Source organism: Oncorhynchus mykiss, chromosome 23 (assembly GCF_057628025.1).
Source record: "Oncorhynchus mykiss isolate SJ-2025 chromosome 23, ASM5762802v1, whole genome shotgun sequence".
In the NCBI taxonomy this organism is placed as follows: Eukaryota; Metazoa; Chordata; class Actinopteri; order Salmoniformes; family Salmonidae; genus Oncorhynchus; species Oncorhynchus mykiss.
In genome coordinates this window covers 21265763-21409941 of record NC_143044.1, presented here as the reverse complement: position 1 = coordinate 21409941, position 144179 = coordinate 21265763, and the positions used below count along the sequence as shown (strand labels likewise).

The window sequence follows — 144179 nt, the reverse complement described above, 5'->3', positions numbered from 1 at the left end:
GACAAACCTTCCCAGCAAGATTGTGCACAGTCATAACGTGTGATGAAGTAGCTTCTTCATTAGACAATGCATCAAACAACAAGAGGTGCTAAAATACAGACATAAACCACAATCTTGTGAAGCAAACTGCAATAATAATGTGGTAATGGCCTGTCACATTGGTCATTTGGTACACAATGGCTGAATAAATCCTCTCTCTTTCCAGTCTGGCGGCGAGAGTGAATAGGTGGCAGATCCTGTATGGCGGTGATATTGAATAGGTGGCAGATCCTGTATGGCGGTGAGATTGAATAGGTGGCAGATCCTGTATGGCGGCGAGAGTGAATAGGTGGCAGATCCTGTATGGCGGTGAGAGTGAATAGGTGGCAGATCCTGTATGGCGGTGAGAGTGAATAGGTGGCAGATCCTGTATGGCGGTGAGAGTGAATAGGTGGCAGATCCTGTATGGCGGCGAGAGTGAATAGGTGGCAGATCCTGTATGGCGGTGAGATTGAATAGGTGGCAGATCCTGTATGGCGGTGAGAGTGAATAGGTGGCAGATCCTGTATGGCGGTGAGAGTGAATAGGTGGCAGATCCTGTATGGCGGTGAGAGTGAATAGGTGGCAGATCCTGTATGGCGGTGAGAGTGAATAGGTGGAGGTCCATGCCAGGGCTCAGGCATGTACAGTTCCTTCAGAAAGTATTCTTCAACTTATTCCACATGTTGTCCTGTTACAGCCCGAATTCAAAGTGGATTAAATACAGTGCATTAAGAAAGTATTCAGACCCCTTTCCTTTTCCCACTTTTTGTTATGTTACAGCCTTATTCTAAAATGTATTACATGTATGTTTTTCCTCATCAATCTAAACACAATACCCCATACTGACAAAGTGAAAACATGTTTTTAGACATTTTTGAAAATGTTTTGAATGAAATACAGAAATATCTAATTTACATAAGTATTCACATCCCTGAGTCAATACATGTTAGAATCACCTTTGGTAGCTGTGAGTATTTCTGGGTAAGTCTCAAAGAGCTTTGCACATGTGGATTGTACAATATTTGCACATTATTCTTTTTACAATTCTTCGAGCTCAGTCAACTTGGTTGTTGATCGTTGCTAGACAGCCATTATCACATCTTGCCAAAAAAATTCAAGCCTTTGCCGATTTAAGTCAAACCTGTAACTAACCCACTCAGGAAAATTCAATGTCATCATGGTAAGCAACTCCAGTATCTATTTGGCCTTGTGTTTTAGGTTATTGTCCTGCTGAAAGGTAAATTTGTCTCCCAGTGTCATTGAAAAACAGACTGAACCAGGTTTTCCTCTAGGCCTGTGCTTAGCTCTATCTCGTTTCTTTTTGTCATAAAAAAAACTCCCTTGTCCTTGCAGATGACAAGAACACACAGAACATGATGCACCCACCACCTTGCTTGAAAATATGAAGAGTGGTACTCGGTGATGTGTTGGATTTGCCCCAAACATAACTCTTTGTATTCAGGATATAGATTTAATTTCTTTGCTACATTTTGAGCAATTGTTCTTGAGTGCTTTATTGCAAACATGATACATATTTTAGAATATTATTATTCTGTTCAGGCTTCCTTCTTTTTACTCTTTTCATTTAGGTTACTATTGCAGAGTAACTAAAATGTTGTTTATCCATACTCAGTTTTCTCCTATCGCAGCCATTAAACTCTGCAAATGTTTTAGTCACCATTGGTCTCATTGCGAAATCCCTGAGTGGTTTCCTTCCTCTCCGGCAACTGAGTTAGGAAGGACGTCTGTATCTTTGTAGTGACTGGGTGTATTAATGCACCATCCAAAGTCTAATTAATAACTTCACCATGCTCAAAGGGATATTCAATGTCTGCTTGTTTTATATGTTTTACCCATTTACTAATACTAATTCTTTGCGAGACATTGGAAAACCTCCCTGGTCTTTGTGGTTGAATCTGTGTTTGAAATGTGTTAAACAATATTATTGCACACAGAATGAGAGCATGCAACTTATTATGTGACATGTTAAGCACATTTTAACTCCTGAACTTGCCATAACAAAGGGTTTGAATATTGAACATGTTTAATTAATTTATAAAACAAATCTACAAACATAATTCCACTTTGACATTGTGGGGTATTGTGTGTTGGCCAGTGACACAAAATCTAAATGTAATCCATTTAAAATTCAATCTGTAAAAACAAATTGTGGAAACAGTCAAGGGGTGTGAATACTTTCTGGAGGCACTGCATGTGGAATACAGTATGTAACTATGCCTCAAGGCAGGGCAAACGTAAATAATTTACTCTTGAATAGGGCCCTGCCCTGTGATATGGCCATTTGCCAGAGTAGTAATGTGTAGAGTCATAGCAGGACAAGTATACAGGCATGGAGGGTGAAGAGGAACATTGCCCTGGCATAGCAGCATGAGGATGGATCCTCAATAGAACAGGTGTGAGAGAGAAGGGTGCCAGCATCATTGGCATGGCTAGACTTGAGTCTTGTTATTAAATGGGACAGGCATGTGGCAACTTATTCCATCCAACAAACTCTGGCAAACTTTCATTCAAAATGAGAGAATTTACAACTAAAAGGTTTGTTTAATCCATAGCTGTATTCAAGTAATGTAAATAGAAAAGGTAACTCAGTATCACAGTTGTTGTTAGTACCTGGCACTGAAAGGTTGGTTGTTATTCTCATTGGACTTGCCAGGGGGGATGGCAGTTGCTCTGCTTCGTGGTGTTGCCTGGTAACCCCTTAGCTTGTTGGACATGTGTTTGTGGTTTCAAAATACCTTTATCTGGTGGGACTCCATCTCTTGTGAATGTCTTTGTTACAGTATTTTACCTCATTGTTATAAACAATGGCCTGGAGCGGCTTCAGAGGTGAAGTCATCAGCAGACTCAGACAGCTTAGTCATACCTCCCTCCTAGCCATCTTGGAGCCTGACCATGAAGATCACAGAAATAAAGCACAGAGAAAGGAAATAATATGGCATTTAAACAGCTCAAGGTGAATAAATACAAGTATATTAGTAACACAATCGGATGTGTTAGACTGGAAAGAGAGGAGATTTACAAAAAAAAATGATTGTAGTCAGAGTGCAGTATAACTATGCAATCTTTTTGTAAGGGATTAGACACCAGCTCAATATAATACATAATGTATACTCATGAAAGTAGTGTTATAGAGTAGATTAATGAATGGCACTGTGCAGCACTTTCACTGTTGTTTTGGACTGGTACAGGATCATGGCACAGACGGTGTTGTTGTCGGTCTCTTCTCCAGCTGGAGCGCTATAGTAACACCACCATGTTGTTTTATTGATGAGTCGGCTGAAGTGGCTCACATAACAGGCCTGATTTAGAATAGCTCAATGTCTTATCACATGGCTTCACTACAGGAGGGAGAACAGGATTCGCCACATTGTCAGGCTCCTTGGTTCAGAACCAGGAATAACTCCAACTGTTCTACTCTCACAATAACTCTGACACAGTTACAATACACTGGTATGGCATCAGAAATGCCAGGAACATTATATTATAGCTGCTTCAATGGCATCTGATACATTCGAATAGTCTGTGTTGTCTTTTTGAAAAGTCAAAGGGATTTTATTTTGCGTTTGTCAATATGTGGTATGATTATATGATTCAAAGCAAACGCTTTGCTTGAATAACGTTTCACTCAAGAATATTTTCTTTGATGAAATTGACCCTGTTTTCTGTTGCAGTTCATGTTAGACAGTTTTCCATTTCTGTTCTCAGCAATGAGACCGACTCTACAGCCTCATCATGCAGGTTTGTGGTATTAATCCTCTAGAAGTGTGAAATAACGGCTGATCGCATCAGACAGCAAATATGACAGAACACTATGTTCATGACAGAGGAAGTGGCTGACGATTGTGTGAACAAGAGACTGAAGGTCAGTGGTGAATGCCTTGAATTGCCTCATCAATAATTCAGATGTTTCTTGGCCTACACCTTGTCTCTCCAAGTAAAATGCAGAATACCCCTAATTTCCAAGAACTCTGGCTGCTGCATTGAGTAGGCTAGTGGCCAAGTGAAACCTGCGATGGATGCAATAAATAGTCTTCCATCCATCTGTGGCACCAACAGGCAGACCCCGTACAGACCGGTGATTATACATCAAAATGACCAGTATAACCACCTGTATGACCAGGTGGTAGAACCTATTTTCTACATTATTAATTGATTATCTTAAATCCCTATAGAGAATACCCAGAGAGCACCATTTTTTGAGAATCATATGTTTCTTAGAGTTTAGTGAGAGCGTGGTTGTCCTATGGTTATTTTGCCAATAACCTACCCACAACTTTCTGGGAATGGTGCAGGATAGTTGCTTGGCTTTGGAACTGTCTCAGAACATTTAAGGAACTTGCTTGGTATTTCATTACTTTAACATAACGTTTCCTAAAAGTGTTCTAGGAACGTTCTCCAACTGGTTTGACATTGGGAATGTTCTCAAATAGTTCAGAGAACGTTAAGAAACAATGTTCTTCTGTGGGAATTTCAGTACTTCAGCATAACATTTCCAACAGGTTTCCTCATGGTTCAATTTAATCATGTTCTCAAATTGTTCAGAGAACGTTAAGAAACAATGTTCTTCTGTGGGAATTTCAGTACTTCAGCATAACATTTCCAACAGGTTTCCTCATGGTTCAATTTAATCATGTTCTCAAATTGTTCAGAGAACGTTAAGAAAACTTTCCATAAAAAACAATTAAACCTTTGTAATATTTTAAGAATGTTATTTAAAAACAACTCAACCTCAAAATGCTCTCTTTCTTCTACTTTAACCACACCTGTTCATAAGGAGTGCTTGTTTCCTTAGAAATGGGGTGTGTGTGAATAGAGTAAAATTAACAGCTTTGTGTTCTAGCTTCATCCTGGTGGCGTAGTGGACTTATTCCATGGATAGGGAACAGAAGATTAAGGGTTTGAATCTCACTGATGGTGTGTCATAATAAATAAATGTGTTTGCATGAGTAATTGCTAAGGAAATGAATTCCCATGTGTCCTATTTGTGCTTGGAGTTCAATAAAGTTTCCCCAAATTAAACTAGCAGTGTGTTATTGAAACATTCAGTTAAAGGTCTAAGGAAGTTATTCAAAACCTCCAAATAACCCATAATTTCAGTTTTCAGAGCTTTCATAAAAGCTCCCAGGAAAACTATCAAGGAACCAGAGTAAACGTTCTCAGAAGGTCCCTGCAACCTAAAAATAAACATTTGCAGAACAGCTGTTCTCAAAACATTAAAACACATTAAGTTTTACCTGTCAGGAAGCTTTGTTTCTACAACCAATGTAAAATCAAAAACATACGTTCCCACAACTTCCAAGGAACCATATGTGCTTGCTGGGTAATACATTCTTAAAAACGCAAAGATTGTGTTGACGAGCATCATTATACTGACCAACCAAGGCAAACGGAACTTGCATACAACACCCTAAATATGTTTATAGTATAGCATGACTAATCAGCCCCAATGAAAACCAGCAGTCCCCTCCCAGGGTGGAACCCCAAATGGCTGTTTACAGGAGGATCTGCATCGATATACTGTCCTAAAAGCATCCTGTTCTTGTTTTGACTGGAGTAGACCACTGGAGCTTCCAGCAACGTTAATTAAAAGAGGAAACTGTCATGTACTGTCATGTTGTGTCTTGTCTCTGTCCTTTCCCTTCACCCTGTCTCCCTCTGCTGGTCGTTGTTAGGTTACCTTTTCTCCCCCGCTTTCCCCCAGCTGTTCCTTGTCTCCTCTGACTACCCATTCACCCCGTTTCCCACCTGTTCCCTTTTTCCCTCTGATTAGGTCCCTATATCTCTCTCTGTTTCTGTTCCTGTCCTTGTCGGATTCTTGTTTGTTGTGTTTCATGCCTGAGCCAGACTATCGTCATGTTTGCTGTAACCTTGTCCTGTCCTGTCGGAATCTGCCGGTCTATCTGAGCCTACCTATGTTTGGTTATTAAAGAAGCTCTGTTTAAGTTAGTTCGCTTTTGGGTCCTCATTCACTCACCATAACAGAAGAATCCGACCAAGAATGGACCCAGCGACTTCGGATCCTCTCCACTCAGCCGTCGGGATCCAGGGAGCGATGCTAGGCAGACACGAGCAGGAAGTGTCTGCTGCTCGACATGCCGTTGAGACCCTGGCCACCCAAGTCTCCAACCTCACAGAACAGGTTCACCATCTCCGCCTCGATCCACCGGCCACTTCCAGGGCTTTCGAATCTCCGGAGCCCAGAATCAATAACCCGCCGTGTTACTCTGGGGAGCCCACTGAATGCCGCTCGTTCCTCACCCAGTGTGATATTGTGTTTTCTCTCCAGCCCAACACTTACTCCAGGAGTACTGCTCGTGTCGCCTACGTCATATCTCTCCTTATTGGACGGGCTCGTGAGTGGGGCACGGCAATCTGGGAGGCAAGGGCTGAGTGTACTAACCAGTATCAGGACTTTAAGGAGGAGATGATACGGGTTTTTGATCGATCTGTTTTTGGGGAGGAGGCTTCCAGGGCCCTGTCTTCCCTATGTCAAGGCAATCGATCCATAACAGACTACTCTATTGAGTTTCGCACTCTTGCTGTCTCCAGTGGCTGGAACGAGCCGGCCTTGCTCGCTCGTCTTCTGGAGGGTTTCCGCGCAGAGGTAAAGGATGAGATTCTCTCCCGGGAGGTTCCTTCCAGCGTGGATTCCTTGATTGAACTCGCTATTCGCATTGAGCGACGGGTTGATCTTCGTCACCGAGCTCGTGGAAAGGAGCTCGCGCTCTCCGTCGCCTCCCTCTCCGCATCACTACCATCTTCCTCTGCCGGCTCGGGTGCTGAGCCCATGCAGCTGGGAGGTATCCGCATCTCGACTAAGGAGAGGGAACGGAGAATCACCAACCGCCTCTGTCTCTATTGCGGTTCCGCTGGTCATTTTGTCACTTCATGTCCAGTAAAAGGCCAGAGCTCGTCAGTAAGCGGAGGGCTACTGGTGAGCGCTACTACTCCTGTCTCTCCTTCAAGATCCTGCACTACCTTGTCGGTCCATCTACGCTGGACCGGTTCGTCAGCTTCCTGCAGTGCCTTAATAGACTCTGGGGCGGAGGGCTGTTTTATGGACGAGACCTGGGCTCGGGAACATGACATTCCTCTCAGACAGTTAAAGGAGCCCACGGCCTTGTTCGCCCTGGATGGTAGTCCTCTCCCCAGGATTCAGCGTGAGACGCTACCTTTAACCCTCACTGTTTCTGGTAATCATAGTGAAACCATTTCTTTTTTAATTTTTCGTTCACCTTTTACACCTGTTGTTTTGGGCCATCCCTGGCTAGTTTGTCATAATCCTTCCATTAATTGGTCTAGTAATTCTATCCTCTCCTGGAACGTCTCTTGTCATGTGAAATGTTTAATGTCTGCTATCCCTCCTGTTTCCTCTGTCTCTTCTTCACAGGAGGAGCCTGGTGATTTGACAGGGGTGCCGGAGGAATATCACGATCTGCGCACGGTGTTCAGTCGGTCCAGGGCCACCTCTCTTCCTCCACACCGGTCGTATGATTGTAGTATTGATCTCCTTCCGGGAACCACCCCCCCCCCGGGGTAGACTATACTCTCTGTCGGCTCCCGAACGTAAGGCTCTCGAAGATTATTTGTCTGTAGCTCTTGACGCCGGTACCATAGTCCCCTCCTCCTCTCCCGCCGGAGCGGGGGTTTTTTTTGTCAAGAAGAAGGACGGGTCTCTGCGCCCCTGCATAGATTATCGAGGGCTGAATGACATAACAGTGAAGAATCGTTATCCGCTTCCTCTTATGTCTTCAGCCTTCGAGATCCTGCAGGGAGCCAGGTTTTTCACTAAGTTGGACCTTCGTAACGCTTACCATCTCGTGCGCATCAGGGAGGGGGACGAGTGGAAGACGGCGTTTAACACTCCGTTAGGGCACTTTGAATACCGGGTTCTCCCTTTCGGCCTCGCTAACGCTCCAGCTGTCTTTCAGGCATTAGTCAATGATGTCCTGAGAGACATGCTGAACATCTTTGTTTTCGTTTACCTTGACGATATCCTGATTTTTTCACCGTCACTCCAGATTCATGTTCAGCACGTTCGACGTGTCCTCCAGCGCCTTTTAGAGAATTGTCTTTTTGTGAAGGCTGAGAAGTGCACTTTTCATGCCTCCTCCGTCACATTTCTCGGTTCTGTTATTTCCGCTGAAGGCATTAAGATGGATCCCGCTAAGGTCCAAGCTGTCATTGATTGGCCCGTCCCTAAGTCACGCGTCGAGCTGCAGCGCTTTCTCGGCTTCGCGAACTTCTATCGTCGTTTCATCCGTAATTTCGGTCAGGTGGCAGCTCCTCTCACAGCCCTTACTTCTGTCAAGACGTGCTTTAAGTGGTCCGTTTCCGCCCAGGGAGCTTTTGATCTCCTCAAGAATCGTTTTACATCCGCTCCTATCCTTGTTACACCTGACGTCTCTAGACAGTTCGTTGTCGAGGTTGACGCGTCAGAGGTGGGCGTGGGAGCCATCCTTTCTCAGCGCTCCCTCTCTGACGACAAGGTCCACCCATGCGCGTATTTTTCTCATCGCCTGTCGCCGTCGGAACGTAACTATGATGTGGGTAACCGCGAACTGCTCGCCATCCGGTTAGCCCTAGGCGAATGGCGACAGTGGTTGGAGGGGGCGACCGTTCCTTTTGTCGTTTGGACTGACCATAGGAACCTTGAGTACATCCGTTCTGCCAAACGACTTAATGCGCGTCAGGCGCGTTGGGCGCTGTTTTTCGCTCGTTTCGAGTTTGTGATTTCTTATCGTCCGGGCTCTAAGAACACCAAGCCTGATGCTTTGTCTCGTCTCTTCAGTTCTTCAGTAGCCTCCACTGACCCCGAGGGGATTCTCCCTGAGGGGCGTGTTGTCGGGTTGACTGTCTGGGGAATTGAGAGGCAGGTAAAACAAGCGCTCACTCACACTCCGTCGCCGCGCGCTTGTCCTAGGAACCTTCTTTTCGTTCCCGTTCCTACTCGTCTGGCCGTTCTTCAGTGGGCTCACTCTGCCAAGTTAGCCGGCCACCCTGGCGTTCGGGGTACGCTTGCTTCCATTCGCCAGCGTTTTTGGTGGCCCACCCGGGAGCATGACACGCGTCGTTTCGTGGCTGCTTGTTCGGTCTGCGCGCAGACTAAGTCCGGTAACTCTCCTCCTGCCGGCCGTCTCAGGCCGCTTCCTATTCCCTCTCGACCGTGGTCTCACATCGCCTTAGATTTTGTCACCGGACTGCCTTCGTCAGCGGGGAAGACTGTTATTCTTACGGTTGTCGATAGGTTCTCTAAGGCGGCTCATTTCATTCCCCTTGCTAAGCTTCCTTCTGCTAAAGAGACGGCACAAATCATCATCGAGAATGTTTTCAGAATTCATGGCCTTCCGTCAGACGTCGTTTCGGACAGAGGTCCGCAATTCACGTCTCAATTTTGGAGGGAGTTTTGCCGTTTGATTGGGGCTTCCGTCAGTCTCTCTTCCGGCTTTCACCCCCAGTCTAACGGTCAAGCAGAACGGGCCAATCAGACTATTGGTCGCATCTTACGCAGTCTTTCTTTTCGTAACCCTGCGTCTTGGTCAGAACAGCTCCCCTGGGCAGAATACGCCCACAACTCGCTTCCTTCGTCTGCGACCGGGCTATCTCCTTTTCAGAGTAGCCTCGGGTACCAGCCTCCGCTGTTCTCATCTCAGTTCGCCGAGTCCAGCGTCCCCTCCGCTCATGCTTTTGTCCAACGTTGCGAGCGCACCTGGAAGAGGGTCAGGTCTGCACTTTGCCGTTATAGGACGCAGACTGTGAGGGCTGCTAATAAGCGTAGAACTAAGAGTCCTAGATATTGTCGCGGTCAGAGAGTTTGGCTCTCCACTCAGAACCTTCCCCTTAAGACGGCTTCTCGCAAGTTGACCCCGCGGTTCATTGGTCCGTTCCGTATTTCTCGGGTCATTAATCCTGTCGCAGTTCGACTTCTTCTTCCGCGATACCTTCGTCGCGTCCACCCGGTCTTCCATGTCTCCTGCATCAAGCCCGTCCTTCGCGCCCCCGCTCGTCTCCCCCCCCCCCCCCCCCCCCATCCTTGTCGAGGGCGCACCCATCTACAGGGTCCGTAGAATTTTGGACATGCGTCCTCGGGGCCGTGGTCACCAGTACCTCGTAGATTGGGAGGGGTACGGTCCTGAGGAGAGGAGTTGGGTTCCCTCTCGGGACGTGCTGGACCGTGCGCTGATCGAGGATTTCCTCCGTTGCCGCCAGGTTTCCTCCTCGAGTGCGCCAGGAGGCGCTCGGTGAGTGGGGGGGTACTGTCATGTACTGTCATGTTGTGTCTTGTCTCTGTCCTTTCCCTTCACCCTGTCTCCCTCTGCTGGTCGTTGTTAGGTTACCTTTTCTCCCCCGCTTTCCCCCAGCTGTTCCTTGTCTCCTCTGACTACCCATTCACCCCGTTTCCCACCTGTTCCCTTTTTCCCTCTGATTAGGTCCCTATATCTCTCTCTGTTTCTGTTCCTGTCCTTGTCGGATTCTTGTTTGTTGTGTTTCATGCCTGAGCCAGACTATCGTCATGTTTGCTGTAACCTTGTCCTGTCCTGTCGGAATCTGCCGGTCTATCTGAGCCTACCTATGTTTGGTTATTAAAGAAGCTCTGTTTAAGTTAGTTCGCTTTTGGGTCCTCATTCACTCACCATAACAGAAACACTTATATGTTCCCCCAAAAAAGAAACTGCCTCTTCTGGGACATAAACAAAGGCTACAGAGGCCACTGCGTGTTTAATTGGGAGATGCCAAATCCTCACATCTTTGTTATAAAACATTTTTGGTGTGCTATACCTGACAAAGCCCTCTCCACACAAAAAGTGAGGATTAATTGAATATTGTATTTGAAGCCTTGGGGCCATTTTAATTCTCTAGCACAGAATAGTTGGCTGTCATTCCCCTGAGATTAAACCCAGAATGTAATTACAAGGCAGATAGCTCTCTGTTCTCTCTAAACACAGAAACCCAGCCTCACTCTGATGTTGGAGAAAATAGATGTTTCAGCTGCTAAACAGACTGGGAGAAGGAGCTGACGTTAAGAGGAGGATCAGAGAACAGAATGTTCCAGAGCTGGCAGCGGACAACATTTTAACAATCCAAGAGAGTCTCATCAGTGATATGGCAAAATGAGATGTTCCCTCCTGATCCTATACCAAACAGTGTTTTTATTTTATGTGAATGACCACTCTCCGATACCAGTCTGTTTACTGTGTGTCACATAAGCTAACCCTGGAGAGGAGATACAGTTCAAGTCAGAAGTTTACATTTATTTATTTTACCAGGCAAGTCAGTTGAGAACAAATTCTTATTTTCAATGATGGCCTAGGAACAGTGGGTTAACATCCTGTTCAGAGGCAGAATGAGAGATTTGCACCTTGTCAGCTCTGGGGTTTGATCTTGCAACCTTCCGTTTACTAGTCCAAAGCTCGAACCACTAGGCTACCCTGCCGCCTCATACACTTAGGTTGGAGTAAGTAAAACTCGTTTTTCAACCACTGCACAAATTTCTTGTTAACAAACTATGGTTTTGGCAAGTCGGTTAGGACATCTACTTTGTGCATGACACAAGTAATTTTTCCAACAATTGTTTACAGACAGAATATTTCACTTATAATTCACTGTATCACAATACCATTGGGTCAGAGGTTACATACACTAAGTTGGCTGTGCCTTTAAACAGCTTGGAAAATTCCAGAAAATTACATCATGGCTTTAGAAGCTTCTGATAAGCTAATTGACATAATTTGAGTCAATTGGAGGTGTACCTGTGGATGTATTTCAAGGCCTACCTTCAAACTCAGTGCCTCTGAGTTTCAGCCAAGACCTCAGAAAAAAATTTGTCTGGTTCATTATTGGGAGCACTTTCCAAACGCCTGAAGGTACCACGTTCATCTGTACAAACAATAGTACGCAAGTATAAACACCATGGGACCAAGCAGCCGTCATACCGCTCAGGAAGAAGATGCATTCTGTCTGCTAGAGATGAACGTACTTTGGTGCGAAAAGAGCAAATCATTCCCAGAACAACAGCAAAGGACCTTGTGAAGATGCTGGAGGAAACTAGTACAAAAATATCTATATCCACAGTAAAACGAGTCCTATATCGACATAACCTGAAAGGCCACTCAGCAATGAAGAAGCCACTGCTCCAAAACCACCATAAAAATCCAGACTACAATTTGCAACTGCACATGGGGACAAAGATCGTACTTTTTGGAGAAATGTCCTCTGGTCTGATGAAACAAAAATAGAACTGTTTGGCCATGATGACCATCGTTATGTTTGGAGGACAAATGGGGAAGCTTGCAAGTCGAAGAACCCCATCCCAACTGTGAAGAACCGGATTGGAAGCATCATGTTGTGGGAGTTCTTTGCTGCAGGAGGGACTGGTGCACTTCACAAAATAGAATAGGAAGGAAAATGATGTGGATATATTGAAGCAACATCACAAGACATCAGTCAGGAAGTTAATGCTTTGTCACAAATGGGTCTTCCAAATGGACAATGACCCCAAGCATACTTCCAAAGTTGTGGCAAAATGACTGAAGGACCACAAAGTCAAGGTATTGGAGTGGCCATCACAAAGCCTTGACCTCAATCCTATAGAACGTTTGTGGGCAGAACTGAAAAAGCATGTGTGAGAAAGGAGGCCTACAGACCTGACTCAGTTACACCAGCTCTGTCAGGAGGAATAGGCCAAAATTCACCCAACTTATTGTGGGAAGCTTGTGGAAGGCTACCCGAAACGTTTGACCAAAGTTAAACAATTTAAAGGCAATGTTACCAAAATACTAATTGAGTGTATGTAAACATCTGACCCACTGGGAATGTGATGAAAGAAATAAAAGCTGAAATAAATCATTTTTTCTACTATTATTCTGACACTTCACATTCTTAAAATAAAGTGGTGATCCTAACTGACCTAAGACAGGTAATTTTCACTAGGATTAAATGTCAGGAATTGTGAAAAACTGAGTTGAAATGTATTTGGCTAAGGTGTGTGTAACTTCCGACTTAAACTGTATTTGCTGCCAATATAATAATGACAGCTGCACAACAAAGCACTCCCACTACCCATCTGCCATGCTGGAAATCAATTAACTATTTTCCATTCCCATTGCAAATCTAATGTGGCACTGCTTTAATCCATGGAAATCTCAACAAAATTGACAGGACACAACCACAGTGAATAAATATACTATCAAACCAGGAGACATCAATACAAAGTGCAATGAGATGCGCTGTGTAATCCAGAGATTCCCCTTCCCACTCCAGTACAAATGTGAATAAATCTCCTGTCACAGCTCAGAAATAGAAGGCTTGACAAAGGTATTTATTACGGACCACATTCCTTCCAAAACTGTAGCCACATCCCACATGTGATAGCATTAAAGCAGGGTCAAACGCTCTATCAAACAAAAGCTTGGAAGTGAGTCAAAACTCTGTGGACATTGCCTGGACGAAAGCATGTGAGACGTTAGGGCCAACACCCCTCTCGCTCTCTTTCTATGTTGGTCTGCTGCACTTAGCTCTATCTAGACCAGAGGCTGTGTGTGCTAGACACGGCTGTCAGTTTACATAACACTGCCGGACTGAGAAGAGGGCCAATATCTGTGTCACACTCTGGGAGACGAGAAACACACTGGAGCTGGAATACAGTGGGAAAACCCTGAGCTGTTAAACAGGTTCTGACAGGCAGGCTGGAGCAGGGAAATACCTCCTTTAAAGGGCCATTAAATACAGTATGATACTACACTGGTGTTTTTTTCTGTACTTGTAAAACTACCATCAATATTTTAACATTCTAAAAGTGCTATCCAAGGACACTACATGCATCCTGTTATAAATGGCATCCTGACTAATAGGCAGTTTGCAAAACACAACTATTGATTGCATCGCTCTGGGAAGATGGATTGCAATGCTTTTTCTTGTTGATAATAGTTTTAGCATAGGAAACGAAAGATGTGAGAGAAGACAGAACTCAACACCATTTTCACCCTTTACCCTTTATGAACACAAAGACACAAGGTTATACAGCACCCTTTGACACCCAGGGCTGAGGTAGTCCTCAGGGCAGGACACTGGGCTGCTCTGTGAGCTGTGGAGTAAGGGGGCAGGGAGGTAGAGCCTCTGGGGAGCTGCGTTGGGGCCATCAGCCGGCCAGCTCCAGCTCCTCTTACTGCAGGAGATCAATAACCGCAGGAGGGGTGGAGCCATGATGCTCTGATTCAGCATAGTCTCTCACTGCCCTGCTACCATTTCTGCCTTTCACAGTCTCCTTCGCTCGCTCTTTGTTTCTCTTTTTCATTGCACACTGTCTCTTTGCTCCTTACTCTCTGTAATAGAAATGCTATATCAGCATCTTAATCTTACTCTCTCTCCATCTTTGCCTCACATATTATCAACCCACTCTTTTCTCCTCTCTCCATCTCGCCAGCAAAATGTCTCCCTTGGATACCAGCTGCCCCCACAATCTGCAGTCTGACAACACAGTGTGCTAGTGTCATTGTTCTAACACTACAGATTGTGGGCGCTAAACTGCATTGGTGCCTGAAGAGCAACCAGCATCAATTAATAATCACAACAGGAAATGTTTCATGAGTGATATTTGTGCCAAATACGAATAAAAGTCTCTATAAGAGCCCTGTTTTCCATATCATAGTTGATCCGCTCTGGGTTTAAATTGGTATGACCTACAAGCCCATCAACTACACACGTCCGTTTACTAACCCATTAACGGATCAAACAGATATACACAGCAATGCGCCAAAAGACATGAGCAGAATTGATTGACTGTGGGGATCATAGACACACAGCTCAGTGTAGCTTCATGACTCTAAGGCGGCGGCAAAGAAAACTGGACACTGTGTTTATTGATGGTGGGCGTTGTTTGTGCTGTGTGGAAGGTTCACTCACTCTAATATGGCTGGGTGACTGAGACTGGCTCTGCACTAGGACAATAGGTCCACTGTGTGAGGGGGAGGCCACTGAGATGGCTGCTATCTGCCATTGTGTCCTCTTCATATTTCTGTTGACATAATTGTGCGCCACTCAGGGAGTGGCCATTATTTCTCATCTCTGTGGGGATAATGACTAATCAAATCAAATAGAATTTGTCACACGTGCCGAATACAGACCTTACAGTGAAATGCTTACTTACAAGCCCTTAAACAACAATTTACATAAAAAATACTTACAAAAAATAGGAATAAGAAATAAAAGCAGCAAATAATTAAAGAGCAGCAGTAAAATAACAATAGCAAGGCTATATACAGGGGTACTGGTACAGAGTCAATGTGCGGGGTCAGCGGTTAGTTGAGGTAATATGTACATGTAGGTAGAGTTATTGAAGTGACTATGCATAGATAATTAGAGAGAAGCTGCAGCGTAAAAGAGGGGTGGGGAGTGGAGGGGCAATGCAAATAGTTTGGGTAGCCATTTGATTAGATGTTCAGGAGTCTTATGGCTTGGGGGTAGAAGCTGTTTAGAAGCCTCTTGGACCTAGACTTGGCACTCTGGTACTGCTTGCCGTGCGGTAGCAGAGAGAACAGTCTGTTTGTATTTGTATTTATTATGGATCCCCATTGCTGCCAAAGCAGCAGCACACTGTGCGCCTTCAGGCCCCAACTCAACCACTAGTCTACAGTACTAAAACCATGTATATATATTGTGCGTGTGCTTGTGTATGCACGTGTCTGTGCCAATGTTTGTGTTTCTTCACAGTCCCTCCTGTTCCATAATAAGGTGTTTTTTAAAATGTTTTTTATTTATTTTTTATTTTACTGCTTGGGTCAGTTACTTGTTGTGGAATATAGTTCCATGTAGTCATGGCTCTAAGTTGTACTGTGTGCCTCCCATAGTCTGTTCTGTACTTGGTGATTGGGTGTCCGAGCTGTGTGCCAGTAGTTTAAACAGACAGCTCGATGCATTCAACATGTCAATACCTCTCAAAAATAAAAGTAGTGATGAAGTCAATCTCTCCTCCACTTTCAGCCAGAAGAGATTGACATGCATATTATTAATATTAGCTCTCTGTGTACATCCAAGGGCCAGCCATGCTGCCTTGTTCTGTGCCAATTGCAATTTTCCTAAGTCCTTTTTTGTGGCACCTGACCAAAAGACTGAACAGTAGTCAAGGTGCGACAAAACTAGGGCCTGTAGGACCTGCCTTGTTGATAGTGTTGTTAAGGAGGTAGCGCATCACTTTATTATAGACAGACTTCTCCCCATTTTAGCTATTACTGCATCAATATGTTTTGACCATGACAGTTTACAATCTAGGGTTACTCCAAGCAGTTTAGTCATCACAACTTGCTCAATTTCCACATGATTTATTCCAAGATTTAGTTGAGGTTTAGGGTTTAGTGAGTGTTTTGCTCCAAATACAATGCTTTTAGTTTTAGAAATATTTAGGGCTAACTTATTCCTTGCCACCCACTCTGAAACAAACTGCATCTCTTTGTTGAGTGTTACAGTCATTTCAGTCGCTGAGGTAGCTGACGTGTATAGTGTTGAGTCATCCGCATACATAGACACTCTGGCTTCACTCAAAGTCAGTGGCATGTCGTTAGTAAAAATAAATAAAAAGCAAGGGGCCTAAACAGCTACCCTGGGGAATTCCTGATTCTAACTTGATTATATTTGAGAGGCTTCCATTAAAGAACACCCTCTGTGTTCTGTTAGACAAGTAACTCTTTATCCACATTATAGCAGGGGGTGTTAAGCCATAACACAAGTTTTTCCAGCAGCAGACTATGATCGATAATGTCAAAAGCTGCATCAATTTCTCTCAGGCAATCATCAGTCATTTGTGCAAGTGCTGTGCTTGTTGAGTGTCCTTCCCTATAAGCATGCTGAAATTCTGTTATCAATTTGTTTACTGTGAAATAGCATTGTATCTGGTCAAACACTATTTTTTCCAGAAGTTTGCTAACTTCTGGAAAGTTAGTTGGTAACAGGCTGATTGGTTGGCTATTTGAGCCAGTAAAGGGGGCTATACTATTCTTGGGTAACGGAATGACTTTAGCTTCCATCCAGGCCTGGGGGCTCACGCTCTCCAGTAGGCTTAAATTGAAGTTGTGGCAAATAGGAGTGGCAATATCATCTGCTATTATCAGTAATTTTCCATCCAGATTGTCAGACCCCAGTGGCTTGTCATTGTTGATAGACAACAACAATTTTTTCACCTCTTTCACACTGACTTCACGGAATTCAAAAGTACAATTCTTGTCTTTTCATAATTTGGTCCGATATACTTGGATGTGTAGTGTCAGCGTTTGTTGCTGGCATGTCATCCCTAAGTTTGCTTTTCTTGCCAATGAAAAAGTCATTAAAGTAGTTTGCAATATCAGTGGGCTTTGTGATGAATGAGCCATCTGATTCAATGAATGAAGGAGCCGAGTTGGCTTTTTTCCCCAAAATGTATTTTTGTTTCATAGTGTAGTCTATTTTTATTTAGTTTAGTCACATGATTTCTTAATTTGCAGTACGTTTGCCAATCAGTTGAGCTGCCAGACTTAATTGCCATACCTTTTGCCTCATCCGTCTCAGCCATACAATTTTTAAATTCCTAATTTAATCCAAGGGGATTTAACAGTTTTTACAGTAATTTTCTTAATGGGTTCGTGCTTATTAGTAACTGGAATAAGTAATAAGTAATAAGTATAAATGTGTCAAGTGCATCGTCTGGTTGCTCCTCATTACACACCACAGACCAGCAAATATTCTTTACATCATCAACATATGAATCACTACAAAACTTATTGTATGAACTCTTCTACACTATATTAGGCCCAGCCTTTAGAACTTTGGTTTTCCTACATATGGCTATTATATTGTGATCACTATATCCTATGGATTTGGATACTGCTTTAAAGCAAATATCTGCAGCATTAGTAAAGATGTGATCAATACATGATGATTTAATCCCTGTGCTGTTTGTAACTACCCTGGTAGGTTGACTGACAACCTGAACCAGGTTGCAGGCACTGGTTACAGTTTGAAGTTGATGATAGCCAGTCAATATTTAAATCACGCAGAAAATATACTCTCTGTTGATATCACATACATTATCAAGCATTTCACACACATTATCCAGATACTGACTGTTAGCACTTGGTGGTCTATAGCAGCTTCCCACAAGAATGGGCTTTAGGTGAGGCAGATGAACCTGTAATCATATTATTTCAACAGTATTTAGCATTAGATCGTCTCTAAGCTTTACAGGAATGTGGTTCTGAATATAGACCGCAACTCCGTCTCCATTGGCATTGTCTTTTCGGTAGATGTTATAACCATGTATTGCTACCACTGTATCATCAAATGTATAATCTAAGTGAGTTTCAGAAATAGTCAGAATATGAATGTCATCTGTTACAAGCAAGTTATTGACTTCATGGACCTTGTTTCTTAGGCTACATATGTTAATATGTGCTATTTTTAGAACTTTTCTTTGTTGCTTGATTGTTTTTAATGCTTTATACTGGGAAGCTTATCAGAGATAGACTTACTCATGTTATTTACATTGGAGCAGATGTGAGCTGCACTTTATGCAGGGGGAGGTGCATAATGTGTTCTTCCTACTATTGCACACCACCTCAGTGCTAACAGTGCAACTCTGGTTTTTAGGCTCATGATTACTGTTTAGAATAGCTGTAGGATAAACAGGTGTATTCGGTGCAATTAGGGGTACATACATTAAATAACTCTAAGATCATGTACTTTTGATGCAGCATTATGACTACTCATTGTCACAATGGTAGGGATGTACTGAGCTGGTCTTGGATCACTTACCATTCATTGTTTCAACGCAGCCTTGAAATGCGTGGACAAAGTCCAGGAGCCAAGATGATTTGGATGGACTGTTATTCCTGTAGAGTATCTTCTGTTTCCAGAAGGTGTCAAACTTAGCAATAAAAGTGTCTCCAGCAGAGCTACAGTAGTCTTTTAGCCAGATGTGTAATGCCAGCAGTCTGCTGAATCGTTCACACCTGCGGCCCAACGATGGTACTGGACCTGAAATTATTGGCCGTTTTTTGGAGTCTTTAATTGCTCAAATCAGTTCTTTAAAATCCATTTTCAAATGTTCCGAGCTATTCAAACTTTACTGCGTTTGCCAGCAGCTCTTAGCAATGCTTGAAGCACAGCGTTGTTTATGACTTCAAGCCTATCGACTCCTGAGATTAGGCTGGCAATACTCAAGTGCCTATTAGAACATCCAATAGTCAAAGGTAAATGAAATACAAATGGTATAGAGAGAAATAGTCGACGCGTCATAATTCCTATAATAACTACAACCTAAAACTTCTTAACTGGGAATATTGATGAACTGGGAATATTGAACCACCAGCTTTCATATGTTCTGAGCAAGGAACTTAAACGCTAGCTTTTTTTACCTGGCACATATTGCACTTTTACTTTCTTCTCCAACACTGTGTTTTTGCATTATTTAAACCAAATTGAGCATGTTTCTGTCACGCCCTGACCATAGAGAGCCCTTGGATTCTCTATAGTGGTTTTGGTCAGGGTGTGACTGAGGTGGTGTTCTAGAATGTGTATTTCTATGTTGGTGGTTTTGAATGGTTCCCAATTAGAGGCAGCTGGTAATCATTGCCTCTAATTGGGTATCATATTTAGGAAGCCTGCTTTGTGGGATATTGTTTTTGTTAGTATGTTTGGGCACTACGACTTCACGTTCTTTATAAGTGTTGTTGTTTTGTTTCTAGTTTCAATTTGTATTAAAAAGATGTGGAACTCAATACACACTGCACCTTGGTCCGCTCATTTTGAAGATCGTGACAGTTTCATTATTTATTTGATACAAAATAGAATTTATGTATTACATTAAGTTAAAATAAAAGTGTTAATTCAGTATTTAATCGGTATCGGCGTGGAAAAATCATAATCGGTCGACCTCTAATATGCAGTGCCTTCAGGAAATTATTCAGACCCCTTGACTTTTTCCACATTTTGTTATGTTACAGCCTTAATAATCTAAAATGGATTACATCAAAACATTCCTCAGCCATCTACACACAATACCCCATGACCCTAATGACAAAGCGAAAACAGGTTTTAGATTTTTTATTTTATTTAGCAAAACAAAAAAACAGACCTTATTTACATAAGTATTCAGATCCTTTGCTATGGGACTTGAAATTGAGCTCAGGTGCATCCTGTTTCCATTGATCATCCTTGATGTTTCTACAACTCGACTGGAGTCCACCTGTGGTAAATTCAATTGATTGGGTATGCTTTGGAAAGGCACACACCTGTCTATATAAGGCCCAACAGTTAACAGTGCATGTCAGAGCAAAAACCAAGCCATGAGGTCGAAGGAATTGTCTGTAGAGCTCCGAGACAGGATTGTGGCGAGGCACAGATCTGCAGTATTGAGGGTCCCCAAGAACACAGTGGCCTCCATCATTCTTAAATGGAATAGTTTTGGAACCAAAAATATTCTTTCCAGGGCTGGCTGCCTGGCCAAATTGAGCAATCAGGGGAGAAGGGCCTTGGTATGGGAGGTGACCAAGATCCCGATGGTCACTCTGACGAAGCTCCAGAGTCCCTCTGTGGAGATGGGAGAACCTTGCAGAAGGACAAACATCTCAGCGGCACTCCACCAATCAAGCCTTTATGGTAGAGTGGCCAGACGGAAGCCACTCTTTGGAAAAGGCACATGATAGCCTGCTTAGAGTTTGCCAAAAGGAAATGAAAGACTCTCAGACCATGAGAAACAACATTCTCTGGTCTGATGAAACCAAGATTAAACTCTTTGGCCTGAATGACAAGCGTCACGTCTGGTGAAAACCTGGCACCATCCATATAGATGAAGCATAGTGGTGGCAACATCATGCTGTGGGGATTTTTTTCAGTGGCAGGGACTAGGAGACAAGTCAGGATTGAGGCAAAGATGAACGGAGCAAAGTACAGAGAGATCCTTGATGAAAACATGCTCCAGAATGTTCAGGATCTCAGACTGGGGCCGTGGTTCATCCTCCAACAGGCTTTGGGACAAGTCTCTGATTGTCCTTGAGTGGCACAGCCAGAACCCGGACTTGAACCCGATCGAACATCGCTGGAGAGACCTGAAAATAGCTGTGCAGTGGAGCTCCCCATCCAACCTGACAGAGCTTGAGAGAATCTGCAGAGAAGAATGGGAGAAATTTCCCAAATACAGGTGTGCCAAGCTTATAGCGTCATATCCAAGAAGACTCAAGGCTGTAATCGCTGCCAAAGGTGCTTTAACAAAGTACTGAGTAAAGGGTCTGAATACTTATGTAAATGTATACTTCTGTTTTTTTGTGTTTTTTTTTAGAAAAAATGACTAAAAACATGTTTTTGCTTTTTCATTATGAGGTATTTGTCACGTCTGCTCCCACTCTTCCCTTCCCCTGCCGCTTGAGGGCACCAGATTACCCTGCATCACACGCTCCTGCCATCCATCACTCACACCTGCCCTCCCTCGTCACTCGCATCAGCATTATTGGACTCACCTGGACTCACTTATCACATATTCTTTTCCTCCCCTATATTTGTCTGTTCCCTTGCTCTGTTCCCCGCTGCTGCATTGTATTGTTTTTGTCTTTTGAATTTGTTTCTGACGCTGTTCCTGTCTCGTCTCTGTCCATTATAATTCAATGTTTTACTCCCCATACCTGCTTCGTCTCAACAGCATCATTCCGCGTGACAGTATTGTGTGTGGATTGATGAGGGGAAAAAAACAATTTAATACATTTTAGAATAAGGCTGGTAACCTAACAAAATTTGGAAAAAGTCAAGGGGTCTGAATACTTTCTGAAGACACTATATATACAGTACCAGTCAAAAGTTTTGGACACACCTACTCATTCAAGAGTTTTTCTTAATTTTGACTGTTTTCTACATTGTAGAATAATAGTGAAGGCTTAAACTATGAAATAACACATATGGAATCATGTAGTAACCAACTATGTATTTAACAAATCAAAATATATTTTAGATTCTTCAAAGTATCCACCCTTTGCCTTGATGACAGCTTTAAACACTCTTGGCATTCTCTCAACCAGCTTCACCTGGAATGTTTTTCCAACAGTCTTGAAGGAGTTCCCACATATGCTGAGCACTTGTTGGCTGCTTTTACTTCACTCTGCGGTCCTACTCATCCCAAACCATCTCAATTGGGTTGAGGTCGGGTAATTGTGGAGGCCAGGTCATCTGATGCAGCACTCCATCACTCTCCTTGGTCAAATAGTCCTTACACAGCCTGGAGGTGTGTTGGGTCATTGTCCTGTTCAAAAACAAATAACGGTCCCACTAAGCGCAAACCAGATGAGGTGGCGTATCGCTGCAGAATGCTGCGGCAGCCATGCTAGTTAAGCGTGCCTTGAATTCTAAATAAATTCCAACAGTGTCACCAGCAAAGCACCCCCTCACCATCACACCACCACGTCCATGCTTCGTGGTGGGAACCACACATGCGGAGATCATCCGATTACATACTCTGCATCTCACAAAGACACGGCGGCTCGAACCAAAACTCTCACATTTGGACTCATCAGACCAAAGGACACATTTCCACTGGTGTAATGTCCATTGCTTGTGTTTCTTGGCCCAAGCAAGTCTCTTCTTCTTATTGGTGTCCTTTAGCAGTGGTTTCTTTGCAGCAATTCGACCACGAAGGCCGGATTCACGCAGTCTCCTCTGAACAGTTGAAATTGATGTGTCTGTTACTTAAACTATGTGAATACTTTATTTGGGCTGCAATTTCTGAGGCTGGTAACTCTAATGAACTTATCCTCTGCAGCAGAGGTAACTCTGGATCTTCCTTTCCTGTGGCAGTCCTCATGAGAGCCAATTTCATCATAGTGCATGATGGTTTTTGCGACTGCACTTGAAGAAACTTTCAAAGTTCTTTTCATTTTCTGGATTAAAGTAATGATGGACTCTCGTTTCTCTTTGCTTATTTGTGTTGTTCTTGCCATAATATGGACTTCACCAAATAGGGCTATCTTCTGTATACCACCCCTACTTTGTCACAACACAACTGATTGACTCAAATGCATTAAGGAAAGAAATTCCACAAATTAACTTTAAACAAGGCACACCTGTTAATTGAAATGCATTCCTGGTGACTACCTCATGAAGCTCATCCAGGCTGCCGTGATTGGGAGTCCCATAGAGCTGCGCCCAATTGGCCCAGCATCGTCCAAGTTTAGCCGGGGTAGGCCGTTATTGTAAATAAGAATTTGTTCTTAACTGACTTGCCTCGTTAAATTAAAGGTTAAATAAAATAAGAAAATAAAAAGCTGGTTGAGAGAATGCCAAAAGTGTGCAAAGCTGTCATCGAGGCAAAGGGTGGCTACTTTGAAGAATCACATATATAAAATATTTAGATTTAACACTTTTTTGGTTACTACATGTTATTTCATACTTTTGACATCTTCACTAGTATTCTACAATGTAGAAAATAGTACAAATAAAGAAAAACCTTTGATTGAGTAGGTGTGTCCAGACTTTGGACTGGTACAATATATTTAAATATATACATTTGGGGGGGGTTGCCTGATTTGCATGTTATTTTGGCATTAATACGTGTCACATCAGTTTACAAACAATGTAAAAAATGAAATAAAATAGAGTTAATCAAGCCACATACAAACTTGGTCTCTTTTTTACTTTCTTGATTAAGGCAGCTCCAAAATGCCGGTGTTTCAGCCTAGCTCAGTGCTTTCTGTGGTGGTGGGAACCACATTTGTTTAAGCAAGTCAGCCATATCAGCTGTGCTTTTTTTAAAGGCAGTAAATGAGGCTGAATTAACTGTTTCGCTGCCAGACGAGGCTCTGCTGATAGCCAGGTGTATCAGTGGTAAGGTGTTGGGACTGCTGTTGGGACAGCTTTATGTAGGCCCTAACAGTTTGTGGGCACCGTTTGACACCGTTATAGTGCAATTCATGTATTGTTAAGTGATGTGTTGTATTGTGTAGTGGCTTCTTTAAAAATGTGTGTGGTGGCTTTGCTGGCATATATTTGAAAAAAAAGTGTTTGCCCCCCAAAAATGTACATGCTAAATGATTGCTTATGATCATAATCCAAGTGAAATTATATTCAAATGACTTGAGGACCTGTGTGGATGACTGTGCAACTCTCTGTTTGCACTGAGCAAGATGACACAGTGAGTTAATAATGGAGTTGCTTTGCTGTGAGGCCTCTTTGATTGGTACAGATCAGTCACATGGGCACCCTCTGGTGGCTCTCTCCCAACATGAACATGTGCTCCATCATCCTGGAGCTCTCTATGCCAGGGGAAAGGTACATGGCCCCTGACTGAGACAGCAGGATGAAGAGGATCTCATGGGCCAGCAGGGTCCCTTTGTTCTGGCAACAGCAACCTGCTATCGCACCTCAGTTCACTGCAGAACACCCAGTATCATTCAGAATAACCTTCTCCATAGTACCTGGAAATCACAGCAGCACAGGTCAGCTCAACTAGTGCGCGTGTGTGCGACCATGTCTGCTTGCCCTGATGATTGGTGCTTATAGCATACCTATTTGTATATACTATGGCTCCCCATTGGCAGCAGGTACCCTTCCTGGGGTCCAGCAAAATTAAGGCAGTTATACATTTGATAAACATTACAATACATTCATAACACATTTCACAACATTAAGTGTGTGCCCTTGGGCCTCTACTCTATTACCACATATCGATAACACAAAATCCATGTGTACATGTGTGTATAGTGCGTATGTTATCGTTTGTTTGTATGCATGTGTTGCTTCACAGTCCCCGCTGTTCCATAAGGTGTGTTTTTATCTGTTTTTTTAATCTAATTTTACTGCTGGCATGAGTTACTTGATGTGGAATAGAGTTCCATGTAGTCACGGCTCTATATAGTAGTGTGCCTCCCATAGTCTGTTCTGGACTTTGGGACTGGGAAGAGACCTCTGGTGGCATGTCTTGTGGGGTATGCATGGGTGTCCGGTGCATTCAAGATGTCAATATCTCTCACAAATAAAGTAGTGAGGAAGTCAATCTCTCCTCCTCTTTGAGCCAGGAGAGATTGACATGCATATTATTAATGTTAGCTCTCTGTACATCCTAGTGCCAGCCGTGCTGCCCTGATTGAGCCAATTGCAATTTTCCTAAGTCCCTCATTGTGGGACCTGGCCACACAACTCAACAGTAGTCCAGGTGCGATAAAACTAGGGCCTGTAGGACCTGCCTTGTTGATAGTGCTTTTAAGAATGCAGAGCTTGGGTCTCCCGGGTGGCGCAGTGGTCAAGGGTGCTGTACTGCAGCGCCAGCTGTGCCACCAGAGACCCTGGATTCGCGCCCAGGCTCTGTCGCAACCTGCCGCGACCGGGAGGTCCGTGGGACTACGCACAATTGGCCTAGCGTCGTCCGAGTTAGGAAGGGCTTGGCCGGTAGGGATATCCTTGTCTCATCGCGCACCAGCGACTCCTGTGGCGGGTCGGGCGCAGTGCACGCTAACCAAGGTTGCCAGGTGCACGGTGTTTCCTCCGACACATTGGTGCGGCTGGCTTCTGGGTTGGATGCGCGCTGTGTTAAGAAGCAGTGCGGCTTGGTTGGGTTGTGTATCGGAGGACGCATGACTTTCAACCTTCGTCTCTCCCGAGCCCGTACGGGAGTTGTAGCAATGAAACAAGATAGTAGCTACTAAAACAATTGGATACCACAAAATTGGGGAGAAAAAGGGGTAAAAAAATAATAAGAATGCAGAGCTTAATAATAGACAGACTCCCCATCCTAGCTATTGTTTTATGTTTCAACCATGACAGTTTACAATCCAGGGTTACTCCAAGCAATTTAGTCTCCTCAACTTGCTCAATTTCCACATTATTCATTACAAGAATTAGTTGAGGTTTAGGGTTTAGTGAATTTGTCCCAAATACAGTGCTTTTAGTTTTTGAAATATTTAGGAATAACTTCCTTGCCACCTACTCTGAAACTGCAGCTCTTTGTGTTGCTGTCATTTCAGTTGCTGAGGTAGCTGACATGTATAGTGTTGAGTCATCCGCATACATAGATACACTGGCCAAGGCAGCAGCTACTCTTCCTGGGATCCAGCAAAATTAAGGCAGTAATACATTTTAAAAACAGTCATCCGCATACATAGACACACTGACTTTACTCAAAGCCAGTGGCATGTCGTTAGTAAAGACTGAAAAAAGTAAGAGCCTAGACAGCTGTCCTGGGGAATACCTGATTCTACCTGGATTTTGTTGGAGAGGCTTCCATTAAAGAACACCCTCTGTGTTCTGTTAGACGGGTAACTCTTTATCCACAAAATAGCAGGGTGTAACGGATCTCGTCCTCCTCTTCTGAGGAGGAGTAGCGAGAAGAATCGGAGAACCAATTTGCAGCGTGGTAAGTGTTCATGATGTAATATTTAATGAATCAAACTGAACACTGAAATACAAAAAACAATAAAGTGAACGAACAAATGAACGAAAACCGAAACAGTCCTGTCTGGCGACATACACAGACAGAACATAAACACCCACGAAACACAGGTGGAAAAAGGCTATGATTCTCAATCAGAGACAACTAATGACACCTGCTTCTGATTGAGAACCATACTAGGCCGAACACAGAAACCAACATAGAAAAACAAACAGACTGCCCACCCCAACTCACGCCCTGACCATACTAAAACAAAGACAAAACTAAGGAACTAAAGGTCAGAACGTGACACAGAGGGTGTAAAGCCATAATAAAAGTTTTTCCAGGAACAGACAATGATCAATAATGTCAAAAGCCACACTGAAGTCTAAGAAAACAGCACCCACAACCTTTTGATCATCAATTTCTCTCAGCCAATCACCTATCTTGCCCACTTGAATGCATTTTCTCCACCATCTGCAGTGCCAGGTCCTCCAGATCAGAGTTGAGCAGAGCATGGCAAGCAAAGCCCAGAGAAATCACTGAATGCTGACCCTGATACTCCTTAGTCAATGCCTGGAGCAGAGACAAACTGGGACAGCCAAACAGACAGTCATCTGCACACAAACATACAGAGAACTATACACATTTACTTAAATACACACACTGAGTCACTCACACATACACTACATAGGATGTGTGTGAATAGTATCAGTAAATGAGTGAGAGTGTGTTCCCCACCTGCAGTAAAGCCTTTGCTTCAATAGATTAACTCCATAGCATCGATGGTCATGCCTCTCTTGCACATGCTCAGTGTGGCCTTCCTGAGCACAATGCAGGCTTTGTAGACGATGTCGGCCAGAGCCATGCGTGATGACATGAGTAGGTGAGTCCAAACTTCTGACTGGTACTGTGTATTGTTGATTATGTGTTGCTGAATTTTCCTTGGTGGACACAAGACTATAAAAACACCAGGAAGTGATTTTTATTTAAGAAAGCTGTTCCCAAGTATTCCCATGCATAATAGAGATGGTATACAAATATAAGCAAGGTTTTAAATGATTATTTTTTAGTCAAACATATCTGTTTGGGCTTCTTGCGGTTAGTTTGCAGTCTACAAATGATTTGTAATTATGTTCTGGCTCCCCGACCAGCCGCTCAAGAAAAAAAATCAACCCGTGGCTGAATGTAGTTGATGATCTCTGTCCTATGGGTACAGTCGGAGAACCCTTTTAGGTTCTAGATAGCATATTTTTTCTAGGAGTTTACTAATACTGTAGTTATTACTATTATTCTATATTTGCTACAACCATGCCCAGCTATAACATTCAAACCCTACACCAAAAAGACTGATAACCCCTAACACTCATATTATACACAATTATATGCTAACATCTTCTGGGTGACCCAGTGCGTGACCAGCTCTACAAAGTTGTGCTGTATGGCACACCGGACCCCCTAGGGTCTCCCCAGCCAGATGTTTCCCAGCATGCACTGATATCATGAAGACCTGGAAGAAAAGGAGCAGAGGGGGCAGCTCCCCCTGGCACACTGTGACCTCTGTAGGGGAAACAGAGATGGCATAGGCTGAAAACAGTTCATACAGGCGTGTGCCTGTACAAGATGCAGAGTTACTTCATGGTTGAGACTTCACAATAACCAACATTATGTGTGTATAGGGACCACAACACTATATGACCTCTGTTTAAGACAACAAAGAGATCCACCTTTTAACCTTTCCATTGTCTCAAGACAACGAGACCGCAGTGGAGAAGTTCGATGTGGATATGGGGATGCTCCCTCTGCTGTTTCCTGAAGTCCACGATCAGCTCCTTTGTTTTGTTGATGTTGAGTCAGAGGTTATTTTCCTGGCACCACTCTCCCAGGGCCCTGACCTCCTCCCTGTAGGCTGTCTTGTCATTGTTGGTAATCGGGCCTACTACTGTTGTGTCATCTGCAAACTTGATGATTGAGTTGGAGGCGTGCGTGTCCACGCAGTCATGGGTGAACAGGGAGTACAGGAGGGGGCTGAGCACGCACCCTTGTGGGGCCCCTGTGTTGAGGACCAGCAAAGTGGAGGTGTTGTTTCCTACCTTCACCACCTGGGGGCGTAGAGTCATGAAGTCCAGAACCCAGTTACACAGGGTGGGGTTCAGACCCAGGGCCCTGAGCTTAATGATGAGCTTGGAGGGTACTATGGTGTTGAATGCTGAGCTTTCTTACATTGGTATTCCTCTTGTCCAGATGGGATAGGGCAGTGCGATGGCGATTGTATCGTCTGTGGATCTATTGGGGTGGTGAGCAAATTGGAGTGCGTCTAGGGTAACAGTAGGGTAGAGGTGATATGATTCTTGACTAGTCTTTCAAAGCACTTCATGATGACAGAAGTGAGTGCTACTGGATGATAGTCATTTAGTTCAGTTACCTTTGTTCCTTTACCCAAGAAATCAATGGTGGACATCTTGAAGCATGTGGGGCAGCAGACTGGAATAGGGAGAGATTGAATATGTCCGTAAACACTCCAGGCAGCTGGTCTGCGCATGCTCTGAGGACACGGCTAGGGATGCTGTCTGGGCCGGCAGCCTTGTGAGGGTTAACACACTTAAATGTCTTACTCACGTCGGCCACGGAGAAGGAGGGCCCACACTCCTTGGTAGCGGGCCGCGTCGGTTGCACTGTTATCCTCAAAGCGGGTGAAGAAGGTGTTTAGCTTGTCCGGAAGCAAGACGTTAGTGTCCATGACGTGGCTGGTTTTCCCTTTCAAGTCCGTGATTGTCTGTATATCCTGCCACATACGGCAGGTAGCTTAGTGGATAGAGCGTTGGACTAGTAACCGAAAGGTTGCAAAATTGAATCCCCGAGCTGACAAGGTAAAAATCTGTCTTTCTGCCCCTAAACAAGGCAGTTAACCCACTGTTCCTAGGCCGTCATTGAAAAAAATAATTTGTTCTTAACTGCCTTGCCTAGTTAAATGGTAAAAATAAAAACATTTAAAAAAACATACGTCTTGTGTCTGAGCCGTTGAATTGCAACTTTACTTTGTCTCAATACTGACGTTTTACCTGTTTGATTACCTTATGAAGGGAATAACTACACTGTTTGTATTCGGCCATATTCTTAGTCACCTTGCCATGGTTAAATGTGATGGTTTGCGCTTTCAGTTTTGCGCGAATGCTGCCATCTATCCACGGTTTCTGATGTGGGTAGGTTTTAATAGTCACAGTGGCTACAACATCTCCTATACACTTCCTGATAAACTTAGTCACCGTATCAGTGTATTCGTCAATGTTCCTCTCAGAGGCTACCCGGAACACTGAAGTGACTCACTTGCCTTTCCTGAAGCTGGACAGCTCTTCTTTGACAGTCATAAGGGAGGTGAGCTGGGCCACCATGACCTTCAGTTTCCCATGCGACAGCTTGCCATCACAGTCACTCTTCTTTATGGCACAGATGAGCTCATCATACTCTTTCTTGAAGACGGTGAGAACTGTTTTTTTTTGTTGCAGTTGCATATTCAATTACCTGGTGAAAATCAAACAAGCAAGAGAAAGGCACAGCTAGTTATACAACAAGCCCAGGCATTCTAAGGTGCATAGGCCTACAAAAATGCTTGAGTGTTGATGCTGAAAACAAGGCGAAAGGGTATGGTTCTTTATTTTGATACCAAATGCAGAACTGTAAATTATGTAACGTTGCTCATCAGTCCCTCATCTGTATTCACCAAGAGATTCAAGGAAGTTATTGTCACTGGCAAATTTGGCAAGGTTCTTCTTCCATATTATTCTGTTGAGTGATCGAAGTTTCCAGCTCCAAACATAATTTTCTTGTTTTTCACTCCTTTCTTGGAAATGGTTTCAATAATCCAACACCAGACATGTTGCTGAGATGTCTGTCCAACGTGTCCAAACGGTAAACCGGAAGATTGCTATGGACATAAGGGTATTTTGTGTAGTTTTTTAAAAAATAGGGTGACCAGACGTTCCCGTTTTTGGTGGCCTGTCCTCGGCTGGAGCTGTCCCCGGAAATGTCCTCGTTTTTAACTGTGCGTTAAAAACAGACGGCAAAGTGAAATATTTTACTTGGCAAGAAAGACCGGGCAGCAGAGCCTACCGGTTGACGTCTCAGTCGCGTTGTGCTTGTTTCGTCCAGCAGAGGGGGCTGCTCGCTATAGCAGCTTCATTCGCTCTTCTTCTACTAACTACTTGCTCGCGATAGTTTTAGAGAAAACTGCCGTGGACAACTCGGCCAGAAGCTAGAAAGTATCAAGTGAATCCACAACATCACCACAAACGTATTTTCAAGCCAGGTAAGTTACAATCGTTTGAGATACTAGTTATGTTATACTGTCACAATGTATTATATAGATAGATGATCTACTCTATAAGGGTTTAAATAGGTTATGCTAGCTAAGTTAGCTACTGTTATGGTAGGTTAAAAAACGTTCACATGTAAACATGCAGTGGGCAGCCTATTTTGAAAATATGATTATATTAAATGAATGCACAAATAATTCTGAGAATATTTTTGTAGATTACAATTTTAATGGTTTGGCATTATAATAAGTAGTGTGAAAATATATTTAGAAATGTTCATGGATAACATTAGCAGTGGAGAGGAGGAAGACTGGATAGGAAGAGTGAAGGAGACAGAGGAGGAAAGGTAAAGATATGGTTACAGAGCCTGCCAATTTATTATTCCAAACAATATTTTTAAGATAAAATACAAAAATGAGGCAAGCAATGGGAATCTGTTAACCAGTGTTTTATCTAATAGTATGCTATTTATTAATACAGATTGGAGAGGAAGGAGAAGGAACAATTAAGGGAGTAAAAAGAGTGAAGCAAGGAGAGTGTGGAAGAGTGAGGTGGAAAGGTGAAGAGAAGGAAAGGAAGAAGAGTGAAGAAAAGAGGAGGAGAAGAAAAAGTTGAGAGCGTAAGAAGAGTGACCCAGGGAGAGTCAAGAAGAACAGACAGAGGAGATACAATGACTCTTTCCAAGAAACAGAAATGCACTTTTTATGAAACATGATGAGAGAATTTCCATTTATACGCTCAGGTCAAGACAATCGAATTGTTCACTGCACCCTTTGTAATTCCTCTCTTTCAATTGGCAGCTGGAGAAGAACGGCAGTGGTAGAACATCAGCAGACGAAAAAGCATAAAGCCTCTCTGTTTGCCCGTGTTGGTATGCCCTCTGTCACCACATTCTTCAAGAAGGTAGAGCCTTCCCAAGAAGAATATGATTTAGCTGTGCAGGAGGGTGTCTTTGCATACCACATACAGATCTATGGACTGCACAGCACAACTAACACGGAAGCTTTATGAGCCAAAGCTTACATGTCCTAGGACAAAATGTGACGCCATAGTGAGTAACGTGTTAGCAACATGGGCAACTACTTTGGTAATACAGGATCTAGACCAGGTTGAATTTGTGTCCCTGTCCATTAATGCGTCCAATCATGGACATGTAAAGCTGCTGCCAATAGTAGTCAGATATGTAAAATATATGATGGCAGCACATCTGTGGAAACAAAACTGCTTGATTTTGTTGAATTGAATGGAGCAGAGGAAATTACAGCTGAGGTCCTGGTGGTCATCCAAAAATGTAACCTGGAAAACATTCTCTGCTGACAACAAATACCAACTTTGGAGGACTGAATAGGCTGGGGAGGGTCAATGTCCATACCAAAGTTAAAAATGCTCTGCAGGGCGGCACAGTGGTCTAGGGCACTGCTAGCTGTGCTACCAGAGACTCTGGGTTCAAGCCCAGGCTCTGTCGCAGCAGGCCGCGACCGGGAGGTCCATGATTTTCACCTTCAGAGTTGAAAGACCGAAGGGCTTTATTGAGTTTGTTGGCCAGGAGTACCATAACATTTTAGGACACAGCAATGTTCGCTGGATGTCCATGCTCCCTGCTCTAGAAAGAGTGCTGAAAATGTATTTTGAAATCCTTTTTTATTTCTGAAGACAAATGCTCTGTTGTCCTGTGAACAATCTTCGAAGATCCACTGACTAAACTTTGGCTGGCCTTTGTCCATGGAAACTTGACCGTATTCAGTGACACGATCAAGATGCTTGGAGGCCAGGGCCACTGTGCTGTGGAGTCCGCTGCAATTCTGAGAAACGTTGAGGAAAAATTGACTACAAGACGTGATGACAACTTCATTCCAGTTTTGGTCAGAGGACTTCTGAGAGAACTAGAGGAAAATGGAGCCATGTGTAAAGAGAGCTTTCTCAAAACATCCCAATCATTCTTCACTACGGCTGTGAACTACTTGCAAGCATGGGGAAAGCACACAGATAATCTAAAAGATTTACATTATCTCCTTTTAAAAAGGCAACCTCTGCGTGAAGAGATCCAGAAGGCAGCAGGCACACTGCAGGATTTATGCCCCAATGTGACCATCAATGAGGATGCATTGTGTGACGAGGTTACTGGCCTGCAAGAGTTACTAAAGGGGGGATCGCTTGAAGAATGGAAAACATCTGAGACACTTCTTAGTCACAGATGGAGCATGGTGGTTACCCACTTCAAAGAGAATGACATCCCACACCTGGCTAGATTAGTGTTTGTTGTCATGTTCTTACCTGGAAGTAATGCACCAGTCGAGAGAGTGTTCTCCCAAATGAATGATCTATGGACAGCAGTAAGAAATAGGTTCACTGTTCCTACCATCAAGGCCATGCTTATTGTGAAGACAAACTTCAACCTCCCCTGCCAGGAGTTCATGGAGAAGCTGGCCAGAGACAGAGCAATCCTGAAAAAAATACATTCTTCTGAGAAATATACCAATGAGGTTGGTATAAATATATTATTTAGTTACCAATCTCATCAGCATCTTATTTCTTTATTATGTTAACTATTTCACATATACTATTGTCTGTTTTTTCAATTTTGCTCATGTTCTCTTCTGCTCTGATTCTACCAGGACCACTGAATGAATGGCTGTTCAGATCGGACAGTTTTGTCTGTAGTGTCTCTGTAATATAGTTGTTTTCTTTGTCTATCACAGTGTGCCTGTTAGACTAAATACATGAAATCAGAATTGTCCCCCATTATACTTCATAGATAATATCATTGGATATTTTAATTATATATTGACCGCCGAACTGGAAATGTCTCCGGTTTTCATTTCAGAAATCTGGTCACCTTATTTTAAAATCACTTCTTTTTTTTTAGGTGGGGGATTTCTCCCACAATATCTGTATATCTAAAAAAAGTAGCCAAACGGATTTGATATTTTCAGAAAAAAACTGATCTGGTTTGGGGTATGCACCTCGTGTAAAGTGTGATGTATTATGCATTTTTCTGAGGGGTGTTTTTGAACAGGCATTTTATTTGACGCCTACTCCCTGCAGATGAGCCGAGAAAACCCCGTCGCAGGCTTGGAAAGCCCTCTTCTCATGATCCGCCATTAGTAGGAGACCGGTGGTAAGATCGTGCTCTCTATTTTAAGCAATTATTTACCACAATAACGACATTGTAGATCGTGTTTTAGCTGATATATTTGTACTTACAACACTGTCGTTCTTGTGTGCAGGTGGATTGATCGCCAAGATGCAGATTTTCGTCAAAACCCTCACGGGGAAGACTATAACCCTCGAGGTGGGTACTTCGGATTTGGTGTAGCGCTTCCTGCCTCTAATAGCGGCGCATGCATTCTTTAGCAAACTAGCTGGCTAGGTAATACTTAAATCAGCCTATAGTGCGTTGTAGCAATTCACCAGATATAAACACCTTTGCAAGTTTCCCCATCTTTATTGGATAGTAGTTGTTAATAGCCTACCAGAACTTGCCGACATGGTAACCGGTCTTTTATTCTGAACTGCTAGCTAGTTGGCTACCAGTAGCTAACTACATTTTAGTAGCATGGCCCTGCGTATACACGTGTAAATGACCGGTACAGCTCAGCAACTTATCTTAGTTATCTAATAACATCGTCTGCTTTAATGTAGATGAGTCATTTATTGCCATTTGGCTGGTAGGTAGTTCATCAATACCCTGGGAATGAGTCGTCTTGGAACTGTTTAGTCTTCTTGCTAGCCATGTTAGCTACCTATTTTTCTAATATTATATGCAGGTTGAGCCTTCAGACACCATTGAAAATGTCAAGGCCAAAATCCAAGACAAAGAAGGTAATTGCACTTTTTATTTTTTATCCTCGTCGTCCTTGGAATTGCTTGAAGTGGTTGCATGAAAGATTGAACTCACCCTCTCGTCTCTCCAGGTATCCCTCCTGATCAGCAGAGGTTGATCTTTGCTGGTAAGCAGCTGGAGGATGGACGCACACTGTCCGACTACAACATTCAGAAGGTGAGCTGACATTTTCACCTTGGTAAACATTTGACAATACTACATTTTAGTAAATGTGTTGCAGGAAATAGAATACACCACTGAAGTCCACAACACCATTCCTGTAGACAAGGGGTTCTCAGCCTTGCTTTTATCTTAAAATGTTTCCGATCATATCTAAAAGTAATGCATGCTGAATTTTGGTCAAAATATGACATTTCAGAATGTTTTAATGTAACATATATTGCCATCAGAAATAATTGTTTGGTAGATTAGATACGGACACCATTGTTTTTCAGCAGTGTTTAATTTGACGTTTTAGTTTTTTAGCAGATGCTCTTATCCGGAGCTATTATGGTTAAGTGCCTTACTCAAGGGCACATTGCCATTTTTCACATAGATGGCTTTGGTTACTGGCCCAACGCTCTTAACCGCTAGGCTACCTGCCGACTCATTGTATTGCTATTTTCTCTGTATTTTAGTTCATTCTGGGACAGCTGTGAATACTCCTTAGGTTTATATTTGAATTTCTCACTACAATCATACAGCCCAAATAAGTATTTATTCTTAGATTGTCAGATGCCGCATTGACCACTGAAGCCATAGCCGTTTGTTGGTCTTTCTGGCTGAACTGAATTGCTTTTTCTTGCAGGAGTCCACTCTGCATTTGGTGCTGAGACTCCGTGGGGGTGCCAAAAAGAGGAAGAAGAAGTCCTACACCACTCCCAAAAAGAACAAGCACAAGAGGAAGAAGGTCAAGCTCGCAGTGCTCAAGTACTACAAGGTAAATGCGCTGGATCACAACCTGACCCATTTCCTTGATTGCTGATAACTAGTCTAGTAGATAACAAAAAAGTCTGGTATGCCAATTTGGCTGTCTACTGCCACTAGTCTCTAGTGCAGTGGATCTTAAACTTTTTCAGCTAGAGACCCAAATTAGAAATTGACCGGCCTCTCGTGGCCCATATTTTCCTTTGACCTAAATTAAGTACTATTATAAGATTCATTTTCATAACTCGACCCACCTCGCATGCCCAGGGCACACTTTGGGTCCTGACTAGAGGTCGGCCATTACACGGCCGATTAACCTGTTGTTATACCTCATCCCGGGCCCGGGAGCGTAATCATCAACTGACCCTAATTAGCATAACGCCACGCACATAAATATTACTAGAAAATATTCCTATTCATGAAAATCACAAGTGAAATATATTGAAACACAGCTTAGCCTTTTGTTAATCGCCCTGTCATCTCAGATTTTCAAAATATGCTTTACAGCCAAAGCAAGACAAGCATGCTCAGCTAGCATGTTCAGCTAGCAGCAGGTAACTTGGTCACAAATCAGAAAAGCAATCAAATTAAATCGTTTACCTTTGATGAGCTTTGGATGTTTTCACTCACGGGACTCTGTTAGATAGCAAATGTTCCTTTTTTCCAAAAATATTGTTTTTGTAGGCAAAATAGCTCCGTTTGTTCATCACGTTTGGCTGAGAAATCGACCTGAAATTGAGGTCATGAAAACGGCGAAAAATTCCAAATTAGCTCCATAATATCGACCGAAACATGGCAAACGTTGTTTATAATCAATCCTCAAGGTGTTTTTCAAATATCTATTCGATAATAAATCCACCGGGACAATTGTTTTTTCAGTAGGAGCGAAAGGAAAAATGGCTACCTCTGTATTTTACGCGAGAATCACTCAGAGCCATCAGGTGACCACTTACACAATGTAGCCGCTTACGCTTATTCTTCAACATAAAGGCGTAAAACTACGTCACAATGCTGTAGACACCTTGGGGAATACGTAGAAAAAGTAATCTGGTTGATAGCCCATTCACTGCTCAATAGGGACGCATCGGAATGCAGAGCTTTCAAAACACGAGTCACTTCCGGATTGGATTTTTCTCAGGCTTTCGCCTGCAATATCAGTTCTGTTATACTCAGACAATATTTTTAGTTTTGGAAACTTTAGTGTTTTCTATCCTAAGCTGTCAATTTTATGCATATTCTAGCATCTTGTCCTGACAAAATAGCCCGTTTACTTTGGGAATGGTATTTTTCCAAAAATGAAAATACTGCCCCGTTGTTACAAGAGGTTAATTAGGGCCGATTTCAAGTTTTCATAACAATTGGAAACCGGTATTTAATCTTTATTTAACTAGGCAAGTTAGTTAAGAAAACATTCTTATTTTCAATGACGGCCTAGGAACGGTGGGTTAACTGCCTCGTTCAGAGGCAGAACGACAGATTCTCACCGTGTCAGCTCGGGGGATTCAATCTTACAACCTTACATTTAACTAGTCCAACGCTATAACCACCTGCCTCGTTGCACTCCACAAGGAGCCTGTTACGAATGCAGTAAGGTAAGTTGCTAGCTAGCATTAACCTTAACTTATAAAAATCAATCATAATCACTAACTACACACATGGTTGATGATATTACTAGTTTGTCTAGCGTGTCCTGCGTTGCATATAATCTGACTGAGCATACAAGTATCTGACTGAGCGGTGGTAGGCAGCAGCAGGCCCGTAAGCATTCATTCAGCCAGCACTTTCGTGCGTTTTGCCAGCAGCTCGTCGTTGTGCGTCAAGCATTGCATTGTTTATGACTTCAAGCCTATCAACTCCCGAGATTCGGCTCGTGTAACTGATGTGAAATGGCTAGCTAGTTAGCAGGGTGCGCGCTAATAGCGTTTCAAATGTCACTCGCTCTGAGACTTGGAGTAGTTGTTCCCCTTGCTCTGCATGGGTAACGTTGCTTCGAGGGTGGCTGTTGTCGTTGTGTTCCTGGTTCGAGCCCAGGGAGGAGTGAGAAGAGGGACGGATGCTATACTGTTACACTGGCAATACTAAAGTGCCTATAAGAACATCCAATAGTCAAAGGTTAATGAAATACAAACGGTATAGCGGGAAATAGTCCTATAATTCCTATAATAACTACAACCTAAAACTTCTTACCTGGGAATATTGAAGGCTCATGTTAAAAGGAACCACCAGCTTTCATATGTTCCCATGTTCTGAGCAAGGAACTTAAACGTTAGCTTTCTTACATGGCACTTTTACTTTCTTCTCGTGTTATTTAAACCACATTGAACATGTTTCATTATTTGAGGCTAAATTGATTTTGTTGTATTATATTAAGTTAAAATAAGTTCATTCAGTATTGTTGTAATTGTCATTATTACAAATGCATTTTTTTTTTTAATTGTCCCATTAATCGGTATCGGCTTTTTTTGGTCCATCAATAATCGGTATCGGCTTTGAAAAATCATAATTGGTCGACCTCCAGTCCTGACCCATTTGTTTAAAAATCCTTGGTCTAGTGAATGGAGCCAGCATTTGTTTTGTAGACATTTGTTAATGGCTCCAGAAGCCATATAAAAAATCGTATGTACATAGGCCATGTTTATTAGGCATAAACAAAGCTAATTTTAAAAAGAATATTCAGACTTACTGTGGTGTCAAATTCCTTGTCATCACACCTCATTAAGATATAATTGGTTTTCTGTTGCAAAACATTTGCTGTTGTGCTCTACTGAACACAGCAGCCACTCTCATTTGTGTGTGTTGCTATACTTATGGCTTCCATGGTGTATCTTCAGGTTGATGAAAATGGCAAGATCCACCGTCTGCGTCGTGAGTGTCCAGCTGAAGAGTGTGGTGCTGGTGTGTTCATGGCCAGCCACTTCGATAGGCACTATTGTGGCAAGTGCTGCCTCACTTACTGCTTCAACAAGCCAGAGGACAAGTAAACCAATGGAATGGACTAAATAAAATGTTTCATCAATCACCGAGGGCTTGATTCCTATTTTTTTCACACTGGATATGAATGAGATGGGTAACCAATATCACATTTCCGGAGGATTATTATTACCAGGGTTACAAGTAGTCATTGGTTTAAGCATTAGCATTTTCTAAATATGGTCTTGGTGTGGGCCTATTTTAAATGGAACCTTTTCTTAACTGACTTGCTTAGTTAAATAAGTTTGTATTTACAATGATGGCCTACCGGGAAACAGTGCGTTGTTCAGGGGCAGAATGCCAGATATTTACCTTGTCAGCTCGGGGATTTGATCTAGCAACCTATCAGTTTCTGGCCCAACGCTCCTAACCACTGGGCTACCTACTGCCCAGTGGTTGTTTTTGAACCGAACTTTGTTCTTTCTGAAGTACAGTGACTTCAGAAAGTATTCACAACCCACAATGGGTGAAGGGGCCGACAGCACTGCATCTGTGCAAGAGGTGTCACTACAAACCCTGGTTCGATTACAGGCTGCAACACAACCAGCCATGAGTGGGCGGTGCACAATTGGCAGTATTTGTAAAAAAAATATGTAAATTACATCTGCAAACATGTAATATAAGTATTAACATCCTTTTGCTATGACACTCTAAATTGAACTCTGGCGCATCCAATTTGATTGTCCTTGATGTTGTTACAACTTCATTGGACATGATTTAGAAAGGAACACCTGTATAAATGTCCCAATGTTGACAGTGCATGTCAGAGCAGAAACTATACAATGAAACTCAGTTCTCAGAATTGTGATGGGGTGTATCTGGGGAATGGTATAAAACAATTTCTAGATTAAAAGTTTATCCCTGGGAAACTGAAAAAATATGGAAATACCAAGATTGCATAGAGCTTACCAAATTGGGCAAGAATGACCTTGGTCAGGGAGGTGACCAAGAACCCCATACACGCTCTTGACAGTGCTGAGGTGGTTGAAACCAGCCAGAACGTAAAGTTACAACAGCACTTCACCAATCTGGGCTTTATGGGAGAGTGGCCAGACAGAATCCACTCCAGAGGAAAAAGACATGTGAAAGACCGCATAAGGCAAAATATTGGTTTAATGAGACAAATTGAACTCTGGCCTGAATTGAAAGCGCTGTCTGGAGAGAACCTAGCCCTTAATTAAGACAACGTTACACTACATTGGGTTAGTGTTCCCACACGGTCATATCTCGATGTAACAGCGCTTGTTTACGGAAAACACGAGACGAGCACCTGTGCTAATTAGCTATCGAGCATGCTCCGAACACCTGTGTGTGTGTGTGTAAGTGTAGCTTCGTTGGAGGCATAGCTGGATGGAGCTGTGAAAAAACTGCTACATTTAATGTATCGTTTTTATTTGAAAGATTCTTTCTCGCTGGTGAGTGATAAGGGCAAGGGCGCAACTTCGATTTTAGTCGTTTTTTGGAGGGCATCTAAAGCTAATGTCCTGCATTTTTACCCAATCTAACATGACCCATGGCCCTTCTAGCCGTGTCTATTTAGCAAAAAAAAAACATGCCCAGTCATCAAGCAAGGTAAGAGATGATTAAATGTTTCTTTCAAATAGGTTACATGTCATTAAACGGCAAAAAAAACTAAATAGGTCAGGAGCCAGACAGGGAGCCTAACACCATGCCCAAAACTGACGCGCTCGCAAATTGATTTTGTCCCCCCACAACAGAAGCGTTCATGACATGCAGGTTGGAATATCCAAACAAACTCTGAACCAAATATATTAATTTGGTGGACAGGTCGAAAAGCATGAAACATTTATGCCAATTTAACTAGCTTGCAGTTGTCAACTAATTTGTCCTATTTAGATTGCTAGCTAATTTGTCCTGGGATATACACAGTTATTTTACCTGAAATACAAGGTCCTCTACTCCGACAATTAATCCACACATAAAACGGTCAACCAAATAATTTATCGTAATCTCTCCTTCCAGTCTTTTTCTTATTTAGACTTAATATGGCGATTGGTGTAACGGATGTGAAACGGCTAGCTTAGTTAGCTTGGGCGCTAAATAGCGTTTCAATCAGTGACGTCACTTGCTCTGAGACCTTGAAGTAGTAGTTCCCCTTGCGCTGCAAGGGCCGCGGCTTTTGTGGAGCGATGGGTAACGATGCTTCGAGGGTGACTGTTGATGTGTGCAGAAGGTCCCTAGTTCGCGCCCGGGTATGGGCGAGGGGACGGTCTAAATTTGTACTGTTACATTGGCAACTAACTTTCATTATCAAATAAAATGTTGTTAGTCACATGCGCCGAATACAACAGTTGTAGGTAGACCTTACAGTGAAATGCTTACTTACGAGCCGTAACCAACAATGCCGTTTAAAAAAATACGGATAAGAAATAAAAGTAACAAGTAATTTAAAGAGCAGCAGTAAAATAACAATAGGGAGACTAGACTATTACCACAACTATCACTATTACCACTACCACTATTACCACAACCGACCTCATCTTTTAATAACCCACGTGGGTATAACCAATGAAGAGATGGCATGTGGCCATATGCTTCTAAGTGTGTTCTAGGCCACAAATAGAAGCAACTTCTATTTTCGCGCCTGGCAACGCAAACAAACGCTCATTGGCGCTCGTGAGTAGTGTGGGTGCACTGATTGAATAACGTTAATGTGTACATTTATTTTGCGATGCAAGCAGTGTGGTGAGCATGTAAGAAGGAACGAAAATGAATCATTTCAAGGCTATAGTCTACAAAGAAATACATTATGAAGCATTTGCGAGTGCAACACACTACGCTGGTAGCGACATAAAGCCCTTGTCATTTAAACATTTCGTTGTATTAAATAATTAGTCTATAAATTGCGCATATAGGCTGTGACTTGGAACTAATACAAATTAAACGAACAATGACTCATTAGTGCCTTTGAATTCATTTTAAGAATTCATTTTTAGAAACACAAGTTTGGTCTGTGCCTTCAGGCTCATGCGATGGGGAGCAGGCCAGCAGGGGAGAATACCCTCTCCACACTTGCAGAGCCACTGGGGATGCTCAACACCTTTTTGGCCACTCTTGCCAGGCTGGGCAGAGATGCAGAGTTGTTTATTTTTCTATATTCTAGGCGATTCTGTGCTTCCAACGTTGTGGCAACAGTTGGTACAGTGCCTTGCGAAAGTATTCGGTCCCCTTGAACTTTGCAACCTTTTGCCACATTTCAGGCTTCAAACATAAAGATATAAAACTGTATTTTTTGTGAAGAATCAACAACAAGTGGGACAATCATGAAGTGGTTCACTTCGGTTCAGGGCTATGAGATACATAGGGTCGAGGGTGGTCTGCCGGGCATTGGGATGACAACCCAACTCGGGATGAGGAGGGCTTTTAGCAGGTGGAATAGTAGGGACCAATTGGAGGTTTACTTAGTAGCAATGCAAATATCATGGTACAGCTATATAGACACTCAATCATTATGTTACTTTTTAATGGTACGTTTACAAACATATATTTTGATAAAAATAATTGAAAGTTGTCTCATTATAGTAAGTGGTGAAATAAGTATAGTCAGTTACAATTGTAATGGCCTAGCAGAAAATAAGAAAAGACGATCAGTATTTACCGGGCTAAAAGAGAAGGAATATAATATCTATTGTTTACAGGAATCTCATTCAACAATTTAGATGAAGTTTTGTGGAAAAATAACGGACAGATCCTCAAGGTAGATGCATTATTTGAAATATGTTATTGGACAATAAACAGATATGGCTTATTAACCTATATGGTCCGAATAATGATGATCCAAGCTTCTTTGAAAATATTTATAAGAATTTATCAACTCTACAAGCAACACTAGACTATTATTATGGTGGGAGATTTTAATACGGTCTTAAATACAGTGCCTTGCGAAAGTATTCGGCCCCCTTGAACTTTGCGACCTTTTGCCACATTTCAGGCATCAAACATAAAGATATAAAACTGTATTTTTTTGTGAAGAATCAACAACAAGTGGGACACAATCATGAAGTGGAACGACATTTATTGGATATTTCAAACTTTTTTAACAAATCAAAAACTGTAAAATTGGGCGTGCAAAATTATTCAGCCCCCTTAAGTTAATACTTTGTAGCGCCACCTTTTGCTGCGATTACAGCTGTAAGTCGCTTGGGGTATGTCTCTATCAGTTTTGCACATCGAGAGACTGACATTTTTTCCCATTCCTCCTTGCAAAACAGCTCGAGCTCAGTGAGGTTGGATGGAGAGCATTTGTGAACAGCAGTTTTCAGTTCTTTCCACAGATTCTCGATTGGATTCAGGTCTGGACTTTGACTTGGCCATTCTAACACCTGGATATGTTTATTTTTGAACCATTCCATTGTAGATTTTGCTTTATGTTTTGGATCATTGTCTTGTTGGAAGACAAATCTCCATCCCAGTCTCAGGTCTTTTGCAGACTCCATCAGGTTTTCTTCCAGAATGGTCCTGTATTTGGCTCCATCCATCTTCCCATCAATTTTAACCATCTTCCCTGTCCCTGCTGAAGAAAAGCAGGCCCAAACCATGATGCTGCCACCACCATGTTTGACAGTGGGGATGGTGTGTTCCGCTGTGTTGCTTTTACGCCAAACATAACGTTTTGCATTGTTGCCAAAAAGTTCAATTTTGGTTTCATCTGACCAGAGCACCTTCTTCCACATGTTTGGTGTGTCTTCCAGGTGTCTTGTGGCAAACTTTAAACAACACTTTTTATGGATATCTTTAAGAAATGGCTTTCTTCTTGCCACTCTTCCATAAAGGCCATATTTGTGCAATATACGACTGATTGTTGTCCTATGGACAGAGTCTCCCACCTCAGCTGTAGATCTCTGCAGTTCATCCAGAGTGATCACGGGCCTCTTGGCTGCATCTCTGATCAGTCTTCTCCTTGTATGAGCTGAAAGTTTAGAGGGACGGCCAGGTCTTGGTAGATTTGCAGTGGTCTGATACTCCTTCCATTTCAATATTATCGCTTGCACAGTGCTCCTTGGGATGTTTAAAGCTTGGGAAATCTTTTTGTATCCAAATCCGGCTTTAAACTTCTTCACAACAGTATCTCGGACCTGCCTGGTGTGTTCCTTGTTCTTCATGATGCTCTCTGCGCTTTTAACGGACCTCTGTGACTATCACAGTGCAGATGCATTTATACGGAGACTTGATTACACACAGGTGGATTGTATTTATCATCATTAGTCATTTAGGTCAACATTGGACCATTCAGAGATCCTCACTGAACTTCTGGAGAGAGTTTGCTGCACTGAAAGTAAAGGGGCTGAATAATTTTGCACGCCCAATTTTTCAGTTTTTGATTTGTTAAAAAAGTTTGAAATATCCAATAAATGTCATTCCACTTCATGATTGTGTCCCACTTGTTGTTGATTCTTCACAAAAAAATACAGTTTTATATCTTTATGTTTAAAGCCTGAAATGTGGCAAAAGGTCGCAAAGTTCAAGGGGGCCGAATACTTTCGCAAGGCATTGTATGTATAAGCTGGAAATACAGGCCCAAGTGTTGTTGTTCAGTAGGTTGCTCCAATTGGGGGGGAGGGGTGGTAGGGTTGGAGGGTAATCAAGGACATGTATATATATATAAATAAATGCAAGCTATGTATTTATGTGTGTGTGTGTATATTTGCAAAAAATAGACATAGGGGATTGGAAGTGAACAGACATTTACATTGATGGAAGCTACAATCTATCTGCAATATTAAAGCTGATCTACCCCCTTAATTTAAAAAATTATAATGTTCATAAATAAATACGTTTGGGGTAGGCCCTTTCCTGTTTCAGCATGACAATGCCCCTGTGCACAAAGCAAGGTGAATGGAGAAGGAAAAATGGTTTGTTGAGATCAGTGTAACAGAACTTGACTTGCCTGCACAGAGCCCTGACCTCAACCCCATTGAACACCTTTGGGATGAATTGGAAAGCCGACTGCGAGCCAGGCCTAATCGCCCAACATCAGTGCCCGAACTCCCTAATGTTCGTGGCTGAACGGAAGCAAGTCCCCGCAGCAATGTTCCAACATCTAGTTGAAATCCTTATCAGAAGAGTGGAGGCTGTTATAGCAGCAAAGGGGGGGGGGGGGGGGGGGGGGGGGGGGACCGACTCCATATTAATGCCCATGAATTTGGAATGAGATGTTCCACGGACAGGTGTACACACACTTTTGGTCATGTAGTGCATATATATGCACACACCGGACATTTGCTCGTCCTAATATTTCTTAATTCCATTCTTTTACATTTTAGATGTGTATTGTTAGATATTACTGCACTGCAGTGGTGTAAAGTGCTTAAGTAAAAATACTTTATAAACTACTACTTAAGTCATTTTGGGGGTATCTGTACTTTACTATTTATATTTTTGACAACTTTTACTTCACTACATTCCTAAAGAAAATGGTTTACCTTTTACTCCATAGATTTTCCCTGACACCCAAAAGTACTCGTTACATTTTGAATGCTCAAGAGAACATCCCTGGTAGTCACTACTGCCTCATCTGGTGGACTCTCTAAACACATGCTTCCTTTGTAAATTATGTCTGAGTGTTGGAGCGTGTCCCTGGCTTTCCATAAATAAAAAAATCCAATGGTGCTGTCTAGTACTTGTACTTTTGATATAAGTATATTTAAAACCATATTTTTAGACTTTTACTCTAGTATTTTACTGGGTGACTCATTTTTACTTGAGTCATTTTCTATTAAGGCATCTTTACTTTTACTCAAGTATGAAAATTGGAAAAGGTACCCCTCACTGTTGCACTGTTGGAGCTCGGAACACAAGCATTTCGCTACACCCGCAATAACATCTGCTAAATATGTGTATGAGACCAAAAAATTGATATTACTTTCGCTTTGGTCTTCCAGCAAAATGTGGTTAGGAAACGTTGCAAAAAAGCCGCTCTAACTGCGATGTGAATAGACTACAATCAGCAGCCATCCGCATAGAATGCGCTCATAAATTCACTGCTACTCACAGAATGTTTGAGATCTCAAGTTATGATGCTGCGTGCACTTCATCAAATGCTTGCAGTTGAATAACCAATATGCGCGACTTTTGTTCTTTTCCTGTGTTTGATCCAGACTGTTGTCACCTGCAGCAAAACCACACCACGTAATGAATTGAATCTGACCGAGACCACCCTTTTGAGCGAACCGCGGTGCGCTGTTTAATGCTCTCCCGAGTGCGGATAGTGTACACACCGTTCCAAACGAACCAAACTATTGGGGTAAATGCACCAGAGTTCAGAAAAACCATACAAAACAATGTGTGAATGGCCTATATAATTCAGTCACTCATCCTATATAAAAATCTATGATCAATCCGGGATCATGTTAGAATTTGTGCTTTTTCAATGTGTAGAAAGTTTCAGTTTTCCAGCTAATTACCTGCAATTCTACCCATTTAGCCATGGGGTGGAGACATTTTTGCAGTATTAAAGCTAAATTCCTGCGATTTTGCACATTTGTAATGACTTATGTCACAATATGATATGAGTGAGAATGACAAACAATCAATGAATGGAGGTCCCCTGGGCTACATGAACAACCAAACAAACAATTGTTAGCTGGCATGGCTAATTGAGTGACTGTCAGCGACTGACATAAGAGCAAACTGCTGATGCAAAACCATTTTTTGAGACCCAGACTGAGTTCCACTAAAAAAATATACAAAATTTGGTTGGGGGCCTGAAGTGACCGCTTATGTCGCTTACGCCTGGAACCACCCCTGGGTTTAAGGTGGAAAATATAATTATCCTGCATGTCAGAGAATCAAATCTTCAATTTCATACATTTATCATATGTTCCCTCACATCTCTTATATTTGGCTTCAGTTCATTGTTCCCTCTGATTTATGATAGGGTTGCATTACATTTTTTTGTGTCTAAAGTGGCCTCTCCTGTGCTGATCTATAAACAGTCTAGGTGAAAGCAGTAGGATAGATGCCAACTGGGAATATTATTTTACATTGCAGTGCAGATGAAACAAGAAAAGGAGATGAAGCCATTTTAGACTTGAGATATCAGAGTAACATATGTCCTCTGACCTGGTGTAAATGTATTTTTCTCCCTTAGGTATTCACCCTGAAAGAGATGATGCCGGGCCTCCCGAGTGGCGCAGCGGTCTAAGGCACCGCAGTGCTAGAGGTGTCACTACAGATCCAGGTTCGAGGTCAGGCTGTGTCGCAGCCGCCTGCGACCGGGAGACCCATGAGCCGGCGCACAATTTGCCCGGCGCCGTCCGGGTTAGGGGAGAGTTTGGCTGGCCGGGATGTCCTTGTTCATTGCTCTCTATCGACTCCTGTGGCGGGGCGGGCGCAGTGCACACTGACACGGTCGCCAATTGGACAGTGTTTGCTCCAACACATTGCTGCGGCTGGCTTCCAGGTTAAGCAAGCAATGTGTCAAGAAGCAGGTGCTGCTTGGCAGGGTCGTGTTTTGGAGGATGCATAGCTTTCGACCATGGCCTCTCCCGAGTCCGTACGGGTGTTGCAACAATGGGCCAAGACTAACTACAAATTGTAGAAAAAGGGGTAAAAAGTACAACAACAGAAAAAAGACCTCAAGAGTGGAGAAGTCATCAATAACCTCTTCCTGATAGACAAGGGCCTGTAACTAGTGATCGTCTGGTCAACCTTAACAGCCTGGCTAAGAATCTAGGATTGGGCAGTGGCAACCTGTGCTACGCTATGGTGGAAAAACTAAAAGTTGGGCCAAGGCTGTGCCACTGCCCTGGAACTATTCTGTGACAAGGACCAGAGCGTCAAATTGTCCTGGACAGCGACCTGGTCAACGACCTGGTCAACATAGGCCATGAGCGTGCACGTTCATCCTATTACCAATGCTTCCATTATGGGACTAAAGCTAGAGGATCTGACATTTTTAAAGGACACAGGACATGAACCAGTTCTTCAGAGCTTTAAATACCTTGAAATTAACACACTATTCTGGCAGACTGTGTTTTGTCTTGGTACAAGGATTTATTTCAAAGTTATTTACCTTTGTGCCTTTTAACCTTAGGTGAAAATTGTAACAATGCCCATTTCTCTAACTTTTGGGACAGAATAAGGTCTGGAGAGTCCTTATTTTCTATGGGCAAGAGAGCAGTCTTGATTGTTGGTTATATGTGGATGGTTGATAGACAATGTAGTAGTGATTATGGTGGTTGCATCCTCGTATCTCCCTCCGCAAGATCTAGTCATTTACACCTTTGACACAATTACTGCAGACACGGAATATTGATTATCCACTCATACCCCCCCCCCCCCCCCAAAAAATGTGGTTATACTCTGGTGTATACCTCATCGCACAGACTACACCATTGAGTTGCCAAAGTATCCGTTTTATGTAGGCTAATGGATAACTCAAGCTTTGTCGATCCAGTAAATGGACATCTGGGATATTTCTATTCATTATATAAAAGTAATACAAGATTAATTTGAAGATGATTTTAAGCGCCTTGCATTCGTCTGTCCATAGAAATCATGACATTGCTTTGGTCCAATATCCCAACAACTTTAGCTGGTGAGATTTCCTGATTCCATAAACACAGACAAAAATCAATCATTCATCAGGGGAAGAATAGATGACTTGAGGGTCACAGTCCTTTATATGATGAAGATGAAATGACACAAGATTCTTCTGGAATTTTTATCACAAATGGATTTATGTAAAAGTGGAAAAGGAAATGAACACTAGGTCATCATCACAGACATAAATCTGATAGTAGCCACATACATACTGTAGACCTATACAAAGCTGTGCCATTCAGCTCACACAACCTTCATGATTGACATACAATCCAATCACAGTTGGCATGGCTTCCCACGAGTCATTTTGGCATTTCAGAGGAACACAACTTAAAACAATCATCCATTCTGATTGGAAGAAAAGCATGTTGATTGCTCCATGCACATTGTGGTTGACCTTGTTCTGTGCCCACATGCATTTTTTTCCCTTCTGTGCAGATTGTTGAATGTAGACATCAGTTGTTCCTCAGAAAGATGCTGCATGTGTATGCTCATTTACAAAAAAAAGTATAATTAGCATCAATTGGCAGACAGAAAAAATCCAGCTGATTCAAAGTCACACAGAGGACAAGGAGTCTTCAGGGTCTAGTTTAAGTTCACCCATTTGGCTTTGCGTGAACATTGGCACTAACAGTATGTCCGTGTAGAGTGCATGTTAGCAGTCTGTCACACCATAGCAGTGTAATTTACCAGAAAGTCAGTTATAGAAAAACTATTGTTGCCACATGCTGCGTCTTAAGTTTTATTTCCTTGATTCAAGGAGAAAAAAATATGTTTACTTTTCTTTATTGAAGCATTGATTTTTTGTTAAAAAAAAAAAAGAATATATAAAGATACATCATTTTGTTTTACACAATCTTTTTTCACACTGAAGACCATCTCAGTAGATCAACTTTTAAATGGCTTCAGAGTCAGACAAACAGCTTGAAGGTCACTTTTCTCTCTGAGTTGGAGGCAGGCAGAAGAGTGAAGAGAGAAGAGGACAGAAAACGAGGTTAGCGGCAGATGACATCAGAGAAGAGGATGAACATATATATGGACGCACTGGAAAGCAGTCTACATGCATTGACAGGGAGGGGTTTCAGCTGCTTGACCCACAATCCATGCAGCACTGCAGATAAGCTCACAAAGGGATCACAACCTCCTATAGAGCCACCAGTGTTTTTCCTGAATACCAGCAGAGAAAAGTAAAAGAAAAGCCAGCTATAAACACGTTACACTGAGGAACAGGGAGGGAGTGTAGCAGGTCAGGACCTCCTGTTATTAGGGACGCCATGCAGACCAGGCTCCATTCATGTGCCCTTTACAACACCAGCATAGCATAAGCAAGCATGAACAGGATGGGACATCTGTTAAGCCACCGGGTTACCATGGAGCACACCCCTCCCACTGGACTCAGAGCAGCACTCACCACTTGAGCTCATAACGGTAGCCGATGAGTAATGTTTAGGAGCTTTGTTGCTCCCCACTGCTTTTTGACTTTCTGCGCTCTTGTAACACTTCCACATCTGCAGAACAAAGGCATGTCATATTACATCGGAATAAAGGCCGAAGTTAGTTTATACACAAGATAAATACAATAAAACTATTTCAAACGGCAAATACATAAAGCAGAAATAAAAATCTAACTAACATTACTACTCCTACTGCTTGTGCATACACGAGTGCTTTCTGTCCTTGAATATAACTTCATATTTAAAAAAATAATGTTTGTACAAGGTGTAGTCAGTCTACAATAATTCATAACCTAAAATGTGTTATTGTGCAATTGGAATTTGTATTGTGGCCATGAGCATTCAAGAGTTTACCCAGATCCAATACCATGACAACCAAGAGTAGAGGAATCTTCATTCACAAAATAATCTGGCCATCATATTTGTCTCAATTGCAAATTTCTCTCACCATTATGTATACTGTCTCAGAGCAACAAAAACACAAGACTCAACTATCTTTAAAACGCTCTCTCTCAAACGCTTAACATTGCTCTCAGCTCATTTTGTGAATTACGTTTCCTCAAAAACAATCCCTTAACCCCAATTCACCCAATCTGAATCCCCACATTGAGAGGGGTTTGATCAGAAAAAGAAATGGAACAGAAAAATGTGTCATATGCACAAAACAAAAAAACAAAACGCAGAGCATCAGAACAAACCAAGACAGAATAAAGCCATGCAGTTCAGTGAATATGCATTGAGATTGATAATGCAATGTGACAGTACTTTAGAGAGGACAGAGTTCTCCCACATACCAAACACCCAATAAGATAGATAGATAATCTAATTTTAATAGATGTGAAACTGCTTTCCTCAGAAGGGCTAGATTACATAATGACTCCATAAATAGCGCTTATTGGCAGTTAATGTGTTCCTCAGTCAGCCTATCATGGGACGTGTTCTACAAGCCTCATTGCTTTATTATTAAACAGAGCTCCATTCTAATTCTGGAGGACTTCTGACATGATGTTTTAAAGATGCACTGAACATCCAAATGATAGTTAATGTAGCTTTGCAGCATGTTTTCTGGAGATGTATTTGTGATTAGAAAAGAAATAGCAAATAATGAATAAAATAACTAGAACAGCTATTGATGTCCCCCATTAAGCAATCATGTAATAGCTTTATAATGTGAGCCAAACAGAGGTTTGATTAATGAATACAGTGTGAACAGACCTGTGTGATGAAAAGGGATTTACAAATCAGCCATGAAAAAACAAACATAAAAGCTCAAAGGAAAACATAGCATGATAGGGCTTTGATAATGCATGCAGAGTTCCTTCTTTCTCCCCGACCATCACCGGTCCTTAAGCAGGTCCCAGATCAGTAGCTGACCAGGGCGCCACACATTCAGACACAGCCATACTCATACCACAACGATTTTTGGTCCTCTGGGCTAAGGGGTGGAGATGGGTCAGCATCAAGCACATGATTGGTGTCAATGACATGTTCCCCATTCTGGTCAGGTGGGCTGGGCTTTAGCCCATTTGGTTGGTTCTGGGCGGTTTGGGCAGGGTTGGGCCGGAGGTGGGTTTTGCCTGGGGGGCCGCTGATGTTACTGACCAGGGAGGTGTTGAGGGAAAGGAAGGTGTGGCTCTTGCTACTGCACCCTGTGAAGTCTGGCTCGCTGAAGATGGAGTCCATAAACACTGACTCCACTGTGAAGGACGAGTCAAAGAAAGACTTGAGGCTGGAGAGGTCAGTTTCCTTACAACTGAGGGGCTGCTGACTGACTGTGCAGGGCATACTGACTGACTTCAGCAGGGACAGGGGCATGGGGGCTGGGGCTAGGGGGATGGACTGGTGGGTGGGATGTTGGGACTGAGTGGGGTTGTTGGTTGGGGGGTACTCACTGGGCGTGGTGTAGGCGCGAGGCAAGGCCTTTGAGGAGGGTGAGGGGTCCACAGACACGGGCTGCCGGGTGTCTTTGGACAGCAGATCATGGATGCTGGTCCGACGTGTGGAGCCCTCGGCTGTGGATATGACGCTGCTGGCCCGGGGCAGCATGGAGGAGGAGATGTCCAGACGCTCAGACACAGACACGGCTTTACTCTGGGAGGAGAGGCTGACCCGTGGCAGGACCATGCCCTTCACACGCGTACTCTCTGCCTTTCGTAAGCTGGGATGACCTGGTTGGCCACCCCTGGTGGGGCGGCCATCGGAGTTCACTGACGCTGCCTTCCCACTGGCTGAGCGCAGGATGCCCCGCCCCTTAGTGCCGGTGGAGCCTCGCTTGGCCCGGTCTCTCTGCACATGCTCAGCGCCTCCGGAAAGGCGGGGAGACTGGCAGCCAAGAGAATCTGACTGAGACTATTGATGGAGAAGAGACATTAAAGTTACCATACCATAATACCTGGGTTTTTATAGCAGACTTGAGTAGTGAAATAACTTCTACTCCTTTCTTATCATAACACATCTGAAGGCCTAAAACAGTACTCCTATCTAAAAATAGTACAGTAAAGTTTTAATCTAGTGTTCCGGTGTGTTCCAGGCTGTCACCTCTGCAGGGTCGATGTGCTCCTCTAGGAACTGCTGTAGAGAGAGCACCTCGCTGGCGCTGCCATTTTTCTTCTTGGCCTGTGTGGCCTGGGGGTCCAGGGACCTCTGCAGCAGCATGGAGCTCTGGTGAGAGGAGTGGGACAGGGGCTGTTGGACAGGGCTGCTCCCGCTGGACCACTCCTCCTGATCCAGACTGAGGCTGAACTCCCCACTGCTCTCACTGTGGGGCCTGCTGAGGTTTCCGTTCAACGTGCCTGAAGAGAAACACACTACTGTAGGCCAGTTCTGCTCTAACAGTGTACAACTAACTCAGGTACTAACATACGAGTATCACCCTAAGGTGATGACAGGCACTAGATTTAAACCAGCATAGCTCAGAAACCTGCTTATTTGTGAGAACGCAAATAAATAAAATAAATAATAAACATGCCAGAACCTAGCCCGGACCCTTCCAGAACATATCTCACACAGAGAGAGGAAGAGAGTTACAGTATCAATGTTAATAGATTACAAAAGTGTCATTTTTTTTCTCTCCTTTTTATCCAACGTGTGTGTATGAGAGAATCAACAGAGAGTACAATGAAGGAGGTGTCATATGCAGGAGTGTGGGAGAGAGGGGGCGTTCTCCTTAGTGATGAGAATGTACCTTTGGCCTCGAGCGGAGTGGAGTGGGAGGTATTACTGCTGATGGTCTTGATACTATGGAGGCTGGAGGCTCGTGAGGCTGGAAAGGGATAAGAGGACACAGATTGAGGACACGTCACACGGGTCAGCAGATGGTGCAGGCAGGAGGGGTGGCACAGTGCCATGCAACACCAACATGCCCAATCACACAAAGGGAGTGGAGAGGGAGGGGCCACACAAACACGACAGGAGGAATCATTCACGAGGAAGAACCGGTTGTAAAACCTGATTGGAGGAAAGGAGAGGGGCCTTGTGATTGACATGACCCAGAGACCAACACAGGAGGGACTCCGGTAATTGAGAGGAGTAGGGAATGGAGGAGACCCGGGGTAGAGGAATGTACCAAAGGATAGGCGGGCTGTATGTGAATGTGTGGGATGCAAATTGATACAATGTTGTTGCTGTTATTAGTGGTCTTCAGTTTGGTTCAGGTTTGGTGTGGCTGGTACAGTAGTCGTACTGGGGAAGCGATGTCCGCAGGTAGTGGGTGGTAATCATTGATAGCAGTGGCGGGCTTGTGTTAAGTGGTACTGTTAGTGGTCTTAGACAGATGTACACAGGTGTGTCACTTACAACAGATGCTACAGGGGACTCTGCACATAGCGGACGGGTCGAGAGCAGAGGGCGACATAGCCTGAGCACTGCTAAAGACCTGTAGGCCTGGCACATTCAACACACACAGCTAACTGGGTTAACCTGCTACCACAGTTGTTAAACACTACACTGGGCTACAGTGGTGCAGTTCACTTATACTTATATATACACTTATATAGCTACTGGTAGTTTGGCTCAGTTTAGGATATAATGCATTGTACTAGGTTATCTGCCATTATATTAATTAACTCACCAACATTACAGCACATCATAACAAAGTGCAAAAAAACAGTTGTGGAAAAGTTCATGCAATAAGAGGTACATTACTGTATAATACAACGTACATGACAGTGGGAGGACATTTTAGCTAGCCAAGACCGCACAGAAAATGGAGATAATGGACACGAATTGTGATACATGTGTGTGTGTGAGAATCGAGTAGGCAGACAGCCCGATCTACTAGCTAATGGAGGAATGCTGCTCATGACTATTTGTTAAGCAGAGTTTACTGTTAATGATAGCATGCTGAATCTAGTCATTTAGGCAGAAAAGCCCTGCGTAGGGCTTTTAAAACCCTGTTCCTGGACCGTCCTGTATGTTTTCTTTCCAACCCTAATCTAGCACACCTGATTTCAATTAGCTGGTTGATCAGCTGCATCAGGTTAGTTACAACTGGGGCTGGAGCGAAAACTTACAGTAGGGTAGCATTACAGGAACAAGTTTGGAGAACCCTGCTCTAATGGTAGCAAACTCAAATGTAGAGATATGGACCAAGCTTCCAGTGGCACGACATTTACACTTACTGTAAGGCTTTAAAACATTGCCTATTTTTTTGCCATTTGATATTTCATTCCTTTGTCTCCCAGTAATAAACTGGTGTAAAGCCCTGTGGTTAAATAATAGTAATGGGAGTTTGTCCTAAAGGTCAACAGTTCTCTTACCTTGACCTCTGAACCCAATGGGGTCGTCTGAGGATGCTGGAACGTCTTCACAGGAAGCGTTGTCTGGAGGAGACAAAGATGTGGAAATATGAGTTATGGCTGGAGGGATGGAGAAACTACCAGAGAATAGGGCCTATGAAGGAAACAAAATATGTGGCAGACAATCTTCTGAAAGCTAGAGTATGATGGCATTCACTGGCATTCACCAGTGTCCAAATCAAAAAGGAAAAATGGAGATGAAAGAAAAATGACATTTACGATGGATTAAACAATGACTTGCTTCTGAAACACAATGAGACTTGTAGTAAATACACATACATCCTAGATGATAGTTCACCACACCACCAAGGGGGGATCGACTAGCGGTCCTGTAGTCTCTACCTTTGATCTTCAAGCTCATCTTGGCCCTGTTGCCAGAGGGCAAAGTGAGGGTGGTGTAGTTGATAGCGTTAGTGGAGTAGGCCATGGAACCCAGCTCCTTCATGTGCCGACTTCGGCTGCCCCCGTTGGCCTCCACGGGCCCCTCCAGGTTCTCTGTGCTGCCCGCCCACTGGCCCCCTGCCAGGGCAATGGTCTGCAGCAGGTCATTCATGGCTGGGGTGGAGATGGAGATAAATTAGCCGAGGACACAGGGAGCAGAGCTAGGCTAGGCATGCAGTGGCTGCTAAGTCAAAGCAGCAGAATTCAGAGATGTGCCACAGTCAGTATGGTTAAGCCCATGTCGGCAAGGCATGCACAAGAGCTGAAATGCAGCCAAACTGAAAGACTCAATAAAAATAGCAGAGTGACAGAAAAAAGTCAGGAAATTAGAGAAAGAAAAAGAGAGAAAAAAGCACTGTAAGGCTCCACTTCAATTCCTACATGGTGGCTGTGAGTGAGAGGTGGCGAGAGAAAGAGAAAGAGAGCAGTGAGGTTCTGCAAAGTCATGCCGGCTCTGTAGTGAGAGAGGAGTGAGGAGGATGACAGGCTGCGCTCACACCACAGGCAGACAGGCAGAGATACAGTATGCAGATGGATGGATGGGGCCAGAGTCAATGTGCAGGCCACACACACACCTAGAGACAGCACCACCTTACACAGTACGGTACAGTAGAATGGCATACAGTACCTCCCGACTGCACTATCACACATACAGTTGAAGTCGGAAGTTTACATACACCTTAGCCAAATACATTTAAACTCAGTTTCACAATTCCTGACATTTAAGTCTAGTAACAATTCCCAATCTTAGGTCAGTTAGGATCACCACTTTATTTTAAGAATGTGAAATGTCAGAATAATAGTAGAGAGAATTATTTATTTCAGCTTTCATTTCTTTCATCACATTCCCAGTGGGTCAGAAGCTTACATATACTCAATTAGTATTTGGTAGCATTGCTTTTAAATTGTTTAACTTGGGTCAAGCGTTTTGGGTAGCCTTCCACAAGCTTCCCACAATAAGTTGGGTGAATTTTGGCCCATTCCTCCTGACAGAGCATGTAAACCGAGTCAGGTTTGTAGGCCTCCTTGCTCGCACACGCTTTTTCAGTTCTGGCCACAAATTTTCTATAGGATTGAGGTCAAGGGTTTGTTCACTTTGTTGTCCTTAAGTACTTGCCACAACTTTAGAAGTATGCTTGGGGTCATTGTCCATTTGGAAAACCCATTTGCGACCCAGCTTTAACTTCCTGACTGATGTCTTGAGATGTTGCTTCAATATATCCACATACTTTCCCTCCCTCATGATGCCATCTATTTTGTGAAGTGCACCAGTCCTTCCTGCTGCAAAGCACCCCCACAACATGATACTGCCACCCCTATGCTTCACGGTTGTGATGGTGTTCTTTGGCTTGTAAGCCTCACCCTTTTTCCTCCAAACATAACAATGGTCATTATGGCCAAACAGTTCTATTTTTGTTTCATCAGACCAGAGGACTTTACTCCGAAAAGTACGATCTTTGTCCCCATGTGCAGTTGCAAACCGCAGTCGGACTTTTTTATGGCGGTTTTGGAGCAGTGGCTTATTCCTTGCTGAGCGGCCTTTCAGGTTATGTCGATATAGGACTAATTTTACTGTGGATATAGATACTTTTGTACCAGTTTCCTCACTTCATCTTCAAGGTCCTTTGCAGTTGTTCTGGGATTGATTTGCACTTTTCGCACCAAAGTACGTTCTTCTCTAGGAGACAGAATGCGTGTTTTTCCTGAGGGGAATGACGGCTGCGTGGTCCCATGGTGTTTATACTTGCGTACTATTGTTTGTACAGATGAACGTGGTACCTTCAGGCGTTTGGAAATTGCTCCCAAGAATGAACCAGACTTGTGGTCTACAATTTCCTGAGGTCTTGGATGATTTCTTTAGATTTTTCCATGATGTCAAGCAAAGAGACAGTGAGTTTGAAGGTAGGCCTTGAAATACATCCACAGGTACACCTCCAATTGACTCAAATTATGTCAATTAGCTTATCAGAAGCTTCTAAAGCCATGACATCAGTTTCTGGAGTTTTTCAAGCTGTTGAAAGGCATAGCCAACTTAGTGTATGTAAACTTCTGACTGGAATTGTGATACATGAATTAGAAGTGAAATAATCTGTCTGTAAACAATTGTTGGAAAAATGACTTGTGTCATGCACAAAGTAGATGTCCTAATCGACTTGCCAAAACTATAGTTTTTTAACAAGAAATTTGTGGAGTGGTTGAAAAACGAGTTAATGATTCCAACCTAAGTGTATGTAAACTTCCGACTTCAACTGTACATCGTCTTGACCTAGACCAGCGATGGGCAACTTTGATGGGGGTGGGGGCCACAAAAAATCTGAACTCATCATGAGGCAGCAGTTGGCCACTTTGCGAGCAAGACATTTTGACAGCAGGGAGAACATTTTTTATGTTATAGAGTTCATTTTGTGGAGTTCTACACATTTTGCCATGGAGTAGAGAGAAATATTTGAATTTGTTAATATAATATCTGAGTGAGACTGACTAATAAAATCATTGGGGCCCCCCCGGCTGGTAAATCGACCATGATAACAAGTTTAGATAGCTGGCCGCTAAATAGCAATCCACATTCTTGTTGTTGCTGACATGGACTAATTGACTGACTTAACAAGAGGATAACTGCTGATGCAGACATTTTTTTTTTAAAATGCACCTTGTATTCTATTATTGTAACTCGCAACAGTAAGTTTAGACGCCGATTAACCCCCCCCCCCCCCCAAAACAAAATGTATAACCTAGACTAAGACTAACCTAGAGTGCATCTACAGATACCACAACATAAAACTACAGAAAAAGAACTACAGAACACCACTACTACCACTCACATTACTTCACATAAGTGTTGTCAATCATTGAAGAGTGTTAGTTTGTACTAATATCTACATTTGTTAGTTCTTGTATGTCATTACTTCGACTGTACACAAATCTAACCGAACAAAATTTGTTGTTAAGATAGATGTATCTACTATTGGTGATAAATTAGAGCATGAGTTTTGTTTATTCCTAGAAAGGAAGAATAGAAACCAGCTAGAAGCTATGAGAAGAGAAGCTAGGTGAGGGAAGCAGGAAGGCGCAGGACAGAGGAGGTGGACGGAGGTGGTAGGACGCCAGGCTGTCGGAGGTCTTACACATGGACCGGCGGTAGATGTCCTTCGCTTTGTCTTTCTCCTTCGATCTGTTCCTCATAAAGGGCAACCATTTCACAGCTGTCAGTTTACAGCCAAAGCAGAGGGGGGAGAAACAGAAATACCAGGGGAGATGGAGAGGAAAAGGAGAAAAAAAAAAGATGGTTGTTAACGTTGAGAACCAGTGTACCGTTCTGAAGACTCAACTGGTAATAAATAGATATCAGACATAGATATCGGGGCAAATACTGATATGTATGCAAACAGACACGTGCGCACACACACAAACGCTCACTCACTCACTGTTCAAACAAAACGCCAAGCACACAGCAAAGTGGGATGGCTGTGAAGGGGGTTGCCACATAGAATACCACACACAAAACACCACACATAGGGTGACATTTATTAAAGGGTGCAATTAAGAGAGTACAACAGTGACACCAGGGGAACGGCACTGCAGTGGAAGGAATGGCCACAGGGATCCCATTACTAACGCAAAAAAAATAGTAGATCCTGGGACACTATATAGAGAGACCATTTTAGATTTCCAGCTCCACAGACACCTCCATGTGTTCTATAGATTTCTGTAAATGCATACATAGTGTGTGTGTTTTATGTAAAAGGTTCTTTAGTATAGCTATTAAAAGACAAAAGAAACATAGTTACATCAAATATTGCCTTTAGTATAGCTAAAAATTATTGTCAGAAGTATTACAATGTACTTCTAATCCATCTGTCTGCATATATCAAGACATGTCATATGAGGGGGCAGAGAGGTACCTGAAGGGTTGGATGATACTTTTCTTGTGAATTATCTTGAAAAAGCTTATACTTAAAAACCGGACATCAACCAATCCTCCATCGTTAAGTCAATGGAAAAATCATATGCTTCATTATCTAAATATTGAAAGAGTGTGGGTGACAGAAAGGAACAAAATGGTGCGATTTGAGGATGTGGGAGAAAGTAGTGCAGACACTGGAGATAGGGTCTGGGCAGGTGTGATGTTGATGTTTGTGTGCGTCTGTTTGAGATAGACATATATCGAGAGAGAGAGAGAGAGAGACAGATCTATCTATATATACAGTGCCTTGCAAAAGTATTCGGCCCCCTTGAACTTTGCGACCTTTTGCCACATTTCAGGCTTCAAACATAAAGATATAAAACTGTATTTTTTTCTGAAGAATCAACAACAAGTGGGACACAATCATGAAGTGGAACGACATTTATTGGATATTTAAAACTTTTTTAACAAATCAAAACATGAAAAATTGGGCGTGCAAAATTATTCAGCCTCCTTAAGTTAATACTTTGTAGCGCCACCTTTTGCTGCGATTACAGCTGTAAGTCGCATGTTTCTATCAGTTTTGCACATCGAGAGACTGACATTTTTTCCCATTCCTCCTTGTAAAACAGCTCGAGCTCAGTGAGGTTGGATGGAGAGCATTTGTGAACAGCAGTTTTCAGTTCTTTCCACAGATTCTCGATTGGATTCAGATTCTTTGACTTGGCCATTCTAACACCTGGATATGTTTATTTTTGAACCATTCCATTGTAGATTTTGCTTTATGTTTTGGATCATTGTCTTGTTGGAAGACAAATCTCCGTCCCAGTCTCAGGTCTTTTGCAGACTCCATCAGGTTTTCTTCCAGAATGGTCCTGTATTTGGCTCCATCCATCTTCCCATCAATTTTAATTAATTTTATCTTCCCTGTCCCTGCTGAAGAAAAGCAGGCCCAAACCATGATGCTGCCACCACCATGTTGACAGTGGGGATGGTGTGTTCAGCTGTGTTTTTTTTACGCCAAACATAACGTTTTGCATTGTTGCCAAAAAAGTTACATTTTGGTTTCATCTGACCAGAGCACCTTCTTCCACATGTTTGGTGTGTCTCCCAGGTGGCTTGTGGCAAACTTTAAAACGACACTTTTTATGGATATCTTTAAGAAATGGCTTTCTTCTTGCCACTCTTCCATAAAGGCCAGATTTGTGCAATATATGACTGATTGTTGTCCTATGGACAGAGTCTCCCACCTCAGCTGTAGATCTCTGCAGTTCATCCAGAGTGATCATGGGCCTCTTGGCTGCATCTCTGATCAGTCTTCTCCTTGTATGAGCTGAAAGTCTGATACTCCTTCCATTTCAATATTATCGCTTGCACAGTGCTCCTTGGGATGTTTAAAGCTTGGGAAATATTTTTGTATCGAAATCCGGCTTTAAACTTCTTCACAACAGTATCTCCGACCTGCCTGGTGTGTTCCTTGTTCTTCATGATGCTCTCTGCGCTTTTAACGGACCTCTGAGACTATCACAGTGCAGGTGCATTTACACGGAGACTTGATTACACACAGGTGGATTGTATTTATCATCATTAGTCATTTAGGTCAACATTGGATCATTCAGAGATCCTCACTGAACTTCTGGAGAGAGTTTGCTGCACTGAAAGTAAAGGGGCTGAATAATTTTGCACGCCCAATTTTTCAGTTTTTGATTTGTTAAAAAAGTTTGAAATATCCAATAAATGTCGTTCCACTTCATGATTGTGTCCCACTTGTTGTTGATTCTTCACAAAAAAATACAGTTTTATATCTTTATGTTTGAAGCCTGAAATGTGGCAAAAGGTCGCAAAGTTCAAGGGGGCCGAATACTTTCGCAAGGCACTGTATATCCATATACAATCCCAGTCAAAAGTTTGGACACACCTACTCATTCAAGGGTTTGTCTTTATTTTGACTCTTTTCAACATTGTAGAATAATAGAGAAGACATCAAAACTATAAAATAACAATCAAAATACATTTATGAGATTGTTCAAAGTAGCCACCTTTTGTCTTGATGACAGCTTTGCACACTCTTGGCATTCTCTCAACCAGCTTCACATGGAATGCTTCTCCAACAGTCTTGAAGGAGTTCCCACATATGCTGAGCACTTGTTGACTGCTTTTCCTTCACTCTGCGTTCCAACTCACCTTAAACCATCTCAATTGGGTTGAGGTCAGGTGAATGTGGAGGCCAGGTCATCTGATGCAGCACACATGCGGAACCACACATGCAGAGATAATTTGTTCACTTACTCTGCATCTCACAAAGACACGGCGGCTCGAACCAAAAATCTAACTTTTGGACTCATCAGATTAAAGAACATATTTCCACCAGTCTAATGTTCATTGCTTGTGTTTCTTGGCCCAAGCAAGTCTTCTTATTGCTGTCCTTTAGTGGTGGGTTCTTTGCAGCAATTCGACCATGAAGGCCTGATTCACGCAGTCTCCTCTGAACAGTTGATGTTGTGTCGTTTACCTGAACTCTGTGAAGCATTTATTTGGGCTGCAATGTCTGAGGCTGGTAACTCTAATGAACATATCCTCTGCAGCAGAGGTAACTCTCGGTCTTCCTTTCCTGTGGCGGTCCTCGTGAGAGCCAGTTTCATCATAGCGCTTCATGGTTTTTGTGACTGCACTTGAAGGAACCTTCAAAGTTCTTGACATTTTCCGGATTAAAGTAATGATGGATTGTCGTTTCTCTTTGCTTATTTGAGCTGCCCTACCATAAATATGGACTTGGTCTTTTACCAAATAGGGCTATTTTCTGTATAGCACCCCTACCTTGTCACAACACAACTGATTTGCTCAAACGCATTGAGGTAAGAAATTAACAATTTAACAAGGCACACCAGTTAATTTAAATGCATTCCTGGTGACTACCTCTTGAAGCTGGTTGAGAGAATGCCAAGAGTGTGCAAAGCTGTCATCAAGGCAAAAGGTTGACTACTTTGACGAATCTGACATATAAAATATATTTTTACACTTTTTTGGTTACTACATGATTCCATATGTGTTATTTCATAGTTTTGATGTCTTCAATATAACAATGTAGAAAATAGTAAAAAATTAAGAAACCCATATATACACACACATACATACATAGCTGGTGCATTGAGCACAGGTTACATATAATGCACTACACCGTTTAATAGGTATGGAATGTGGGTGCGTTCCTCTGCCCAGGCATTGCTGACACCTGCCAGATCTTACAACACCTGGATAGGTATTTTATGTATCAGCTAATCACATATGTTATAGCAATGTATCAGTCAATGACACAGCCGATGATGTGGCACGCAAACATTGGTTGATGCATGCAACGTCTAAGTAGGGGAACGCGACCATTGACTGAAGGATGAGACACGACATGTTGACGTGCCTTGAGTGACACGACAGCTTGACTACAAGCCCCGCCCAGCCCTCCCCTCTCAGCATACCATTAGAGGAACCTTGGTTACCCTGGTTACTCTGCACATGGGAGTGCTGCACTCTCTGAGAGTCTTTCTTCCCTATCGCATAGAGAGGGAAAAACAAGCACAGGAAGCATTAGGTTCACACAACCAGCCACCACACAGCAACAAGGGGCTACTGTCCTGGTGTCTCCTGACCTGCATACCTCCCTGTCTACAACTGAGCCCTGCTCATGTTCTAATGTCTGTGCAAGCATGTACTTTTCTGTCTGACCCAGTGTACTTCGGTTTCTCTGTCTGCGTGCATCATATTACAAGTATCTGCCTCTGTCTGACCATGCATTTCCTGTGTTTAAACCGCATGTATTTGTTGACATACGCTCTGCTCCCAGTGTCTTATTTAACTAATATGTGATCTAGTCTTTCTTCCCGTCTGTTAGTCCTTCTGATCAGAGGAAGGGACATATTGAGTGAGAGGAAGACCTAGTCCTAGACTCTTTTCTGGTCTGGAGCGGACTCTCTTTCAAAATATAGGTCTATTACTTCCTTCTATTGTGTCTATTTTACCGTAAAGTATATTGATGTGTTTTAATGCACTTGAAATAAGGCTCGATTTGATCTGATCAGTAGGGTGTTTTCCATGCAGGTCAGAGAGCTTCTACTCACTGCTGTTCCTCTTTTGTGTCAGTGTGTCGTCCAGGGAGTTGGAGCCAGAGCCTATGGAGGAAGAGTCCTGGCTGTCCAGAGGAAGCCCCGGGAAGCCCTCGCTGGACTCGGAGCGCGTGGGAGTCAGTGTCAGGGAACGCATCCGCTCCCGACTCCTCGGCTTGATCAGCTTCTTCATCTTCAGGGTGATCCAATTGTCTCGTCTGAGATGAGAGAGAGAGGGTTTTGTAATTAGGGTAAATTATTTGACTCTGGGTAGTGTTCAGTAGGCACAAAAAGAGCGGAAAACGTTTTAAATTAAAGGATGTATTCCCATTTTGTGCCTTATTGAACCAGCATCCGGGGTGTTCTTGTAAACCACAGCCTCCCAATTCCCCAGAGTCAGTTATGATGATGGTGGTTAGGCATAAAGATGAACCAGAGCTTCTTGGTTAATTTGAACCATATGCAGGAGTTGGTTAGGTTCAGACGTAAACCATATGCATTAAGACAGGCATGGAAATGAATCAGAACTGAATGGTTAAGCACATACGATCCAGGGCAGTTGGTTATGCAATGGAATTAACCATAACCAGACAACTGCAGCAATCCACCGCAGTTCTACATTTCATTTTCATTTGGGGGATGTCAGCTTTGTCTCAGTCAGCTGTTTACTACGACAGAGGCTGATATGGTCAAAGCACCAACCACAAGGATAGCAGTGGACTTCCTCCTAGCTACTTACCTCCGTGGAGGAGAGGGGTCATAAAACTTGTACTGGTCCATGATCTTCTCTTCAAGCTTCTCCTTCTGTCTCCTCAACTCGTTCAGCTTGTCACTGAAGGAGGGAAAGACCAGTTAGGCACAGGAACAAATGACATCTATCTACATAGCCAAGAAACAGACATCTCTCTCTTATTGAAACGTTAACTTGAACACTGGTTACAAAATGTAATAGTGGGGTCATCTCTCACATGTACTGTCTCTGTTCTACGTGGAACAGGTCCTTGCTCTCCATGGTCTGTTCTAGCAGGGTGCGGTTCTGCAGCATCAGGGTCTGGATCTGGTCCAGCAGGTGACGGTTCTCCTCCTCCAGGTTCCCCTTCAACTGACTCAGCAACTAGGGTGAGAGAAATAGACTATTATTTGAGCAAAGTTGTTAGTGTCCAAGTTGCTTTCACATGGTTGTATATATTACACGTGGGCTGTGCCTTCCCTTCACAGTGGGTGAATACAGGTCAGACACTTGTTAAGCCTTAAAGAGCATAGTATTGAGAAACCAGCTATCAGCCTTCCTTTCCAACAGACAGATGTCAGGCAAACATAGTCATGTCTGGACCGAGGCCACATATCAGCTTTGAACACTTACATAACATAGGACTACATTTACCAAGAGTTACCTGTGATAGAGTTTGAAAATATGCGGAACATAATAATTATAATCTAATGGTTGGTTTATGGGTAGGCGGTACAGATATTGTAGTACCTCACACTGGTTAGTGAGTGGGAGGGAGTGAAGGGGGACTGAGGGGTGTGTAACCGTACCTCACACTGGTTGGTGAGCTTGGTGGAGGTGATGTCCAGCTGCTGGTACTGCTCTTTGAGTTTGGAGAACTCTGCCTCCAGGCGGGTCTGTTCCAGCTTGGCACCGTTCATCTGGCTCTTCAGGTTCTTATGGTCAACCTGCAGGCCCTCATTATCCTTCACCAGCTGGCGGTGTGCCATGTTCAGCCTACACACAGACGTCATGTGTTTTAAACAGCACATTCTTTACTCATAGCCCCCTGGTTAGTTCTCTAATTGCAACCACTTAAAAATGTCTGCATATTGCCACTCAAAACATGCTTACTTTATTTCCCCCTCTCTCTAAAAACCTTGATGCACAGATTTCTCTGTACCTGGATTGACAGCTTAAGGATGTTCCCTTGCACCTCAAAGTAACCCTCAGGGTAAATTCCCCCCCCCCCCCCCCCTCATACAAACACACACAGACCTCAGCTTAACCCTGAAACACTCACCTTTCATTCTCCTCTTTCAGTTTGTGGTAGTCTATAGCCGTGGCCTCGTGGCTCTTGTTCTCAGACAGCATCTTCTCCTGCTCTGCCTTCAGCTGTTTCTCCAGCTCCTCCAGCTGATCCTTCTGCCTCAGCAGCTGATTATACCTGCAACACATTACCACCGGTTAGTGGATGGCAGCTGTGTGTATATATACAGTTGAAGTCAAATTTTTACATACACTTAGGTTTGAGTCATTAAAACTAGTTTTTCAACAACTCCACAAATTTCTTGTTAAACAAACTAAAGTTTTGGCAAGTTAGTTAGGACATCTACTTTGTGCACGACACAAGTCATTTTTCAAGCAATTGTTTACAGACAGATTATTTCACTTATAATTGACTGTATCACAATTCCAGTGGGTCAGACGTTTACATAGACTAAGTTAACTGTGCCTTTAAACAGCTTGGAAAATTCCAGAAAATTATGTAATGGCTTTAGAAGCTTCTGATAAGCTAATTGACATAATTTGAGTCAATTGGAGGTGTACCTGTGGATGTATTTCAAGGCCTACCTTCAAACTCAGTGATTCTTTGCTTGACATGGGAAAATCAAAAGAAATCAGCCAAGACCTCAGAATTGTAGACCACAAGTCCGGTTCATCCTTGGGAGCAATTTCCAAACGCTTGAAGGTTCATCTGTACAAACAATAGTACGCAAGTATAAACACCATGGGACCACGCAGCCGTCATACCGCTCAGGAAGGAGACGCATTTTGTCTCCTAGAGATGAACGTACTTTGGTGTGAAAAGTGCAAATCAATCCCAGAACAACGGTAAAGGATCTTATGAAGATGCTGGAGGAAACCGGTACAAAAGTATCTATATTCACAGTAAAATGAGTCCTATATCGACATAACCTGAAAGGCCGCTCAGCAAGGAAGAAGCCACTGCTCCAAAACCGCCATAAAAAAGCCAGACTACGGTTTGCAACTGCACATGGGGACAAAGATCGTACTTTTTGGAGAATGTCCTCTGGTCTGATGAAACAAAAATAGAACCGTTTGGCCATAATGACCTCCAAACATAATGGAGAAAGGGGAGGCTTGCAAGCCGAAGAACACCATCCCAACCGTGAAGCACGGGGGTGGCACCATCATGTTGTGGGGGTGCTTTGCTGCAGGAGGGTCTGGTGAACTTCACAAAATAGATGGCATCATGCGGGAGGAAAATTATGTGGATATATTGAAGCAACATCTAAAGTCATCAGTAAGGAAGTTAAAGCTTGGTCAAAAATGGTCTACCAAATGGACAATGACCCCAAGCATACTTCCAAAGTTGTGGCAAAATGGCTTAAGGACAACAAAGTCAAGGTATTGGAGTGGCCATCACAAAGCCCTGACCTCAATCCTATAGAAAATGTGTGGGCAGAACTGAAAAAGCGTGTATGAGCAAGGAGGCCTACAAACCTGACTCAGTTACACCAGCTCTGTCAGGAGGAATGGGCCAAAATTCACCCAACTTATTGTGGGACGCTTGTGGAAGGCTACCCGAAACATTTGACCCAAGTTAAACAATTTAAAGGCAATGCTACCAAATACTAATTGAGTGCATGTAAACTTCTGACCCACTGGGAATGTGATGAAAGAAATAAAAGCTGAAATAAATCACTGTACTATTATTTCTGACATTTCACATTCTTAAAATAAAGTAAGTGGTCTTACCTGACCTAAAACAGGGAATTGTTATTAGGATTAAATGTCAGGAATTGTGAAAAACTGAGTTTAAATGTATTTGGCTAAGGTGTATGTAAACTTCTGACTTCAACTGTATGTGTCTCTGACTTAAGCACTGTGTAATGGTAGTGTGGAACTCAGTGCATACTAAGACTGTCATGCATGTGTATTTGGCAATGTGTGGTTAAGTGTGTGATCAATGCCAGCTGTGCTAGAGTATGCTGTAGGCACATAACAGCACCAGTTGAAACCCCACCTGTCCTCCAGGTCTCTGTGCTGTGATTCCAGGCTCTTGTGGGCACTTTTCAGGCCTCCATGTTTGCTAATGAGGCCCTCATACTCTGAGGCCTGCCTCTCATGCAGGGCAGCCAACTTCTCATGGTCCCTCAGTAGCATCTCATAGGTGGACCTCACGTCCTCCCTCTCCCTCATCGCCCCCTCCTTCTCGTTCTCCGTGCTGGACTGCTGTGTCGCAAGCTGGGCATTCTGGGCCATGAGAGTGCCACTCTGGGAGTTCAGGGTGGAGTTCTCCACCTAAAGGGGAAACAAGACATCTGATTGGACATCTGTGCCATCTGAACTCAGTTGCTCAGAAATGCCCTTAACTATGTCTGTTTTTTCAAGGCTTGTGTCATGTCCTTCTAGGCATTGCATTGGATTAGATTCTCCAGTTATGTGTGGAAAAAAGCAGGGCGATAACCTCACAAAACAATTTGTGTAGGTGTCAGTTCTGAGCAATAGGCGGCAATGTGTCCACAGACAGCCTGTCCATCCAGTAAACACTAACGGTTGAGACGTTGCATGTTCTTGTCCAATTTGGATATACATCAGTGGTCAAATGTTTTTTGAAAGTACAAATTCCCAAGCACAGACGTGTTCAAAGTTAGATTTGACATGCAGCAGAATGCATCCGATTCCTGTTCAGATGTAGATTTTACGACCAAAGATTTTGTTGAACCGCTGCCATAAAATATATCAAAATAGATGTGGCTTATGAGAGGGGAATTCTCTCTAGCCACATGGCAGTGGAGAGCTTGGGTAGGGTTTAAACTACAATATAAGCTATCAATGCAGTGTAGACAAGGCCAGCGTATAGGGTGCAGAGCACAGCAGTGAAGGAGCAACAGAGGGAACCAGGGCTTAGTGGTTAGAGTTGGGACAGTAACCGAAAAGGTTGCTGGATCTAAGCCCCAAGCTGACAAGGTAAAAATCTGTCGTTCTGCCCGAGACAGCAGTTAACCCACTGTTCCCCGTGCGCCGAAGACGTGGATGTCGATTATGGCAGCCCCCCGCACCTCTCTGATTTAGGGGTTGGGTTAAATGCGGAAGACACATTTCAGTTGAATGCATTCAGTTGTACAACTGACTAGGTTTCCTCCTTTCCCTTACTTGTAGTTTGGCATTCTGGGTCTGTAGGGTGGTATTGTTCTCCTGTAGAGATGCAGTCTGTCTCTGTAGAGCCAGAATCTGAGCCTGCAGGTTACTGCTCTGGGTCTCCAGCTGCTTCAGGTTGGTATGCAGGGCCTGCTTCTCTGCTTGTAGGGTGGCATTCTGAAAATGAGACACACACACACAAGATTAACGCATGCATTAATTATATACAGAGGCCCTTCACATATCGTATCGAAGATGGCTATTTTGACCACCTTGATTAGATTGAGTTTACTTACGTTTCTCTCCACCTCGATGAGGCGGTCTTTGACCTTGAGCAGTTCCCGGGTGGTCTCGTGGCTCTCCTTCTCCCACTTGTTGACCGCCTGAGAGTCCTCCCTGTCCCCTCTTCTGGGGGGTGAGTTCTGCACCATCCTCTCCTCCTCCTCCCTCTGTCGCAGGGCCTCATAGTTCTTCTTTACCTGGAGAGGTCAAAGGTGAAAGGGTTAAACCTCCATCCCCCAAAATATGCCCATGCTAATGAGTTCCATCTCTGTTCTGGCACCCCAGTGGTTCTAGTTTTTGTCACAGAGTTAAACATGTGCTGCAGAAATTATTCTCTGGGTTTTCTAGGCTCCTGGTGGCTCATAAATAGATAACACAATGGAAAAGGAATGAATAAATAATGAATTGTGTTTCTCTGTGTCACGTGTTAAAGAAGCATAACCACAGGACCTCTCTGGGATAATTCTTTTTTGTGCAGATGTTCATTGGGCTGCTGTTCTATATTGTTTAGGACTCACAGTTTTGAGCTCCTGGCGCAGTTGTTGGTTGAGGTTGGAGGACTCCTGCAGTCTGGCCTCCAAGGCTGCTATCTTCTCCTCCTTGATCTCCAGAGTAGATTTGAGAGTGGACTCTAGCTTGAACTCCAGCAGCTTGTACCTGCACATAAGGGACATTGACAATCATTAAAAGACCAAAGATATTTCGCGGATAGAATTCAATGTCTTGACACCGTATTGTTGGCAGAGTGTCTACTATGTGATGTGGTCACAATTATTTATGGGGGGGATGGGTACCTTTGAGCAGCAGCATAATGGTTTGTGTGTGTGTATTACCTGTCGTTGTCAAAGCTCTGCTTGTCCTGCAGCAGCCTCTCCTTGTTGAGGCCTATCTTCTCCAGCTCGTGGGTCAGTTTCTCCAGGTCATTGTTCATCTGCTGAGTCCGCAGTTTCTCACTCACCAGTTCCTGAAACATAAAACGCCAATCCAGAGTCACTCTACATTCAATCTCTAGAATGTAATCCTTTATTAATGAATAATACAATCTTAATGTACTTAATGGAACATAGTTGAGTTCCAAGTTGAAAAAAGTGTTGGCATAGTGGTCTGGTTTAATTACTTCTTGCATAATGCAGGTGCAATGATTATAGCTGAATATTCTAAAATGTACATTTGAAGACTTGTGAGCATTCACCCCATGCATTACCATTACAATATATATACACTAGCATTACAACATGCATCTCTAAGGTAGTCGCTACATCATTACCTCTCGTAGAGTGACTAGTGTCTTCTTATCGATGGTGGCCTGTTTGACCAGCTCCTTGTTCTCCTTCTCCAGATCTTTGAGGCGGTTGCAGGAGTCCTTGAAGGAGGTCATCTCCTTGCCCAGCGAACGGTTGTCCTTCTCCAGGTGGCTGATCCTCAGGTTGTCCTCGTCCATCTTGGAGTCCCTGATCTCCGCCTGCTGTCTCAGCCTCTTGTTGTCCTTCTCCAGGTGCTTCTTGTCCTTCTCCAGCTGAGAGCTCTCCTGCTCCAGAGTCTTATTCTCCTGCTCCAGCTGCTCCAGACGTTTGCTGGAGATCTTCAGTTCCTCCAGGCTCCTCTGCAGGCTCTGGTTCTCCTGCTCTACATCCTGCAGCTCCCCCTCCAACTGCTGCATCTTGCGGCTGCTGCTGTCCAGGGCCTTCTGCAGCCGCTGGTTTTCCATATCCAGGCCCTGGTTGCTCACCTCGAGCCTCTCAGTTTTCTTGGAGGAGGCCTTGAGCAGCTCCAGGCTCCTTTTCAGCTGGCTCCTCTCACTCTCCAGCTCAAGGTTCTCCAGCTCCAGCTGAGCCGCCTTGTTCCCTGCCGAGCGGAGCACCTCAGCAGTCCTGCGAAGCTCCAGGTTCTCCTCGTCCAGCTGGGAGTTCTCCTTCTCCAGGGCCTCTAACTGGAAGGATGTGCTCCGCAGGCCATCCACCACCTTCTTTAAACGTCGGCCTTCTACCTCCAGCTCGGAGTTCTCCTTCTCCAGAGACACCACCTGAGGATTTGGGAGAATATGGGAACATTTATCAACAAAGTACTTTTCCTCATTCAAACTCCCATCTGCTTTATACAATAGGAGCTGCACAACAAAGTAATAAGTGACTCATTTGGCACCAGGTACACCGACAACTAAGTGAAGTTTACAGCCACCAATGCACGCAGGGGCCGACCTTGTCACAGGTGATGCCCAGACTGGCTACTCGTTTCTGCAGGGCCTCGTTCTCCCTCTCCAGCCGCTGCGCCTCCACCTCCAGCTCCTCAGCCCTCTCGCCTTTCTCCTTGTACATCTCAAGGTCCTTACGCAGCTGTTTGCGCTCAAACTCCAGCTTGTTGAGCTTGGAGCTGGTCTCCCGGATGGACTCGTGCAGCACGCGGTTCTCCTTCTCCACGTCTTTGACCCGCGCCTCAGCACCCACCTGGGAGCGCTGCCTCAGCGACGAGACAGTCTGGGTCAGATGCTCGTTCTCCTGCTCCAGGCCTTTCACCTGGAACATGGAGGACGTCTGAGTGGCGCTATGGGACAGCTTCAACTCGAGTCATGCTTCAGTATGGTGTTAATATGAACAGAGCCCTAGAGATTATCTGACCATGAAAAACTCTTTGCTCTTATAATACCCTAGGGTCCTGAATTTGTCCTAAATCAGGTCGAGTGGTCATGAGAAGTTCCTGGCCCTAGCTCTGAACCCTGTAGTGTAGGTTCACCAGAGATCTGTTATTCTACTTTAAACCTCATCAATCTTAACTCCCTGTGTCTGGGGCCTCATTAGATTCTGTCGGCTTTCATTACTTTCATTACACCCCCCCCAAGTCACACAGAGCTCTTCAAACTCACTGGGAGAATGCAAGCACAAAGACTACGCTCTTTTAAGAAAACTCAATCCAGATCCATAATGATTAAGTAGCAATGTCGTTTTGAGTTTCTTGGAACAAGACCAGAACAAGGTCAAATCAGTCCTTTGACCAGCCTAAAATGAAAGGCTGTTTGTGTCTTGAACATGGACATGTATGCATGCCTGTGTGTGTGTGTGTGTGTGTGTGTACCTGTCTATCTGCGTTCTCTCTCAGTGTCTCCAGGGTTTTCTCCAACAGAGCCTTCTCCTTCATCAGGTCAGTGCTGAGGCTCTCTGCACTGCACAGACTTTCCCTGCCTGTGTTCAGCTCACTCTCCAGCTGCCCCAGCTGCAGGCACACACAGAGGACGCACTGTTACCATGGCACCCAGTCACTTAGATCACAGACAATGACACTATGCAGTACCACATCATTACCCATCACAATTGGACTCAATTACATTGTAATCCGGTCAATGAAATTGAAGAACCCACTATTCAATTTAATTTCCTGATTGGCCAAAATAAAACTGAATTGACTATGATACACAGACATTTATATTTCTCTAATTACAGTGGCTCTGTGTTGTGATGCACGTCCTATATTAAAGAGAAGCAAAAGCGACTCCATATAGAGCCCTTCCCATGAACACCGGCTCCAATCTCTGTTGTCTCCTCTCCCCTCCGGAGGATGCTGTCAGACTGCACTGGGTAATTACCACTCATGTCACTCACACCCTCTACAAAGGGAAGGGCTGAATTATCTACAAATAAAAGCTTTTCACTGCAGCCGCTTCATCCTCGGTCTGTTCTCTCCTTCTGTCCTTTCTGCTCACCGCATGACGCACAAACACTGTGGCACCAACAGCAACTACAAGTGCACTGTATACACACACACACACACACACACCGTTCTTCAAAAAGCAGGCGGATTATTACTAATCATATCATAGATATATATACTCACAAGCACTTCATTACGTCAAAGCAGCTTAACTCCAAATTGCCTTCTTATTGCTCCTGCTTGGATTCACTTCTAAATGGGCTTTTTTACAGACCGAGTGCTGTTGCCAAACTCTGTTTCGCTTGAGAAATGCACATTTCATGCATTTTATGTGGAGTGCACAGAGAAGGCGTGTCTGAAAATAGCCCGAGAGAGTTAGCTTAGAGAAACCTTCAAGTGTCAAGTCTGAGAAATAATAGGAAATGGACTTCAGGATTTACTCAGTCCTTTCAACTCCCTCTGTTGTCATGGATCTATGAGTCCTGAAAGCCAAGTCCTGGGGTGAAATATAGGGGGCTGGAGAAAGATGCTAGTGTACTGTAGGGTTACAGAGCAGGCAGCCATTATTATGTTGTTGATGCAATAAGGAGCCAATGTGGAGTGGGCAGATGATTGATGGGCAGATGAGGGTCCATGTTTAGGCAGCAAGTGTGAAGACGTATGGGACAAGTGTAAAAGCTGCTCTGACCCTCTGGGTGAGCCTCTGGTCCTCCTTGTCGGCCTTGAGGCGGTGTGCAGGGGCGTCCTCGCTGGCAGAGCCCCTCAGCTCCTCCACGGTTCTCAGCAGGGCCTGGTTCTCCTTCTCCAGCTTCAGCAGGCGGCTGGACGTCAGTTCATTCACCTCGTGGCCCAGAGACTTCTGAGGCACTACAAAATGAAACCAACTATGTCAAACACACAACATACTGCACCGAGAGACTGAAAACAGCCATCACTAGCACAGAGAGGCTGCTGCCTATATACACAGACTTGAAATCATTGGCCACTTTAATAAATGGAAGCCTAGTCACTTTAATAATGTTTACATCTCTTGCATTACTGATCTCATATGTATATACTGTATTCTATACTATTCTACTGTCTCTATTGGGTCTATGCCGCTACCACATTGCTCGTCCCGTCCATATATTTATATATTCTGAATTCCATTCCTTTACTTAGATTTTTGATTTGTTTGTATTGGGTATATGTTGTGAAATTGTTAGATATTACTTGTTAGATATTGCTGCAATGTCAGAACTAGAAGCATCTGCAATAATATCTGCTAAACATGTGTATGTGACCAATAAAATCTGATTTGATATTTTAGAAAGGTACTGATATAGTGTTGGGGAACTTCCCAAGGGGAAGAGGAAGTATGGGACATCCCTAAATGTAGATCTACATCAGTACTGTAGTTACTGAGGAAACACACAGGGTTTATCCTGATCCAAGACCAGTTAAACATTCCAAATCCAGGCCCGTTGCTAATCTGGGTCTCGGATTCATTAAATATTAATTACAGGAGCTAATCATGTGTAAATAAACCCTGTCCAATCTGGTGTGTGTGTGTGTGTGTGTGTGTGTGTGTGTGTGTGTATATATATATATATATATATATATATATATATGGTCGGCCAAGGCCGGGGTTGAAGCCAGAGCCCCAGTAGGCCTACTGATGCTCACCTTCTGTCAGATCAGGGGTCTTGGAGAGCTGCTCCAGCTCCCAGCCCAGGTGGAGAGACTCGTCCATGCTCTGTTTCTGGGCCATTTCTAGCACCAGGTTCTCCTCTAGCAGCTCCTCAATACGCTTCCTGTCCATGTCCCGCTCCTGATGCACACAGAAACACACAACGTACTGTCAGGATGGCTATACAGTTAGCTAAACCTTAAAGCCGATTTAAGGTAATTCCAGCGTTTGCATTGACAGTACAGCATTTACTGCGATGCAGCCTCTGTAGAAGTCAAGGCATTCATACTTCTTGTGCTTCGTAGAGCTGTTGTAAAGGAAGTTGTCAAGGAAGTGAGTTTGTGTTTATACAGGACCTACCGCCCCCATCTATCGTCAACCAATCATGTCAATGCAGAGCTATACGCAGCCCTCCGTATTGTTACAAAATTTGGGAGGCGCACGACAATGTAGGGTACGTAGCTTGCTTTTGGCCTCCGCAAGCCCCCGCAATTGCATCACACCCTCCATACAGAGCCTCTGGATCACATTTCAGGATCAAGCATAAATTGGCTTTTACAGTGAGAACCTATTCAGTACAGTATATGGGATTTTATTCAGAGAGAACCTACAAAATGGTTCCATAAAGAGAAAATATACAAACATACCAGCATGTCTGTTAACTTTAATCCCACACAAAACACTGTCTCTCATTCTCAATCTTTCCCTCACCATTTCCATGTCGTGGATCTTGGATTTGAGCTGCAGGCTCTCTTTCTCCAGTTCGTGGAGTTTGTCAGAGCGAGCCCTGGTTCCTTCTAGCTGGTCCTCAAGCATGGCCTTGGTCTCCAGCAGAACCTGGTTGTCCTCCTTCAGCTCCTGTAGGGCCCAGCAGAGATCAACATCAGCAGCCCTATCACTTCTAATACACAGGACTCACAACATTAAACAAACATTGGGGAAACAAGTCGATTTATGTTACACCCAATGGAAGCTTCATTGACACGTCAAGCTTGTTGGGTGCTGAACTGCTATTTACTTGTTAGGGCATACCTCCACTCTAGCTTTGTAGAACTCAATGTCATGGAGCCTCTCCTTGTAGCGTCCCACTTCACTTTCCAGCTTGTCCACTCTGATGGCCTTCTCTCTCAGAACGTCCAGCTCGTCACGATAGGCCCTGGCAGCACGCGCGTCTGACAACAACTGCAAGCTCTGGAGGGGACAAACAAAACACTTCATGTCAGTGTCACACACATACAATATATTTGTTTTCACAGACTCATTTCCCTTGAGCGTACAAAACACCTTCCTAATATTGAGTTGCACCCCCTTTTGACCTCAGAACAGCCTCAATTCGCCGGGGAATAGACTCTACAAGGTGTTGAAAGCGTTCCACAGGGATGCTGGCCCATGTTGACTCAATGCTTCTCACAGTTGGGTCAAGTTGGCTGGAAGTCCTTTGGGTGGTGAACCATTCTTGATACACATGGGACACTTTTGAGCGTGAAAAACAAAGCAGCGTTGCAGTTCTTGACTCAAACCGATGCGCCCGGCACCTACCTCATACCTCATTCAAAGGCACTTGGATCTTTTGTCTTGCCCGTTCACCCTCAAAGGCACACATACACAATCCATATCTCAAGGCTTAAAAATCCTTACGCAACCTGTCTCCCCTTCATCTACACTGATTGAAGTAGATTTAACAGGTGACATCAATAAGGGATCATAGACTGACTAGGTGAAAGCTATGTCATGGAAAGAGCAGGTGTTCCTAATGTTTTATACACTCAATGTACATGCATTGCGCACAGGCATAATTAATATTGGTAAACAAACACACCATAGATTGAGTAGGTAGACGTGCGCGCGCGCACACACACACACACACACACACACACACACACACACACACACACACACACACACACACACACAGACTAAAGCTCCTCTTAGTCAATAGGGTCATTAGCCAGTAATCTTCTCTGGAAAGGGGATTTGAAATGACCCCACACACACACACACAACAAGCACCTCTGCCATGCTGTTGCTGTGGTCCCTACTTTCTAGCGCTGCGAATCATGTTTACAGCAAAGACTATAAATAAAAGAACATCTTTGCCTACTTCTAAGGAGATCGCCAAACTATAGATAGCTCAGCCACTAATTGGTTAAAGGCATTAACCTCATGATTAAGAATGTCAAATAGGAGGTGGTGGAGATGGTTTGATGTGTTGTATAACCTTGAGAGCAGTCAGGGCACAACAGGCGACGTGTCTTATAGGTGGAGCTTTTGTCCAGTTGTCGGCGGGCAAGCTCTGTGTGACAGGCCTGTAAATCTGGATTGATGCCTAGCACAGCTCAGCAGCATGGTCAGTGCGTAGTTTGTGTGTGAAAGTGTGTAGCTGGAGATCAGAAGAGACATGTTGGTCCAAGGCAGACTGTGTATTCGTGCATTAAGTGGAGTCATGCTGGTGCTAAATTGTGTAATGTGACGTGGACCGGGAGCTCTGACTGTAATTGACTCCCGGTGATTACTCAGCTGTGTTGACCTATTCTGTGCCACACCTAGTGAGGTCTCAGTCTGCTCTGGGTTTGGACGGTAATGTGTTATGTTGGGCTATATGTTGTGCTAGTTTCATCTTTCTAATGCAGAGTTGGAAATCTGTTCTATATTTCTTTGTGCTGTAGTAGCTAGGTTTGTTTTGTCCAGTACCTCTTGCTGAATCCTCTTGTTCTCAGTCTCCATATTGTCCAGCTCCTGTCTACAGTCCAGCAGCTGCTCACTCTTCTCCTCCCTGAAAGAGAGAGAGCGAGCGAAAGAGGCAGAGAGCGAAAGGGAGAGAGAGAAATGTCTTCAATCACACTTTTTTTTTTAAAACACATAAAAAAATCCTTCCTCACAAACACCATAACTGTCCCACACAGTTGTTATTCTTAGAATAAATATTTTTTCTTTACATTTTTTTAATTTGGCACAGAAACTAGAGGCCATGAGTAACACCGATTGGCCTATAGGTGGCGCTGTTATAAGCAGTCTCACTTAAACCCTCATATCGCCGTCTGTTTGACCTAGAGACTTGAAACTCGGTATGTAGGCGTATTTCATCATGCTGAACAAAATCGGCCTCAAGGATCCATAAGGTCTGCCAGGATACATTGTCCTCCATTTTGGAAAATTATTGAAAAACTTCTCATTAACCATAAGTCCAAAGTTTTGTAGACTCATGGTTAGGGTTTCAAACGGAGGGTATATTACTGGTAATGTTTAATATTTACCAGTAAACTACCAGCATTTTGGTATCTTTCAAGGATTTGATCTATCACAAGACATTAAGTGGCACTTTTGAGTACTTCAGATTATTACAGGTGTCTGTCCCTCTGTGGTATTATCACATGTAAAATATGGAAATAAGTTCAAATAAATTATCTAATGACAAAGGTGTAAAACACTTCTAAATATAAACCAACTTAGTGAATGTTTGTTATTTTACAAACTTATTTATTTTTTGCTTTCTGGGTTGGGAGATGGCGAGATATTGCATATCCAGTATTCTATTTTATACATCTGTCGATGTCATTTATTGTTTCTTTATAGATAACTAGCTATTATCACTAACTACTTGGCTGATGTGGGTGGGGTACAGTAGTAGTCTACAGTTACGTTACAGCAATACTGAATGACAAAGTAGGCTTGTCACTACTAGCTAGTTGGTTGATATGGGGTACAGTATAACTGAATGAAAGTCACCACCCTACTCTTCTGTTATTCATTGGTCTGAAAATGGTTAAATTAACATTAAAGAGACACCCCACACATTCACGCAGATGGAGGGCCATGTACATTTTAGCTAGTAGTTCTGAAAGTAGCACTAATGAGCCAAAAAAAGTGTCCCCGAAAAGTGTCTCTCTCTCGCGCTCATTGACAAATGCTGGTTAGGCCTCTTGCTAGCTGTCACTCAAATGCAAGGGGTTGAAGCTCATTGGCTAGAACTCAAATTGCTATGGGGCTGACCCACGTGCGGGGAAATGGCATGGCACAGCTTCAAGAAAATAGTAGTTTCAAACTAGGAATTTTGTGTCTAATTGAGTTAGACTGTAATTCTGCATGTGTGAACTAAACATCCAGCCCAATGCAGGAGTTTTATAAAATACTTTCTTAGACGTCAATGTACTGCCGCATGTCTTTAAGGCTAAGCTAATCGTTAGATCCTTTGTAGGCGCGTCAATAAATCCAAGCTGTTTCCCAAAACCATCATTATTAACGTTGCACTTGAAAACGATCATAATCTAATGCCTGCCTCAGACCACTCGTAGACCATATAAGTGCGTCGTTAGATGCTTTTTTGCCCTCCCGCGTCACTTTATACACAGAAGAGCTCTGCTAAACACAGAATCACATGGTTTATCAGTCTCTCTGTGGCAGCTGATAACTCCAGAACAAAGTTGACTACAAAGTTGCCAATGTTCTTGGTACATTGGTACAAACAAGTGACGTATAAAACATGCTTCAAATGAAAACAGATGACTACATTAAAATATAAATACAGTAGGCTATAGGCCTATTTCAACCCCATCAATTTACATTTAATGTGCAATCAAATGAGTTATATTTTGCTCCTTGTAGGCTAGCTAGGCTACTGTCTGTAATTTGTCTCATATTTCATGATGTGTAGCCTAACATGTGCGCAATTACTTTTATTGGGTAAGCATTAGAATAAGCCGCCTCACAATTTGCAGCTGTAGGTGGCAATATCTCTCTAGGAGCTGATCCGTCGTCAGTATTGCGAGATAATTATAATGTTGGGGTACGGTTTGAATGGAGAAAGCTGAAACCGAGAGCAGTTCTGCCTTTCTTTCCATCCTGTCAGTATCAACACATGCTCCAATGACGCACAGAGACGATTCACGCTACGTGGTGTTTTGGGAAACGCATGTTACGCAATGTAGGAACGATGCAGATAGACATGGATATCGTCAGCAATCCTCAATCAGATGAGATACACCTGGTCGCATTATTAACAGTATTACTGAGAAACAGATAAATTGTTTCAATTCCCAACTGTTGTTCGCGTTGAACAATAACATGCAAGAACCACAAATGGTTAAGAGGTGCTTACACACTTGCATCCTTTATTCAACTTGTGTAGACTAAGCCCTAGAGATTGTAACTTCACACGATTTAGCCTCCTTGTCAATCCAGATCTGAATGTTTAATATCCTTTTACTGTACTTTTGATAGTATTTGATGCCAAAGCTAATCACTGAATGTCCTACTACAAGGTCAGGTTGACGCAGTCACAAAATCACACATTCGATTTGCAAATATATTCAGATACAGTACATGCAGCTTTTCTTCTGTCATTACCTGTTGCCCTAGAAGACTAAATAAACCCTTGCTCACCAGAAAATGTCATACATCGATAGAATGAATGCTTGAATCTAGTTGACATCGGTAAAGTGCCTTTATCTCTGCTTTTGCCTCAGTGGATCGATGTAAACTATTTCTGCCCAAGTTCCCAAAAGCATTTGGTAATTGGCATGCATTGGTGCTCGTACACTTAGGCCCTAAAGATTATGATTACGCACTAACGCCAGATATAAAATATATATACATGTACCGTAATATGAATTGTACAAAAATTCTATACTACATGGCCAAAAGTATCTGCTCGTCGAACATCTCATTCCAAAATCATGGCTATTACTATAGCGTTCTTCAGCTCTCGGCGGCCCCGTCCTGTGAGCTTGTGTGGCCTACAACTTTGCGGCTTAGCCATTGTTGCTCCTAGATGTTTCTAATTCACAATAACAAACACAGTAGACCGGGGCAGCTCGAGCATGCAGAAATGTGACAAACTGACTTGTTGGAAAGGTGGCATCCTATGACGGTGCCACGTTGAAAGTCACTGAGCTCTTCACTACAGGCCATTCTACTGCCAATGTTTGTCTAGGGAGATTACATGGCTGTGTGCTCAATTTTATACACCTGTCAGCAACAGGTGTGGCTGAAATACTCAAATCCGCTGATTTGAAGCGTGTCCTCATACTTCATTTTTAATGCATTGTTTTCTCTTGAGTCAAACCGTGCATTACTAACAGACACGATAAAGCAAGTTAAACGTTTACAAAAAGACAACGTCAAAAAGCTCCATGTGCCTAGTGACTGAACGCAAAAAAAAACCCAGCATAGCGACATGATCACACAGTTACCTCTCCGCCACTCATGTAGTTTAGCTGTGCGATTATTATCACTTAAGGTAATTCTTTGTCTATTTCAGGAGAGGACGGACATGCATGACTCTCTTCTCTCCTCCCTGCTGAAAACGATCCGGCCCCAGCAGCACAGACTTCTGCCAGCCACGCCACGCCTGCCCCTGAAAGCTTCTCCCTGGGCGGCAACAAGACAGCAGTTCGTCCTGGACCAAGGCCACGGCCAATGGCTATTGATGGGCTACTGGCCAAGAACCACAGGGATATCCAGAAGCGAGTGGATACCGCCGGCCGTCTGTACAAGTTCTGCCACCAGCCACTGAAAGGCCCTAACAGCCCTCCAACACATACCGGCTTTCCTGGAGTGGCAGGAAAATATCTACTGCCTAGCCCAAGTGTCCATGGTACTGGAGGGAGATTCAACAGTCTGCCTTTTATAAGACTGGAAAGCAGAGCTCGATGGTGGAGAATGGGGAGTGACTCTACTGACACACAGAAATAAATAAGAGCTGAAGATGGAAGTGGTTTGTTTGATTTGTATTTATTTCACAGGTACTGTTCATTCTATTACATTACATGTAGTGCCTTCAGAAAAGTATTCATACCCCTTATTCCACATTTTGTTGTGTTAGAGCCTGAATTAAAAATGTACTGACGAACACAGAAATCTCTCATTTATATAAAATCACCTTTGGCAGCAATTACAGCTATGAGAGCTTTGCACACCTGGGATTGTACAATATTTGCTATTCTTTTTCAAATTCTGCACACTTTTCCAAGTTGGTTGTTGATAATTACTAGACAGCCATTTTCAAGCCAATTTAGGTCAAACTGTAACTAGGCCACTCAGGAGCATTCAATGTCGTCTTGGTAAGCCACTCCAGTGTATAATTGGCCTTGTGTTCTAGTTTGTCCTGCTGAAATGTGAATTTGTCTCCCAGTGTCTGTTGGAAAGTAGACAATCAGGTTTTCCTCTAGGAATTTGCCTGTGCTTAGCTTTATTCCGATTCTTTCTATCCACTAAAAAACTCCCTTGTCCTTGTCAATGACAAGCATACCCATAACATGATGAAGCCACCACCATGCTCAAAAATATGAAGAGTGGTACTCAATGATGTGTGTTGGATTTGCCCCAAAACATTACGCTTTGTATTCAGGATAAACATTTAAATTCTTTGCAACATTTTTTGCAAATTTACTAGAGTGCCATACAGGATTCATGTTTTGGAATATTTTTATTCTGTACAGGCTTCCTTTACACTCTGTCAATTAGCTTAGTATTGTGGAGTAACTAAACTCAGCAAAAAAAAGAAATGTCCCTATTTCAGGACCCTGTCTTTCAAAGATAATTAGTAAAAATCAAAATAACTTCACAGATCTTCATTGTAAAGGTGTTTAAACACCGTTTCCCATGGTTCAATAAACCATAAACTATTAATGAACATGCACCTGTGGAGCGGTCGTTAAGACACTAACAGCTTCCAAACGGTAGGTAATTAAGGTCACAGTTATGAAAACTTAGGACACTAAAGAGGCCTTTCTACTGACTCTGGAAAAACACCAAAAGAAAGATGCCCAGGGTGCCTGCTCATCAACGTGAATGTGCCTTCGGCATGCTGCAAGGTGGGCATGAGGACTGCAGATGTGGCTAGAGAAATAAATTGCAATGTCCATACTGTGAGACGCCTAAGACAGCACTACAGGGAGACAGGACGGACAGCTGATGGTCCTCGCAGTGGCAGACCACGTGTAACAACACCTGCACAGGATCAGTACATCCGAACATCACACCTGCGGACAGGTGGCTACAACAACTGCCCCAGATACACCAGGAACGCAAGTTCCCTCCATCAGTACTCAGACTGTCCGCAATAGGCTGAGGGGCTTGTAGGCCTGTTGTAAGGCAGGTCCTCACCAGACATTGCCGGCAACAACGTTGTCTACGGGTACAAACCCACCGTCGCTGGACCAGACAGGACTGGCAAAAAGTGCTCTTCACTGACGAGTCGCGCTTTTGTCTCACCCGGGGTGATAGCTGGATTTGCGTTTATCGTCGAAGGAATGAGCGTTACACCGTACTCTGGCATGTACTCTGGAGCAGGATCGATTTGGAGGTGGAGAGTCAGTCATGGTCTGGGGAGGTGTGTCACAGCATCATCGGACTGAACTTGTCGTCATTGCAGGGAAGACATCCTCCCCTCTCATGTGGTACCCTTCCTGCAGGCTCATCCCATCCTGACATGACCCTCCAGCATGACAATGCCACCAGCCATACTATCTCACAGCAAGAACTGGCAAACCTGGTGCAGTCCATGAGGAGGAGATGCACTGCAGTACTTAATGCAGCTGGTGGCCACACCAAATACTGACTGTTACTTTGGATTTTGACACCCCCCTTTGTTCAGGGACACATTATTCCAGTTAGTCACATTTCTGTGACTCTGTTTTCACTGTCATTATGGGGTATTGGTGTGTAGACTGATGAGGAAAACATTTAATATGTTTTAGAATGAGGCTGTAATGTAACAAAATGGGCAAAAAGTCAAGGGGTATGGAATACTTTCTGAATGTACTGTATATTAGTTTATTGCTAGTGTGTGAAAATGAACAAATACCAACATTTTATTCTAAATTGCTGTGAATGTCTTGAATAAATCAATTGCTATAGTGTGTGAATAGGTTTGCTGTACAATGGATTGTGCTCCAACACTATTCTAAATATGCTTTTGACTTCAATAAAGTACACCTCAACAATGAGAGATACACATGGTAATGCCTTCACTGATTGCACATAAAGGAATATATCATCTAGGAACTAAAGTGCTTGCTTTGTGTCATCCTATGAATCCTGTTTATTGCTGTTCACAGCTATATTTATTTCTGTTTTCTCTAAAGTAGTCTTGAAAAACTGGAATTTTTACTTAGGCCATGTAACTCATTGGTTAGTACAAACCAAGATGTTTACCCAGCAGATAGGAATCCACAGACCTCTGTCCTTACCGGGTCAAGTCAGCTTGTTGACTTATGCCTGTGTGGGTTGGGGGTGTGGTTAATTACCAAATGATTCAGTCCATAGTGGATTATATTTGACATTATTAGGAGCTCTGCAGGTGAGGATAATTACTTTATATGTGTAATGAACAATTGAAATGATAGTGTGTGAGTACATCTTCTGTCTTTTTGATCATATGAAAACCTGATTTGTACTTGGAAGAAAAGAACCAAGCATACATTTTCCTTCAGAGGCAAGTCAATGATCTTGAGTGGAAAAAACAAAAACGCCTGTGTGTTATTTTACAACTTCAACAGAACAACCATTTCCTCAGGATAACAAACATAGCTCAACTGAAAATATACAAAGTAGGACCAGAAACACAACCTACAAATGACCTCACAATAAGCTCCCCTATGACATGCAAATCTCTAACTGTCGTGCTGCTTTGCTTTAGTTCCACCAGCTCTTTGTAACAGAGCAAATCCAGATAACCAGATGTTAAGTGAGCAACAGGCCAACAGATTCCTCTCCTCGCTCAGTCTCTGACTAGACGGACTTCAAACCCCCTCAACCCAGCATTAGCAGCATATAGAGCTCATCTGACAACAGCATATTCAACAGTTAATGGGTTTGCGTGATTGTGACACTACATTAGACAGGCAATGCAACCAAAATAAAGGTTGGGACTTGATGAGGCTGAGGGAGGCCAGTCCTGCAAGCTCCTGGTCGGTGAGGAATTAAGAATGTGGCACACACAGCTTTGAAGAGACCTGTACATTCTTCAGATGAGTGGAGATGCTTTCCAGTCTCCTTGGTCCACTGAACATAACTTATGACAGCCTGCTAGATTAGTGATCTGTACTGGCTTGGCTGCTTGTAGGTATTATCATCAGGGTTATATGCTTCCTGTGATGTGCTTGTAGAAATCAGAGGCTTGAGCAGCTAGCTTCGAGCATGGAATAAAACTCACGTTACGCTGCTGTTGCTTCAGCTGCTTTTGGTGAGCACACACTCCAAGTGTGTACTTCTTGTGTTTGGAGTCCTTTCATCTCATCCCACCATAGATACTGTCATCAGACATTCAGCCTCAGCAGCAACACACCTTTCACTGTATTCCACGTTTCATTAAGGCCCTAACAAAGAGAGTAGTTGACAGCCTAGGCCGAACAGAAAGCTGCTCATCCACTGTGGGTGACAGCACTGAGCCTGCAGCAGCTGAGTCACACTGACAACCATGGTACCATGGTCTACCTGCATTTTACAGTCTAACATTCACAATAGAAAATGCACCTAACTGTAGTTCCACAGAACCTGACAGGATTGAGATTGGGTCTTTAGGGGCTATATCATAATCTATTTCTACACAATCTATTCCTATTCTATTTCTCTTAACACCAGGTTTCATATTTAAGCTTTAAAAAAAACATGATCATTAAGACATTCTGCAGTATGTATGGTCAACATGGTCACTTTACTGTGCCCTCAAATGGACCTTCAGTAGAACTAAATCTCTATTTGTGTTTTAAAGCATGCCTTTGGCGGAGAATGGCTAGCTCCCCTTCCCTCTAGTGTTGGTGCGCCAGAGTCAACAACGGCCAGAAATCGGAAGAAAGCAAGTGGAATTCAATAGGAACTGCGTAAGTAGGTCAAAAACACATTTAAAAAAAGAACATGCCTCTGCACGGCATCATCACATCTGGGTCAAATCCTCAGACATCTGACCCAGCATCAGGCCTGGGTGACTGGAGGGGTCTGTGGCCATCTACGGCAATAACATCTCCACACACATACACAAGACTACAGTATATGCACTCGCACTCCTGTAGAGAAGTAGTCTGCCGCGTCACTCTTATATTCTGGATATCTTCTGGAATTATGATCACCATAAAAAAAGATACACACAGCACATACATACAGTACCAGTGAAAGGGTTTCCTTATTTTTACTATTTTCTACATTGTAGAATAACAGTGAAGACATTTAAAACTATGAAATAACACATATGGAATAATGTAGTAAACAAAAAAGTATTAAACAAATCAAAATTTATTTAATATTTGAGATTCTTCAAAGTAGCCACCCTTTGCCTCGATGACAGCTTTGCACACTCTTGGCATTCTCTCAACCAAGCTTCATGATGTAGTCACCTGGAATGCATTCCAAGTAATAGGTGTGCCTTGTTAATATTTCTTTCCTTCTTAATGCGTTTGAGCAAATCAGTTCTGTTGTGACAAGGTAGGGGTGGTATACAAAAGACAGCCCTATTTGGTAAAAGACCAAATCCATATTAAGGCAAAAACAGCTCAAATAAGCAAAGAGAAACAGTCCATTACTTTAAAACATGAAGGTCAGTCAATACAGAACATTTCAATAACTTTGAATGTTTCTTTAAGTGCAGTTGCAAAAACCATCAAGTGCTATGATGAAACTGGTTCTCATGAGAACCACCACAGGAAAGGAATACCCAGAGTTACATCTGCTGCAGAGGACAGGTTCATTAGAGTTTACTGCACCTCAGAAATTGCAGCCCAAATAAAGTGTGCTGCAAGTAAGACACATTCAAGTAACAGAGTTCAAGTAACAGACACATCAATATCAACTGTTCAGAGGAGACTGTGAAATCAGGCATTCATGGTCGAATTGAAAGTTAGCTTGCGTTCCATTGCTTTTCTACAGACAAAGGAATTCTCCGGTTGGAACATTATTGAAGATATATGTTAAAAACATCCTAAAGATTGATTCTATACTTCGTTTGACATGTTTCTACAACCTGTAATATAACTTTTTGGACTTTTCGTCCGACCTTTCGTCTGGACTTGCACGCACGTTTGGCTTTGTTCACCAAACACCCTAACAACGGAAGGTATTTGGACATAAATGATGAACTTTATCAAACAAATCAAACATTTATTGTGGAACTGGGATTCCTGGGAGTGCATTCGGATTAAGATCAAAGGTAAGTGAATATTTATAATGCTATTTCTGACTAATGTTGACCACACAACATGAGGGATCTCTTTGGCTGTCTCTGAGCGCCGTACTCGGATAATTGCAGTGTGCTTTTTCCATAAACATTTTTTAAAATCTGACACAGCGGTTGCATTAAGGAGAAGTTGATCTTAAGTTCCATGTATAATAGCTGTATCTTTTATCAATGTTTATTATGAGTATTTCTGTGAATTGATGTGGCTCTCCGCAAAATCACCGCATGTTTTGGAACTACTGAACGTTACGCGCCAATGTAAAATGAGATTTTTGAATATAAATATGCACTTTATTCAAATCAAATCAAATTTTATTTGTCACATACACATGGTTAGCAGATGTTAGTGCGAGTGTAGCGAAATGCTTGTGCTTCTAGTTCCGACAATGCAGTAATAACAAGTAATCTAACTAACAATTCCAAAACTACTGTCTTGTACACAGTGTAAGGGGATAAAGAATATGTACATAAGGATATATGAATGAGTGATGGTACAGAGCAGCATAGGCAAGATACAGTAGATGGTATCGAGTACAGTATGTACAAATGAGATGAGTATGTAAACAAAGTGGCATAGTATAGTATAAAGTGGCTAGTGATACATGTATTACATAAGGATACCGTCGATGATATAGAGTACAGTATATACGTATGCATATGAGATGAATAATGTAGGGTAAGTAACATTTATATAAGGTAGCATTGTTTAAAGTGGCTAGTGATATATTTACGTCATTTCCCATCAATTCCCATTATTAAAGTGGCTGGAGTTGAGTCAGTGTCAGTGTTAGTGGTGGCTGTTTAACAGTCTGATGGCCTTGAGATAGAAGCTGTTTTTCAGTCTCTCGGTCCCAGCTTTGATGCACCTGTACTGACCTCGCCTTCTGGATGATAGCGGGGTGAACAGGCAGTGGCTCGGGTGGTTGATGTCCTTGATGATCTTTATGGCCTTCCTGTGACATCGGGTGGTGTAGGTGTCCTGGAGGGCAGGTAGTTTGCCCCCGGTGATGCGTTGTGCAGACCTCACTACCCTCTGGAGAGCCTTACGGTTGAGGGCGGTGCAGTTGCCATACCAGGCGGTGATACAGCCCGCCAGGATGCTCTCGATTGTGCATCTGTAGAAGTTTGTGAGTGCTTTTGGTGACAAGCCGAATTTCTTCAGCCTCCTGAGGTTGAAGAGGCGCTGCTGCGCCTTCTTCACGATGCTGTCTGTGTGGGTGGACCAATTCAGTTTGTCTGTGATGTGTATGCCGAGGAACTTAAAACTTGCTACCCTCTCCACTACTGTTCCATCGATGTGGATAGGGGGGTGTTCCCTCTGCTGTTTCCTGAAGTCCACAATCATCTCCTTAGTTTTGTTGACGTTGAGTGTGAGGTTATTTTCCTGACACCACACTCCGAGGGCCCTCACCTCCTCCCTGTAGGCCGTCTCATCGTTGTTGGTAATCAAGCCTACCACTGTTGTGTCGTCCGCAAACTTGATGATTGAGTTGGAGGCGTGCGTGGCCACGCAGTCGTGGGTGAACAGGGAGTACAGGAGAGGGCTCAGAACGCACCCTTGTGGGGCCCCAGTGTTGAGGATCAGCGGGGAGGAGATGTTGTTGCCTACCCTCACCACCTGGGGGCGGCCAGTCAGGAAGTCCAGTACCCAGTTGCACAGGGCGGGGTCGAGACCCAGGGTCTCGAGCTTGATGACGAGCTTGGAGGGTACTATGGTGTTGAATGCCGAGCTGTAGTCGATGAACAGCATTCTCACATAGGTATTCCTCTTGTCCAGATGGGTTAGGGCAGTGTGCAGTGTGGTTGAGATTGCATCGTCTGTGGACCTATTTGGGCGGTAAGCAAATTGGAGTGGGTCTAGGGTGTCAGGTAGGGTGGAGGTGATATGGTCCTTGACTAGTCTCTCAAAGCACTTCATGATGACGGATGTGAGTGCTACGGGGCGGTAGTCGTTTAGCTCAGTTACCTTAGCTTTCTTGGGAACAGGAACAATGGTGGCCCTCTTGAAGCATGTGGGAACAGCAGACTGGTATAGGGATTGATTGAATATGTCCGTAAACACACCGGCCAGCTGGTCTGCGCATGCTCTGAGGGCGCGGCTGGGGATGCCGTCTGGGCCTGCAGCCTTGCGAGGGTTAACACGTTTAAATGTCTTACTCACCTCGGCTGCAGTGAAGGAGAGACCGCATGTTTTCGTTGCAGGCCGTGTCAGTGGCACTGTATTGTCCTCAAAGCGGGCAAAAAAGTTATTTAGTCTGCCTGGGAGCAAGACATCCTGGTCCGTGACTGGGCTGGATTTCTTCCTGTAGTCCGTGATTGACTGTAGACCCTGCCACATGCCTCTTGTGTCTGAGCCGTTGAATTGAGATTCTACTTTGTCTCTGTACTGGCGCTTAGCTTGTTTGATAGCCTTGCGGAGGGAATAGCTGCACTGTTTGTATTCGGTCATGTTACCAGACACCTTGCCCTGATTAAAAGCAGTGGTTCGCGCTTTCAGTTTCACACGAATGCTGCCATCAATCCACGGTTTCTGGTTAGGGAATGTTTTAATCGTTGCTATGGGAACGACATCTTCAACGCAAGTTCTAATGAACTCGCACACCGAATCAGCGTATTCGTCAATGTTGTTATCTGACGCAATACGAAACATCTCCCAGTCCACGTGATGGAAGCAGTCTTGGAGTGTGGAGTCAGCTTGGTCGGACCAGCGTTGGACAGACCTCAGCGTGGGAGCCTCTTGTTTTAGTTTCTGTCTGTAGGCAGGGATCAACAAAATGGAGTCGTGGTCAGCTTTTCCGAAAGGGGGGCGGGGCAGGGCCTTATATGCGTCGCGGAAGTTAGAGTAACAATGATCCAAGGTCTTTCCTCCCCTGGTTGCGCAATCGATATGCTGATAAAATTTGGGGAGTCTTGTTTTCAGATTAGCCTTGTTAAAATCCCCAGCTACAATGAATGCAGCCTCCGGATAAATTGTTTCCAGTTTGCAAAGAGTTAAATAAAGTTCGTTCAGAGCCATCGATGTGTCTGCTTGGGGGGGGGATATATACGGCTGTGATTATAATCGAAGAGAATTCTCTTGGTAGATAATGCGGTCTACATTTGATTGTGAGGAATTCTAAATCAGGTGAACAGAAGGATTTGAGTTCCTGTATGTTTCTTTCATCACACCATGTCACGTTGGCCATGAGGCATACGCCCCCGCCCCTCTTCTTCCCAGAAAGATGTTTGTTTCTGTCAGCGCGATGTGTGGAGAAACCCGTTGGCTGCACCGCTTCGGATAGCGTCTCTCCAGTGAGCCATGTTTCAGTGAAGCAAAGGACGTTACAGTCTCTGATGTCCCTCTGGAATGCTACCCTTGCTCGGATTTCATCAACCTTGTTGTCAAGAGACTGGACATTGGCAAGAAGAATGCTAGGGAGTGGTGCGCGCTGTGCCCGTCTCCGGAGTCTGACCAGAAGACCGCCTCGTTTCCCTCTCTTTCGGAGTCGTTTTTTTGGGTCGCTGCATAGGATCCACTCCGTTGTCCTGTTTGTAAGGCAGAACACAGGATCCGCGTCGCGAAAAACATATTCTTGGTCGTACTGATGGTGAGTTGATGCTGATCTTATATTCAGTAGTTCTTTTCGACTGTATGTAATGAAACCTAAGATGACCTGGGGTACTAATGTAAGAAATAACACGTAAAAAAACAAAAAACTGCATAGTTTCCTAGGAACGCGAAGCGAGGCGGCCATCTCTGTCGGCGCCGGAAGATCGACATTGAACAAAACATACATGTATTGTGTAACATGAAGTCCTATGAGTGTCATCTGATGAAGATCAAAGGTTAGTGATTAATTTAATCTATATTTCTGCTTTTTGTGACTCCTCTCTTTGGCTGGAAAAATGGCTGTGTTTTTCTGTGACTTGGTGGTGACCTAACAATCGTTTGTGGTGCTTTCGCTGTAAAGCCTTTTTGAAATCAAACACTGTAGCTGGATTAACAAGAATTGTATCTTTAAAATGGTGTAAAATACTTGTATGCTTGAGGAATTTTAATTATGAGATTTTTGTTGATTTGAATTTTGGCGCCCTGCACATTCACTGGCTGTTGGCGTGGTGGGACGCTACCTTCCCAAATATCCCAGAGAGGTTAACGCTTTATTGGTGACTACATGATTCTAAATGTTATTTCATAGTTTTGATGTCTAAACTATTATTCTATAAAAGAGAAAATAGTAAAAATAAAGACAACTCATGAATGAGTAGGTGTCCCAACTTTTGAATGGTATTGTGCGTGCTTGTGTGATATATATAAAACAAATATACATACATACTACAGTTCAAAAGTTTGGGGTTTTTATCTTTTATCTCCCTAACCAACTTTAAACATTTGCTATCTGAGCAGCTAACCGATCGCTGCAGCTGTACATAGTCCATCGGTATATAGCCCACCCAATTTACCTACCTCATCCCCATACCCACCTGGCTACTCCTACCCCTGTCAACAGCACTGCACCCCCAACAGCAACTTGCCCAAGCCTTCCCCATTTCTCCTTCTCCCAAATCCATTCAGCTGATGTTCTGAAAGAGCTGCAAAGTCTGGACCCCTATAAATCAGCCGGGCTAGACAATCTGGACCCTTTCTTTCTAAAATTATCTGCCGAAATTGTTGCCACCCCCATTACTAGCCTGTTCAACCTCTCTTTCGTGTCGTCTGAGATTCCCAAAGATTGGAAAGCAGCTGCGGTCATCCCCCTCTTCAAAGGGGGGGACACTCTTGACCCAAACTGCTACAGACCTATATCTATCCTACCATGCCTTTCTAAGGTCTTCGAAAGCCAAGTCAACAAACAGATTACCGACCATTTCGAATCTCACCATACCTTCTCTGCTATGCAATCTGGTTTCAGAGCTGGTCATGGGTGCACCTCAGCCACGCTCAAGGTCCTAAACGATATCTTAACCGCCATCGATAAGAAACATTACTGTGCAGCTGTATTCATTGATCTGGCCAAGGCTTTCGACTCTGTCAATCACCACATCCTCATCGGCAGACTCAACAGCCTTGGTTTCTCAAATGATTGCCTCGCCTGGTTCACCAACTACTTCTCTGATAGAGTTCAGTGTGTCAAATCGGAGGGTCTGTTGTCCGGACCTCTGGCAGTCTCTATGGGGGTGCCACAGGGTTCAATTCCTGGACCGACTCTCTTCTCTGTATACATCAATGAGGTCGCTCTTGCTGCTGGTGAGTCTCTGATCCACCTCTACGCAGACGACACCATTCTGTATACTTCCGGCCCTTCTTTGGACACTGTGTTAACAACCCTCCAGGCAAGCTTCAATGCCATACAACTCTCCTTCCGTGGCCTCCAATTGCTCTTAAATACAAGTAAAACTAAATGCATGCTCTTCAACCGATCGCTACCTGCACCTACCCGCCTGTCCAACATCACTACTCTGGACGGCTCTGACTTAGAATACGTGGACAACTACAAATACTTAGGTGTCTGGTTAGACTGTAAACTCTCCTTCCAGACCCATATCAAACATCTCCAATCCAAAGTTAAATCTAGAATTGGCTTCCTATTTCGCAACAAAGCATCCTTCACTCGTGCTGCCAAACATACCCTTGTAAAACTGACCATCCTACCAATCCTCGACTTTGGCGATGTCATTTACAAAATAGCCTCCAATACCCTACTCAACAAATTGGATGCAGTCTATCACAGTGCAATCCGTTTTGTCACCAAAGCCCCATATACTACCCACCATTGCGACCTGTACGCTCTCGTTGGCTGGCCCTCGCTTCATACTCGTCGCCAAACCCACTGGCTCCATGTCATCTACAAGACCCTGCTAGGTAAAGTCCCCCCTTATCTCAGCTCGCTGGTCACCATAGCATCTCCCACCTGTAGCACACGCTCCAGCAGGTATATCTCTCTAGTCACCCCCAAAACCAATTATTTCTTTGGCCGCCTCTCTTTCCAGTTCTCTGCTGCCAATGACTGGAACGAGCTACAAAAATCTCTGAAACTGGAAACACTTATCTCCCTCACTAGCTTTAAGCACCAACTGTCAGAGCAGCTCACAGATTACTGCACCTATAATTTAGCCCAAACAACTACCTCTTTCCCAACTGTATTTAATTTATTTATTTTGCTCCTTTGCACCCCATTATTTTTATTTCTACTTTGCACATTCTTCCATTGCAAAACTACCATTCCAGTGTTTTACTTGCTATATTGTATTTACCTTGCCACCATGGCATTTTTTGCCTTTACCTCCCTTCTCACCTCATTTGCTCACATTGTATATAGACTTGTTTATACTGTATTATTGACTGTATGTTTGTTTTACTCCATGTGTAACTCTGTGTCGTTGTATCTGTCGAACTGCTTTGCTTTATCTTGGCCAGGTCGCAATTGTAAATGAGAACTTGTTCTCAACTTGCCTACCTGGTTAAATAAAGGTAAAATAAAATAAATACTGTTTTTATTTTATTTATTTTTCTGCTCTTTTGCACACCATTATCTCTACCTGCACATGTTCATCTGATCATTTATCACTCCAGTGTTAATCTGCTAAATTGTAATTATTCACTCCTATGGCCTATTTATTGCCTACCTCCTTATTGCCTGCCTACCTCATACCTTTTGCACACAATGTATATAGATTATTTTTTTCTACTATGTTATTGACTTGTTTATTGTTTACTCCATGTGTAACTCTGTGTCGTTGTTTGTTCACACTGCTATGCTTTATCTTGGCCAGGTCGCAGTTGTAAACGAGAACTTATTCTCAACTAGCCTACCTGGTTAAATAAAGGGGAAATAAATTAAATAAAATTAGAAATGTCCTTGTTTTTGTCCATTAAAATATCATCAAACTGATCAGAAATACAGCGTAGACATTGTTAATGTTGTAAATTACTATTGTAGCTGGATTTTTTATGGAATATATACACATAGGCGTACAGAGGCCCATTATCAACAACTATCACTCCTGTGTGCCAATGGCACGTTGTGTTAGCTAATCCAAGCTTCTTTTTAAAAGACTAATTGATCATTAGAAAACCCTTTTGCAATTATGTTAGCACAGCTGAAAACTGTTGTGCCAATTAAAGAAGCAATAAAACTGGCCTTCTTTAGACTAGTTGAGTATCTGGAGCATCAGCATTTGTGGGTTCGATCACAGGCTCAAAATGGCCAGAAACAAAGCACTTTCTTCTGAAATTTGTCAGTCTATTCTTGTTCTGAGACTTGAAGGCTATTTATTCCATGTGAGAAATTGCCAAGAAACTGAAGATCTCGAACAACGCTGTGTACTACTGCCTTCACAGAACAGTGCAAACTGGCCCTAACCAGAATAGAAAGAGGAGTGGGAGGCCCATGTGCACAACTGAGCAAGAGAACAAGTACATTAGAGTGTCTTGTTTTAAAATGGAACAAAAACTAAGTGTTTTTTCTTTCAAAAACAAGGACATTTCTAAGTGACCCCAAACTTTTGACCGTTGCTGACAGGTGTATAAAATCGAGCACACAGTCGCCATAGACAAACATTGGCAGTAGAATGGCATTACTGAAGAGCTCCGTGACTTGCAACATGGCACAGTCATAGGATGCCACCCATCCAAATCAGTTCGTCAGATTTCTGCCATGCTAGAGCTGCCCCAGTCAACTGTAAGTACTGTTATTGTGAAGTAGAAAGGAGCAACAACAGCTCAGCCGCAAAGTGGTATGCCTCACAAGCTCACAGAACGGGACCGCTGAGGCATGTAAAAATTGAGTTCCAAACTGCCCCTGGAAGCAACGTCAGCACAAGAACTGTTTGTCGGGAGCATCATGAAATGGGTTTCCATGGCCAAGCAGCCGCACACAAGCCTAAGATCACCATGCACAATGCCAGGTGTTGGAGTGGTGTAAAGCACGCCACCATTGGACTCTAGCACAGCGGAAACAAGATCTCTGGAGTGATGAATCATACTTCACCATCTGGCAGTCCAACGGACATTTGGTGGATGTCAGACGAAGACCTGCCCCAATTCATAGTCGCAACTGTAAAGTTTGGTGGCCCCTTAGTTCTAGTGAAGGGCAGTCTTAAAGCTACAGCAAACAAAGAAATTCTAGACAAATCTGTGCAACAGTTTGGGGAAGGTATGATATACTCTTGTTAATGTAGTGTACCTCAAAACCGTTTTGACCCAGCACTAAGAAGCCTGCATTACAAAACCCCAACCGTATCACTGGACAAACCACATCAATGTTATGATGGACTTGATTAAGAGATTCCAGAGTCAGCACCTCAGTTTTTTGCATCCTAGAAAACACTTCCGTCTGAAACAGAGAATGCTTCTCGTTAAAAACCCCTCCCTTTGATAAACTGACCACTGGCCTTTGTCTCTGCCCAGGGTTAATGGACTCTGAAGAGGAAGTTCCATTATTTATGACAACAATGAAGGTCTAGCACTACGGCATCAGAACAGTAGTGTAGAACCATTTGTTTCCTACTGAGAGGCAAGAGGAAATGTATTCTTCTTTAACAATAATCGCTGACATAAAACTTTAAGTTCCGTAATTAGCGTCCTGCTTTTGCGGTTCTCTCCGGTCAGTATTAGAGTGCTCCATGAACTGGTGAACAGAGAATGGGATACTCAAAGACAGAGCTGAGTCACGGTTCCTAGCTCCAATGACACACCGTACTGGGTTGATTTCCATTACTAGGCAGTCACGAGACAGCAGTAGATGAATGCAGTGTCACATTTAGAGACACTCAACAGTACTCTTAGGATACTTGTACAAAGCTTATAGAACTTGTGAGAACCAATGATGTGTTAAGAGATCCTGGGAGGTCCAACAGTGTTTGCAGTCTACCACAGACTTACTAAAAAGGGCCAATGGAGCTGGAGAAAGGCCAAATGAGGGTACTTACAGCTCCTGGCGCAGGCGTCTGATCTTGGCCTTGGCGTCGGCCAGCTCCACAGACAGGTGCTGGCGGCTCTCTGTGCGGCGCAAGCTAGGCGAGTCGTTGGGCGACTGGGCAAAGAGGGGCGGAGGAGAGTACAGTCCACAGTCCCTCTCCTGGGTCAGCTCCACAATGGTCTGGAAGGACACGCAACACCATAACAGTTAGACCAAACTGGTGAAGGCCCAAGGTGGTGACAAAACATTCTCTGTGTAAACGGACTATTTTCAGAGTGGGGTTGTCACTACACCAAAATATGACTAACGATGGCCAAGTTTCATAAAACAGAGTAGTATCGTGATACCACACAGGGTTAGAGGCAAACTGAGGACGGATCAACATTGTAATTACTCCACAATACTAACCTAATTGAGAGAGTGAAAAGAAAGGCGCCTGTACAGAATACAAATACTCCAAAACATGCATCCTGTTTAAAATAAGGCACTAAAGTAAAATTGCCCAGAAATATCCTGAATACAAAGTGTTATGCATGCATTCTGTGCTCAGTCAATAATTTCAATATGAGAAACATACACCATTATTTAGTGATCACACAGAGAGAAGCTCTTTTCACACCCCTCAATGATCTCAATAATTTAAGATCAAAATGGCAAATATTGCCAAAAAGGAACAAGCTTGCATCCCTGTAGACAACTCACAGACCAGGACCCTGATCATGTATCCTGCACTCATCTTCTATATTTAACACATGTATCCCTCTCTCCTTACTTACTTGAAATGATCAGCCCAAGTAATCTTAACAGATTTGGATGGGTGAAAACAAGGCTCTCATCAAATTGCTTTCAACAGTGTTAGATCATTGATCACAATGAAAGACAAAGCAGTTGTCAGACAGGATATTGAAGATTGAGTATACTGACAGTGTGGATTGCAGTCTATATATAGTCTACCGTGACACCTTATTATTGAACAGTAGCACCTATGTTGCGTCAGGCTCCCCTGCTGTTCTGTCTGCTCAGTCTGGGAGGTGTGAGCTTAGGGAGATGGAAAGCCCAAACATAATGAAAAGCCCAGTACTAATGCAGTTAAGGCTCAAGTATCGGCACACAATAAGGGTATATTAGGCTGGGTTCGGAGATAATAGTAGCAAAAAGGCATTGGTTTAAAATGGTCTGTGACAACATATCATCCCTCCTCTCTCTCTCATTGTCCGTTCATAACCCAGTGGCTACACAATGAAATGGGCTTTTAATGAAGAACGTCTAGCCTCCAGTGGAGATCCTTATAATCCCACCTCCTCCTCCCTGCCCCTCTAGCCCATAGGATGCTGGGACTGCTGCTCTACCAGGCTTTGGCAACTGTACGGATGGGCTGTCCTTAATCAGACTGCTCTGGGTTCAATTCACACACACCCCAACCATACACACAAACTGACGCACACGCCATAAAAATGCAGACACCATAGCACCATACAGACTCTCTACAGGCCGTTAACTCATTGAGACAACATTTGATGCATTTTATTTTACCTTTATTTAACTAGGCAAGTCAGTTAAGAACAAATTCTTATTTACAATGACGGCCTAGGAACAATGGGTTAACTGACTTGTTCAGGAGCAGAACAAATTTTTACCTTGTCAGCTCTGGGATTTGATCTAGCAACCTGTTGGTTACTGGCCCAACGCTCTAACCACTTGAGTGGAGTTAAAAAGGTACCAATGTGCCCAGTTTCAGACATGTACCTCCAGCTGGTCGTCTCTCTCGTCCACCAGGCGTTTGAGATGGAAGGCCATGTTCCTGGAGAAGGAGTCCAGGTCCTCTGGGGGCAGGTCACCCCCCTCCAGCCACTGTAGGTCCACAACATTCTCCTGGTTGTGGGTCACCTTTAAAACAACAGCATTAGCGGAGTCACACTCTGCCAGTCAATACACAGAACAAATGTGTTGAAAGCAATGGGAAGCAAACTAATTTACTTTGACTCAAACTGCTGTGGAGGGCAGTGACATAAATGTGGCTGAAAAGCTCACAGATCCGTCCTACAATAACTAAAGTTTCCTTTTACTAAAAGCTGGCCCAAAACAGACACACGAGACGCAAGGGTTTATGTTTGAACTGGATGCCTTCACAAAATGAGATATATAGATATATCTTCTATACATCTGTCTCTCATACCTCTTGGATGTGAGATGCTATGGCAGCTTTTGTGTCAAAGTCTAGGGTCTGGATCCTCTCGATGTACTCTTCTTTCTTCTCACACTGCAAACAAAAGGAGGCGGTTTGGGGGTTGGATGACAGTCTGGAGAGTGGAATTAGAGAGGTCTTTGCGAGGTCAGCTCCCTAAACACAGGCTAGGTTGAAGATGGGAAGCTGAAGACACCAGCGTCACAATACAGAGGTTCTACCACTCTGAATCAACCATGGGAGCAGCTAAAATATTGTAGCTACGCTGCCTAGGCAGAAGGCAAGCATTCTGAAACAGATATCAGGATGGTGAAAAATGCATTTTAAGCGAATGCCAGAAAAAAAGACATCTAGCCAGCTAGCCAACGTTGAGGTTGAAGATTACAAGGTAAAGACAACAGGGTTCTAATATCTCATAACTCTTTACAATTCATGGAACTAGCTTTACTAGTTAGCAACGGCACTAGTAGTTATCAATGGCGCAGTAGTTATCAATGGCGCCGGTCCCATTAGTTTATTTTTGAATGCTTCAGCATTGAATTATTATATGGTCTTAACAGGATAATGGCCTGGGTTCTAATTGGTTGGCTTTGAGGAAAAATGCCTGTGAAGGAATATGTAGATCAGGGGGCAGCAACAGGTGGCCCGCAGGCCATAACCGACCCGCAACGGACTTCCCCACCAAAGTTTTTTTGCAAAACAAAAAAGTTACCCTGTAATAGAACAGTGTCACCTAACAATTATGATCTAGAAAAAAACATTTAAATCAACACTGACTTCACACATATTTCCCTATCAGGAGTCCTTGAAGAAGTATCCTAGGTCAGAACTCCCTAAAACAGTGAGCTAAGTGTGCACGAGAATGACTGAGGTTAGCGTCTCTCTGGCCAGGGGTTAAGTATGACGCATCATCAGTGCTACTCCAGCCAGGCCCAGGGCAAAGACAGAGACAAGGGTCGGGTCAGGGCATACAGAGCCTCCCATTGAGCAGACACACCCTCTGACCCTTCTCTGGCCTGCTGCCAGGACAGAAGACAGACCACCTGTCATAGTGCCAACTCTGCTGAGGAAGAGGAAGTGAATGCTAGTCTGAGTGAGAATGACTCATTTTACTCATACAACTGTAGTTGTGTTAACACTCATCTGAACAATAGAGCCGAAGGATATTGATGGTCAGGAACTAGTGAGCAAGAGCTACTCAAATCAATAGAAGAGTGAGTGTTAATCCTACAGGAAATGGTAAATGGTAGACTATTGACAGTAGATGATTAAGGGGATGATGTGTACAGTAGGACTTACCTGGACAGCACAGCCAAGCAACAGCAACAACAGCTTCCTCATCTCCTCCAGACCTTGCTCTGCAGACAGATTGTCAAATAGTGTTTTACTACCATTGATTTTACTACCATACATATTTTCATTGACTGTAGTTCTTGTCCCTGGCATTTTGCCTCGTTTCAAATTCATTTCATAAATCACAACCAAATTCCATAAGCTTTTGCTGTATCATTTTGCAAAAAAAATATCTGCCCCCCGGCCCGGTCACACAGATAGGATACTTACTACAGCACTGAGATGAGCCATTCAAGTAACCCTATTACATACATGCAAACTTACTATCGCATGCTTATAATGTGAGGTCCTTAACCAAAAAGATTGTACTGTAATTTTCAGCATCCAATCAGCTAGGTACGGTATGATGCCAAGCCACATGTAGAGGAAATGATTACACAGCTGGTAGGAAGCTCAACAAGGTTAGCCAGCCAGCCAGCCAGCCAGCGTGCGTGCGTGCGTGAAGCCAGCTCATCAGCCCCAAGGACATAAACACAGATTACTAACAGGCTTTGACAACAAGGCATGTCTATTCAGAAAAAAAGGGCCACACAGCAATAACAACTACTGTAAATCCCCACCAGTAGGAACAACATCTTCATGGACAGCCATAATATCAAATGGCAATATTTTGTTCTTAGTGTATGTTATGGTGCATTCGTTTCCTCCATGTGGGTGTGTAGTGACAGAGGTAGAGGGTTTGGAAGGTTGAACTATTGGATGTAGCCTCCAGTGCATTCAGAAAGAAATCAGAACACTTGACTTTTTCCACATGATGTTACGTTACAGCCATAGATCAAATTGTTTTCCCCATCTCAAATCCACACACACACACACACACACACACACACACAATACCACATAATGACAAAGCAAAAACAGTCATTTTTTTGCAAATGCATACAAAATAAAAAAATAAAAGAAACACCTTACATAAGTAATCTGACCCTTTACTATTAGAATCGAAATTGAGCTCAGGTGCATTCGGTTTCCATTGATCATCCTTGAGATGTTTCCACAACATGATTGGAGTCCACCTTTGGTAAATTCAAATTATTTGACATGATTTGGAAAGGCACACACCTGTCTATAAGGTCCCACAGTTGACAGTGCATGTCAGAGCAAAAACCAACCCATGAGGTTGAAGGAATTGTTCGTTGAGCTCCGAGACAGGATTGTGTTGAGGCACAGATCTGGGGAAAGGTAACAAAACATGTCTGCAATATTGAAGGTCCCCAAGAACACAGTGGCATCCATCAATCTGATATGGAACAAGTTTGGAACCAACAATACTCTTCCTTGAGCTGGCCAGGGGCAAAATTGAGCAATCAGGGGAGAAGGGTCTTGGTCAGGGAGGTGACCAAGAACACAATGGTCACTTTGACAGAGCTCCAAGGTTCCTCTGGGGAGATGGGATAAACCTTCCAGAAGGACAACCATCTCTGCAGCACTCCACCAATCAGACCTTTATGGTAGAGTGGCCAGACGGAAGCAACTCCTAAGTAAAATGGCACGACAGTCCGCTTGGAGTTTGCCAAAAGGAACCTAAAGACTCCCAGACTAGAGATCGACCGATTATTTGAGAACCAAAAAAAGCCGATACCGATTTAAATTGGACAATTTCTATGTATTTATTTGTAATAATGACAATTACAACAATACTGAATGAACACTTATTTTAACTTAGTATAATACATCAATAAAATCAATTTAGCCTCAAATAAATAATGAAACATGTTCAATTTGGTTTAAATAATGCAAAAACAAAGTGTTGGAGAAGTAAAAGTGCAATATGTGCCATGTAAAAAAAGCTAACGTTTAAGTTCCTTGCTCAGAACATGAGAACATATGAAAGCTGGTGGTTCCTTTTAACATGAGTCTTCAATATTCCCTGGTAAGGAGTTTTAGGTTGAGGTTATTATAGGAATAATAGGACTATTTCTCTCTATACCATTTGTATTTCATATACCTTTGACTATTGGATGTTCTTATAGGCACTTTAGTATTGCCAGTGTAACAGTATAGCTTCCATCCCTCTCCTCGCCCCTACCTGGGCTCGAACCAGGAACACGTCAAAAACAGCCACACTCGAAGCATTGTTATCCATTGCTCCACAAATGCCGCAGCCCTTGCAGAGCAAGGGGAACAACTACTTCAAGGTCTCAGAGCGAGTGCTGTCACCAATTGAAACGCTATTAGCGCGCACCACGCTAACCATTTCACATCGGTTACACAAGCCTAATCTCAGGAGTTGATAGGCTTGAAGTCATAAACAGCTCAATACTTGAAGCACAGCGAAGAGCTGCTGGCAAACACACAAAAGTGCTGTTTGAATGAATGTTTACGAGCCTGCTGCTGCCTACAACCACTCAGACTGCTCTATCAAATCAGACTTAATAACACACAGAAATACGAGCCTTAGGTCATTAATATGGTAAAATCCGGAAACTATCATTTCGAAACCAAAATGTTTATTCTTTCAGTGAAATACGGAACCGTTCCGTATTTTACATAACGGGTGGCATCCCTAAGTCTAAATATTGCTGTTACATTGTACAACCTTCACTGTTATGTCATAATTATGTACAATTCTGGCAAATTAATTACAGGCTTTGTTAGGAATAAATGGTCTTCACACAGTTCACAACGAGGCAGCCAGGCAGCCCAAACTGCTGCATATACCCTGACTCTGCTTGCACTGAACGCAAGAGAAGTGACACATTTTCCCTAGTTAAAAGAAAGTCATGTTAGCAGGAAATCTTAACTAAATATGCAGGTTTAAAAATATATACTTGTGTATTGATTTTAAAGAAAGGCATTGATGTTTATGGTTAGGTACACATTGGTGCAACGACAGTGCTTTTTTCGCAAATGAGCGTGTTAAAGTAGGCTGTGATTCGATGAGAAATTAACAGGCACAGCATCGGATTATATGCAACGCAGGACACGCTAGATAAACTAGTAATATCATCAACCATGTGTAGTTAACTAGTGATTATGTTACGGCTGATAGTTTTTTTTATAAGATAAGTTTAATGCTAGCAAGCAACTTACCTTGGCTTCTTGCTGCACTCACGTAACAGGTAGTCAGCCTGCCACGCAGGCTCCTCGTGGAGTGCAATGTAAGGCAGGTGGTTAGAGCGTTGGACTAGTAACCAGAAGATTGCAAGATCAAATCCCCGAGCTGACAAGGTAAAAATCTGTCGTTCTGCCCCTGAACGAGGCAGTTAACCCACTGTTCCTAGGCCGTCATTGAAAATAAGAATGTGTTCTCAACTAATTTGCCTAGTTAAATAAAGGTGTAAAAGAAAATAAAAAAATACTACATTTTTATTTTAAAAATCAGCCACAATCGGTGTCCAAAAATGCAGATTACCGATTGTTATGAGAACTTGAAATCACCCCTAATTAATCAGCAATTCTGATCAATCGGTCGACCTCTATCCCAGACCATGAGAAACAAGATTCTCTGGTCTGATGAAACCAAGATTGAACTATTTGGCCTGAATGCCAAGATTCACGTTTGGAGGAAACCTGGCACCATCCCTATGGTGAAGCATGGTGGTGGCAGCAGCATGCTGGGGATTATTTTTCAGCTGCAGGATCGAAGGAAAGATAAATGGAGCGCAGTACAGAGAGATTCTTGATGAAAACTTGCTCCAGAGAGCTCAGGACATCAGACTGGGGCGAAGGTTCACCTACCAACAGGACAACGACCCTAGGCACACAGCCAAGACAATGCAGGAGTGGCTTCGGGACAAGTCTGTCCTTGAATGGCCCAGCCAGAGCCCGGAATTAAATCCGATCTAACATCTCTGGAGATACCTGAAAATAGCTGTGCAGCGACACATCCCATCCAACCTGACAGAGCTTGAGAGGATCTCCAGAGAAGAATGGAAGAAACTCCCCAAATACAGGTGTGCAAAGCTTGTACGGTAGTGTCATACCCAAGAAGACTTGAGGCTGTAATCGCTGCCAAAAGGTGCTTCAACAAAGTACTGAGTAAAGGGTCTGTGTATGTATGTAATTGTGATATTTCAGTTTTGCTTGGTCATTATGGGGTAGTGTGTGTAAATTGATGAGGGGGGGGACAATTTAATTAATTTTAGAATAAGACTATAACATGTGGAAGAAGCCAAGTGGTCTGAATACTTTCTAAATGCACCGTATACAACGCAATAATGCTTCTAAGGGGCATTTGGTGTTAAATGTACTGCTATAGTGTCAAGTCAACTGATTATAAAAGCCATGATAAAAATGATGACCTGTAACACTTCAGCTGAGCTGGCTTATATCTGTGGCTAATAAACAACTCATTATGACATCAGTGTTTCACTCATCCTAATGACACCATCCTTGAAGACCCGATTCCCCCTATGCCATCTGGAATCCTTACAGATGTCCACACAGGACATCCAGAGGATCAAAACACAGGTCTCAGCTAAACTAACAATGTTTGTGGCCCAGACTGAAGCACCATCAGTAAGAAAAATAACTACTGGCCTATATTCACAACCTTACAGTATGATGTTCAATGTTTCTTTAGGGGAAAAATATATATAAATTCACCATATTAAAACAAGAGTTAAGTAACAGGGTTGACCTTGAAATTAAAATCACACAAAATAATATTCAGAAATGACTGTCAAAGTAACAAAATAACTAGGGAGAAATGTTTGGGTTAAAGATCTTCCTAGACAGTGACAGAGGGACATGTCAAAATGCCCAAGTCTATTCATATAAAAAAAGTGTTAAGGTCGCAATGAATAACTCAAGATAATATTCTGATAGATAGGATATGGACGGAATGGACGACGATTTGAAAATGTTGAGGCCCATCAAAGCTAAACAACATCTATAAAGGCTAGGACATACAATAGCTTTTGTCGGCCAAGAGTACTTAGCACCTCTGAACAGATTGCAGGCCATACTTTGCCAACCATTCTTCATGTAGAATTGCGCAAAAATGTTGGCAGTCGGGATGTCCATCAGCGGGTGGTATCTAACACACCACACCGAACAAGCGGCAGATCGACAATCTGTGTGGTATGTGTGGTCCTTTAGGGAATATGAGAGTAGTCCGTTCTGGATTCTATTCTGAGTACACAAGGCCAGCTGTTGCGAATGCCTTCTAAATGCTTTTTCTTCAAACTGAAAGCCTTAAGAAGGATTCATACACACACACACAGTAGAGCCTACACACAGAAGCATGTACAGTGATTTAGAAAGGCAAATCTTCTTGAGCGCTGAAGATAAAGGAGCAGGCAGGCGCAGGATGAATAATTTAAGAAGCTGACTGAACCAAGCATGGCGAGCAAGCATGCGAGAGAAAGAGAGAGATGGGGGAGAGAGCAAGATGTGGCGAGAGAATTAGAAAGAGAGCAAGAGGAGAGAGGGGGTGGTTTAAAAATAGATGGAAATTTCCCTTCAGAAGCCCTGGCTCTGCAGGCTTTGTTATGATAGTGCTGTATGCGCCTAGTGTGGCTCCTTCCCTCGGTCGCTACACTCCGCTCTTCCTGGCAGGAAACTCACAGGGGCGCACAGACAGTGACTTACCCCTCATTGCTGCAACCCTTCCTGCCCAGCCATTGTTCACAGGGAGCAGGGGCACAAGGCCTCAGTGACACTGGGGCATACAGGTGAAAAACCCAGCAGCGTCACAGTTCTTGACACACTCAAACCAGTGCGCCCAGCACCTACTACCACACCCCATTCAAAGGCACTTGAATCTTTTGTCTTGCCAATTCACCCTCTGAAAGGCACACATACACAATCCATGTCTCAATTGACTCGAGGCTTAAAAACCTTTCTTTAACAAGTGACATCAATAAGGGATCATAGCTTTCACCTGGTCAGTCTATGTCATGGAAAGAGCAGGTGTTACTAATGTTTTGTACAGTCAGTGTATTTTGTCAATTGGCCCAATAATTGTTATTCATTATATATGTCTATAACGTGAGTCAGGGACTACTCATGGTTCCTCTGATAAAATACCATACTTTTGCTAATTTCACTTCCAACTGAAACTGATTTTATAAATCACTTATTTCCCCAAGGGCCTCATTTATAAACATAGCATATTTTGTGCGTATGCGTGTGCCCAGATCACGCAAAACTTGCCATTTATAAAAACTGAGCTTGAAGTGAGAATGTGCTTATCCTCCCGCAAACTTTAGACCACGTGTACGCAGTTTCTATTGGTTGAAGTATTACATTGCAGGCAAAAGTAGTATCCTTGTGCTGAGACAGTGGAGCTCATATTCCCGACGTGGCTACACAACAAATTACCATGCACGCATCTCATTTAAATTGGGCCTATTAGATAGACTTCTGTCATTTCAAGTTTTTGCTCTTTGCATCCGACAGGGAGCACAGTTCATAAGATTAACAGGTGAACATGATGTTAATATTTTGCGTTGAAATGTATAGGCTACCACTGTACGTAGGTCTACTGTTGTTTATTTTTTCCCCCCAGAGTAGACAATGTTTCAGAATTTGTGGGCAGTGCAGAATATTTAGGTTTGGGAAAAAGTGAAAGCAAAACATGACTGCATTCAAACAATCTGTTTACTGATCCACAACAATTTGCTATTGTTTTTGACCTTCAGAAACAGTCAGATAAAGCAAATGTCACTGCAAAAATGAAACACGCAGTCTGCTAACCCCTCCAAAGACATTTGATCAAGTTTGCCATTACATTTTCCTTTAGATACCATCTTGGCCTATTTCCAATACTTCCAAACCATACAGCAAATAAGGGTGTTATATTGTCCCCATAAAAAGGTGAATGATGGGCATTTTTCAGATGCAGTTATAATGCTTGTTCACGCTTGCACTTTCTTTTACAGCAGGTATGATGTATAAAACGCATGTATGGCGTGCGCCAGGTTTATCAATCTCAATATTTTTGCAGTCTTTTCAGAAATGGCACACACAGATATTTAGTGTTCAATTTATGTAACGGTTATAAATGAGGCCCCAGGTGCTCTAACCATCTTCAGGTTTCTAAATGTGACTTCAGGTTTCCTGACCTTCCCACAACCCCACACAGCGTTGCTGATGACTGCCACTCTGCCCTGCCTCCACCTCTCCACCTGGAGAGCACATATCTCCATACGGTTGCCATTGTTCCTGAAGAGAGACACTCCTCTGGCATCTAAACGACCACAATAGAATCAAACAATGTCAGCAATACAAAGTAGGTACAAACTGCTCTCCACGTGGCAGGCAACGGACACCCGTGTCCAGTCTCTGAAATAAAGGCTTGATCGTTGCACCCAAGTAGAAGTAGTTTCACTAGAAAGACACAGACAAGGCATGACTGTCCACATTGAACAGGAGATGAGCCTTTAAGAGCACATTGTGTTCTAGCTGGTCAAAGTGCTTTCCATTTTGAAGCTGGATCAGACTGAATCGAAGTGATATTCAGTGTGGAAGTCAGACAGTCTGGGGTGGGGACGACCAGATGAGTTAGTTAGTGGACTCAGAGGAGTGGGGTTTTGTGGTGTTGAGCACAGAGTGGGTTAATAATCAGAGCCTGGGGTGGATTCCCATAGTACTGATAATAGGCCCATACCCCATTGAGCCTTAATGACTGCATAATAAAAGCCACATGGTCAATCACTTTCAGATGGCTCCAGATACCAGCACCGCTGCACACCACCAGGGTCAAAGGTCATTGGAAAGAGACTGGAATGCCACATGTTTTGGTTCAGGACTTTGAGTTGGTCTGATAATACTTTGCACATAGGAGTATTGAATTTCATGGCTGTGTTGTCTAGGTCTTCACTCTAGACGCAGATACTAGCTAAATTTCACAGTAGCAGAACGATTCAAGATTCAATAAACTAAATTCTAGCTGGGGGAAATCAAATCTACACACAAGGAAAACTGATTTCAAGATAAAAGGGGAATGTGAAATGCAAACAACCTACACGTACGTTGCATAATAATGAAGTTATAAAGGGTTTAAAAAGCACATCATATCCCAGTGTAACAGAATGTGTATTACACACTGATCAGCCATGACATGCAACAGTCTGTAACAGTTTGCATTGTTGGCAGGTCAGTCAGATGAAGGACGTACCACTGAGAGGGTTCCTGCCCAGCACCAGCACGTTGGGGAGAGGCATCGCCACCAGCTGCTGGAGGGTCTCCTGGAAGAACAAAACATAAAATACTTATTACACTATCAGTTATTACAGATGTTCACGGGATTTTATACATCCTGACAAGTGTACATATTGTTTTCACTGAACATCAGAATGAGTAGTGACTTCATGGAGAAGGAATCTTTAAAGGATCACTGCAGAATCATGCATGAATCCCCCCTCCCAATGCGATAGCTATAGGCTAGGCTAGAGAGTTTCAGGCAGGCCGTGTACAAATCAAATCAAATTTATTTATTTAGCCCTTCGTACATCAGAGACCGTACAGGCAGAGGGAAGCCCAATGGGGATGTTATATAAAAGAGTATCAATTTGTCCAACAATGGACAAAGCAGAAGTCTCATATAGCATCGTTTGATGATGTCACCTGTCCTGTGTCTATGTGCCGACTGTGCTCTTGGCTGTCATGTGACAATGGTGACCTTGGGCTTTCTGTAGGTTGTAAATCTCAAATCCCCCTTTCACTACACAGGTATTCAAATGTGATTTTTTTTCCATCATGAAAACAGGATGCCCACACTTAAAGCTCACATACATATGTGAAAATGAGCACACATGGGATTGCAAACACACACACACACACACACACAGAGAAAAAGCTGTAGTCAGCTGACTAGACAAATAAAGCTGCCCATCTCCTGCTCCTCCTAGTTCAGTACTACACCACCATGCTGCTGCTGGTACTCTGACAGGCAGCCAGCCATGCCGACTGGGGGGGGTTGGAGGAGAGCTAGACTGCCATTCCCCAAAGTTGGATAATTTAGCATTTTTCAAACACCCGAAATCCTGTTCCTGCAATCGAGAGCCATAATCATTATGCTTACATTCAATGTAAAATGTTATGCACTTCTAAGCATACCTCTTCAGCTTTCTGTATTAGAGGTCTGTGCGGATTTACACAGATTTATTCATCTCGCTCCCGCCTGCCCCCGCCCACACCTGCTGTCTGTGTCCGACTCCCACCTGCTACCGCAAGAAATGGTCTGGAACTCAACCGCAGTCTCGCTATGTTATTTTAGAACTATGTGACGACAAAGCTCACTTGACAGCAACATTGCACCCTATAGTCAATATCAAAATGCACAAAAATAACCTAAGAAATAGGTTAAATTACCAGAGATTCTCACTGGGCCCATTATAATTAGGCTATCGGTAGGTATTCTTGGGCTATATCAACAAATAGGCAAGATGTAGTTTGAAGAGTGCAGAGTGGACACTTGCACTTTCGAGATACATGTTATAGCCTACCTTTAAGGAGCAGGACAACTTGCATCTGATCTGACCGCCTGCTCCCAACCGCAGCCTGAAAAATGCAGACCACGCCGCAATGCTCTGTCGGGGCCCGCATGTATCCCTTGCAGTCTGAATCCTCCAGACTAGTGGTTCTTTTAAAAAATATATATTTTTAAATAAACTAAATGTGCTTCTCCATCTCTGCTAAAATCTGGGTAAAATATTTTAAAATGTGAGTCCTATTCAGTACATTTAGTTAAGTCCACAAACCTAGCTACTCAAACTTGATTGATAGCCTGAAATGGCTTCTTGGTAATTAGTCGAGGTTGGGAACCTATCCGAGTTAGCAATGTTATAAAGTTGGCTTTAGCTAGGTGGCTAGTAGTATTACAGAGAAACAAACATTTGTTTGTCCGAGGTCGGCACACACACACACACACGTCTTCATCTATTATGTCATCTATTATATAAAAAGCCAAGTACTCACTAAATGAGGGAGACCTTCCATTAAACAGCTTTAACTATTGATTCAGTAGTGAAGAAGTCTGTTGAACTGGTGGGACTGGAATGAGACGCGTGGGCAGTGCTGTTCTAGGGCCTGTGTAATCTCTAACAGACTGCCAGACTGACTGGCCTCCGTTTGGAAAATAACCTTGGATAATGAACTTGCTTACGGTGTAAGCATAATTAATAGTAATTAAAGCCTATGTCGGGACTTGAGCCGAAGAACTCCAACCCAAAGTAAACATTAAAGAATGTGGGACGGTGGCCTGACCTTGTCATTTGTCCAGCGAGCAAAAATAAAATAAAACAATTCTTGAATGAGTAGGTGTTTTAAAACTTTTGACCGGTGGAGCGAGCGAGAGTGTATATATGCATTTCTCTGTGTGTGTACAGTGGGGCAAAAAAGTATTTAGTCAGCCACCAATTGTGCAAGTTCTCCCACTTAAAAAGATGAGGACTGTAATTTTCAGCATAAGTACATTTCAACTATGACAGACAAAATGAGAAGAAAGAAAATCCAGAAAATCACAGTGTAGGATTTTTAATGAATGTATTTGCAAATTATGGTGGAAAATAAATATTTGGTCAATAACACAAGTTTCTCAATACTTTGTTATATACCCTTTGTTGGCAATGACAGAGGTGAAACATTTTCTGTGAGTCTTCACAAGGTTTTCACACACACTGTTGCTGGTATTTTGGCCCATTCCTCCATGCAGATCTCCTCTAGAGCAGTGATGTTTTGGGGCTGTTGCTGGGCAACACGGACTTTCAACTCCCTCCAAAGATTTTCTATGGGGTTGAGATCTGGAGACTGGCTAGGCCACTCCAGGACCTTGAAATGCTTCTTACGAAGCCACTCCTTCGTTGCCCGGGCGGTGTGTTTGGGATCATTGTCATGCTGAAAGACCCAGCCACGTTTCATCTTCAATGCCCTTGCCCTTTTTTGCCCCACTGTATGTATGTATGTATGTATGTATGTATGTATGTATGTGTATACACACACACACACACACACACATATATATACATCCAGTTGAAGTCGGAAGTTTACATACACCTTAGCCAAATACATTTAAACTCAGTTTCACAATTCCGGACATTCAATCCTAGTAAAAATTCCCTGTCTTACGTTAGGATCACTACTTTATTTTAAGAATGTAAGTAAGTCACTTTATTCTGACATTTCACAGTCAAAAGTCTGGAGACCTACTCAGTCCAGGGTTTTTCTTAATTTTTTACATTGTAGAATAATAGTTTAAACAAAACTATGGAATCATGTAGTCACAAAAAAAAAAAAAAAGTGTTAAACAAATCTAAATATATTTTATATATTAGAGATTCTTCAAATAGTCACCCCTTGATGACATCTTGAATGCAGAGAGTGTGCAAAGCTAAGAACAGTGCTAAAGTGCGATGGAACAAGGACATCCAAGCCGGCCAAACCATCCACAAACCCAGAAGACGCAGGGTCAGCTGTGCGCTGCCTCCCGGTCGCAGCCTACGGCGACACATTCCGGGATCGGACCCGGATCTGTAGAGACGCCGCTAGGACTGCCTTAGACCGGTGCGCCACTCGGGAGGCCCAAGGTGGAAATTATTTTGTCCATTGGTCACATCTGGTCAATAATAGGGTCGTCTTTTGAGAGAGATTTACAGTTGTAGCCCTATATGATGTGTATAACATGGCACGAGGAAAAACAGACAAGAGTGGACAAAATACTGATGCTTCAGCCACCAGACACACTCTCCCTATCCACAGCACCCCCTAACCTCAGACGTGTGGTAGATGCCGGTCACACTAACGAGCGCCAGGGGACAAAGGGCTCAAGGTCATTCGTTTCCAGGGGTTACAAGGTGAGAATTTTACACGGTTGCCATGGTTTTGTGTGTCAGTCAGGATGAGTGTCAAGCTGCTGCTCCACCCTGTACTGCTGCTATGCTGGTGAAGGGTGGATGGATAATTATACGGCTAACACCACAGGAAGGGAGTACCTTCACATTTTTTCCCCCATGCTTCCAGAATAGAATAGATCGAATGGAATAACATGTGATTTGCCATCAAATGCTATCCCACCACAATCATTTTGTGGCATAAGGTGCTGACTGCTGAGTCAGATCCCAAGACAGAAACTATGGCCTTGGATAACTACCAAATAAAATGTTATTTGTCACATACGCTGAATACAATGAAATGCTTACTAATACGTGTTAAGAAAGTATTTACTAAATAAACTGAAGTAAACAAATAAATACAAATGAAAAAAGAAATAATAATAATTATAGCGCAACAATAAAATAACAGTCAACGCAAATAGTCCACGAAGCCATTTGGTTAGCTGTTCAGGAGTCTTATGGCTTGGGGGTAAAAGCTGTTAAGAAAACCTGGACGTCCCCATGAGAGTAGTCACAACAGTGTAAACTTGGGGTAAGAGCTAAGGGTAGTAGTTGCCTTGTGGAAGTTGGAGGGGGATAATGTAACGATTCCTGTGACCACTAACAACGCTAGAAATATTGTAAAAGCAGTTGCACTAGCTGGATTGGGGCCACAGATGTAATGTGAGCAAAGCATCCTTAATATAGCATCTCAAAAAGCAATGTCAGTGAATCCAATCTCTCGCCTCCTAGCAAAGATCAGGAAGGTGGTATCCTTCTTTCATAAAAGCACAACTCCTGCACATGTTTTCAAGACAAAACAAGAGATGCTGGAGCTGCCAAACCACAAACTAATCCAAGATGTCCCTGCTAGATGGAATTCAAGCCATGACATGGTTGAGAGATACCTTGAGCAGAAAGTTGCGGTGTCAAGCCGTGAGGAAGAATGTCAAAAGATATTGTGACTGTCTGAAAATGACATAAGACTAGCAGAGGAAGTTATCAAAGTGTGCAAACCTCTCAAAACAGTCACAACACTGAGATGCACTGCAAGCATTCCGTCAGTTTCCATGGTCCTATGTAAACAATGATCCTGAAATCAATAGTGGCATCTGATGAAGATGAACTCGCAGTAAGGGATGTCAAGACTGCTATCAGAGTTAACCTGGAGCCTAGATATGCTGACCCTGGTGTCCAAGACTTCTTACACAAGAGCACCGCTTTGGACCCCCAGATCAAGTCCCTGTTACACCTGGATGCTGCTGCTCGTCAGAGTCTACAATGAACTCACAGCAGAGAATGTGACCAATATACAACAGGTATTGTATTTATTTTGTTAATGTGACATTTAGCTTATTAGTAAGTTAACTATTAAAGTCTTGTGTCTAATATACATTTCAAACAACAAATCATATCTTCAAGCCACTTCAGAGATGTTCATATAATTGAATTCTGCAGGGTCAAGCCACAGATACCACAGGCGCCAACCCCTCTCCAGAGACGGCAGATGACAGGCATTCTCCTCCAGAAAAGAAGTCTGTCATGGCTGGGCTTTTTGGGGGAGTTGTTCCCAACCCAGGAGCAGGGAACCAAGTCAAAGGTCAAGGTCATCGAGGAGGTGGTGACCTCATACAGGGAAGTGGACTGTATTCCCCTGGATGCTGATCCACTTACATGGTGGAAGACCAAGGAGTTAATATATCGTCATGTTGCCATATTAGCAAGGTGCTACCTGGCTGTGCCTGGGACCTCTGTCCCTCGCGAGAGGGTATTCTCCACAGAGGCTGACATTGTCACAGCAAGCCGATCTGTGCTCATTCCAGAAAATGTAGATAGACTAATCTTCTTAAAGAAAAACTTGGGAAAAAAGTTAAATCATTTTTATCAGATTGAGTAACCAATCTCAAGTAGTCCTATTTTGTTTAAGGCACTTAATTTTGATATATGCTGCTGGACTATGCACTCTTGTTGAAGTTCTGTTTTAAATTTAATTTCATGTTATGTTATACGGCAGCCACTGCTGTTTTTTGTAGTCCCTTTGTTTTCAAGCTACCCATGTTTACTATTATAATAAAATGGAAAATTTAAATACAAATCACATTTCTCAGGCATTTATTTTGTCGATATATCATAGAAACCATACCGAACCGTGACACCTCTGTACCGTATTGTACCATGAGTTTTGTGAACCGTTTCACCTCTAATTCTCATGTAGGTGTTCCTTTTGTCCTTGGAGTGCAATCGAGATTGCGTCATCTGTGGATCTGTTGGGGCGGTATGCAAGTGGGTCTAGGTTTTTGGAGTGGGTCTAGGTTTGGAGTGGGTCTAGGTTTTGGGGATAATGGTGTTGATGTGAGCCATGACAAGCGTTTCAAAGTACTTCATGACTACAAATGAGTGCTTACGGGTCAGTAGTCATTTAGGCAGATTACCTTGGTGTTCTTGGGCACAGGGTGGTCTGCTTGAAAATCTTGGTATAATACTGCCTCGGTCAAGGACAGGTTGAAAATGTCAGTGAAGACAGTCAGTTGGTCAACGCATGCTCGGAGTACATGTTCTGGTAATCAGTCTGGCCATGGCCTTGTGAATGTTGACCTGTTTAAAATGTCTTACTCATATCGGCTACGGAGAGCGATCACACATTCTTCCAGAACAGCTAGTCCTCTCATGTAGGCTTCAGTGTTGCTTACCTCGAAGCGAGCATAGAAGTAATTTAGCTTGTCTGTTTAGCGCGTGTCACTTGGCAGCTCGTGGCTGTGCTTCCCTTTGTAGTCCGTAATAGTTTGCAAGCCCTGCCACATCCGATGCGAGTCGGAGCTGGTGTAGTAGGATTCAAGCTTAGTCCTGTGTTAACGCTTGCCCGTTTGATGGTTTGTTGGAGAGAATAGCGGGATTTATTACAAGCGTCAGGGTTAGAGTCCCGCTCCTTGAAAGCGGCAGCTCTATCCTTTAGCTCAGTACAGATGTTGCCTGTAATCCATGGCTTCTGGTTGGGGCATGTATGTACGGTGACTGTGGGGACGACGTCATCGATGCACTTATTGATGAAGCCTGTGACTGGCATTGAGGAGTACACCATATCATCCGAAGAATCCCGGAACATATTCCAGTATGTGCTAGAAAAACAGTCCTGTAGCTTAGCATACGCGTCATCTGACCACTTCCATACTGAGTGAGTCACTGGTGCTTCCTGCTTTAGTTTTTGCTTGTAAGCAGGAATCAGGAGGATAGAGTTATGGTCAGATGTGCTAACTGGAGGGCAAGAGAGAGATTTGTACACATCTCTGTGTGTGGTGTAAAGGTGGTCTAGAGTTATTTTCCCCTCTGGTTGCACGTGACATGCTGGTAGAAATTAAGTAAAACGGATTTAAGTTTCCCTGCATTAAAGTCCCTGGCCACCCAGAGCGCCACATTTGGATAAGCATTCTCGTTTGCTTATGGTTTTATACAGCTCGTTGAGTTGGGTCTTAGTGCCAGCATCTGTTTGTGGTGGTAAATAGACAGCTTCCGAAAAATATATATGATGAAAACTCGTGGTAAATAGTGTGGTTTACAGCTTATCATGAGATACTCTACCTCAGGTGAGCAAAACCTTGAGACTTCAATAATATTAGATTTCGTGCACCAGCTGTTATTGACAAATAGACACAGACCGCCACCCCTTGTCTTATCGGAGGCAGCTGTTCTATCTTGCCGATGCACGGAAAACCCAGCCAGCTGTATGTTATCCATGTTGTAGTTCAGCCACGTCTCGGTGAAACATAAGATTAGTTTTTAAAAATGTCCTTTTGGTAGGATAGTCTTGAGCGGAGCTCATCCAGTTTATTATCCAATTATTGCACGTTGGCTAATAAGACTGATGGCAGATGCGGGTTATCCAGTCGCCATCTGATTAATTACCAGGCACAACAACCTACATCTGTCTCTTCTTCATGCGAATGATGGGGATTTGGGAGCTGTCCAGTGTCTGAAGTAAATTCTTTGCGTAGGACTCGTTAAAGAAAAAATAAATCTTTGTCCAGTTTGAGGTGAGTAATTGCTGTTCTGATATCCAGAAGCTCTTTTGATCATAAGAGACAGAAACATTATGTACAAAAGCTACAAATAATGATTTATTTTTTAAACTGAACAATTAGTTAACTGCAGCCATCTTCTCTGGCGCCACTAAACCCAAAGAGGAATAAATACAAACACCCTTCTCTCCACCACACACACACGTCCCTTCTAGCTGCTGCCTCACCTGCCCGACACACACACACACACACACCTGTCCCTTACAGACACGTTTGTAATGCAATCACATACTGTAGCACTGTCAGGCACTGAGTCAAAAGCCTGAGTGTATGTTAGAGAGGAGATAAGGTTGGTGGACTGGCTATGTCACCTCTCTCTATTTAGGTTAAGAAGATGAACTATCTGCTATTGCAAAGAGAGAAAACACAGGGAATGGAAAGCCTCAGATCCAGGCTAAAACGACCTCAAGTGTATTCCTTTGTTTGGTTTATGAAATCTCACTATTTAAATCCCTGAATAAATGCTTGAAGTGGGGGGGGGGGTTGGATTCTAAATAGAGCAGTGGGAGGTGCACAGATTGGCCAATGAATGATAAACTCCATGATGTTTCATTATGGACGCTTGATTAGGCAAAGCAAAACAAGCAGCATAGGACTAATTGCTAAATTAAAAGGCTGAATGAGTCGCTGCTAAAACAAGGTTAGCATATTAAAGACATGCTCTGGAAATTTAGGACTATTAAATATTTTTTAAACCTCCCACTTTCGGATGCATGTCTCAATGTGTAGTTCACACATGCATAATCTATGAGCACAATTAGCGTTTTAGCTTAGCTACGAAATCCAGTTTGAAAGCTGATATTCTGGGAGCTGTGCTGCGCCATGTGAATGGGGTCTAGCGCAGGGGGGAGGGTCTTCCTGGGGCCTACATCTATAGACGGGTTGGCTAACAATGTCACAAATGTTACGTGCACAACGATGTGACTGGAAGCCGTAATTTGTTACGGTTTGTACTTAGGACCATATTTTCTCAGCTAAGTCGGCAGAACATAATAGCAGCTCAATTCATAGGCCTTTGCTACAAATTAAACAATTAACATCTGGTTAGTAGGCTATATAAATCAGTTCAATGTCAATAATATATCCTAATATTTTCAATCTGATTACACTGCTAAAAATCTTGTTTTTTTATATATATTTCTTGGTGCATTGATTGAGGAAAAACAGCTTGCAATCAAGAGAAAATGTCGCTCTGCAAAAGTCTCAAAAAAGGTGGATAATGAAAATATAAGTTTCAGGGAAGAATAGACAGCGAAATAGGCATTCTTACCATATTTCTCCAATGTCAATCCCAAGTGTTTTATTTCCAATGAAACGGTTGCGGTTTGCAAATAATTCAATAATATTAGACATCCGTATGAATCTAAACATGACACTCAAAAGTTACTCATCCACCCTGACAGAGGCTGCTCACCTGATGCAGAAAAATATAAGCTTCAACTCTGGGCTACTCATCCGTAGCTTAACCCAAGAGAAGGGCTTCCCTAAAAGCTTCCTGGTTTTAAACATCTTGTCAGAAAGTGAAAAGCTCAATTAATTAGGGACAGAATAGGTCCATTTTGTGTCTCCTCAAAATTCAAGGCAGCATCAGAATTTCAGATACAAATAACATATCCCCATAAGCATCAGCGTCACATCCTTTGTAGGGGTGGGCGGTATAGCGGGATGAACACGAATACCGGTATGACGTTTTGCCATGATATGGATTTTGCCATGTCGTGCATGTCATGATGAATTAATAAAATAAGCCGTTGTTTCATTCAAGATTTCAGGCATGTGTTACGGCCTCAAATTGTTTCTCTTTTACTAAAAACATAGCCTTTTTTAGCAAAGAAAAAAAAACTAGAAGCATGGATGTTACACGCAATCTGCCTACCAATCAAAGTATACAAACAAGTATGCACAACTGCAGAGTACGCAAACATTTAGTGAAGTAAACTCCTTTCGTTAGCAAAAGTGTAAACGTGTAGGCAAGCATTGAGGATGACCGAAGACAAGGAAAATAACAGTTGAGGTTGATTTGCAGGACGAAGAATTGGTTAGAAAATAAAAAAAGTAAAAGGGGGCCTCTGTGGTTTGGAACTGGTTTCGCTTTAAGATAACCAGTTGTGTCAATGCATTATGCTAGCCAGAGGTGGAAACACAAGCAATATATTTCACTACCTGAAAACACTGAATGTGTGCGCGAATTAGAGGTCAACCGATTAAAATCGGCATGGCCGAATAATTAGGGCCGATTTCAAGTTCATATCAATCGGTAATCTGCATTTTTGGACGCCAATTATATTGCAATCCGTGAGGAGACTGCGTGGCAGGCTGACCACCTTTTACGCAAGTGCAGCAAGGAGCCAATGTAAGTTGCTAGCTAGCATTAAACGTATCTTATAAAAAAACTTCACATAATTACTAGTTAACTACACATGGTTGATGATATTACTAGGTTAACTAGCTTGTCCTGCGTTGCATATAACCAATGCAGTGCGGTGCCTGTTAATTTATCGAATCACAGTTTACTTCACTAAACGGGTGATGATTTAGCAAAAGCCCATCCGCGAAAAAAAGCAAAATCGTTTCACCAATGAACCTAACCATAAACATCAATGCCTTTCTTAAAATCAATACACAAGTATATTTTTTAACCTGCATATGTAGTTATAAGAAATTCATGTTAGCAGGCAATATTAACTAGGGAAATTGTGTCACTTCGCTTGCGTTCCAGTGCAAGCAGAGTCAGGGTATATGCAGCAGTTTGGGCCGCCTGGGACGTTGGGAACTAATATGCTAAAATATTACATAATTATGACATAACTTCAATCAAATGTATTTATATAGCCCTTCTTACATCAGCTGATATCTCAAAGTGCTGTACAGAAACCCAGCCTAAAACCCCAAACAGCAAGCAATGCAGGTGTAGAAGCACAGTGGCTAGGAAAAACTCCCTAGAAAAGGCCAAAACCTAGGAAGAAACCGAGAGGAACCAGGCTATGAGGGGTGGCCAGTCCTCTTCTGGCTGTGCCGGGTGGAGATTATAACAGAACATGGCCAAAATGTTCATAAATGACCAGCATGGTCAAATAATAATAATAATCACAGTAGTTGTCGAGGGTGCCACAGAGGTCAGCACCTCGGGAGTAAAATGTCAGTTGGCTTTTCATAGCCGATCATTGAGAGTATCTCTATCACTCGGCTGAAGTTTGTGCAATGTAACAGAAATATTTAGACTTAAGGTTGCCACCCGTTTGATAAAATACGGAACAGTTCCGTATTTCCCTGAAAGAGAAAACGTTTTGTTTTGGAAATTATAGTTTCCGGATTTGACCATATTAAATTACCAAAGGCTCGTATTTGTGTTTATTATATTATAATTAAGTCTATGACTTGATATAACAGTCTGACTGAGCGGTGGTAGGCAGCAGCAGGCTCATAAGCATTCATTGAAACTTTACTGCGTTTGACAGCAGCTCTTAGCAATGCTTGAAGCACAGTGTTGTTTATGACTTCAAGCCTATCAAATCCTGAGATTAGGCGGTCAATACTAAAGTGCCTATTAGAACATCCAATAGTCAAAGGTATATGAAATACAAAATGGTAGAGAGAGAAATAGTCGACCCGTCATAATTCCTATAATAACTACATCCTAAAACGTCTTAACTGGGAATATTGAACCACCAGTTTTCATATGTTCTGAGCAAGAAACTTAAACGTTAGCTTTTTTTACCTGGCACATATGGCATTTTTACTTTCTTCTCCAACACTGTTTTTGCATTATTTAAATCAAATTGAACACGTTTCATTATTTATTTGGCTAAATTGATTTTATTGATGTATTATATTAAGTTAAAATAAGTGTTCATTCAGTATTGTTGTAATTGTCATTACAAATATATATATATATATACACAAAAAAAAAATATACGGCATCAGCTTTTTTGGGTCCTCCAATAATCGGTATCAGCATTGAAAAATCATAAATCGGTCAACCTCTAGCGCGAATATGAAGAATCTAGCAGAATGCTTGCAACAAACACCCGGAGCAAGTCTCAAGACATCTTCAAGTCAGACCTGCACTCAGCTATAACTCAAGGCATCATTCATTAGTGGTACTCCCTAGGACAAGAAGAGCAAGAAGAAGTGGAATGAGATAACAAATGCAGTTAAGTATCACATAGCGAAAGCCATGGAACCAATTCAACTGTGGCGAAAGACAGTTTCAGAAAGTTGATTTGAATGCAAGACCCAAGATACGAGATCCCGAGCATCACAAAACATGTCAGCCAGAACTCTACACAGAATGGCAACGCTGTCCTGACAACGAAATCCCTAACGCTGCATTCTTCTTTACCACTGCCGACTTATGATCAAGCCATACACAGAGCCATACATTAACCTCACGATTCATTACATTGACGACAACTGGAAGCTGCAAAGCCAATTCCTTCAAACCTCTTATTTCCCAGATGTTCACACCGGAGAAAGAATTGCAGCTGGGCTGAGGGAGGCACTTTCTTCCTGGGGCCTGAGAGTCACGTCAAGTATGTAGGACTACAGACAGCGGATCGAACATGGTCAAAGCATTGGAGCTAAACAAATGGACAAGACTAGGGTATTCCGGACACAGGCTATACATTGCTATTGGTAAGTTTCAAAATGTCCAAAACACAGAGCTAGGTAGAACAATTACATAACTTAAAAATAAAGAAAAAAAATGCAGAACTATAGTTAAGTTCTCTATTTAAAGTTATAGCTGACTACACGGTCTGATCTTTCTTATATGTTACACTGAATATATACAGCTACGCAAATCTATAACATTTGTCATTTGTTCACGTGTGCAATAACCCAACATTACATGGATTAACTTGCTTAATTATAATTGATACAATTGCCTATGGTTTCAATATATGCATCTATCCTCTTTCTTTCAGTAATACTTTATTGAGAAGGCTATCCTGTTTTCTAATGCAACATAGGTCTCTTAATCACAGTTGTAAATCTATAAATGGATTACATTTGTAATCATGTCCAGTGTCCATGCTTTAATTATAGCAGATGCAATGTTATTTCTATTGAATAATTTTCACCTTTTTATTTTTTCAGAGAGGAGTGTCCAAAACAAACCTCTGGTTTCCTGGGCCACTGGAGTGTGCAAGAAAGTGGTCAGCACATTTTCCTAAAGTTAAAAGAAGCAGAAGGCCCAGACAAGTGCACAGGGTAAACAGAGCCTGACCCTCCACAAACTCATCACAGAATCCCCGACAAAGTGGGGATCTCGACTGCAGATGATGGGAAGAGTCAAGGTGCAGGAAAAGGCCATCACACAAGTTCTGGCAGCAGGTTAAAAAAACAGCACCTTGCACCCTCCGGGCAAGACATTGATGCCTTTAAATCCATCACTGCAGCCCCTCCAGGATTTCACAGATGCCCTGTCAGGAAAGAAATACATGAGTGTGTACTATCTGAAGCCGATCCTCAATTTGTTCAAGACGGAGGTTCTAAAAATCAAATGGAGGGCGAAGCCAAACTGACCCAAGAGATTATGAATGTCCTCAATTACCTGAATGACAAATGCACCAACCCTGAAACAGATGAGCTGCTCACCATGGCTACATTTCTGCACCCAAGGTTCAAGACCACCTACATGACCACTGAGAAGCTGGTGGAGGTGAAGGTGAGAGCTGCCCGAGACAGAAGCCCTCCTGGTAGGGAACACAGCCATGGGAGACTTCTCTCTTGAAGAGGACCAGAGTGAGAAAGAAGCTGCCACTGCTCCACAATCAGCAAAGAAGTCCAAGAAGAGCCTTGGGAGCATCTTTAAAAGAAAACCAGCAGTGCACCTACCTTAAGAACCCAGAGATCAGCCACCGAGCAAGAGCTGGACAGCTACACTCTGATGATGGCAGCAGACAGTGAGGCTGATCCTTAGAAGTGGTGGCGAGTTCACGCATCCAACTTCCCACAAGTGAGTTGTCTGACAAAGAAATACTTATGCATCCCTGCCACAAGCCCTCAGAGAGCATTTAGCAATGGGGGCAATTTGGTCACAAGCCAGAGGGCAACTTTGAAGCCTGAAACTGTCAATAGGCTGGTGTTCCTGGCACAGAACTTGTGAAGAGGGAGGCAGTGAATTGTTACATGGTGAACTGAGAAACATACAGTATGTCTGGTTAATGCCCCCTTTCTGCTTCTATACGGTTAAAAGCAACTTTGAAGGGCTTACATTTTTTTTATTTTTTAGATAGATTGGAATAAATGGGCTCCAACAATGGCCTTTTGGTGTTCAGTCAAATAAAAAAAAATGAAATTACTTTCAGCACCATTTGCTGTCCACCTCTGTTTATGCCTCAGCCGCTCCATAGCTGATGTCTGCCCGCTTGCAATTCTTGTTGACCGCACTCTTTTTGTTCCTGCACACTCTCTCTCCTCATTAATAAGTTAATGATTTAAAAAGTGTCTGTCTCATGACATTGCAATACATTTGGTCTCCAGTCTAGGGCTACAGAAAAACCCCATAGGCTACTACTCTTTCTACTGCAGGCTACATAGATCTAATTTATGTTAAATTAATTTGATGGAGCGTTGGTGGAGAGCCGCAGCGCTGCGTTTCTCCATCAGCACCCTGGAGAGGAACGCTGGGCATGGAAAATATAAATATTTTGCAGCACTGCCTTTGGCAAAGTGGGCATTGCTTATCATGGGGCGGCATCAGCACTCACCTAAATAGCCTTCATGTCACTGAGTGAGAGAAGATATTGTTTATGGAAAGAATAATGTGAGGTGTTGGATGTGCGTTTTGGTCAGTTGAGCTAGAAAAATGCCACCCTTGTCAAACCGCCGCTCCAGGCAGCTGCCTAATCCTGGATTTATATTTATAATCCCTATTAATTCAAAAGCATCTCTAGTCAAAGATTTGTCATTTAACTTTTAAAATGTATTACCTTAATTGGGGCTCCCGAGTGGTGAATCTTAGTGCTACAGGCATCACTACAGACACCCTGGTTCGAATCCAGGCTGTCACAACCGGCCATGATTGGGAGTCCCATTGGGAGGTGCAAAATTGTGCCATCGTCCGGGTTTCGCCGGTATAAGCCGTCATCGTAAATAAGAATTTATTCTTAACCCGATTTGCCTAGTTAAATAAAAGGATACATTTTACATTTTAAAAAATACAGTTGAAGTCAGAAGTTTACATACACAAGTATACATTTAAAAACTCTGTTTCACAATTCCTGACATTTAAGTCTAGTAAAAATTCCCAATCTTAGGTCAGTTAGGATCACCACTTTATTTTAAGAATGTGAAATGTCAGAATAATAGTGGAGAGAATTATTTATTTTAGCTTTCATTTCTTTCATCACATTCCCATTGGGTGAGAAGTTTACATACACTCAATTTGTATTTGGTAGCATTGCCTTTAAATTGGTTAACTTTGGTCAAACGTTTAGGGTAGCCTTCCACAAGCTTCCCACAATAAGTTGGGTGAATTTTGGCCCATTCCTCCTGACAAAGCTGGTGTAACTGAGTCAGGTTGGTAGGCATCCTTGCTCCTACACGCTTTTTCAGTTCTGCCCACAAATTTTCTATGGGATTGAAGTCAGGTCTTTGTGATGGCCACTCCAATACCTTCACTTTGTTGTCCTTAAGCCATTTTGCCACAACTTTGTAAGTATGCTTGGGGTCATTGTACACTTGGAAGACCCATTTTCGACCAAGATTTAAATACCCGACTTTAGCTTCAATAAATCCAGACTTTTCCTCCCTCATGATGCCATCTATTTTGTGAAGTGCACCAGTCCCTCCTGCAGCAAAGCACCCCCACAACATGATACAGCCACCCCTGTGCTTCACGGTTGGAATGGTGTTTCTTCAGCTTGCAAGCCTCCATTTTCCTCTAAACATAACAATGGTCATTATGGCCAAACAGTTCTATTTTTGTATCATTAGACAAGAGGACATTTCTCTAAAAAGAACGATCTTTGTCCCCATGTGCAGTTGCAAACAATAGTCAGGCTTTTTTATGGTGGTTTTGGAACAGTGGCTTCTTCCATGCTGAGCGGCCATTCAGGTTGTCGATATAGGACTTGTTTTACTGTGGATATAGATACATTTGTACCCGTTTCCTCCAGCATCTCCACAAGGTCCTTTGCTGTTGTTCTGGGATTGATTTGCATTTCTCTCACCAAAGTACATTCATCTCTAGGAGACAGAAAGCATCTCCTTCCATTGCGGTATGATGGCTGCGTGGTATGGTGTTTATACTTGCGAACTGTTGTTTGTACAGATGAATGTGGTACCTTAAAGCATTTGGAAATTGCTCCCAAGGATGAACCAGACTTGTGATCTACAAAAAAAAAATCCTGAGGTCTTGGCTGATTTCTTTCGATTTTCCCATGATGTCAAGCAAAGAGGCACTGAGTTTGAAGGTAGGCCTTGAAATACATCCACAGGTACACCTCCAATTGACGTCATTTAGTCTATCAGAAACTTCTAAAGTCATGACAACTATCTGGAATTTTCCAAGCGGTTTAAAAAGTAGTCAACTTCTGACCCACTGGAATTGTGATAGTGAATTATAAGTGAAATAATCTGTCTGTAAACAATTGTTGGGAAAATTACTTGCCTCGTGCACAATGTAGATGTCCTAACCGACTTGCCAAAACTATAGTTTGTTAACAAGAAATTTGTGGAGTGGTTAAAAAAATGAGTTAACTGTATATATGCTGTGGCATAAACACAACCAGTCATGTTTTTATATGATTGTCAAAATCACTTCAAAGGGCTCCTTCACTAGACTACTCATGCACGTTGATCCACTCGCAACACATTTCCAGACACCAACCAGTGGTGAATGGAAAGAGACATCGGTTACAATTTTGGCGACAGAATTAATTGCTCCACTGCTGTCCGCGCGTCTCAGTGTCGGCCACTCATCTCTGCCTAGGCAAAATATCAGTGTTCTCGTCGAACCACATCACATTTTGGAGGGTAAGCTATAGGCCTACCACCCGTTTAAGCCCATTCGCTCATCTTTCATGCCTCAACATTCAGTGATGGTAAATAGTGGTGCAATAGCCTGCAGTTCTTGTGATAGGCTCATGTTTTACTGGTACGGCATACTAGAGGTCGACAGATTATGATTTTTACACCGATACCAATAATTGGAGGACCAAAAAAAGCCGATACCGATTAAATTGGCCGATTTTTTAAATGTATTTGTAATAATGACAATTACAACAATACTGAATGAACACTTATTTTAACTTAGTATTATACATCAATAAAATCATTTTAGCCTCAAATAAATAATGAAACATGTTCAATTTGGTTTAAATAATGCAAAAACAAAGTGTTGGAGAAGTAAAAGTACAATATGTGCCATGTAAGAAAGCTAACGTTTAAGTTCCTTGCTCAGAACATGAGAACATATGAAAGCTGGTGGTTCCTTCAATATTCCCAGGTAAGAAGTTTTAGGTTGTAGTTATTATAGGAATTATAGGACTATTTCCCTCTATACCATTTGTATTTCATTAACCTTTGACTATTCGGTGTTCTTAGAAGCACTTTAGTATTGCCAGTGTAACAGTATAGCGTCCTTCCCTCTCCTCGCTCCTACCTGGGCTCGAACCAGGAACACGTCGACAACAGCCACCCTCGAAGCAGCGTTACCCATCGCTCCACAAAAGCCGCGGACCTTGCAGAGCAAGGGGAACAACTACTCCAAGTCTCAGAGCGAGTGACGTTTTAAATGCTATTAGCGCACACCCCGCTAACTAGCTAGCCATTTCACATTGGTTCCACCAGCCTAATCTTGGGAGTTGATAGGCTTGAAGTCATAAACAGCATTGCGAAGAGCTGCTGGCAAAACGCACTTAATGCTTACGAGCCTGCCATCGCTCAGTAAGACTGCTCTATCAAATCATAGACTTCATTATAACATAGTAACACACAGAAATACGAGCCTTAGGTCATTAATATGGTTGAATCCAGAAACTATCATCTCGAAAACAAAACATTTAGTCTTTCAGTGAAATACGGAACCGTTCTGTATTTTATCTAACGGGTGGCATGCCTAAGTCTAAATATTCTTGTTACATTGCACAACCTTCAATGTTATGTCATAGTTACGTAAAATTCTGGCAAATTAGTTTGCAACGAGCCAGGCGGCCCAAACTGTTGCATATACTCTGACTGCGTGCAATGAACGCAAGAGAAGTGACACAATTTCACCTGGTAAATATTGCTTGCTAACCTGGATTTATTTTAGCTAAATATGCAGGTTTAAAAAGATATACCTCTGTGTATTTATTTTAAGAAAGGCATTGACGTTTATGGTTAGGTACAGTCGTTCAACGATTGTGCTTTTTTCGCAAATGGGCTTTTGTTAAATCATCCCGTTTGGCGAAGTTGGCTGTCTTTGTTAGGAAGAAAGTCTTCAGAGTTCGCAACGAGCCAGGTGGCCCAAACTGCTGCATATACCCTGACTTTGTTGCAAGAGAAGTGACACAAATTAATGTTCATGCAATATTAACTAAATATGCAGGTTTAAAAATATATACACTTGTGTATTGATTTTAAGAAAGGCATTGATGTTTATGGTTAGGTACACGTTGGAGCAAAGACAGTCCTTTTTTGCGAATGCGCACCGCATCGGTTATATGCAAAGCAGGACACGCTAGATAAACTAGTAATATCATCTACCATGTGTAGTTAACTAGTGATTATGATTGATTGTTTTTTATAAGATAAGTTTAATGCTAGCTAGCAACTTACCTTGGCTTCTTGCTGCATTCGTGTAACAGGCAGACTCCTCGTGGAGTGCAATGTAAGGCAGGTGGTTAGAGCGTTGGACTAGTAACGGTAAGGTTGCAAGATTGAATCCCCGAGCTGACACGGTAAAAATCTGTCGTTCTGCCCCTGAACAGGGCAGTTAACCCACCGTTCCTAGGCCATCATTGAAAATAAGAATGTGTTAACTGACTTGCCTAGTTAAATAAAGGTGTAAAAAATAAATAAATAAATCAAATGTATTTTTTTTAATTGGGGGGCCAAATCGGTGTCCAAAAATAAAGATTTCCGATTGTTATGAAAACTTGAAAAATGGGCCATTCCGATTAATCGGTCAACCTCGACGGCATACCCCACTATTTATTTTACCGAACCGCCTTGCTTTAACCGCTGATTTTCAATAAACATTTGGAAACTACATACAGTTTACATGTCAACAATCTAAGCCAAACCAGTCTGTTGCCCCAGTTGCCCACGTGTCGGTTTTGTTGCTAAACAACCAACCCGTCTATAATTTGACATTGTTTTTTTAAATTCTTTATTTTTACAGTGGCATCCACAATTTAGCAGCTGCGATGCATATAGGGGAGACACTGAGCATGTGGTGGCAGGAATACATACTCCTCTTTGAAATGGAAAAGCCTCCATCATCCAGTGGCACGCTCCATGGTGCCAGGCAGGAGGGCAACAAAAACAGCACTCGGTACATGCCTGTCTTGTGATTTGTTTTACTTCTCACATCTGCAACTTAATATTCATGGTGAGAAAATAGTCCATCTGTAAAGCAGTTTAGGCAGATGTGCCAGTGTGGAGAGAGAGAAAGTTACAGTATGCTGTGATTAGCTTACACTTCCTCATCACACTGTGTACTCCTGAATTATAGATCAGCTCAGAGTTCATTGCTCTTCAAGACTGGGTCACATTACAATCAGATAGGGTGTTACTGAAGTGCTACACTTTCAGTTCTGTAGTACTATGTATTGCTGAGATGAAACCGTGTTCTCACAGTGCATCAAAACAGAATTTTTTTTGCAATAACAAGGTGTTAAAAAAAATGCAGTTGCTCAAAAATAACCACAACCCTCATTATGCCAGTATGTGGATCCTGTTGACACTGTATGCCAACTAGACAGTGTTCTTTATCCCGATAGACTGGAGTATACTTATGAGACAGTGTGCTCTGCTGACAAACCATGCTTGCTGATATACTAGCCTCTCCCTAATACAGTATTCTGCTGCCGTATGCAGAATGCAGATTTCCCTCCTCCCTTCTCTTCCTCACAGGAAGGGAGGGAAGGAGAAAGGTGAGGTTTGCTCTGAGACGGCTGTGTTTCTCACAGGAACCCAGTCTGTTTAAGCAGCTCACTACCCCCAACTCCCCAGGTTCCACTACCGGCACCTCTCAAACGGGGGAAAGTGTGCAGTAGCGTGAGAGTTGGGGAAGGGGTGGATGGTGGCTTGCTTGCTTACCAACTCAATGCTTGAATCACAACTGTTCTGCACACAGTGGGTTGCCTTAGCAACATCGATGGAGTTTATTCTCCCCAGCCTGGTGAATCTTCCCTGGGCGTCTCGCTCGCACACACATGCGCATGCACACACTTCTGGAGAAGGCAGTGCAGACTTAACTCCTCTACGGTGCAGTGCAAACGTGATGTGATTACGAATATGTAGACAGGCTTAAGCTGGTCAGATAGCAGAAGGAGAAGAGGACATGCAGAGAGGAGAGAGAAAAGCAGGAGAGAGGTAAGAGCGGGAGCAGCTACATGGAAACGAGCTGCACCACAGCAGGCTTCCTCTCTCACACTGTAACACACCAGTCTCTCACCACATGTGACAGACAAGGAAAGCGCTCCTATTGTTGAGTATTTCAAGAAAAGCTGGAGAACAATAAACCTTTAGACAGGATTGTAGGTCCAATTCAGAGCTGAGATAAGCGTGCACAAGTGGGACTTTCACATAAATTAATCTCTAATTTAATGAGTTCAGGGCAAAGATTTCAGAATACCTCCCTGTGTGAATAGTGGCATAAAACATGGTCTCTAATGTGCTTGGTTATATCAGATGTGCTGTAATGTAGGTCAGAATCAAATCCTCTGGCCGTAAATGACTGTACACATACCAAATTTCATAGCTTTAGCGCTGATTTGGATACATGACAAACATCTCATCAACGCATCCATGTTATAATACCAGCGGTCACAGTCAGTAGTACCACCACCAACTGATCAAACTACCCCACGAGTCAGACTGTCAATGACCCTTGTTAGCGAGGCCAAACGAGAAACCGAAGGACCCAGTCAGATGGACAGACTTCATGCATGCGAAGGAGGAGAGTACATAGCTATTAGTCCTGTCCTCCCTTTGTTTCCAGAGCTATCAGTTAGAGTGGTTTTAATATAGCCCCCTGGGGATGCTGCTGTTGCTCATGACCAAGATAGAGGCACCTCCACGAGGACAGCCTTGGCCCACACTGCCACCACTCAAGAGACTAGCATCTGGTGGCAGGTACCAACACTGCCCTGTCTCTCCTACAGATCAGGCTCTTTTCTTTCTACTTTAATCTAAATTCATCTTGAAATGTGCTGTTCTTTTACACATGCTCATTAAGACAACTACAGTGTAATTTGACTATGGAGAAGTGCACCTGCTGGAGTGTCTGTACTGTAATATCATGACAATACTTACTATAGATAGAAAGAGTGGTGTAACTCAAGGTGCGAGAGTACCGAACTCTCGTATTTCTGTACTAAAGCAGGTCATGGTGACAGATCTTTTACTCTGTCACAGGGATGTCCTCAGGCAGACATCCCCCTTTATATGATCTATGAGGAGGCCACAGAGGGGTGATTGCACCAATTATCAACCTTGGTCGAGGCTTAATAGAACACTCGCCAAGCTCTTCTGCGGAATACGCTTTCATGAATTAAAAACCTCTCATTAAGCTATATTAAGACAGGGGCAGTACTCATCCAATTATAATTTCTCTGAACACGGCGAGGTCACTGACAATCTTTTTTTGTATAGATAGTCATGATGCTATTCTCTATTATACTTTGCTCCCGTGTGGCTTTAGGGGCATTGGCTACACAGCAATGCAGAATCTAGATAAAGGCTTGGTTTGATCCGATCCACGTTAGATCTGCGCTAATTTCTGATGGAGCTGACGTGACGGCCTTTACCGTGAATGTGATCTCTGCGAAAGTCAGGGGAAAGGCCATTAAAAGCTGCAATGTCAGCTGTCCAGCGTGCTGCGCTATGAATTGAATTCTGGCCTCAATCTATATTGCATCTGCCAAATAAAAAAATAAACCAACAAAATGACAACCCTGCAAAGAAAGACTGGCGATGATGTGCATGTACCAGCTATCGGCACAGCTCTGACATCAACAGGACATTTAGGCTTAGCATGTGAGATTGCATGAGTAGATGCATTTAGCCCCGAGCTACAAGTAGCCTACATGCCCTAATAAACTGATCTGCTCATGTTTCAAATGCAAAGGCCATGAAAGAAATCCCTTAGGGATCAGGCATACGCAGTTCCAAAATTAAATAAATGTTGTGAATTGCCGATGATTCAAAGAAAGCAAAAGAACCTCTGGCTTGAACCTTTCCCATATTAACACACACTTAAATATTTCCATGATGAAGTCCAAGACAAAAACAACAACATCCATCCTATGCTCTGCTCTCGCCATCTCAGCCCTCTGGCCCACTAACAGACTGTCTTTGTGTAGGTCAGCAAGCCTCAGCCGCTAGGGGAACTCAGTCCCCTGGAGCCTCCAAAACAAGGTCCACTACTCCGGGGATAGATAGAGACATACAGCATTAAAGTGTCATATGTGGAGGATTATTTAGCATTTGGATGATAGCAGAGAGGATGTGAGCTGTGAGTGTGCCAACTCATCTTTAAATGGCTTCTAAAATGGGCATGGGGTAGGGGTGAGGTCAAAAGATACATTAGGCTCAGTGCCCTGAGGACCAGGCCCTGTGTGTGAATGGAGCGCTGTTCCCTTTAATGCAGTGAAAACAAAACGAGCTACTGCCTTAACACACCCCAAAGCAAAGCAGTGCTAAAGGGTGATGTTACACAGCAGGTCCACTCTTCAATTCACATCGGTACTGAAAAGTGTAGGGCTATAAGTCATCTTTTTATTTTTTTACTTGACGTGAAGCTACGCACATGGAATTTGTTTGGCTGGCAAGAGCTCCAGAAAAATCTGCATGCATGCCAAACAGAGACCACCAAATAAATAGGCCTAACAATCATTTGGATTGAGTAACCAAGAAGAGAAACCTTCATATGACCAATCAACAATACTGGCAAACCCAAATATCATTACTAGGAATGCACTTAAAATGTTCGGAAAAATGTAAAATTATCATTTCCAGTGTGAAATAGAGTTAATAAGTTAGATCTCAAAACCACCTTCTGGACTCTGGACTCTGAATCACCAGGTAGTACTCAGTGAACTGTTGAGTATTTGGAAAGCACTCCTCACAGTTGAATTCAGTGGACTACGAAGTACCTGGGAGCGATGCAGCCACCAATGATTACCACAGGCCCTGATCCTTATGACCAAAGCCTAGCTAAGGAAGGTATTACGTGCAGTTGAGTAATGAGGATCCTGAAAGAACATGACAAAGAATCAATAGCCTACTTCGTAAATAAAAGGAGATGCCATTCTTTAAATGAAAATCTTGTGCACTCCTAGTGTAATAAAAAGTCAGAACTAGGAAAGCGTTGGTTCTAATCAATCATTCCTTCTGACAGAAACAAGTCATGAGCATTGTTCCTTCCTACAAAACCCAGCCGCAATACAGTGTCATACCGTAGTAACACAGTATCCATGACAACAGCAATAGCACTCAATGAGCGACTACAAATATTTAAGCAGATAAGTGCAATAGCAGAAACATGACAAAATGCATATTATGCATGCCGATGAGAGCGGACTGAATAAATAAATTAAAATATATATGAAAGACATTATGGAACTATAGGCCACTCCACTTTAACAACCTCTGCACAAAGTCATTTTCCACATGTCCCAAGACACTGGTGCACTAATAGGATGGGTGGATGGATATATGGGATCCCAGAGGAATGGAGGTCTGTAGTCTGACACCGGAGCTCTGAAGAGGAGTGTTAGCTTAAGTATTACATTTGTTCAGTTGCAGGAAACTTTGAGCGGAGTCAGCACGATCAGTAGCTTAATAATGTTCCTCCTCCCGAGATTCAAGAGTGAAGCTACAGTGCAGAATCGACAGACAAAAGGATGGTAGAGCTGCCAACATAACCACCCTATATGCCAAATGAGCCCTGCAGCGTCTACGTGCCCACTTTAGTATGATGTTAACTCCATTAGTTGAAAACCTAGAGAATTGATTACATTTCCATCTAGAACACGTAAGATTAAAAAGGGATGAATTAAAAAGCAGGAACAACTGGGACCACAGCAAAGAAAAGCAAAGACATTGTTCAATGTCAAAGTGCCTCTCTCTAGACTTTGATCAGCCCCAGTGGTGAATGGTTGGGGCCCGCTGGCCTGTTTTCCACTAGCCTAGTTTAGGATCAGCCAGGCAGGCCAGTCATAGAGGTCTATAACCAGCAGCACTGAAGCACCAGGGTGAACCTTAGACAGGGCAGATATAGCAACTTAAGGCTGGATAGTAGGCAATCCAGAGCCTAGGAATAAGGAGTAGTGTGCTGGAGGACGCTTCAATTCAAGACCTCAATAAAATCAAGGTGTCTGTTGACCAGACCTTTAATCTGAAATCATTCTTACACATTAACCAATATCATAAGACTGGGCTGTTCTTGTTTCAGTGGAGCAATTACTTGTGTTCACTAATCAGCTAATATATATATAATATTATAATTGCTGAAAGTCACGAAAGAAACGTAAAAAAAAGCCAAGCAGTGTTTGCTGGCAGCTGGTCCACTGATCTCAGTCAAGTAGTTGTCATTCACACCAAAGGCCAGCCCTCCATCAAATCTCAACCCTTGATGAATGTGAATGAGGTAATCAAGTGGATTTCAAACAAGTCAAACGGACTACGCAGGTCTACACAAAACACCACAAGAATCACTGCCGTCCACATGAAAGGAAAATAGCATGGCGTTTCCAGTTAACAGAGTAGTTGATTGTGGGTGGTAAAGCCACAACGACAATTGAGAGACTTGCTACAAACAGTGGTGGCTTCACTGGATTGACAATATATAAAACATGAGGTTAGCACAAAGGCAGGAAAGGCTAGGAAAAGATTGATGACACCCACCGTAGAAGCATTCATTGTGCATCTAAGGCTAATGCTTTCAGCTTGACATGGCCACTTGGAGAGTTGATGTTCTTACTTAACCCAAGCGGCTAATAAGGGTATTAAGACTCTTGGCTTTGTGACAGATTATTTTGAAAGACATTTTGAGAGGGCCTAGCAGAGCTTTCAAGGCTTATGACATTAATGTCGATAAACAATGGCCCTGCGTAGTGAGATGTTCCAGGAAGGTCGCTTAGCCAAGCATGTAATAGCAGTGTCCAGAGTCCTGGTCATCATCCTACTCTACAATATGGTATGTTGATGAGCATTGGGCTTATGGGATGTGACTGCGTAATTTCTGCTTTGAGACTTGCAGATGACGATAGGAAGATCGATGGCGGCCGACTGGAGGGAACATCTCTGTCCGGATTGAGGAGAGGATTTCCCATGGCTGTGTCAGACTGTTCTGCTGGGTAAATCCCCCATAGTCAGCTCCACATATTCCTGCCATTGGTGTTGTGCATGCTGGATCAAGTGCATTTCCTGATTATCATTCTGAGTGCCAAGACACCCTGAGACGACCAATTATCTCTCCCAGCATCAGCACCTTCAGCAGAAACACCAACATATCATGGCTGAAATTCTTTATCGTCCTCCATGTTAATTATTAAGTGTGTTCTCTCTCTCGGCTGTGAGGTTGGCAAAAAAGTTGGTGGACAGAGGTGCTGACAGCCAGATAAACTTCCCTTATATTAAGGCCAGAGCCCCTCCATTCGCAGTCACTGTGTATACCAGATCTTGTCACCAGGAAGCCCCCCTTCCTCCCTCTATCCATCAGATTAATGGGAAGTCTCATTACTTGAGCAGAATGGAAATGATCAACCACGCTCTGAATTGACTCTCACATGCAAGAACCTGATATGATCTAATGCAGTGAAAACATCAGCCAAGCAGCGAAACTGAAACACTACTGGCAGACAGCTTTTAAAGTTACTATAGTGGGTAAGTAACTCCTCATAGTGTGTCCGTTTTAATACTGTTCTGAGCGCTCACAAAACTGAAACCAAAATACATCCCAGATCTTCATTAGTCAAAGCGTGAGACGGAGAACCACATTAGTGTGCTGCGTTTCAGCTCCAAAAATGTCTAACATGTCTGCATGCAGTTCCCTTCCATTTATAGAAGCCTCCGTGACATCTGGATGGAGGTCCCCTTGCCACATCACACCAGCCACAGACATCTTCAAATATGTGTGTGTTTATACTTATTTTCCAATGTGTGTGTATTTGTTTATAGGCTAGTTTAAACTTGATTTTGTGCACGTGTGTGTGTGTGTGTGTGTGTGTGTGTGTGTACACACAAGGCAGTCTCCACTGAAACGTGTCTTGCTGACAAACCTCAGGGTAGAAAATGTCATTGATCCCAAAGAGCAAAGAAGCTAATGGCTTTAACAGATCAGCACAATGAACCAGACCTCAGCACCAGATGTAATCTGTATCATTTTTCCATTAGAGCTTTAGGGTTAACTGCCCACTCACCTGGTAGTACGACTTTATCTGCCGGATCAGGATGGAGAGGTTTTGTATGCGCAGTGTTGAGTCATTGTTCACTTTCTTGTTGGTTCTTTGAACAGTGGCTTTTGGATTTCTGTGGGGAAAAAATAGATGAGAATAAGAGCAGAGTAGACAAATCCGTTTGTAAATTGTCTTTCTGCCTTTCAGTCAGTCAGTAAAATGCTGCATTAGCAGTACAGTGTTAAATCAGTGTTTGACATTTCTCATGGTTGTGTTGATGACCCCAGTACGAACAGAGCTAAAACTAAACCAGGACTCTCCAACCCTGTTCCAGGTGAGCTACCTTCCTGTAGATGTTCAATCCAACCCCAGTTGTAACAAACCTGATTCAGCTGATCAACCAGCTAATTATAACAAATCAGGTACACTAGATTACAGTTGGAGCGAAAACCTACAGGACAGTAGCTCTCCAGGAACAGGGTTGGAGAGCCCTGGTCTAAACTTTGGAACGTTTGTGTTGCAGGACAGTTTGTAGTGAAAACAACTCACTTAACTATTACTCGAGAGTCTGGTGTGAGAATCACAGAGGGAGTGCATTCTAGTATAGTCAAGGAGTACTATTGAGATGTGCTGCCCCAGGGCTAGGAGCGTAACTGTTATCAGGAGTGTCAACCTGCATTAACAGACATTCCAGACATACTAAGCATGGGTGTGGAACTTCAGAACAATACGTATTTTCCTTGCTCTGAGTGTATGAGGAATGCATGACATTCTACTAGCCGACTAGGTGAAATACCTGCCGATGTGCCCTTGAGCAAGGCACTTAACTCCGATTGCTCTTGTAAGTCACCCTGGATAAGAGTGTCTGCTAAATGACTAAAATGTAAAAAATGTCAATGCAATTCCAACAATCTGCCTTTAATGAATCAACATTTTAGTCATTAATCATGCATTCTAAATCATTTAGCATTATTATTTTCAAAACTACATTCATTACACTTTATGAGGAATACATTATGAAACTACCTGAAATTCAAAAAAAAGGGGTATTGAATTGAATTCTTGAACACTGACAGGACAAAAGCAGAGGAATTTCCCCTCATCTGTCCTCACAGACCACCAAGGTTGACCCAATTTCTGAGTCCCTCTCATCTACTGTCTGTTAGTTCAGAGCTGTGCTTTGATGATCATCAACCAAAAGGTTTTGGACCAACATGGTTTACAAGCGCAGAGATTAAACACACGCAGGCCTCCACTGGGCTCCTTCACTGGCCAGATGGCTTCAGTTCAGTCTCTGGATGCTCTCCTCTGACCTCATTTCTTACTGAAGCCAATCTGATGGTGCGTCCATGCAGCGTTCCAATGATCTACTGGTCTGGAGATTTAAAAGCGTCGCTGATAAAGCGAATGATCTCCCAATGTTGGAGGATGGGACAATTATTTTTGACAACAAAATCTCTAAATTTGTTGTATGGCCATTAAACCCAAATGGCATGGCATGTTCATTAACTTCTTTGGGACTGGGGGGCAGTATTGAGTAGCTTGGATGAATAAGGTGCCCAGAGTAAACTGCCTGCTACTCAGGCCCAGTTGCTAATATATGCATATTATTAGTAGATTTGGATAGAAAACACTGAAGTTTCTAAAACTGTTTGAATGATGTCTGTGAGTACAACAGAACTCATATGGCAGGCAAAAACCTGAGAAAATCAGGAAGTGGGAAATCTGAGGTTTGTAGTTTTTCCATGTCATTGCTTATCGAATATACAGTGTCAATGGGGTCCTATTGCACTTCCTAAGGCTTCCACCAAATGTCAACAGTCTTCAGAATGTTGTTTGAGGCTTCTACTGTGAAGGAGGGGGGGAATGAGAGCTGATTGAGTGAGGGGTCTCGGCAGAGTGCCATGAGCTGATCACGTGCTCTCACGTGAGAGCAACCTGCGTTCCATCGCATTTCTACAGACAAAGGAATTCTCCGGTTGGAACATTATTGAAGATTTATGTTAAAAACATCCTAAAGATTGATTCTATACATAATTTGACATGTTTCTAAGAACTGTAATAGGACTTTGTCTGAACGTATGCCTGGACTTGCCCGCACCTCGTGAGTTTGGATTGTGTACTAAACGTGCAAACAAAAAGGAGGTATTTGGACATAGATGGACTTTATCGAACAAATCAAACATTTATTGTGGAACTGGGATTCCTGGGAGTGCATTCTGATGAAGATCAAAGGTAAGTGAATATTTATAATGCTATTTCTGACTTATGTTGACTCCACAACATGGCGGATATCTGTAAGGCTTTATTTTGTTGTCGGAGCGCTGTACTCAGATTATTGCATGGTGTGCTTTTTTGGTAAAGCTTTTTTGAAATCTGACAAAGCGGTTGCATTAAGGAGAAGTGTATCTATAATTCCATGCATAACACTTGTATTGTCATCAACATTTATGATGAGTATTTCTGTAAATTGATGTGGCTCTCTGCAAAATCACCGGATACTTTGGAAGCAAGACATTATTGAACCTAACGCGCCAATGTAAACTGAGATTTTTGGATATAAATATGAACTTAATCGAACAAAACATACATGAATTGTGTAACATGAAGTCGTATGAATGTCATCTGATGAAGATCAAAGGTTAGTGATTAATTTTCTCTATTTCTGCTTTTTGTGACTCCTCTCTTTGGCTGGAAAAATGGCTGTGTTTTTCTGTGACTAGGTACTAACCTAACATAATCGTTTGCTGTGCTTTCGTCGTAAAGCCTTTTTGAAAATCGGACACTGTGGCTGGATTTACAACAAGTGTATCTTTAAAATGGTGTAAAATACGTGTATGTTTGAGGAATTTTAATTATGGGATTTCTGTTGTTTTGAATTTGGCGCCCTGCAATTTCACTGGCTGTTGGCAAGGTGGGACCCTACCGTCCCACATATCCCAGAGAGGTTAAATCTATTGTAAACAGGGTTGTGTGTTTACCTGCATGAGTGCATGTACATGTGTAGCATGTGCGTGCAGTCATACATGCCTGCATCTGTGATCCAAGCTTTCAGCATTCATGTCTAACACAACCTCATGTGTACACGGCTAATTTCAAATGAACCTTGCACAATTTCTCCCCTCACCGTTAACTCTGTTCTAGATTTGGCTTCCATGGAATTAGAACACTCGGTGAGGGATAAAATGAACCTCTTTAATGCGCCTCGGTCATAATACTCATAATGGAAAAATAGGCCCGTTGCCAAGCAACTGATAAAATAGAATAAACAGAGTTTCCAGCATCTTCCTGAAACCCCCTGTATTGTTAAGACTTAGCAGTTGGCCTATAAAAATTTGAATGGCACTTCATAAGACCAGAGAGCTATCATTGAACTATGATAAATAAAATGACAACATTCATGATTTTTTATGAAAGCAACTGTCCTGAGAAGGGGAGCGGGTGTCAATAGGCATTTTGATCAGCTATGCTCCCACACACACACACTGTCCCCTCAGTCTTGCAAATCAGAAAGACAGGGTCCACTTTAAGGGCACTTTGAATAGCACTGGCCACATGACCCCACCGCTCACTCAGAGCCTCTCTAGAGGAGCACTTTGGGGGTGGGGTCATTTTAACCCCTAATTAAATAGCATGGAGGGAGCTGAAATCCTTTCAAGCCGAGCATTGGCTGCACATAGGGAGCTGGGAAGGAGGATGCTAATTTAGTAACTAACTTCTCTATACATCACAGAGCCAGAAACACAGCCAATTCAATGTGCCTTGAAAACACAAAACCCAATCCCGCCGTGGCTCAGTTTTTTTAGGCCGAGGCCTTCTCTACTCCTCCTCCCTCATTGGACTACATCACCCCCAGTGTTAGTGACTGCAGGAACCTGAATAGGGCACTTTGTGAGGTAGACAAAACCCAAATAATGTACCACGATGATCATATAGGCTTCAGACAATGGGGAGTCAACATACAAGTCAATAGTCAATGCAGAGCACAGTACTGCCCAGGGCGCTCCTGCGTTGCATTGGGAAATAACCTACTTCTGACATGCGGCATCAAAGTCAACGGGAGCAGAGAGTAGAGCAGGGGCAGGCTGCCCAGCACGAGGAGGACAGAGCCAGTGAGCCTCTCAGTCCAAACACACTAGTGGGGAGGAGTGATTACTTCCCAGGCACATGGAGGGCTAGCTGGGGGAATCACCAGAGAGGAATGTGGATGATGACTACAGTTGTCCCACTATGGTGAGGCGGTGTTCAGAACTATGCAGGCAGGATGACAGTGTGTGTGTGTCTCATGGAGCTGCTATAGTGTTGCCCAATCATTTCCATTTTTCAGCTCAAAGCTCCTGAAAGCCACAACCGGTATCACGGCAATCTACTGTAACATACTCTTTCTACAGTACAGCACACGTTATAATATCCAGGGAGAGGGAACAGCTGCAGTAGGTTCTGCACCTCGGCCTTATTTTCGTGGCCTTGTGCTTTAACAGGTAGTTTGGTTCTGTATGAAGCTGTGTGTCATTCATGTACATTTCCATAGGGCCGTTCGTTCCTATTCCTGTGAGTCTCTGCATGGCCTTGTTAAAGCAGTACCCTTTCAAGGTCACAACAGCTGCTTCCTGCATGTCTGACTCACAGGGCTTTTTTCCAGCTTATAACATCCTCCTTCAATACCGTAGTCTAGTGACCATGTGAGTGAAGCACAAGACATCAGGCATAATAATAAATGCCCACTGTTTACATTACCATCCAAAAACAGAACCACGAGCTCTGTTGTGTTCACACCAACCATAGGTAGACACGGAGAGGTCTTGGTTCAGGCAGATAAACGGAATGTCGGCCCGGAAGAGTGGGAGATGCGACGCAGGGAGGATGGTCATTAATGTTTGGTCTGTGGCAGATAACGGGAAAGCAGCATGGTGTGGGATGTCTGTCTTGCTGGCTGTCAGTGGTAGCCTATGACTGAAGCCTTTGATCTCCAAAGGAAAAATAACCTAGCTTAGGGAAATTCAACAAATATACACCAGCCGTCCAGCAAGAATCCAAACTATACCCAGTCTTCCTAAGCAGGAGAGAAAACAAAAGCAGGAGGCATGCTGCTCAGTGAAAACACAGGGAGACAGCGTGCATGGAGACGTGTTGTGGTTCAGCAGTGTTGCAGAGGTGGTGGTTGTGATGCCGTCCTGTCTCATCACCCGTTTTTTTTCCAGTTGAAAAAAAACAACAACCTCTTTGTGTGAATTGGGGAGCTGCTGGAGATTTTAATCCTATATGGATTAAGTTAATTCAACTGTTGTCCTTCAACAGCTTCCTCTAAACTGCTGCACCACTGCGTTAAGTGGCCATGTCGCGTTGGAAGTGGGCCGCACTCGTCTGTGATTTTGTCCTGACTGGAGGTGTTGAGGGAGAGGCTCAGGAACAATGAGCATTTGGTTTCCCTACAGCTGCTGCACAGCTTCAGGTGGAATTAACGTGTGTGTGTGTGTGTCACATGCTCATTAGTCTCATTTATCTGAGTTTCATGGACTGGGGTGATGTATTTGAGCACTGAAGTGGAAAACAGCACACTAACAATATCACTTCCAGAATTGAGGGGGATGTAGTTACCCTTGATACATAAATTTAGCTTCAAAAACAGGTTTAGCTCTAAATTGAGCTACAATTTGGCCTTGAGGTCAACCATCCCAGACACTGAAAATGCAGCCATTCACCTTATTACAACAGTGGACCTGAACCATTGTAATGTATGCCAGTACAACCAGAAAAAATAAGAACCTGCTTTTTGACCAATGCAATGAGAAGAGAGAAATTTCACTTCTGTCCAGTCTGTGCTCCACACAAGAAAACAGACCTACAGTATATTGCTGAAAGGTGGTCTAATTGGCTGGGCAGTAGTGACTGAGGCGCAGGACAGTGACACCATGCCATCTGTGAGTCCAACTAGCCGTTAGATAATCCAGCAGGGCCTCTGTGCTTCCTGGACAACTTAAGTCTGCCTGCCTCCCTGTCAACAGCTTGGAGAGATACTACAAAATAAACATACAGATGCTTAAATCATTTGGAGCCCTTATCTGTGTACAGTACATGATGAACCACACACATACAGTATTCAACACGAGAAGATTCAAATGGTAGTAAGCCAAACTCACTATTTGTACATCAAGCACTGCAACTCGTTACATGTTCATTTTATGCAGTACATGATACACCCTCTACTTCAAAGCATGCGAATCTGAAGGTCTACACAGCTCTGTGCTAGATGGATGATGCCTGTACGCCTAGTAGAAATGTGGTTTTAAATGGATTGTTTGATCTATCAGACATCCATTTATCTTTCTAATGGCTGCTCATGGACAAGACTGAGCACCCCTTTACGAGGCTACATTGATCATAGGCAGGTCAATACCAAGTATGCCTAACGTTACACCCACGATAACAGCACTCGGCAGGAGTTTCAACACAGACTTGGGCAGTGAGAGTGCGTATTGTTGGGCAAAGCCATCAACTTTACAGACCCGCTGGGCAGTTAATCTTTTTCATCACTTAACGCAGCTCTCCACTCTGCATACAAACTCAGCGTCACTGCAGACAACATTAAGTTTAGTAGAAATGACATGTTGAATAAACTGAAGTCATATGAGCTGTAACATGGTTAACATGAACTAAATCTACACTTTTGTACAACTTCACTAAATAAACTGGAAGTCTGAGTTTTGATATGGCCGAATCAACTAAACCAAGGACAAACATGGGGGGGAATAATAATAACTTCATCCAGCACAAGGTAAATATTTACCAGTGAATATCTTAAACCAGCCAACGGAAGATGAATATGTAGCCTTGACGAAACGGAGAGTGAGACAAAGACCTGCTTCCCAACAGATTTTGACAATGTGCCTTCTGTGTGGGAGTCTTGCTGGGCAGACGAGTGCCAACAGCTGCCCAAAACTGACTGTGCACGCACGCACACACACACACACACACAAAGAGCTAGGATGAAGTGACTGGCCAGCCCCAACACCCTGCTGGCCAGACAAGCAAAGCTAAACTACAGGTCATTTAAACTGAAAACTGCTCTTGGGATGAAAATCAACAAATCCAAATATTAGTCTTTGACTGATTATATTGGCAATTATAAACAAGGCCTACTGGTATGACTGGAGTAATGGATATGAATACAATACCAAATTTGCCAAAAAAAAAAAAAAAAAAAAAAAAAAAAAAAAAAACACACCCGAGTAGAGTTTGCAAGGTCATTGGCAACCTAGTAAGATTTGAGGCCTGATGAGTGTTGCCAAGGCAGCATGAGCACAGCTAGTACCTGGAAACTGTGAGCTAACTGATACTCTGGGCCAGTAGAGATTAGACCTGTTAATAGAATGTGTGAGAAGTAACAAGCTCATAGTGTGAGAAGAAAGTGCTCTGCAATAACAAAAAATGAATTTATTTGATGTCTGCCATCTGATTTTGAATCCAGAGTGATAATGCCCATAATAAATAACTTGGGTTAGGGTTCATTCTACTCATACAGGATAAGTAGGCCAAAGTTGACATAGGCTACCTTTTAATGCAAACCTAGCCCAGACAAAAGCATGGGTGGAAACCAGCTTCTTTTGTATAGTGCGTGTCAGTGGTCATGGCAGAGATGGATGGATTCCTCATTTCTACTTCTCCTCAAGGGGTAGGCTGGGTGAGTGAGGTAGAATAGCTGCCCTCTGTATTATTCTAGCAGGCAAGAAGAGCAAGCGCCAGGGAGAGGAGGTCTTCAGCAGGCTGCAGATTGCAATTCACATTCTGACATGTCAGTGACTGACTGCTCGAGTGGAAGATGACCTGCTGCAGACTCAGAGCCATCAATACACAACTCGTGAAACGGTCTGCTTCAAAATACCTACAACTCATTCTGATTAGACCACCTAATCTAGTTGCATCGATGGCTGACATACTTCACTAGTGAAATGTGTCTGTGGAACTCGTTTAACATTTTTTGTCCTGAATTTGTGTCATGAATCCACCGTAACCTACAGTGCTGGGCAAAACTTGATGAGAGTGGCCAATGGATCAGAAGCATGCGTGGCCATTCATTCATGAAAGACAGAGAGCACCCATAAATGACAGACAGGCTACTACTTACATCTCAAGCATGATCTCGTTTAAATAAATGCCATCCAACAATTCAATGTATTCCGATAGTTTGGTGCCATCGTTTCCTGATGAATGCCCAGCCGCCTTAACCTGAAAAATATGACAATACACACCAAACCTGTCAGCAAAACCAAATCACTTGTTAAACAGGGCATTTATTTTGGATACCCTGATTAATTGCTTTGCTCAAATTCCCATAGAATGGTTAATTAGGGTGCCTTACCCAGGCGACCAATGGCGTGAGCAGAAATTGTTCCAACAATGGCGTAAAAACCTCACTTTCCATTTCCTTGTGTTGGACAGCGACAATTCCAGAGAATTTGAATTAAACTGTATTTTCTCGTTGTCGGGAAATGTTCTTCGCGTCGCCTTTCACCCCTCCGAACGCGTCCTTAATTTAGACGCCGCTCATGTGGTTGATTTAATTAAACAGACACAACTTTTGCCGATAAAGAAAACAAGTCAATGACGTCGGGTTTTGCTGAAAATGTATCCACAATTATCGTATCTGATACCCGAGATAAACATGTTAACGTTACCCTCCTTGAGAAGGACTCCCATCACATTTTTTGAAAAACCTTGAATCCCATCTAGCCTGTGCCCGTCAAGGCAGCTTACCTACCTACAGCTAAATGTCTTTAACTAAGACATTAGACCTGTACAGGTAGGCTAATAATAAAGAACATGCTCCATGAAAACCTAACGTTGATCTGATAAAACACAGAACTAGTAGTAAGCCTAAAGACAGTAACTGGTTTCCTCCAATGGACGTCGAGTTACAATACTCTTTTAAAAAATGTATTCCTTTCCCCATCACGTTCTTTTAAGTCTTGAAGGTCGCATATTTTTCCCCAATAAAACCAACGACTGTTCCAATAGAATTGGGCAGAGATGTCTTTCTTCTGTCATGTAGTATTCCCTTCTTCCAGCCAAGTGACTAACGGCTGAATAGCCTACTACTGACATGAGTTTACTGATGGCGCTAGACTAAGTACCGCCTCCACGGGCTCAACTCCGGCTCAACTCCGTTTTGTTTCATTCCAGCGTACTCAGCGGACGTGTCTTCTTCCGCCAAAATCAACTGCGCTCAAGAAAATAGGTCTGCAGCACGTTGTCATTAACAGTTCCACCTCCACATTAAATGGATTATGTTGTATGGAGACTATAGACTACATTAGCAGGACATAATGATTCACATTTGATGTCTTCTTTGTCAATTAATATTGTCAAAGTGAGTGTGTCAGTAGGACTATGCAGTGTGTGTGTGTGTGTGTGTGTGTGTGTGTGTGTGTGTGTGTGTGTGTGTGTGTGTGTGTGTGTGTGTGTGTGTGTGTGTGTGTGTGTGTGTGTGTGTGTGTGTATGTGTGTGTGTGTGTGTGTGGCATGCTGGCTGGCTGGCTGCCAATGTAGGTTATGGGTAGTATTCATATAAATGATCTCAAACAACATGACTAGAAAAATCATTAGTGTTACCACACAGAGATCAATAAGAATGTCCAGACAAATCCTTGTATTAATGATTGAAAGAAATCCTCATCTGCCCATCTATAGATATATCCTGATGTAATTGATTAAAAAAAACAGTACTCTTCAATTTGTGTAATACTTGCATGCCAGTGCACATATCATTTATCCTCAAACACGCACAACCCTTTGATTAAACTATTTGGAATGCACTGCTTTGAAGGTCACGGTAATTCATATTGGATTTTTACACTGTCATCTACCTGTAATTACAAACAAAGTGTCACAGGGAGGCCAAGTAGTTAATCAAGGACCTCAGCCACTCGAGCCACAGCCTGTTCACCCCGTTACCATTTAGAAGGCAGAGAAAGTACAAGTGCATCAAAGCTGGGCATGAGAGACTGATGAACAGCTTCTATCTCCAAGCCATCAGACTGTTAAACAGTCATCACTAGCCGGCCTCTGCCCAGTACACTTAGTCACTGTTACTAGCCTACCGGTACTCTACCCTGCACCTCTACCCTGCACCTTAGAGACTGGTCACTTTAATAATGTTTACATACTGTTTTACCCACTTAATATGTATATACTGTATTCTACTGTAGTCATAACTCATCCTATATAACTACTGCTTTTATATTCACATACGGTCTATACTGTCTATACACACCATTCACATACATATTATTTATATTCCGTATTATGGTCCAGAAGCTAATTCCCTGTAATTCTATCCATTTTGCCATGGGGTTTTGTTCTACGTATTTTAGTACTGTATTCTCGGCATAGCTCATTGCAATATTTCTACTACCATACATTGGGTTTTAGTTACACTGTTTATACACACCATATATTTATTTATATACTGGATTATTGACATAACCCACTCTAATATATCTACTGCTGTACAAATCACTCTTAGTAACATGTGGGGTAACTAGCCCCCCCACTAAAAACAATGTCCAATTGCTGACACAAAGAAAGTTTGGTACAACAATTGGTATGTGGATGATGGTCATGCTTAGGCAAACTAACAATGAAGTTTTCACTTTTTTAGTTATTTCATGAAATGTTTTTAAATAAATCAAATATTGGAACAAAATGGTATTGCACATCTCATTATTAATATCCTCACTATGATCAGTGGTGTAAAGTACTTACAGTGAGTTAAAATACTTTAAAGTACTACTTAAGTAGTTTTGCGGGTAAGTTCTTTACTATTTATATATTTTGTATAACTTTTACTACACTACATTCTTAAACAAAATAATATACAGTACTTTCTACTCCATACATTTTAACTGACACCCAAAAGTACTTCTAATGCTTAGCAGGACAGGAAAATGGTCCAAATCACACACTGATCAAGAGAACATCCCTGGTCATCCCTACTGCCTCTGATCTGGTGGACTCACTAAACACAAATAGTTCATTTGTAAATTATGTCTGAGTGTTTGAGTGTGCCCCTGGCTATCTGTAAATAAAATAAAAACAAGATAATTGTGTTGTCTGGTTTGCTTAATATAAGGAACGTGAAATGATTTATACTTTTAATGCTTAAGTATATTTTAGCAATTACATTTACTTTTGATACTTAAGCATATTTAAATCCAAATACTTTTAGACTATAACCCGAGTAGTATTTTACTGGGTGATTTCACTTGTTGCCCCATTGGAGTGGTGAGAAGTGGCAGACAGGGATAGTGTTTTGTAAACAGCAGGTGTAGACTAACAATGAAATGCGTATTTACGTGCCCTTCCCAACAGTGCAGAGAGGGAAAAAATGGAATAATTGAAAAATGTAAAATAACATATAGTGACTAGGCTATAGGATAGACAATAAACAGCAAGCAGAATATGGGATGAGTCACAAGAGTTAGTGCAAAAAGGGTCAATGCAGATAAAAAGTTAACCAATAACTACCTGGACTAACTATTTAGGAGTCTTATGGCTTGGAGATAAAAGCTGTTCATGGTCATGTTGGTTCCAGACTTGATGCAATGGTACCGCTTGGATCCAGTTGTTGGAAGGAGGTGTTTAGTCCCAGGATCCTTAGCTTAGTGATGAGCTTTGTGGGCACTATGTAGTTGAACTCTGAGCTGTAGTCAATGAACACTATTCTCACGTAGGTGTTTCTTTTTGGTTGGGAAGGGCCTCATGGAGTGCAATTGAGATTGCGACATCTGTGGATCTGTT

General features: G+C 42.9%; 2 protein-coding genes, 1 long non-coding RNA gene and 1 pseudogene across 18 annotated transcripts; 3 read left to right on the top strand and 1 right to left on the bottom strand.

Moving 5' to 3' along the window:
* The first annotated feature begins 33786 nt into the window (after positions 1–33786).
* LOC110502567 (ubiquitin-ribosomal protein eS31 fusion protein) lies at positions 33787–38492 on the top strand. The gene is made up of 6 exons (XM_036960158.2): positions 33787–33841; positions 33951–34015; positions 34491–34545; positions 34638–34723; positions 35355–35486; positions 38305–38492. The coding sequence occupies exons 2-6, from the start codon at positions 33968–33970 to the stop codon at positions 38452–38454; spliced, it is 471 nt and encodes a 156-aa protein (XP_036816053.1). The 5' UTR covers positions 33787–33841; positions 33951–33967; the 3' UTR covers positions 38455–38492.
* A 1173-nt stretch (positions 38493–39665) lies between these two features.
* Positions 39666–48870, top strand: LOC149972541 (uncharacterized). The gene is made up of 2 exons (XR_016490999.1): positions 39666–40015; positions 46554–48870. It is a non-coding gene; the product is annotated as an uncharacterized LOC149972541 (long non-coding RNA).
* On the bottom strand, positions 48126–141542 carry LOC110502565 (girdin). 15 transcript variants are annotated; one of them, XM_021580698.3, is made up of 36 exons: positions 140743–141542; positions 140509–140609; positions 132408–132516; positions 106060–106129; positions 97941–97999; positions 96633–96716; positions 96203–96343; positions 94467–94636; positions 76082–76163; positions 74423–74581; positions 74102–74248; positions 73387–73531; positions 72410–72588; positions 71149–71286; positions 70278–70592; positions 69347–70102; positions 68913–69043; positions 68598–68736; positions 68094–68276; positions 67813–67974; positions 66680–66957; positions 64712–64855; positions 64239–64425; positions 63668–63813; positions 63439–63531; positions 62715–62917; positions 62076–62147; positions 57824–57901; positions 54600–54812; positions 54219–54281; positions 53257–53343; positions 52646–52723; positions 52000–52253; positions 51354–51810; positions 49419–49515; positions 48126–48950 (listed from the first exon to the last, which is right to left on the bottom strand). In XM_021580698.3, exons 1-35 carry the CDS (start codon positions 140803–140805, stop codon positions 49454–49456), a joined length of 5748 nt encoding a protein of 1915 aa, XP_021436373.3. In that variant the 5' UTR covers positions 140806–141542; the 3' UTR covers positions 48126–48950; positions 49419–49453. The 15 variants fall into 15 exon arrangements, 14 of the variants coding, with proteins under 14 accessions (XP_021436373.3, XP_036816045.2, XP_090073181.1 ...); XM_036960150.2 differs by having other exon boundaries at positions 48126–49515; XM_090217055.1 differs by lacking the exon at positions 53257–53343.
* Positions 110841–122172, top strand: LOC149972540 (E3 SUMO-protein ligase ZBED1-like; annotated as a pseudogene). Its single transcript, XR_016491236.1, has 2 exons — positions 110841–111021; positions 118924–122172. The product of XR_016491236.1 is annotated as an E3 SUMO-protein ligase ZBED1-like (transcript).
* Positions 141543–144179: the final 2637 nt, after the last annotated feature.

Coding starts and splice junctions, on each gene's coding strand:
- LOC110502567 (XM_036960158.2), top strand. CDS start 33,968: ATGCAGATTTTCGTCAAAACCCTCACGGGGAAGACTATAACCCTCGAG. Junction 34,546..34,637: donor CAAAATCCAAGACAAAGAAG/GTAATTGCACTT, acceptor TCGTCTCTCCAG/GTATCCCTCCTGATCAGCAG. Junction 34,724..35,354: donor CCGACTACAACATTCAGAAG/GTGAGCTGACAT, acceptor TTTTTCTTGCAG/GAGTCCACTCTGCATTTGGT.
- LOC110502565 (XM_090217048.1), bottom strand. CDS start 140,805: ATGGAAAGTGAGGTTTTTACGCCATTGTTGGAACAATTTCTGCTCACG. Junction 106,130..132,407: donor AGATAAAGTCGTACTACCAG/GTGAGTGGGCAG, acceptor TTGTTCTTCCAG/GAGACCCTCCAGCAGCTGGT. Junction 52,254..52,645: donor CACTCCGCTCGAGGCCAAAG/GTACATTCTCAT, acceptor GTTTCTCTTCAG/GCACGTTGAACGGAAACCTC.